General features: G+C 38.8%; 4 protein-coding genes and 1 non-coding gene across 13 annotated transcripts; 4 read left to right on the top strand and 1 right to left on the bottom strand.

The window, feature by feature from the left end:
• The first annotated feature begins 1,016 nt into the window (after window positions 1-1,016).
• LOC138804454 (UDP-N-acetylglucosamine transporter) lies at window positions 1,017-40,328 on the top strand. Of its 2 annotated transcripts, none has more exons than XM_069988719.1 (8): window positions 1,017-1,306; window positions 19,201-19,405; window positions 21,505-21,659; window positions 21,740-21,862; window positions 24,252-24,423; window positions 27,004-27,122; window positions 29,950-30,083; window positions 36,626-40,328. In XM_069988719.1, the coding sequence occupies exons 2-8, from the start codon at window positions 19,219-19,221 to the stop codon at window positions 36,714-36,716; spliced, it is 981 nt and encodes a 326-aa protein (XP_069844820.1). In that variant the 5' UTR covers window positions 1,017-1,306; window positions 19,201-19,218; the 3' UTR covers window positions 36,717-40,328. The 2 variants fall into 2 exon arrangements, with proteins under 2 accessions (XP_069844820.1, XP_069844819.1); XM_069988718.1 differs by lacking the exon at window positions 1,017-1,306 and adding an exon at window positions 2,666-3,017.
• Window positions 40,329-49,087: 8,759 nt separating this feature from the next.
• LOC138804453 (hippocampus abundant transcript 1 protein) lies at window positions 49,088-71,207 on the top strand. Of its 3 annotated transcripts, none has more exons than XM_069988716.1 (12): window positions 49,088-49,166; window positions 55,060-55,155; window positions 55,967-56,029; window positions 57,098-57,225; window positions 58,906-59,020; window positions 60,875-61,093; window positions 61,554-61,667; window positions 62,710-62,781; window positions 65,300-65,412; window positions 66,463-66,560; window positions 68,423-68,586; window positions 69,883-71,207. In XM_069988716.1, exons 1-12 carry the CDS (start codon window positions 49,164-49,166, stop codon window positions 70,087-70,089), a joined length of 1,392 nt encoding a protein of 463 aa, XP_069844817.1. In that variant the 5' UTR covers window positions 49,088-49,163; the 3' UTR covers window positions 70,090-71,207. The 3 variants fall into 3 exon arrangements, with proteins under 3 accessions (XP_069844817.1, XP_069844816.1, XP_069844818.1); XM_069988715.1 differs by lacking the exon at window positions 49,088-49,166 and adding an exon at window positions 50,295-50,529; XM_069988717.1 differs by lacking the exon at window positions 49,088-49,166 and adding an exon at window positions 51,340-51,575.
• LOC138804459 (small nucleolar RNA SNORA25) lies at window positions 60,108-60,239 on the top strand. The gene has a single exon (XR_011365268.1). It is a non-coding gene; the product is annotated as a small nucleolar RNA SNORA25 (small nucleolar RNA).
• Window positions 71,208-71,230: 23 nt separating the features above from the next.
• LOC138804452 (spindle assembly abnormal protein 6 homolog) lies at window positions 71,231-102,199 on the bottom strand. 5 transcript variants are annotated; one of them, XR_011365266.1, is made up of 19 exons: window positions 102,058-102,199; window positions 95,079-95,139; window positions 93,166-93,245; window positions 92,664-92,768; window positions 91,473-91,644; window positions 90,859-90,924; window positions 90,008-90,127; window positions 88,878-89,069; window positions 83,666-83,860; window positions 83,477-83,566; window positions 83,221-83,400; window positions 82,756-82,837; window positions 80,334-80,470; window positions 78,582-78,710; window positions 76,738-76,820; window positions 74,127-74,221; window positions 73,871-74,019; window positions 72,795-72,838; window positions 71,235-71,334 (listed from the first exon to the last, which is right to left on the bottom strand). XR_011365266.1 is itself a non-coding variant. In XM_069988714.1 (18 exons), exons 1-17 carry the CDS (start codon window positions 102,120-102,122, stop codon window positions 73,916-73,918), a joined length of 1,956 nt encoding a protein of 651 aa, XP_069844815.1. In that variant the 5' UTR covers window positions 102,123-102,199; the 3' UTR covers window positions 71,235-71,334; window positions 73,871-73,915. The 5 variants fall into 5 exon arrangements, 3 of the variants coding, with proteins under 3 accessions (XP_069844815.1, XP_069844813.1, XP_069844812.1); XR_011365265.1 differs by having other exon boundaries at window positions 71,231-71,334; window positions 72,795-74,019; XM_069988714.1 differs by lacking the exon at window positions 72,795-72,838.
• A 180-nt stretch (window positions 102,200-102,379) lies between these two features.
• Window positions 102,380-118,869, top strand: LOC138804449 (tRNA:m(4)X modification enzyme TRM13 homolog). Of its 2 annotated transcripts, none has more exons than XM_069988710.1 (11): window positions 102,380-102,680; window positions 105,544-105,590; window positions 105,673-105,739; window positions 107,724-107,786; window positions 108,220-108,289; window positions 108,441-108,547; window positions 109,141-109,275; window positions 111,312-111,384; window positions 112,109-112,183; window positions 115,278-115,710; window positions 116,922-118,869. In XM_069988710.1, exons 1-11 carry the CDS (start codon window positions 102,543-102,545, stop codon window positions 117,115-117,117), a joined length of 1,404 nt encoding a protein of 467 aa, XP_069844811.1. In that variant the 5' UTR covers window positions 102,380-102,542; the 3' UTR covers window positions 117,118-118,869. The 2 variants fall into 2 exon arrangements, with proteins under 2 accessions (XP_069844811.1, XP_069844810.1); XM_069988709.1 differs by having other exon boundaries at window positions 109,108-109,275.
• The last annotated feature ends 1,772 nt before the right edge of the window (window positions 118,870-120,641 follow it).

Below are 120,641 nucleotides of genomic sequence, written 5' to 3'. Positions count from 1 at the left end.
AGGACAGAGGAGGGGAGATGTACCCTTCAAAGGCAGGTTTTTAGAGACCCCCACTTCCTCCAACGGGGTCCCACCTTGTCCACAGTTTCCACCACTTCCCAAGTCTGTTTAAAATTGTGCCCACCGAAGAATTAATACATTCGTTAGGTATGAGACTAAAGGGTCCAGAAACCCTATCAGCTGACCAGGAATTAGAGCGAGCCAGCCTTCAGCAAAAAAGCTAAAGGACAGTACCCAGGCCCTGAGTTCAAGCCCTAGGACTGCCACACACGAGAGAGAGAGAGAGAGAGAGAGAGAGAGAGAGAGAGAGAGAGAGAGAGAGAGAGAGAGAGAGAGAGAGAGAGAGAGAGAGAGAGAGAGAGAGAGAGAGAGAGAGAGAGAGAGCATGAGCTTAACATCAACATGTTAAAAAGGAAAGGCATAATCCTGGCCTTATTTAGTTGATCACCAAATCGGATATTCATTTCAGCCTGTCCATCCCCTAACAGACCGCAGGGGTGGTCCCTCCTCCTCGCTCCCAGCCCACTGCTGGCTTGGCGGGGGTCTCCTGGGCTGGAAGGACTGTCAGGGTGGGAAGGGTCATTTCCAGCAAACAAGTTGTACTGGTCTGCAACTCGACCCACGACTCGTGGCTAATCTTGTTTGTTTTCAGGTCACTGACAGTCATTTTTTTAAAGCGGGATCCGCCTCCTTGCCCTCCCTCAGGGTCCTTTGCCCTGAGGGACTTTGCCCTTTCTCCAGCGCTCGTCATCAGGTCATTTCCTGCAGCCTGCCAGTCTGGAGAGGCCGGCGTGGTGAAGAATCCCCCGGATCTGTGCCCTGGGGCGACTAGGACGGGGTCGGATCCATCTCCCCCATCCCCGGATCTGTGCCCCGGGGGCGTCTAGAAGGAGGCCGGGGTCCCCGGATCTGTGCCCCGGGGGCGTCTAGAAGGAGGCCGGGGTCCCCGGATCTGTGCCCCGGGGGCGTCTAGAAGGAGGCCGGGGTCCCCGGATCTGTGCCCCTGGGCCACTGACCGAGCCGCCGGGTACGGCCTTTAGGCCCGGAACTGGCGAGTGCGAAGCTGGGGCGGCCGGAGTCCAGCCCGGAACGGCGTTTGCCGGGGCCCCGGCGGAAGCCGGAACGTGTGGTGGAGCGGACCGCGGGAACCCGGAAACGCCAGGGCGGCACTGAGGTGGCGGCGGGAGCTGGCGGCGCAGCGGCTCGGCGGGCGCAGCGGACCCGGCGGGCTCAGCAGCCCCGGGCGCCCGGTCTTGCTGCCGAGCCGCGGCCCCCGGCCCGGGCAGCTGGCAGAGCCGCGGGGACGGTGAGTCTGGGCGCTCGGGGCGGGCGCGGTGGGCTCTGGGAGGCCGGCGGCGGCGGGGCGGGCCCGGAGGCGGCGGCGCGCGGGGGGCTGGTGTGCAGGGGACGGAGCCGGTGTGCAGGGGGCTGGTGTGAGGGGAACGGAGTCAGTGTGCTGGAGGCTGATGTGGAGGGGAAGAGCCGATGTGCGGGGGGCTGGTGTGCAGGGGACGGAGTTCGCGTGCAGGGGGCTGGTGTGCAGGGAGGGAGCCAGTGTGCAGGGGGCTGATGTGCAGGGAGGGAGCCAGTGTGCAGGGGACAGTTCGCGTGCAGGGGGCTGGTGTGGAGGGACGGAGCCGGTGTGGAGGGGGCTGGTGTGGAGGGACGGAGCCGGTGTGCAGGGGGCTGGTGTGCAGGGGACGGAGCCGGTGTGCAGGGGGCTGGTGTGGAGGGGAGGAGTCAGTGTGTAGGGGACTGGTGTGCAGGGGACGGAGTTCGCGTGCAGGGGGCTGGTGTGGAGGGACAGAGCCAGTGTGCAGGGGGGCTGGTGTGGAGGGAGGGAGCCAGTGTGCAGGGGGCTGATGTGCAGGGAGGGAGCCAGTGTGCAGGGGACAGTTCGCGTGCAGGGGGCTGGTGTGCAGGGAACGGAGTCTGTGTGCAGGGGGCTGGTGTGGAGGGGAGGAGTCAGTGTGTAGGGGACTGGTGTGCAGGGGACGGAGCCGGTGTGCAGGGGGCTGGTGTGCAGGGAGGGAGCCAGTGTGCAGGGGGCTGATGTGCAGGGAGGGAGCCAGTGTGCAGGGGACAGTTCGCGTGCAGGGGGCTGGTGTGGAGGGACGGAGCCGGTGTGGAGGGACGGAGCCGGTGTGCAGGGGGCTGGTGTGCAGGGGAGGAGTCAGTGTGTAGGGGACTGGTGTGCCGGGGACGGTGTTCAGCAGGCTGATGTGCAGGGGCGGAGTCGGTGTGCAGTGACAGAGTTGGTGTGCAGGGGACTGGTGTGGAAGGACAGAGCCGGTGTGCAGGGGAGGAGTCGGTGTAGAGGGAACAAGAATCAGAGTGCAGAGGACACAGTTGGCGTGCAAGGAGGCTGGCGTGGAGGGGCCGAGTCGGTGTGCAGGGGACTGGTGTGCAGGGGACAGAGTCGGTGTGCAGGGGGCTGGTGTGCAGGGGACAGAGTCGGTGTGCAGGGGGCAGAGTCAGTGTGTAGGGGGCGGAGTCGGTGTGCAGGGGGCTGGTGTGCAGGGGACAGAGTCGGTGTGTAGGGGGCGGAGTCGGTGTGTAGGGGGCGGAGTCGGTGTGCAGGGGGCGGAGTCGGTGTGCAGGGGGCGGAGTCGGTGTGTAGGGGGCGGAGTCGGTGTGCAGGGGACTGAGTCGGTGTGCAGGGGGGCTGGTGTGGAGAGGCAGAGTCGGTGTGCCGGGACGGAGTCGTCCCCTGCCTGACGTATTACTTAGGTGGAGGAAGTGACACGTTGTCACCCTGTGGAAATGTGCGGGCGGAGGAGGAAGAGGTCCCTAGCAGAGGGGTGTGTCGAGCGCCAGAGGCAGTGTGCGCCTGGGGCTGGAGGTGTGCCGAGCCCCGGGCCTCTGTGGGCCAAGCTCGCAGTCAGGCCCTAACTTTGGTGAGCGCCCCTTGGGCCCCCACACTCGGTGCTACTTCGTGGTGGGCGCTGATGTCCCAGGACCGGGACCTTGTGCTCCAGGAGATGAAGGGGCTGCAAGAGATGGACAGGCTGCCGGGGGTAAGGCCAGTAGAAAGGCATTCCTATCAGAATAGGAGAAAATAGGAGCATGCGCACGTGTGTGTGTGTGTGTGTGTGTGTGTGTGTGTGTGTGTGTACACAGGATTTTAATCAGCATTTTAAAATTTAAACTGACTAAACCATCTTCAGTTCAGAATGGTTTTAGTTCCGACGAATTAAAGATAAATGTAATAATGGGCCTTGATTATTTAGCAGATCCCTTAACGTATTGTTATAGTAGTAACCTTAACATTATATTGTTATAGTAGTAACCTGGACTTTTTTTTTTTGTAATTGTAGTGTATTAATTGCCATCTTTGAAATGGAACCAGAGTTAAGTTTTTAACAATATATGACTTTGGAAGTTAAAGAGGCTATTTGGTATAGTTTCTTGGTTGGTAGTCCTGTTCACTTTCATGGCTTGTTTCTTTTAAGGGGGTGACTTCTGCAGTACATTTCTAATCCTATCTTGCTCCCCTCTCTCTTTCATTCCCTACCTACTCAGTAGGCTCTTTTGTCTTCCAAACGGGGATTGCTACTTCTGGCCTGTCACCTCTCTACTCTGTTACCACTTTTGTACCCCTTTGCTGGGAAGTGCTCTGTTATAGAGCCTTACTTACTCCCAGCCCTCTGTCATTTTATTTATTTTTTTTTTTTTGGGGGGGGGGTGGTCGAAGGGCTTGAACTCTGGGCCTGGGCTCTGTTCCTGAGCTCTTGAGCCATGGCACCACTTCCGGCTTTCTGAGTAGTTTATTGGAGATAAGAGTCTCACAGACTTTCCTGCTCAGGCTGGCTTTGAACCTTGATCCTCAGATCTCAGCCTCCTGAGTACCTAGGATTTCATTGGCGACTGGCTGTCATTGATTTTTAAAGACAAAGATGTTATGCCATTTTGCTCATTCTATTCTCAGAAGTATTCTATTGGCTCTAAAATTAATTTTTTAAAAAAGGATTTGTGGTACTAGAGATAGAATCTAGGGTCTGGTACATGCTAAGCGCCCTGCCACCTAACTACTAAATTATCAGTTCTAGAGTAAAGTGTAAATTAGAGGATAATTCAAAGTTTTTCATATTTTGTTTCCATGACTTAAACTGATATATCTTTCTTTCTTTTTTCAAAGTAACTTTATCCCACATATCCTAATCTATAGCCATCTATATGAAGCTTTCTGAAGTCTATTAGGTGTGAATATTTTATTTTATTTATTGTTTAATTATTATTTCTTTGTTGGTAATGGGGCTTGAACTCTGGGTCTAGGCACTGTCCCTCAGTTCTTCAGCTCTTTAGTTCAAGGCTAGTGCTCTACCACTTGAGAGCCACAGCACCACATTTTATTCTTTTGTGTGCTAGGCTTTAGAAATTGTCTAATACTTGCTAAACTTACATTGAATTATGGCTATTTGAGAATCTTAATTATCTTTATTAGAATATAAGCTAAGAGAAGTAATGGTACCTTTTACATTTTTTTTAGTACTATAGTATCATGACATTAGGCTTTTAATGAATTTGACACAAGAATAGGGTAACTCATTGTTTATATTTCAGATTATTATTATCTTACACTTGAAAGTGCCTTTCATATTCTAATACCTCACTTGATCCTACTAATAAGTTTTTGAGGTAGGATAATTATTATTGCATTCCATAGATAAGAATATTGAGGGCTGGGAAGGTGGCTCAGTGGTAGAGTGCTTGCCTTGCATGCATGAGATCCTGGGTTTGATTCCTCAGCACCACATAAGCAAAAAAAGCTGGAAGTGGCGCTGTGGCTCAAGTGGTAGAGTGCTAGCTCTGAGCTGAAGAGCTGAGGGACAGTGCATAGGCCCAGAGTTCAGGCCCCACAACTGACAAAAAGAAAAAGAATATTGAATGTATTTTGTTTTTGAGGTAGGCCTCATTACCTGAGCTAGCCTTGAATTCTAGCTTTTCTTCCCTAGTAACTAAGATTACAGGCGCGTACCACCATCATGTTTGGCCTTGTCATGTATTTTTGATATCTCTCTCTCTTTATCTCTCTCTCATTGATGATTTGTTTTATAATAAGATAAAGAGGGAAAAATAGAGGATGATTTTCTGTTTCTCATACAACAGAAGGGAATACAGTTTAATCATTGTTTTAAAATGTGTTTTATTACATATTTGAGAGTATTTGCTATATATAAACATCAAATAACTTTAGGAGCTGGTGTGCTAATCAACTTTTCCACCAGATTGCCTGCCCAGACTTATTCATAGAAGAGATACCATCTCAAATGAAATCAAAGCATCAGTTTGAGATAGATTACTGTATATTTAATAATAAAATTTTGGTTTAAAAGCATTTTTGCTAGGTTACATAGTGTAGTAGAAATTAACAGTTAAGATCAAGCTGAAAAATTTTGGTCACATCAAATAAAATACTAAGGTCAAGTTCATTCCACAAATTGTTCCTGTACCTGGGTTGTTTTCTCTGTAAAAATTGGGAAAGAAGCTTTTTTTTTAAATGCATATGTGCAATAAAGCCAATTTTAAACAACATTCCTAGTGTAAGTAGTATAAGTATATAAATATGAGTGGATCTTATAAAGGCATTGAATGAGTACTGGAATAAATCATTGTACTAATAACTGCTGTATCTGATTTATGTCTTTAATCCTCCTAATTGTCATATTAGGTACATACTGTTTTTTCCTGTTTTGTAGATAAAGAATGAGGTACACAAAAGGTTCAGTAATTTACTCTAGTTATTAACTGGTGAGTGCAAAGTGTGAACTCAGTCTGTATCCAGAGGTGTACTCATTTGTATGATGACTGACCTCAGAGCATAGACATGCTTTAAAAACAGGCTTTACTGCAACACCATGTGATTTGATAGAAATCTTGGTTCATATTTGAGCTCTGACATATGCAGGGGAAGCTGTTAGTTTGATATTTGAGAACCTTAGTTTCCTAATCTTTAAATACCTCCTTCTTCAAATTATATTTAAATGAGATAATTCATGTAAAAACCTAACAAGGTATCTGACGTGTTGTAGATTTCGCAAGGCTCTTTGATTCATTTATTTTATTTTTATTTTTTTGGCCAGTCCTCGGACTTGAGCTCAGGACCTGGGCACTGTCCCTTAACATCTTTTTGCTCAAGGCTAGCACTCTACCACCTGAGCCACAGTGCCATTTCTGGCCTTTTCTGTTTATATGGTAGTGAGGATTCAAACCCAGGGCTTCATGCATGCTAGGCAAGCACTCTACCACTAAGCCACATTCCCAGACCAGCTGTTGAATTTAACGTCTTTTATGAGCTAGAGTTACTAGAAAACATTTGATGAGAACTAGTTTTGGCTTATATCTATCTTTTACGTATTATGCAGAAAGAATTGTGTATGGTTATTGCCACATTGAGAGTCTTACTTCATGAAGGGATCATTTCTTTCTTGTGAGGATTTGGGTACAGTGGAGTGAATCCCTTTTATTAGTCTAACAAAGTAAACTCCTAAAATGTTACTGATAATAGCAACTGGTGACAAATACAGTGATGACTAAAAGAAGGAAATGTGTATATGTCAATAAATTCGTTTGATAAGATTTGTGAGTGCTAGTATAGAAAGATATGTGTAGGGCTGGGAAGGTGGCTCAGTGGTAGAACGCTTGCCTTGCATGCTCAAAGCCCTGGGTTTGATTCCTCAGCACCACATAAGAAAAAAGAAAAAAGCCGGAAGTGGCGCTGTGGCTCAAGTGGTAGAGCACTAGCCTTGAGCTGAAGAGCTGAGGGACAGCGCCCAGGCCCAGAGTTCAGGCCCCACGACCGGACCCCCCCCCCCAAAAAAAAAAAAAAAAAAGGTATGTGTAAAATGTCACGGGAGAGAAATAAAAGAGTTCAGTCTTCTTGGAAGTCTTGGAAGGAGAAAGCTTTTGATTTTCCTCCTCCAGGTACTGCTGGGCATCAAACCCAGGGCCTTTGACTTGCTAGCCTAATGCTCTACCACCGAACTGTAACTCCATCCCCAGAGTTTGATTTCTTTAAAAGACAGATATTTGTTCAGAAATAGGTGGAGGAATGTGTTTGAGAGAAGTAATCATTTATGGCAGGAAGTTTAGGTTAAGACCAGATTATGAATAGTAATTCTAGATGGAAGGGGTTGGGCTGTATCCTGTATTTAGTAAGGAGTTGGTTAAGTTTCACTAGGGAAATTTTACTAAGACATCTGCTGAAGGAGAATAGATTTGACAGAGTCAGAAGCCTGTCTCTATCAGTTAGGTAGAGTGACATGGGATTTGGAATGGTAAATATTGAGGAACAAGCATAATTAATGCAATCCATATTCTGTGTGATTTAAGCCCATAAGAACTTAGTACATATAAACTTCTGACACTATAAGTTTTCTTGGGAGGGAAGGACTGCAAGTTTATGTTAAGAAAGAGTGGTGGTTTAAGTATTTAGAAGTGTAGCTCAGTAGAGAGTTGCCTGTCTGGCATGAGCCAGCACTGCTGAAAAAAAGAAAAGAAAAGAAAAAAAACAAGCAAAAAAGGAAATAACTAACCTACCCGGCATTTTTAATTCCAGCACCAGAATCTAGTGCTCAGGTGAGTATGACCATCTTCTGATAATTTCCCAAATGCAATCAGCTAGGATTAGAAAAAGTTTTAAAAGCCTTTTAGTGATACCATAGCTCCAACCTATTTTATATGTTCTATTAAGTTTCAGTTCAGTATTTTCATTGGTGAGCACATTTTTCTAAAACTTTTACCATTTTTGAATGACAGGAAAAAACATCTCAATGCCCATTACCTTTCAGGTTTATCCTAGGCTGATTGCTTTCTGGAGAGTTGTGTGTTGTCTAGTCTATTTATTTTTATTCCCCCTCCCCTTGGCCTTAGCCTTTCCTAATCTAATTTCTGTGGGCCCTACATGGCTTAATTTTTTGTTTGTTTGTTTGTTTGTTGGTCATGGACCTGGGCGCTGTCCTTCAGCTCTTCAGCTCAAGGTGAGTGCTTTACTACTTGAGTCACAGCACCACCTTGAGTTTTATGGTGGTTAATTGGAGACAAGAATCTCATGGACTTTCCTGGCCAGGCTGGCTTTGTACTGCAATCCTCAGATTTCAGTCTCCTAAATAGCTGGGAATTACAGGTGCGAACCACCAGTGCCCTTTTTAAATTTTTATTTTTTTATGATATTGGAGATGAACTTAGGGACTTATAGTCTCCTCCTTGTTCAACAACCACTCTTTTTTTTTGGGGGGGGAGGGTCTGGTCGTGAGGCCTGAACTCTGGGCCTGGGCTCTGTCCCTCAGCTCTTCAGCTCAAGGCTAGCGCTCTACCACTTGAGCCACAGCGCCACTTCCGGCTTTTTTTTTTCTTTTTGCTTATGTGGTACTGAGGAATCAAACCCAGGGCCTCAGGCATGCAAGGCAAGCGCTCTACCACTGAGCCACCTTCCCAGCCCCTCAACAACCACTCTTAACACTTGAGTCATGCCAACAGTTCCTTTGGCCTTAGTTTTATTTATTTTTTTCCTGGTATGATTTTAACTCCCCCTCCAAATCCTCACCCCCTATCCCTGGGCTGACCTCAGACCGTATTCATGCCTCTTGAATTGCTGGGATTGCAGATGTATATCACCATTTTCTGCTTTTTTGTTATTGAGGGCAGTGGAGTCTTGCTAACTTTTTGCTTGGCTGGAGTGAAACTGATCTTCTTGATCTCTGGTATTACAAGTGTGTACTACCACACTCAGCATCCTGTTCCCTGCTTCCCTGCCTCCCCTCCTCTCCCCTCCGCTTTCCAGGCTTTTTACATTAGTGTCCAATATTTTGTAGAGTACCATTAAATCCTGCCTTTAGCAATGATAAATTTCCACAGCAGAAAATGGCAGAGCAGAGTAACAGATTGGAGGGTGGGAAGGAGCACTTCCTTACTTGGAAACTTGTATTAAAAAGAGATCTTAGTGATATACCCAGTAGATCATTCTGTTTTCCAAATCACTGACTTTATGTTGGGTACAATAATACTGAACAATTTTTTTGTTTTTTTGGGTCTGGTCATGGGGCCCAAACTCTGGGCCTGGTGCTGTCCCTCAGCTCTTCAGCTCAAGGCTAGCGCTCTACCACTTGAGCCACAGTGCCACTTCTGGCTTTTTTTTTTCTTTTTGCTTATGTGGTGCTGAGGAATCGAACCCAGGGCCTCATGCATGCAAGGCAAGCACTCTACCACTGAACCACCTTCCCAGCCCCCTGAACAATTTTTTTTAAGTCTAAAACTTAGAATGTATACAGGTTTTATGTTTATATTGTTGAAAATATATTTGAACACCATTGATTTTACATGAATGTAGTAAGGGAAATTCTGCAGTCTGTGAAAGAACATGTTAAAAATTGGCAACACTGCAGCTTACCTATAGGTCATATTGTCTTTTATATAATTGGACAGAGAGGATAGAAGAAACAATGCAGAGCTGTTTAACTTAGATTGTAATGGGATATTAGGGGCAATAGAGTGGTCACTTAGTGGACTAGAGATGTGGTGCAGTATGTGCAAGATTCTGGGTTTGCTTTCCAACACTGCAGAAACACACCAAAAGAAAAAGTCTCAGTGAGCAAGAGTTTTGCTTTTTTTAGGCACTTAAGGCTGAGCACTGTGGCTCAGGCCTGTTATCCTAGCTATTGAGGAGGTTGAGATTTGAGAATCAAGGTTTGAAGCCGGCCTAAGCAAAAAAAATCCAAGAGACTCATCTTTAATCAGTGAAAAGCCCAAAATTGGAGTTGTGGCTCAAATGGTAGAGTGCTAGCTTTGAGTAAAAAAGCCAAGAAAGTGGGTGAGGCCCTTAGTTCAAGCCCAGTACTTGACATACGCGCGCATACGGGCTCTCATGTGAACACACATACATACATGCATACACACATACACCCCACTTGGGAGTAGAAGCTATTATATTATTATTATTAGAAGCTATTATTTCTGTTATAGAACAAATTTTTTATAACAATAGTATGAATTACTTTCTCTTTATTTCTTTCACTTCTATCAAAAGAATATTTTTGAATTTCCACAAGATTAATTTGTGTTTTAAGAACAGATTACTGCCTTTTTTAAAATACCATGTTTCCTTCTGAGATTGTTAGAGAAGAAGATATAGCTGGGTGCTGGTGGCTCATACCTGTAATTTGAGCTCTTCAGGGGGTTGAGATCTGAGGATCACGGTTCAAAGCCAGCCCTTGCAGGAAAGTCTATGAGACTCTAATTAACAGCAACAAAAGCCAGATATGAACTGTGGATCAAGTGGTAGAGTGCTAGAAAAAAGTTCAGGACCAGAAAAAAAATTTCCACTAATTTTAGATAAATAGTTTACAGCTGTAAGTCCTAGTTTTTATCGTTTTGGCAGGCTGTGAGATAATGGATAAAAATAAATCTGAGCTTAGCATTTCTATATGTATTTACTTTCTCTGTTCATTTACTTGGAAAAACCTTTAGAGCTTTATATTTTATACCATAGTTGTTTCTGACTGCTATATAGTATAAACTTATATTTGTATAACACAACTTGTGTTTTTATTTTTAGTTTTTTTAAAAAATTATTTTGCTACATAGCTCAGACTAGCGTTTAACTCACTGTGTAGTTCAAGCTGGCCTCACACTCAAAGTCTTCCTAATTGAGCCTCCCAAGTGCTGGGATTACAGATGTGCAACCATGATGTATGCCTAAACTTGTGTTTCTAACATACTTTGTTATCTAGCAGACTATTTGTACTAAGGGAGTATATTTTAGAATTAATGTTTAGTGAAATAAAAATGAAAGCTCATTCAATTATAATAATAGAAATTTAGTCTTTTATTTTTACAATAGAATAAAAATTATTTTAGTATATCTTAGTAGCTCTTAAAATGTGTGTTTTATTACAGGGCTTTTTTTTTTTTTTTTGGTTGTGGGTCTTGAACTCTGGGCCTGGGCACTGTCCCGGAGCTCTTCAGTGTAAGGCGAGTGCTCTATCACTTGAGCTACAGCACCACTTCCAATTGGTGGTTAATTGGAGATAAGGAGTCTCACAGACTTTGCTGCCCAGGCTGGCTTTGAACCGTGATTTTCAGATCTCAGCCTCCTGAGTAGCTAGGATTACAGGTGTGAGCCTCTGGTGCCTGGCTGTTTTGTTTTTTTAAATAGCTCTTGCTATATAGTCCAAAGAGGCTTTGAACTCAGGATCTTCTTGCCTCAGCTTCCTGAATGGAAGGATTATAGATGCAGGTTATTATGCCTGACTTTATTACAGTTTCAAACATTGACTAAATATTTTGATTTTCATGACTGGAGACTTTTTTTTTTTGTGTGAAAATACCGTATAGAGGGGTTATAATTACATGGGCAAGATAATTAGTATATTTATTATCAAGCATTGTTGCCTCCTCCTTTGTTTCCCCTTCCCATTCCTTCCCCACCCCCACCCCCAAAATTGTAAAGTTCGTTTTTCCACATAATGACTTGTAGATCTCATTGTTGCAATAGGTGGAATAGGAGAAACCCTAGGTCTCCTTGGCACAGGCTGAAATTTTCTTAATAGAGACCCAGAAACACAACAAATCAAAGAAAGGTTGGACAAATGGGATTGCATAAAGTTGCAGAGCTTCTGCATGGCAAAGGACATAGCTAGCAAGATCAATAGAAAGCCCACGGATTGGGAGAAGATCTTCACTAGCCATACAACGGACAAGGGTCTCATATCTAAAATATACCTGGAACTCAAAAAATTAAATCCCCCAACAACAAATCCTCAAAGAAACAACTGCCCAATAAATAAGTGGGCTAAAGACTATCCTCCTGTTTACATTTCCTACCATAGCTGGGATGACAGATGTGCCTCAGCACACATAGTTTTTCCTATTGAGATGAACTATCATGAACTTCTTTCCCCACCTTTTTTTTTGACAGCATTGGAGTTCACACTTAGGGTCTCATACTTGGTAGTCAAGCACTCTACTCCGTGAGCCATATACACCTCCAGCCCTTTTAGCTATAGGTATTTTGAGATAGGATTACACTTTTTTGCCCAGCCTGGTCTTGATGACAGTGTTCATATTTCCATTTCCTACAGTAGCAGAAATGAGAGGGATGTGCCACCTCACCCAACTACTGGTTGAGATAGGATCTCAAAAAAGCTTATTCCTGGAGGGGGGGAAAATGGGGGGAAGGAGAAGGATTGGGATTGGGGGGGAGGGGGGAGGCTGGGAAGGTATGTGACGGGTAAACAAAGGAGGAGGCTGCAATGCTTGGTAAGAAATGCCCACGTAATTGTAACTCCTCTGTACAGTATGTTCACAAATAAAATAAAATTAAAAAAAAAAAAAGCTTATTCCTTGGGCTTGCCTTGAACTTCCTGGACCTTCTTGCTCTAATTCATGAGTAATTGGGATTACTGGTATAAGCCAGGGGTCCAGTTAGGGTCGCCCTCCCCCACGGTTAGAGATTGTGGTCCTCTTGATTTCATCCTCTTGCACAGCTGGGATGACAGGCATACCCAATTGCCCCCAGGATGATCCTCCCTCTGCCTTCTGAGCAGTAAGGATTACAGGCTGGAGCCACTGGTGCTCAGTACTTATAGGAAGTTTTTGTGAAACCAAGAATAGTCCTGAAACTAAAGGATTAGCAACATCTGAAAGGATAAAAGTTATGTGGTAAGAGAAATACAGCATAGAAAGGACAAATTAATTTTTTAAATAGGGTCTCACTATGTACCCCAGGAAGGCCCCAGCTTGCAGTCTTTCTGTCTCATCCTCCTGAGTGCTAGGATGACAGGCATAAACCTCACTGGTTTGAAATTAAATTGTGTGAGTTTGTGTGTGTGTGCGCGCATGCGTGCGTGCGTGTGCGTGCGCAGTTATTGAAGCTTGCACTCTCCCTTAGCTTTTTCAGCTCAAGACTGGCATTCTACCACTTGAGCCATACCTCCACTTCTGGCTTTTTGCTGGTTAATTAGAGATAACAGTCTCACAGATTTGTTTACTCCAGCTGGCTTCGAGAACCTCCATCCTCAGCTTTCAACTTCTTGAGTAGCTAGAGATGAACCACTGGCACTCAGTGTAAAATTAAGTAAACATGAGATTGTTTTGGAATTAAATCTTAAACCTGAAATTGTTTAGAGTTTCTTGTAAGGTATGATGGGAAAATACTTGACAGTCTAATAAAGAAACAACTAAACTTTATACATTATAGAAATGTAACGTAATCTTTGTTCTAACTTCTATTTAATGATTTATGTTAAGTAACTTATTCTATGAATATATGTTCTAAAAAAGCTATGTATTTGATATAAATTCCGATACTTTAATTTCATTGAGCTTTTCTGTCCTTTGGCAGCATAATATATTAAATTATAATTCTTTGTAAGTAATCTGATATAAATGATCATTTTTCTTTTTTCCAACTTGTTAAACATACAGTATTGGAAACTAAAAACATTAATAACTACTTAATAATTAAAAAGCATTAATAAGAAAAGTATTATTTAAAATGTGTATGTTGATGTCTCATGCATGTTTGGAAAGGGAAAAACAAACATCTTTGTTTAGCAACTGACCTTTACATTTTCACTTGCAAAGAATGAGAAGATTGCTATTTAAACAGGTATATTATGAACTTAATAGCATAAGATAAATAGAAGACTTCTTGAACTGAACTGAAATTACAGTTTGACATTTTCCAGGAGATTCATGTGCCTATGCCAAATGTGCTGGCAACTTACTTACTTTCCATATAGAGATAAGGGACCAGGATGTCCTTGAGTTTTACAGTAGCATGTAGTATGAGCCAGCCAAGCTGATATTTAACTTTATAGTCTTGTATTTCTAGTTGCTTGATTTATTCAAGAATGAATCATCCAACTCACTGTTTTATTTTATGGTTTTTTTTTTTTTGTCCGATCATGGGGCCTGAACTCTGGGCCTGGGCGCTGTCCCTCAGCTCTTCAGCTCAAGGCTAGCGCTCTACCACTTGAGTCACAGCGCCACTTCCGGCTTTTTTTCTTTTTGCTAATGTGGTGCTGAGGAATCGAACCCAGGGCCTCATGCATGCAAGGCAAGCACTCTACCATTGAGCCACCTTCCCAGCGCCCGTTTTCTTTATTCTTTATTTTTAAAATGAAGAGCTAATGTAAGGTCACTTTGGAAACCTCCACCTTCAGGATTCTTTTATGACTGCAGGCTTACAGCAGTGAGGCAGATGCTTGATAAAGCCCATGTCTTCTTATGAGCTTGTTCCTCTGTGTAATTGTCTCTGAAAGTCAAGTCACCTATCTGAAGTAATTTTTCTATTAACTGTATATATTTTTATATATTTAGGGGTAGAACTGTGTATTTTACCATTAAACAATTATCCATACAGTCCCAGTGTGGCATTGTTTCGTGTTTGGGGCATATTCTGTTAGGGTAGGAATTATCAGATTTTATAAGGTACACTTTTGCCTTCAAGAATTGTTTTCTCTGTAATAATAATACTCACCCTAATGATTATTAAATATATTATTTACTACTAAAATAGTAGGAGGGAAGGGAGAACTGTCATAAGTCTTTTTTTTTTTGGCCAGCTCTGGAGCTGAACTCTACCACTTGAGCCACAGTGCCACTTATGGCTGTTTCTGAGTAGCTTATTGGAGAGATGAGTCTTATGAACTTTTCTGTGCTACCTGGCTTTTCAAACCATTAACTTCAGATCTCAGTCTCCTGACAGGCGTGAACCACCAGCACTAACTTTTTAAAGTTTGCCAGTTGAGAGCTGGAAGTGCTACCACCTACCTGTAATACTAGCTAGTTGGAGGTTGAGGCAGGATAGTTGGTTGAAGCTAGCCTTAGCAACATAGTAAGAGTCTGTCTCAAAAACGAAGCTAGCCATTCTAGTACATGTATCTCATTGTTTTTTTTTTTCCTCTAATGGCTATGATGTTAAACTTTGTGTGTGTGTGTGATTATTAGCCACTCATTTGTATGTATTGGTGAAATACCTTTTGCCTATCTTTAAATTGTGTTTTCTATTTGTAGTGTTATGAGAAGTACATAACTCTATGTGTATATATACACGTTCATAGTCGTGTATGAGTGCTGAGAGTATTCTCATGAAGTGGCTTGCCTTTTATTTTTCTAGTATCTTTCGAAGAGCATTACATTTTTTTTGACATGTAGTTTATACATCGTTTCTGCATTTTTGGTTCATGTTGTGTTCTGCTTAAGAAATCTTTCCTTTTTTATACATGAATATGATTTTCTCCTGTGCTTTCTTACTGAATATTTATGGTTTTAGCTTTTATGTTAGTTTTTTTCCTGTGTTCATAGTGCTGGGATTGAACCTTGGCCTGGTACATGCTAGGCAAACACTCTGTCTCTGAACAACATCTTTAGGCCTATGATAATTTATTATTATTACTACTATTTTTTTTCTGTTGGTCTTAGGGCTTGATCTCAGGGCCTGGGCTTTGTCCCTAAGCTCTTTTGCTCAAGGCTAGTGCTCACTTTAGCACTTTGAACTACAATGCCACTTCTGGTTTTCAAGTGGTTAATTGGAGGTAAGAATCTCACAGGGACTCTTCTGCCCTGGCTGGCTTCAAATCCCAATTCTCAGATCTCAGCCTCAGGAGTAGCTAGGATTACAGGTGTGAGCCACTGATGCCTGGCACTACTACTACTTTTTTATGGTGCCACATTATCACACTCAGAGAGTGGCTTGTGTATGCTAACTATGATAGGTGTTTGATCCATTTCTGGTTAAAATTTGGTGTGAGGCTGTTAAGGTAAATGTTTATTAAAAATACTGATAACACATTGTTTTGGAGCTATTTGTCACAGATGGTCTTTTTCCTTCACTACCTTTGTCAAAACTAGCTGACAGTGCTTTAACCCTGAGGTCTCAGTATCTAGGAGGCTAATGCAGGAAAATTTAGAGTTTGAGGCCACCCTGGGCTACATAGCAAGACCATGTGGCCACACACATACAGAGTGTGCACTGAGTGTGCCCTTTCTCCCACATTCACATGTTGACATCCTGACTTTCGACGTGATGATACTAGGAAGATAATGGTGTTTGGTAAGTACTTTGATCATATGAGTAGAGCTCTCCTGAATGGGATTAATGCCTTTATAAAAACAAACCCCAGAAAACTCTGTACACTGTCACATGAGAATACCATGAGAAAATAGCAATCTGCAAACCTAGAAGTAAGACCTCACTAGAACCTGATCATGCTTTCACTGTGACCTTGAAATTTCAGCTTTAATTAACTGAGAAATAACAATTTGTTTTGTTTGTAAGCAACCTATTATAAGGTACTGATGTCCTTGTGTCCTTATAATAACATCAGTCTTCATAGATTTAAGTAAATCTGGAAGGTCCAGTAGTTTGACTCTTTCAGCTGTTCTTCATTTTCAGAATTTTTTTTTTGGGGGGTCCGGTTCTGGGCCTGTCCCTCAGCTCTTCAGCTCAAGGCTAGCGCTTTACCACTTGAGCCACAGCGCCACTTCCAGCTTTTTTCTTTTTGCTTATGTGGTGCTGAGGAATTGAACCCAGGGCCTCATGCATGCAAGGCAAGTGCTCTACCACTGAGCCACCTTCCCAAGCCCCCCAGAATTGTTTTGATTGTTAAGTCTTTTGTATTTACATACAGATTTTAGAAATCAGCTTGTGTCAGGGAGGACCACTTGAGCTCATGAGTTTGAGACCAACCTGGACAACATATCTTGTCAGATACAAACACACGGCAAAAGACAACACCAAAAAATAAAATGAACTTTCTAGTTTCTACCACACAAAGGGTCCAGAGACTTGGTTTGTGATTAAATTTAGGCTTTCGAGCAACTGGAGGTCAAGGATACATGTGATGTTGGATGGGAAAACCATTGGCTGACTATATCCTATGCTTAAAATTTTCCTTGAGGGAGAATCTGGGTGGAATATCTCCATGTTTGCCACAGTTTGATAGCATCAAATCCTTACTGATTTTCTTTGGGGCTTTATGAATTCTATTTATTGAGAAAGTTAGGTTAATAATCTTTGTTGTTGTTGGTCATGGGGCTTGAACTCAGGGCCTGGGTGCTACTCCTGAACTCATTTGCTCAAGGCTAACACTCGATCATTTTGAGCCACAGTGCCACTCCCCCACCCCCACTTTTTTTTTTTGGTCAGTTGTGGGGCTTGAACTCTGGGCTTGGGCGCTGTCCCTGCACTCTTCAGCTAAAGGCAAGCGCTCTACTGCTTGAGCCACAGTGCCGCTTCCGGTTTTCTAGTGGTTTATTGGAGATGAGTCTCACAGATGTTCCTGCCCAGGCTGGCTTTGAACCTCAATTCGCAGATCTCAGCCTCCTGAGTAGCTAGGATTACAGGTGTGAGCCACTGGTGCCTGGCCCCCTTTTTTTTTAATTTTAATTTTATTGTCAAGGTGATATACAGAGGGGTTACAGTTACATAAGGTAGTGAGTACATTTCTTGTCGAACTTGTTACCCCCTCCCTTATTTTTCTCCCTTCCATTTTTGAATAGTTAATTGGAGATGAGAGTCTCCTGAAGACTTTTCTGCCTGGGCTGGCTTTGAACCACAGTCCTCAGATCTCAGTCTCCTCAGAGCTAGGGTTACAGGTGTGAGCCACCAGTGCCCAGCGGTTAAAAATCTTTAGTTATGACCATTAAAATAAAATTAAATTAAAGGAAACTTTAGCTATGATGATTTGTCTGTTTTTTCTCATAGTTAATTTTATGTTTTAAAGCTGTATTAATGAGCCAGATACACATTTATAATGGCTATAGCTTTCTGAAGTATTAACTCTTTCATCATTATGAAATAGTTTCCATTGATACTAGAAATAGTTTTTGTGTGATCTATTCTGATTATGTTAATATGGTCCCTCCAAATGTTTCCAGTTATTATTTTTTTCATTGTATTATACCTTCCCTCCCTAAACTAGATCTCACTATGTGGATCAGGCTCATCTCAAACTCCTAGACTTAATCTCTCCTCTGCCTCTACTTCCCTGATAGCTGGGGCTGCAGTTCCTTACCACTGCATTGGCCTAATCCTTTTACTTTTCAGCTGATTTGATTTCTTTGGGATTAGAAATATAGCTCAATGGTAAATTGGAAGCATAGTGTGCATGAGTCCTGACTTTGAGTCCCTGCACCACTAAAACAAATACATAAAAGGCAAAGTGAGTCTCGACCTAATATTAAAAATTATTTTAGGGAAAACAAGGACTTTGCAACTATTGTCATTGGAGGAAATTGGGTAAAGGATACAAAAGAAGTTATGCTATTTTTCATTGTGACTCAGTGATTTCCAAGAGTGTTTATAACTGCTTATGGCTAAATTTTTATGATAGCTTCTCTGATAGCTATTCTCTGATAGTAATTCCAACATCTGGGTCATCTTTGCATTACCTGTTGGTTGCTATTACACATCCAAGTTGAGATTTTTTTTGTCTTTTTCTGTGTGTGTGTGTGTGTGTGTGTGTGTGTGTGTGTGTGTGTGTGTGTGTGTGTGTGTGTGTGTGTGTGTGTGTGTGTGTGTGTGTGTGTGTGTGTGTGTGTGTGTGTGTGTGTGTGTGTGTGTGTGTGTGTGTGTGTGTGTGTGTGTTTCTCACTTTAGACTATATCCTGGTCACTTTGAGCATTATGAGGCTTAGTTCCTGCTTAAATCTCCTTTGTTAATAGGCAGCCACTGGGGAGGAGGAAGGGTTACTGTCTCTTTGCTGATACTTACCCTGTACATGACAGGAATAGTCAACAGGACCATTCCACAGTTCCTCTGGCTGCCGACTCTGGTGGCATCAGTCCAGTCACCACACTGCTCCTTGCTAAACAAGGCACTGTCCCACAGATGGTCCCATTCTCTAGGACTGCTGTTTTTACCCCTTTTTAGAGAAAGTGGAGCTAGTATTGTTCTACACTTGTTGGCAAGTCCAAGTTTTTACTGTAGTACCTTGAGTGCTATATAGGTGGCAAAAAAAAAAAAAATCAAAGCATTGATGGTCATCTCTGAGACCCAAGGTCTCCAGCTAGTTTGCCTAGTTTTCTTCATCTTTCAGAGTCTTCTGGCAGTTTTGCTTTTTGTCTGTGGTCCATGGATTTTGGTTATAATCAGAAGGAAGAAGAAGATGCTTATCTGTTTGGAGCCAGGTATTTCTTATTGGATATTAGTTTTCTGAAGTTTATAATTTTATTCGCCTTGTTTATTTTGTTTTTCAGGCAAATGAAGATAAAACAATGTCTGCCAACCTGAAATATCTCTCGTTGGGAATTTTGGTCTTTCAGACTACCAGTTTGGTTCTAACCATGCGTTATTCTAGGACTTTGAAAGAGGAAGGACCTCGTTATCTATCTTCTACAGCAGTGGTTGTTGCTGAACTTTTGAAGATAATGGCCTGCATCTTTTTAGTCTACAAAGACAGTAGTAGGTATCTAGGAGTTTTCTGGTTTCTAATTTGTGCCATTTATTTACTTTACATGTATACAAATATATCAAAATAAAACTTTGAATCCTTACATTATTTAATTGCCCTACTCTTAAGAACATTTCAATATTTAAAACATTTTAAGACAGTTAAGTCTACCATTAAAGCTATTTTATTCTAGTCTTTTATCATGATTTATAGTGTAGTATTTGAGAATAAGAGTAGGTTCTATAAATCCGTGCTTATTAGAACTTTAAGGGGCCCATAATAATTTTTTACTAAAGACTTTTTATTTGCTACTGGATTAGTGCAGCAGTGACTCATTTGAAAACCATTTTTTTACAATGCACATTGATTTGTTAATTCATGAATTTGTTCTTGTGGTTTGGTGTAGAGACTGGACTCTGAGCTTCAAGCACATTAAGTACATGCTGTACCATTGAGGTACATGCCTAGAGATTGGACTCTGAGCTCAAGCATGGAGATACAGCCCTATTCTCAGCTCATCCTGTTTTGTTTTGGGTGGTGCTGAGGATTTAATCCAGGGCCTTTGGCATGTATTTGGGTGAACTTTAGAGTAGACCATTAAAAAAAATTAGGCCTTCTTATGTAGCCTATGCTGGCGCAGAACTTGGTTCTTCCTCAGGGGCATATTCCACTATGCTGTCTTTAATTTTTTTCTTAAAGTTGTAGTCATACATACATACACACATAAATATATATACACATACATACACATATGCACGTGTACATACATATGTACATACATAGTACAACCTAAAATTTGCCATTTTAATGATTAATCTACATCTCATTGACTTTGCTTACATTCAGAGAATTGGGTAGCCATCACCACTATGTCTAAAACTTTTTCATCTAACCAACAAATTGTTTAATGATTAAACAGTAATTATCTATTTTTCCCTTACCTCCAGCCTCTAGTCACCCTTAATTTACTCCTGATTTGCCTGTTCTAGATACTTTCTGGGTTTTGTTTTTGTTTTTGTTTTGTTTTTTTTGGGTCCGGTCATGGGGCCTGAACTCTGGGTCTGGGCACTGTCCCTCAGCTCTTCAGCTCAAGGCTAGCAGTCTACCACTTGAGCCACAGCGCCACTTCTGGCTTTTTTCTTTTTGCTTATTTGGTGCTGAGGAATCGAACCCAGGGCCTCATGCATGCAAGGCAAGCACTCTAACACTGAGCCACCTTCCCAGCCCCTGTTCTAGATATTTTCTATAAGTTGATTCATATCATGTTTCTCCTTTTATGTCTGGCTTATTCACTTATTTTCAAGGTTTATCCATGTTATAGCATGTATCAACACTTTATTTCCTTTTATGAGTAATATTTCATAGTATAAATGTCCTACATTTTTTTTAGATTGTCTCCACCTTTTGGTTATTGTGAATAATGCTACAGTGAACAATGAATAGTGCTACAATAGCTAAACACTGATCTGTTTGAATCTTGGTTTTTACTTCTTTTGCGTGTATATTTATAAGTAGAATTACTTGGTAACCAGTAATTCTATGTTCACCTTTTAAGGAGCAATCAAACTATTTTCCATAGTAGGTACATCATTTTATATTTCTACTTGCAGCCACAAAGTGTCCATTTCTTCCACATTCTCTCCAGCACTTGTTCTCCCGACCCCTCTTTGTTTTTGGTGGTGGCTAGAGATTAAACCCAGGCCTTCGGGCATGCTCTACAAATGCTTGACCATGGAGACCCTTGAGTCACACTCCCTAGTCTCTCAGTTGAACCATGGAGACCCTTGAGCCACACTCCCTAGCTCTCACACTCTTGGTTTTGTGAAAAACTGGTGGCAAATTAATACTTTGAACTTTCGGTTATAAATGTGTGTATGTACATATTTATATAGTCAATTTGGTTACATATCGGAAAAAAGGAATAGGAGGATTATGCTCATCTTCATATACTATATTGTAATGTTTTAGTGGAAAGCATATTTGGGACATAAAGTTATCTTGCCATATAGCACAGTTTCCAGTTTTTGTAGATGAAAAATCAGAGGCCTATATAGAAAGGATTTACAGCTTACTCAGTTACTCAATTTTCCCTTTCACTTGTTTATTCTAGAATGTAGTCTGAGAGCACTGAATCGAGTTCTGCATGATGAAATTCTTAATAAACCTATGGAAACACTTAAACTTGCTATTCCATCAGGGATATATACTCTCCAGAATAATTTGCTGTATGTGGCACTGTCAAATCTAGATGCAGCTACTTATCAGGTACTTGATATACATTTCTCACAGTCCCTTCAGGAAGAGAAACAAACACATATTAAAAATATTGGTGTTTTCTTTTTTAGGTTACATATCAGTTGAAAATTCTTACAACGGCATTATTTTCTGTGTCTATGCTTAGTAAAAAACTAGGTGTGTACCAGTGGCTCTCCTTGGTAATTTTGATGACTGGAGTTGCTTTTGTACAGGTAACTATTCAAGATAAGTATACCTTTTATTCTTACCACAGTTTTGCTTGGAAAATATGCTTCTATTTTTAAGCAGATAAAATGCTGACATTTGAGGACTTTTAAAGATTACATTGAGACTATGATACAAATTCATAAATAAAAATACACTTTTTTACCTAAAGAAATGAACAGTTGGCCAGGTTTAGGTGGTTTACTCTTAGCAGGTCCCTAATATGCAAGTTTCTGGCTTTGATTCTCAGCACATCAAAAACTTCTTCCAAAATTTATTTTTTGGAAGAGAAGTTCTTGTTACAAAATCTAAGCTTGTATAAGACTCACTATTTAGACTAGCCTGGACTTGAATTTGTGATCCTTCTACCTCAGATTCCTAAGGGCTAGGATTACAGAGCTGAGTTACTATACTTAAATCAAGAAAACCCAGAAATGAATAGTCTCATTAGAGGAGTAAGATACTGTGTGCATGTAACACTAAGTTTATTTTTACCAGATATGTGGAATCTTCTTAATGTCTATCAGCTTCATTGTATTGTTCGTTTTTAATTCTCAGATCTCCCAAATGGCTCCTTACTTGTTTCCCTTTATGGATTGTTCTTTCTTTTTTTATCCTTCATTTTTGTTTATTAGCATATATTAGTTATGCTTGTGTATGTGTTTGATATTTCTTTGTGACACTTCGGTACATATACACAGTGTATCTCACCTCTTCCAATCAATCCCATTTCTTCTATCACTCTTCCTTCACCCCTTTCTTTTTTTTTTTTTTTTTTTGGGTCCGGTCGTGGGGCCTGAACTCTGGGCCTGGGCGCTGTCCCTCAGCTCTTCAGCTCAAGGCTAGCGCTCTACCACTTGAGCCACAGCGCCACTTCCGGCTTTTTTCTTTTTGCTTAATGTGGTGCTGAGGAATCGAACCCAGGGCCTCAGGCATGCAAGGCAAGCACTCTACCACCTGAGCCACCTTCCCAGCCCTCCTTCACCCCTTTCTAAAATAGTCTTCTCCAAACTATTTTAGGAAAGTGGGGAAGGAAGGTCAGTAAAGATACACAATCTTTTCATCCTCCAGAAGGTGTATTGAGAAACACAGGCTCAGAGATTAGAAGACCAAGAAAAAAAAAGCATATTGTTTCAGAAGTCAGTGATCATTATATTGTGAGTACTTCAGTGAAGGCAAGCTGACAAGGAAATGAACAATTTTTTAATTTAAAGTTGTTTCAGCTGGAAGCCGGTGGCTCACATCTGTCATCCTAGCTACTCAGAAGACTGAGACCTGAGGATCGCAGATCAAAGCCAACCAAAGCAGGAAAGTCTGTGAGACTCTTATCTGTAATTAACTATGAAAAAGCCAGAAGAGGAGCTGTGGCTCAAGTAGTAGAGCACTAGTCTTAAGCAAAAAAAAGCTCAAGGACAGCACCTAGACCCTGAATTCAAGCTCTAGTAGTGGCACACATGTACACACACTGTTGTTTTACACATTAAGAAGTCTTTGGTAGCTAGCTGGGAAAGGTATAGTTTTGGAGGAAAACCAGCTTTAAGAATACTAGCTAGAAGATCAGTGGAAAAGCAGTAGGTGTCCATATAGTATACAAGGTATACCCATTGTATATCTAAGTTATAGGGATACTGTGACTGCCTTGGAGTCCTTCCCACATATTTCCTTCATAATACACAAAAAAATCTCCTCTTTTTTCTTTCTTCCTTTGTTTTTTCCTCTTTCTTTTTTGATGTCAGTGCTGGGTCTTGAACTCAGGGCTTCAAGTTCTTGTTTAGCTTTTTTGCCCAAGGCTGGTGGCTCTACCACTTGAGCCACATCTCTACTTCCAGCTTTTTACTGGTTGATTAGAGATCAGAGTCTTATCAGATTTGTCTATCTGGGCTGGCTTTGAACCTTTGTTCTCAGATCTCAGCCTCCTTCGTAGCTAAGATTACAGCACCAGCACCCGGCCTTCCTTCATGTTCTCATGGACTGTTTCCCTGGCAGTGTTTGGGCTTCCCTTCCCAATAGCTTCTCTTTTATGCTTAGTGTATCTCTTGTCAGCTATTTGCTTTGGCTGAGCAGAGAGAAGGCAAGACTGTAATCCTTTTATCCATCTGTATTTGTAGTGGTGGTCTTTAAAAAGTTATACTTTAAAGGATTGTCTTAAAGAAGTAAGTCTGTAAATAATGACATGTTAAATGCTTATTGTATCAGAAGGTACTGTTTGAAATTAAAAATTGAAATGGAAAAGCAGATGATTCTCCGGTTGTTTTTCTTTCAAAAGCTCTTCCCTGCAATTCAGCAGGATGATACTGAAATAACATTTTTATCCTAAGGTCTGAGAGTGGGCTCTTGATATGCTTTGTATAATACCTTAGCAATTAAGCTTCAATTTTCTTTTTCTTTTTTATTCAGTGGCCTTCAGATTCTCAAGAGCTTGATTCTAAGGAACTGTCAGCTGGCTCTCAATTTGTAGGCCTCATGGCAGTTCTCACAGCTTGTTTTTCAAGTGGCTTTGCTGGAGTTTATTTTGAGAAAATCTTAAAAGAAACAAAACAATCTGTATGGATAAGAAACATTCAGCTTGGTAAGTTTCAAATGCGTTCTAACATTGTTTAATAGGTTATGTGTACTAGGTCTAGTGGTTGTGTGTGCCTGTAATCTCAGCATTTAGGAGGCTTGGCCTAGAGGATCAGCAGTTTGAGGCTAACCTCAAAACCCTACCTCAAAACAAAAAGACTGTATTCTTACATTTATATTTCAGTATATTTTGAAATAAACCATGTCTATTATATATATGTACATAAATATATGTATATATATAATTTGTAAACTGTAGTGCTTATCTTATTGTTATGGGGATTAGGTGAGAATACTTGTAAAATATTTAGAATTAAAGATTTTGCATGTACACATAATAAGCACTAACGTCTGAAAGAAATAGTCAAGCCAGGTGCTGGTGGCTCATGCCTGTAATTCTAGCTACTCAGGAGGCTGAGATATAAGGGTTGCGGTTCAAAGCCAGCCCGGGCAGGAATATCTGTGAGACTCTTATCTTTAATTAACCACCAGAAAACTGGAAGTGGAGCTGTAGCTCAGGTGGTGGTAGAGTGCTGATAGCTCAGGGGCAGTGAGTGCCCAGGCCCAGAGTTCAAAGCACCACGACTGACAAAGAAAAGAGAGAGAGAGAGAGAGAGAGAGAGAGAGAGAGAGAGAGAGAAAGGAAGAAAAGAAGGAAGATAGATAGATAGATAGACTTAAGTTTCTGGGAGTTGTTTAAATTTTGGATTTAAAATTTTTTTTTGCTAGTCCCAGAGCTTGAACTCAGGACCTGGGCACTGTTCCTGAACAACTCCTTTTACTCAAGCCTAGCTAGTACTCTACCACTTGAACAACAACACCATTTCCCATTTTTCTGCTGATGTACTAAGGAACCAAACCCAGGGATTCATGCATGCTAGGCAAGCACTCTACCACTAAGCCACATCCCCAGCCTTCTGGATTTCTTATTGTCGTATTTGACCTGATAGTGCAGTATTTATGGAAAAACTGATACGTAGACTGAAAAATTTTAAAGAATCTGTAAATAAGTTACAGATAAGTCAGAATTAAAAGAAAAAAACCCATTTATTCTTTTAATTTTTCAAATATCAAATTGTCAAAGGTAATAAATTGATAAGATATAATGTTAACCAGAGAAACAAACTGTAGTACATATGACTACTAAGAGAATAGACTGATATATTCTTATGGTATTTCCATTTGGGAATGCTTATAACTTTTAATACAAATATAGGCTTTGATAAAGGAATTCCACATCTGAGTAAGAATTTGTCTTTCACAAAAAATAAGATGGCTAAGATTTTTTCATTTCATCATTGGTTAAATTGTATAAGATAGGAAACAGAACTGACTAAATAAATTATGTATTTGGTTAAATAGTACGGTGATTAAGATCATGGACTGCAAAGAGGAAAAAGAAGGAGAAAAAAAAAAAGGAAGGTCCTAGATTGCAGAACCACACCGCCTGCATTCCAATACTAAATCCATTGCTGGACAATTCCAGCAATGTGAGCTTGGGCAGGTTTCTTCATCTATGAAATGGTCATATAAGTATCAACCTTAAAGGTTTCTAGTGCATTAGTGTACATTCAGAATTGTGTTACATACAAGTCATCCAGACAGCAAAATATACAAGTGTTACAATGTCACAGGTTGATAGATGTTAACACGTATATGTACATATTCTTGTATACTGTTCGTCTAATCACAACAATTACTTGACGTAAATCAACTTATTAGGAGAAGTTTGCCAACTATGCTGGCACGTGCCTGTAATCCCAACTACCTAGGGGGATGGAGACCGGAAAGACCATGGTTTAAGGCTATGGCAAAAAGTTAAACCACATCTCAACCAAAAAGCTAGGTATGGTGGTACACACTTGTAACCTCTACTTTGTAGAGGCAAAGGAGAAGAAACAAGGTCCCTTGATGGCCCCAGAGGGAAAAAAATGAGACCTACTTGAAGCAAGAAGTGGAGTTGTGGCTCAAGTATAGATCACCAGACTTGAGCAGCCAGCCAAGCAAGAGTTCAGGAGCCTTAATTCAATCCCCAGGACAACATACACACACACAAAAATAACTAAAAGAAAACAGAGCACTGGCCCTAGAGTATGTGAGGTCCTGTCCTCAAGCGCTGGCACCTACGAAAAAAAAAAGTACCATGCTAAAGATGAGCACTTTACAAGTGCTTGAAAGGATCAGCAATGTAACCATGTAATCTATAGATTATTTTACTGCTTCACTGTTGGTAATCCCTGTTTTTCTGGTTTTTAATGTCTTTCTCTTTTCTTATGTCTTTGTCTTATAATAATGTAGTATTGAGTATACTTTTGTTAGGTTTCTATAAAGCAAGTAAGAAATTTAAATTCAAATTTTATGGAAGCTGGAAGAAAGTTGGGCATTGTGCTGTAGTACTTGTAATCCCAGTACATTGAAGGCTAAGGCAGGAGGCTCTCAAGGTTCTACTTGGTCTGCTAAATACCAAGACCCTACTCAAACAAGCAAGCAAAGAAAAGAAACATGCACAGACGTTTGGAATATCAACAGGAAAATTTCTCTCTGGGAAAACTAAATGAAGTGTGACTGAGACTTCACTTTCTTACAGGTTTCTTTGGGAGCATATTTGGATTAATGGGTGTGTATGTTTATGATGGAGAATTGGTATCAAAGAATGGATTTTTTCAGGGATATAACCAGCTGACATGGATCGTTGTTGTTCTTCAGGTAAAATGTTTAAAATCATTCAATTAATGCTAATAAATACTGGTTTAAAGTAGATTATTGAAGTTTTTATTGATGTCTTGATTTCAGAGTAAAGACCAGGAAAGTTAAATAGAACTGGCCTTAATGCTCTAATGAAAACTTATTTTGAAAAAGGATTGTGTATAACAAATTGTGGTAGATTTACTATCATAAAAATGCAAGTTTAAGGATAAAATAGCTGTTAGGAGTGGTATAATACCAGCAACTATCTGCCATTGACAATGATGACTTGGAGGCCAGAACCTATAGAGCAAGATTCTACCTCAGAAAAATAAAAATAAAGTTGAAGCTAAGCGCAAATGCAACTTGAGTCTTTTCTACAGTTATTATCACTGTACAGAAAAGCTGTAATTAGTTCTTTGAAGACCCAGTAAGTAGATAAAGATGTTCATTAAAAAATTATATGTTGGCACATTTTTTGTATCAAATTCAGTTTATATATAACTTGAACCTATAGGTTGAATAATTAATTTCAGCTTCAACATATAGTTTATTGAGTATTCTGGAGAATGTGGCCTTGCAGATGAGATGCAAGATACTGCCCACAGAGATTTCTATTTTGCTAGAAGTGTTGGAAGTCAGGAATAAGGTCTTGAAAGGTAGCTGAAGATGTCAACAGACATGACAGTGTTTTGAAAGTAGGGCAAACATGTCTGTTTTTAGGATAGGAAAAAGGAGACAAGAATAAATAAAAAATTTGAAGTAGAGATAGGATAAGTCTGGAGAATTTATGTGTGCTGTATTTTATCCTAGCAGATGGATTGACATGACCAAAATACTTGGTATGAAGGATTCAATAAGAAATTCACAATGTTGCCCAGAAATATTGAGACTCATAGTAAGCTTAATTGGCATAATTCATTACTCTCTCTAAATAAGCTTCCATCATTGAATGGTTAAAACTGTTAGGTAGATCATTAGCTTAGATTTTAGGAGCTGATTTGTACAGTTTGATACTAAACAAAATTATGTAGTAAAACTTGGGTTTCCATTATCCAAACTGCTCTGACATAGAAGTGTTTTGAATTTCAGACTTTAAAAATATTTTGGAATATTTGCATATACATAATGAAATGTTTGTGATGAAACTGAAGTCTAAACACAAAATTACATTTCATATTTACTGAAACACATAATCTGGAGATAATTACATATAATATTTAAGTGTACCTTCATTGTAACTGACCCATCACTTTAAGTCAGATGTGCAATTTTATATTTGTAGCATACTGTCACTCAAAAAAGTTTAAGGTTTTTGAGTAGTTAGAGTTTTGGATTTGGGGAGTATAGCAGAATCTGTCTAGCTTTGTTTTGTAGTATTGAATCCAGCCTCCTATATGCAAGGCAAGTACTCTATCACTGAGCTAAATTCTCAGCTCATTCTCCAATGAGATGATGATGATGATGATAGATATACTGGTACTGGAACTTGAACTCAAGGCATTGAGCTCTATCTTTGCTTTTTTTCACTCAAGGCAAATGCTCTACCACTTGAACTACATCTCCAGTTCTAGCATTTTGCTGGTTAATTTGAAATATAAGTGTCTGGGGTTTGTCTGCCTGGGATGGCTTAAAAGCTTGATCCTTAGATCTCAGTCTTGAGAAGCTAGGATTATAAGACCACTCCTGTCACCCACTCCAAATTATTTCTTAGGTAGCCACAATCTGGAATTTGAGAAGGAACTGATAGGAAGTTATTCATACACTTTTAAAGAGCATAGTCCTAGAAGTATAACCTTGTAGTAGACCACTTGCCTACCATACAAAAGGCTCTTTGTTCAGTCAGAAACACACACACATGCTCCTGCATGTTTAAAACTACTTTAAGAAGAGCAATCTGAGAATAATAAGTGGGGTAGTTTTGAGTGAGAGTAGAACCTAGAGAAAGAAAACCAAATTAGGTAGGTATTGATAAGCCAGTAAATTTTAAAAATTTTTACTCAAAGGTAAAAATATGTAAGTATTCTGGGTAACCAGTCTACCCTCATTTGTCCACGTAAGTGATATTTAATTACTAAATTGGATGAGTATAAGTTTTTTGTTTTATTTTCAATTTTTTCTTTTTCTTTTTTTGTGCTGGTCCTGAGACATGAACTAGGGCCTAAGCACTATCTCTGAGCTTTTTTTTTTTGTCTGTCATGGGGCTTGAACTCAGGGCCTGGGTTCTGACTCTGATCTCTTTTGCTCAAGGTTAGGCACTATACCACTTTGAGCCACAGCTCCACTTAGGGTTTTTTGAGTAGTTATTGGAGGTAAAAGTTTCCATTGGACTTTTCTGCCTAGGCTGGCTGTGAACTGTGATCTTCATATCTAAGCTTCCTGAGTAGCTAGGATTACAGGGGTGAGCCACAGGTGCCCATCTATCTGTCTCTGAGCTTTTTTACTTAAAGCTAGCACTCTTACACAGCTCTATTTCCAGATAAGTCTCAAGGGCTTTCTTGTCTGGGCTGACTGGGACCCTCCATCCTCAGATCTCAAACTGTTGACTAATCAGGATTATAGGTGTGAGCCACCTATACTGTGTAGGGAGTATATAGGGTTAAAAATTTTTTTTCCCCAGTGTGATCAAATTTCATTCACGTGGCTCTGATTATTAGATCTCCTTTGAAATAAGTGTACTACTAAACAAAACCTGAAAGTCTGTTGGTTGCAAAAGATATTTAGTATGTCGCTTGGTATAACGGGACCATTTTAGGACAAAAACCTTAAAGCTTCTTTGTAAGGAAGTTGTGTTGAAAAGCAGTCTTATATGTTTATTTAAAAAATTAATCCCTTACCTCTTTTACAGGCACTTGGAGGCCTTGTAATAGCTGCTGTTATTAAGTATGCAGATAATATTTTAAAAGGATTTGCAACTTCTTTATCCATAATATTATCAACACTGATATCCTATTTTTGGCTACAAGATTTTGTGCCAACCAGGTAAAATATTCTTTTCTACTTATTTTTTTCCTTTTGAGACAGGGTCTCGCTTTATTGCCCAGGCTGGCCTCAAATTCATGATCTTCCCTAGTGTTAGGATTATAGGCTTCTCCCACTACATTCCCTTTCCTAATTTTATTAAATACTTAAAAGTTTATAGTAAAATAAGAATTCTTAAAATGAGTTGTTTAAAACTTTCAACTTTTGAAAAATTTTTGATACATAATTTAGAATCCATTTTATTATCATTGAAGAGAATTTAAAGCTGATTACATGTAGGAAGTATTGTTTAGGTGGTAGAGCACTTTGCCTAGCAGCTATGAGACTCAAGTTCAAACCTAGTTCTGATTTCAAAAAAAAAGAAAGGAAGAAAAAAAGGAAGAAGGAAAGAAAGAAATCTTGGTCTACAAGTTTCTCAATAGATCTGAATGTCCTCAGATAAATGTATTTTTTTTAAGGTAAGTCAATAATTATCAACCTCCTAAATCATTCTCTTAGCTTATTTTGAATAAAGGCTTGAAAATATACACTATTGTAAACCATGTTAAGTTTTATATAAGAACATCTTAAGATATTTTATTGTCAAAAGGAAAGGAAGGAAATACAGTTAATGAATGGTATCAAGGTAACTTAATTTTGCTTTGGGCTTTGAAGTGCTTCTTTATGGCTTTTCCAGTTTGTATTTAGTTTTATATCTGATTGAAAAAGTTTCTTTTAGGAAAGGAAAGGTGATGTATTCCTTTACCTACAAGTATATGTGTACTAGCCAGGCAACAGTGGCTCACATATGTAATCCTAGCTACTCCAGAGACTGAGATCTGAGGATTGCTTTTCAAAGCTAACCTGGGCAGGGAAGGCCATGAGACAGTTAACCACCAAAAAGCTGAACATGGAACTGTGGCTCAACTGGTAGAATCAAGAACACTCAAGAACAGTGTCCAGCTCAGAGTTGAAGCCTCAAGACTGACACAGAAAAGTGTCACATTTCAATTAGCTTTCAGTTTATAATAATTTATATCAATAAACTTATTTTGACAATATTACTGACAGCACTAAAAAAATCACTGCATATCACAATATCTGTCAGAATGATTTAGTAAAATAAAAAGTTGTGCTTGGGCAAGGAAAAGCAAATTGTAAAAACTATATGATACTTAATGTATAGCTTACATAGCTACAGCCAGGAGTGTGGCTGACCTTAAAGAAAACAGTTAAGGGCTGGGAAGGTGGCTCAGTGGTAGAGTGCTTGCCTTGCATGCCTGAGGCCCTGGGTTCAATTCCTCAGCACCACATAAGCAAAAAGAAAAAAGCCGGAAGTGGCGCTGTGGCTCAAGTGGTAGAGCGCTAGCCTTGAGCTGAAGAGCTGAGGGACAGCGCCCAGGTCCAGAGTTCAGGCCCCACGACTGGATCCCCCCCCCAAAAAAAAAAAAAAAGAAAAAAGAAAATAGTTAATGTAGAGAAGATGACTCATGAGAAAACTCTATAGAGGGTAGCAGGAAGAGCAGCCTCAAAAGGAATGATACTAGGAGTGACAGTAAGGTGGAAGACCCTGGACTGTGTAGCGTGTGGACACCAAAGGGGAAGTCAGGAAGAACTGAGTGTAATGGATATCCAGTGCTGATGATTTGTGAAGCTCTGTTACTTATTTTTAGTTACTAATTTATAATGGGATATTTTCATGGCTTTCAAGATACCATTTTTAGTTTTCCTCTAGTTTTAATCCCCTTCTGATTTTTTCCAACCTCTCAGCTCTTTGGAATCTCTCAAGTTTTATTTATTTGAATTTGTACTCATCCATCCTCATTTAAATTCTCATCTACAGTTTAACTCCATGCTTAGGTATCTTATTGCCTTTTCAATATTTTCATTCTGATGTCTGATTTTAGATCCCTGGGTTTCCCAATTTACTGCATGAGTAGCACCTTACCCTTCGGTTGCATAGGCATAAAGCCTTCCTGGCTTCTGGACATAGTTTATGTATAATAACCTAAGGGAAAGCAGAATCTGTAGACAGGACTAAATTTAGGTTTGTAAAAGGAATTTAAAGTGTATTTAAAGTTTATTTTCTGAGTGGAATAAGAAATAAGATCCTTAAGTTTCTTTTTTTCATTTTTGTTTCTAAGCCAGAAATAGATTCTATTAGCTCTCCCTTAAATTTCCAGAATTGGACTGTTTCTCAGAACCTTCCATGCTACTACAATGGCTCTACTAAGCTAGTCTCATTTTTATCAGGTTTAAGGAAATCGTTTTCAGATTTGTTTGCTTTTTTCCTTTCCTGAGATCCTCGGTCTTCTCCACTGAGCAACCAGGGTGTTAATTTTTCAGTACAAATCAAATATAGTGCTAAAATGCTCAAACCTCTCTAATTGCTTCCCATCTCACAATTTGAAATTGGCAATCTGATTTAGTACTTTCCTCTTCGCTTTTTCCTAAAAGCTGCGGCGACGTCTTTATTATGGCCTTTGATTTGCCCCTTCATCTCCTAGGAGTATTCATCCTCTTCACACTCACGTGGCACACTTCCTCTGGTCTTGGCTCAAATGTCCCTTCATCAAGACTACTGTCAATAAGAAAGTAGCTGCCTCTACCGGAATCTTTTTCTTTCTTTCTTCAAAAACCTAGCACCATCAGATTAGCACTTAATAGGTATGCAAAGTGTTGGCTGAATGAATTCTTCAATGTCTAAAATATTTAATATGGCTAGTAAAATTCATTATTGAGAGTGAGATAGGATCAGGGATGAAAGTTAGCTCTTTGTATTTATGTATTGAACATTCATGTTTTTAACTTCTCTAGTAGCATGGATGATAGTTCTGAGACATGCATGTTGAAATTTATAAGTCTTCTGAGTCCAAAATGTATTTTTGTTTTCAGTGTGGTATAAGAATGAGTCATATCAAGTGGGAGTGAGTAATAAACTTAGCTTAACAATTATACCTATTATCCTTTTTTTTTTTTTTTTTTGGTAGTGGTAGAGTTTTAATTCAGGACCTTGTTTTATTAGGTTAACACTATCATTTGAGCTGAACAACACTTATGATGCCTATCTCTTAATGATGTTTTATTCCATGATCTTTATATGGAAACCATGTAGTTTAATGTTTGGATTATCAAAAACTTGTACATTTCTTAGGTACATTTAAACTTACAATACTTTTCAGGAAACTAAATCTCATATAAGGCCAAGGGAGGTTTTGTTTATGTTTTTGACTCCTGTGAGGACTAAAGAAGGAAATGAACAAGTAAACCAATAAGGTGACAGAAAAGTAGTATTTTACCAATCAGGTACACATCTGCACGTAAATTCATGTTTCTGAGAGAGCTTTCTTTGTTTTGTTTTTGTCAGTCCTGGGAACTTAGGGCCTGGGCACTGTCTCTGAGCTTCTTTTTCTCAAAGCTAGAACTCTGCCACTTGGGCCACAGAACCACTTGTGGCCTTTTCTGTTTATATGGTACTGAGGAATTAAACTCAGGGCTTCATGCATGCTAGGCAAGCACTCTACCACAAAGCCACATTCCCAGCATGCTGAGTTTTTTATAAAGTATACTGTAGTGAATAGGAAAAATGATACTGTTATTATATAAATAAATGACTGTTTTGAGAATATGAGCAGGACCCCACACTAAATGAAGATAGATTATTTTGCCTAAAAATAGGTAAGTAACTCCCCAATACCCACCCCCATTTTGGGGGACTGAACTCAGGTCATTGCATAGCCATCTTTGTAAAGTTCTACTTTTAAGCAATAAATCCAGTGACCTTTATCTGTTGTCTTTTTTTTTTTTTGGTCAGTTGTGGGGCCTGAACTCTGGGCCTGAGTACTGTCCCTCAGCTCTTCAGCTCAAGGCTAGCACTCCACCACTTGAGCCACAGCACCACTCCTAGCTTTTTCTGCTTATGTGGTGCTGAGGAATCGAACCCATGGCTCATGCATGCAAGGCAAGCGCTCTACCACTGAGCCACCTTCCCAGCCCTATCTGTTGTCTTTGTTTTCCTCTTCTACCTTTGAAAACTTTTCTGGCTTCTCTGAAGTTGTATACCTTCCTGATTATCTTTTTGGTAGCTTGCCAGTGCTTGCTCACTCCCTTGACAGTCTATATCCTCTCTGAAGATGAGTCCAATGTCACCTAAACTCTAGATACACTGCCCTCCCTTTTTGTGGTTCTAGGGACCAAACCAAAGGCCTTATGCAAGGCAAGTACTTTACCACTGAGCTAAATCCCCTGTCTTGTAGACCCCTCTTTTCTAGTGACTGTTAGCCATCTCTATAGATATCGTATCTCTAATATACTTGCTTTTCTAATTTGGCTTGCTTATTTTATCAAAATGTTATTTAAAGTAACTACTGTGCATCTACCAGTCACTGTGCTGGATCCTGAAAACAAGGAGTGTGAATGAGACACAGTCTCTTGTCTTCAAGGAGTTACAGTTATTAGAGACAGACAAGTGAATAAATACAACAACAGATGAGGATGTTACTTTGATTTTGGTTTTGTGATTTTCCCATTAAGGACGTTTTTCTTCTTAGAACCATCTTTATTAAAAAAAAAAAAAAGTACTGGCTTGAGCAGCTGATGTTTCCTGACACTGATATCCTGTTAAAATTCTGCAGTAGGTAAAAAGTTAGGTCAGTTAACTTCAGTTGAGTTTCAGTCTGTGCAGTTCTAGAATTCCAGAAAGCTAAGACAAGTTCATAATGACTGATGAAGAAAATGTCCAGACAGAGGTTTTATACAAATTCTAAATAATTACCTATTTGTCTTGGGTATATTTAAGCATTAGAGAAAAATCCTGTATTTTAATGGGTGAAACAACTGTTTTGTGGTTAGCATTTAGACAAATAAGTATTACAGTGTAAAAATGCTGAGTATGTTTTGCATATACCAATTTTGTACATCATGTGTAATTTCTTCAAGACAGATTATAGCAAGTTATTTTAGTTTTCTGTTATTTTGTTTGACAAAATCTTGGTCTACAGTGCTGGATGGCCTGGAATTCATAATAATGCTGGGATTACTGGAGTGTAGCACTATACCAGGCTGTTATGTTTTATCTTCAAATGTGCATCACTGGTTGATTTGTGACCAAATAGGTGCTAGCTTCAACCTTTGACAAATAATAATAGCTTTTCAGGTCTAGGCCCCATGCAAAACTTAGCATTCCTTTTTTTTTTTTTGGAAAAATGTACCTTTTAAAAGATTTATAGAGTTTGAATTTGGAGTCTGAACATTGTAATTAGAGATAGACAGTTCAGAATGAGTACTCCCAAGGCAGACTGTAGGTAGCTTTGAAAGACACAGAGAAGCCTAGGGCAAAGGAAATCCCGTAATATACACGAAAAGAAAAATGAACTGTGTAAGGATTCCTAAGTTGCTAACCTTAAACTGTGCACCACTGGTTGATTTGTGACCAAATAGGTGTTAGCTTCAACCTTTAATAATAATAGCCCAATGCAAAACTTGGCATTCCTTTTCTCATACCCAGATCAAGAGTTTTCTTTTCCAGGCAGCAGTCTAGCACATGCTCTTTGTTGTAAAAGTAAGAGTTTAAGTCGGGTTTGCAAGAAGTCACCACTCTCCTTCAGAGGGTGGCTGCTCATCCTGGCCATCCATCAACACTGCTATATTGGTTTATCCAGAATTTCCCCATAACCTTGATGTTTCCTCCCAGCAATTTTCCATTCACTGACCCTCCTGCTCCTTTGCGACAGAAATCTTTTCCTTATTGTATAGCGTTGATCCCAATCTTTCTTCTCTACTTTAAAATCCAATTGCAATAGCTCTCAATAAAATCTGACTTGTGCTTTTTTTTTAAACAACAAAAGCAAAAAAGTTGGTTGGTGCTCAGTTTATGTAAAATAAGATTATAGATAGAATAAAGATGAAACTAAGACTCCCTATATTAAATTTTTGCTAGGCATGCTATGAAAACCCTTCATGAATTTTGCTTATTACTTTAGGTTTTAAACTGAATTTACCTAGGCTTAACATATAAGAACAAAATTTTCCTTTTACATTTTCACATATTTAGAGAACCTTTTATCATTCAATGTATTTCATGTGAGATGTGTATTAAGGTGAACTACACCATCAAAAACATCTTTGCTTTGGGAGATAGGGCAGTAGGTGAGATGCAGGCTAGAGAGTCAAACATGCCTGTACTTGAATCCTGTCTTCTACTTAAAGTGCTAGGACTCTAGGCAAGTTATTTAAACTCTTTTAACCTATTTCCTTATAGGTAAAAATGGAAGGTAACACTAGTACTTCCTCATAGACCTTTGAGAAATGAGTTAATGCATGTAAAGCTGAAAAAAAATAACAATCACCAAGATGTTAATAAACATGTCAGAGACCAAAATTACCTTTAAAGAGACATTCTCTATTGCCAAATGTCTGGAATGCCAGGAAGCACCCAACATTGTTAGTCATGCTATGACAACCCTTTTCTCATGAATTATAGATGTTTTCATGGTAAAGGTACTGGAAAGAACTTGATTTGTTTTTAACTTGATTTTCTCTTATTTTTCTTTTATCTTATTCAGTGTCTTTTTCCTTGGAGCCATCCTTGTGATAACAGCTACCTTCTTATATGGTTATGATCCCAAACCTGCAGGAAATCCCATTAAAGCGTAGGTGTATACTATCTTTAACTGGTTTTTCACAGTGGTGCACTAGGAGTTTCAACATTAATCGTGCACAGAGGACTTCTACAGATTCTGTGAAGATATTTCTACAGATTCATCATGCAAATTCTGAATCTGACCATTTTGTTCAAATGGTTTGAAAATCCACAGGCATAAGGATAAAATATGTGTACTGTACATGTAACAAAACATTACATGTAGAAATTGAAACTTGAAAGTCTTTCCCAGGGTTAGAATCAGAACAAGGATGGGGAGGAAACATGACAGCTCAGTTTAAAGAGTTTACCTTTCTGATTGCTGCAGATGTTCAATGCACTCTTTGCCAGAGCACATAAAAGTCAAACAGTCGTTTTTGCAAATCAGTTCTACTTACTAAAATTTTTTATTACTCCTCTGTACAGATAAATCAAATCTCATAGAATATTCAGAGTTTGGAAATTATACTTACCTATAAGGCTGAAATAGAAATATGATTTGAAAAACATTTTCATGTATCTGATATTTTTATATTTATACAAAAGGTTATTGAACAAAGGACTAATAAATATTTGTTCAGTTTGTATAAAATTTGATGAATATTGGGTCAAATTCGTCAGAGAATAAAATTCATATGTAAATTTAGTATAGGGAGACATCTATATGTATACTTATGTATACTTATATGTATACATATACATATGTGTATTTATATACATATATATGTATGTATATCTTCAGACTCTTCAGACTCTTCAGGGCTTTGAGACAGCTGAAAGCAATCCAGTTGGTCCTGTGCTAGATAATAGCTAGTGACTTTGACACTAAGGGAGTTATATCCCTAACCCCCCCCCCCAGTGATACTTCTTTACTCCAAATCAGTTAAGTCCTTAATACTACTTTAAATGTATGTATAATTGCCAATAAAGTTAAAAGATATCATTTAAATAAACTAGTTGGGGGCAGAGAAAGAGAAGACAGAGTAACTTTCTTCAGATCTCCCTCTGAGGACAATGTTGAACTATTGTGCAAATACCGTATATAATTAGAAAGTGTTCTGGTGAATATTTGTTGATTTGCAGAAACTTCCTTTAATATACAACTGTTGAAAAAATAATAAAAAAGATAGTAGTATACATTTCAAAGACCAAAATTACTTTCTTAGACATTCCCTATTGCCAAAGTACATTATTTTAAATGGCATTGTAACTTTAGTTCAAGCTGGCCAGAAGAATTTTTTAGGCCTCTTGTAGCAACCGTCTCCAGGAATCCTCCTATCATTTGACCACGAGAGGTGACTGAATTCTGATTTCTATCTCTGTCCACTAGAGCTGCTGCTTTACAATAGTGGAGATGTTTTTTATTTCCTTCCTTTTTTGACACTGGAGTTGAGGATGCAAATTACATTGAATTATTTAATAAGTTCAAAGGACAAAAAATATATTAGTCATATATAAAGTGGTGGGCAAAAATTGTCTCCTATAGTTTGAATATAAGTTTAATTAAATTATTGACTATATATATGCAGAATTGCCTATTGAGTATAAGAAGTATTTTACTTTATTTTTTCATGTATGATTGTATATATTTTAAAAGCCCACTTAATAGATATAAAAAATGTAAAAGACATATTTTTATAGAGTTGTCATGGGTTTTGTTAAATAGATTTTGATTCAAAATTACTGTTGTTATGAACTGTTGCATACTCTTTACTAATTTGGACTGGCTGTGATACTTGCTAATACATAGTCTCTATAGGCCTACTTTAACTGCATTCATCTTAAAAGTGCTTAAAATTATGAAATATTTAAAGTCAATTTGTTGATACCAAAATGGTACCAAACTTTCTGAATGCAGACATGATTTCCAGTGACCACCTTTAATCTAGAGTATCCTGTTTAAGAACTTTGCACATTCTTTGCATGGTGTTTTAAGACTACAATAGCCTTTGGGCTTATATCCTATTACCTACTAGTAAGTGAAATATAAATCTTGAAAATGCACAGAATTCAAGACTAAAAGCAAAGCCTTGGATTTAGGTCCCATTATTGTTGGAGCTATAATTATGTACCGATACAGTGTGTATTCACAAGTAATTGTTAATTTAGGTTTTGTCTGCCTTTGTTTTTATCTTTAAATTTTTATTCAAAGTTATTTTATATTAGGTATAAGTAATCACACATTTTCAGGTGACCAAAATCACAATTTTCAAGTTTCCTAACAAAGATTATGAAAATGTAATGAAGATTTATGAAAATATACGAAGAAGTCTAACATATTTTCAAAGCAAACTTCTTATTAGGCACAGTTTACATTTTAGATTTCTAGTGGGTATGAGGTTATTATTGTGCTAGATAGTTTATACTTGTTAATTCATAAGGGAATGATCCTATTTGGGAAGACTTGTGTCCTGTCCTGGATTATATACAGATAAAGACATTTTGTGTAAGTGGTTTGCGTTTTGTTGATCTTTAAAGATCTTAATGTGTCTAGCTTTTATAATGATGATTCCTTGATTAACTTTCTATACTTTTAGAAGTGTATTTGTTATCACTCAACTACTTTGTTGAAAGTGAAGATGTGTTAATTCATGTAAGAACAATGTTAATTGGTAATTCTGTTATAATTAAGAATATGGTTTGGGAGAAAAATGTGGTAAATGCAACAATATAAGACCTTTTATGATGGAATATATAGTTTACATATGCAAAACTTAAATGTTTACACCAGTTTACCTTGAATGTCACAGAACTTCATAAAATAGAATGGTAGTTTGATATTTAAGGTTGACTCATTACAGTCTGGAAGGAATTAATTGACTTTGTGCGCCAAACAGTACAATACTGAATATTCTTACATATCAAATTATTAAAAATTTAAAATGTCATCATTCAACTGCTTTTTTTGTAAAGAAAGGTTTAGGATTAGTCATTTAAACAGCCACTGTAAAAATTACTGTTGGTATATGCTCTATAGAAGACTTATAAAATTATTTATACTATATTGAAAATCATTTTAAGAGTCTCCAGAACATTTTAAATAATTATAGGACCAAAGAAAAAGCACTTTTATATAAAAAAAATTTTGGTCCTCTGTGCCTTGTTTGCCAAATAATTGGCTTTTTTGGAGATTATTTCGTAATTCTCTTTTTTTAGACAGTGGGCAGTTAAGAATGTTTCAAGAAAAACTTTAATTTCATTTTTTGTTTCAACATTTGCAGTGTAAATTCATTATGTAATAAAATTAAAACAAGTATGATTTAAAAGCCTTAGTAAATAGTATTTAAATTGTGCACCAGTACACCATTTTCCAGCTTTTTTCAACCTTTTTAATAGCTGTATCTAAGTATTATTTTGTTTTGTTTCTTGCAATATATAATTTACTGTGATTTTTAAAAATTGACTTGGATCCTGCATTTGTCTATGTCTGTATTTTATTTATCTAAAAAGATTCTTTGGGGTTTGAGAATATGATTTGTATATTTAAATTTTTTATGGACATAATTCAAAGGAATGCATAAATTAGTCTTTTGCTAAATGGCTTTTTACTGATAACTTCTCTTGTCCTTTTTTGATCATCATTATATATTTAATAGACAATTTAAATAGATTATTTTCGTAAATAACTACAGAGCTTTCTTCCTGTATGTCCCTGTTTCCCTTTTCACTTGTTGTCTGTGACTGAATCTGTAAATTAGTCTCTACTTTGTATATACTTTGCTGATTTTTACCTCCTCTTAGTTCCATACCATAGATTTTATTTAAGTTAGAATTTCTCTACCCATATGATAAAAGTATCCTATACCCATATGATAAAAGTATTTGGTTCTAACTATTAACAATCTGTTTGCTAGCCTTGAGGTTTGAGAACGTACAGTAATTCTGTATTTTCTTCACAATTTGAAGATAATTGCTTCTGTTGTGACTGTCAGGTCAATGTGGAGCAAAAATGTAGTGAGGAACATAGAGAATTTCCGCTTCTGATCTGAAATAACAGTGCACAAAATGTTTTGCTTAATGGATGTCAAAAAGAAGAGCAGCAAGCATATATATTAAGTAAGCCTTTTATGAGCACTGTATAAATATACATATAAGCATTGTATATGTGCATGTAAATATATATACACATACATTTTGGTAATTTCTCATGGAAAGAACTGAAAACATTTAATTTTTTTGTATTGGAATAGTTCTTATTAAATATATATCACAAGCCAGGTATAATGGTGTATATAAGCTGGCTTGGGCTATATAGCAAGACCTTGGGCTTCCCTCCACCCCCATTCCCTGCAAAAGGGGAGGGGGAGGGGAAGAAAAAGAAAAAAAAAAGTCTAAGTGCTGGGCAAATATGTTTTATAATCTAAATCTTATAAGACTACTTTCACTAGACTTGGGTAGTAACTAGCCTGGAATACTAGTCTGTATTAACTGTTCTTAAGAAAATACCTTCAAGGCAGGACTGATAACATAAACTCCAAAAAAGACTATATTGAGAAAGAAGCAGATTACTTTCAATTACCACAAGAGTTTCTTCCATATTAAGATTTCTTGTTGGTTGCAAATTAACAGACTTCCCAAATCTCTCAAGCTTGGTAACTTGCTAGAAAGAAATAACAGCTACTATATCAGCAGTCAAATTTATTATAGGGAAAGGAAATACACATTAAAACAAAGGAAGAGACACATAAAACAGGGTCTCCTGAGAGCCCAAAGTTGGAGCTCCTAATGTCATTTCCCTGTGGCCCTCCTGGCTTCTACATGAGACACTATGAACAGGGAGATTCACCCAAGCTCTGGTGTCAGATTTGTATTTGGTTTATTTAGCTCCCCTGGTTGAACTCTGTCTAGGACCTGGTCTCTACCTGAAGATCTTGCTGGCATCAGGATCCTTAGTGTGTCATTGTTAGCATAAAATGTGTGAAGTGGTTTGAGAGGCCCAACCTGGATTATGACATTGCTAACTCTGGAACCTTCCAATGACTTAAGCAGGAACTTTTTTTGAGGCCTACCTAATTCCTTACTCCAGAGTGACTAATCATATTGAAACACACTGTCCTGACTTGATGGGGATGACACAAGGAATAACAATTCTTGCTTATGGAGAATTATAGTTTATTGTCCTTTTTAATTTTTAAAATCCAGTGAAATTGTCCTAACAATATCAATCTAGAGTAGAAAAACATGTTTACCCTTAGATACTGTGCTAAGTAGCAAGCCTGTCATAATGTTTAATGATAAATATTAAATTCTGGCATTAAATTTTTTTATTAAATGCAGCTAGATTAAAAATATTTATTTAGGTGTTAGAGATTGAACCCAGAATCTTACACATGCTAGGTAAGTGCTCTACCATTCAGGTATTCCTGCTACCCTAAATTTTGGAATTTTAAGGAACAAATTTGCTTTATAAGGGCTAAACCCAGTTGTGTGCCTGAAGTCACGGCTAAAATATGATGATCGATTGATCCCAGGAGATCTAGACCAGCCTAGGCCACATAGCAAGTGTTTATAAGCCTTTTATCTAAACAGCATTTTCAAATACAATTTTAAACTAATTCTAAATAGTCATTAATGGTAATAACCAGTGGTAGGAAGAGTTACTAGAATAAAACTGATAGCTGTTTACTTTGGTTCAAAGAGTGGGGCCAAACTGTGGCTAGGTCCACCTGCCAGTTGTCATCTGTTAGGGTTAGGTTATCAGCCCTCCATTGACAGAAGCATTCGTTGTGTGTTCATTCATTTCCTCACATTTATTTATTTAAGATTTCTAAAATGTTAAAGGTGGTAACTTCCTGTAAAGAAATCATATTCATTTGTGAATACTGTTTAGCACAGAGGTATACTTTGTTCCTTTTTAGAAATAGAACTCAAGAGAAGGTGAATGATGTGTGTTGCTGTAGGTATGACTCAGTCCCTTGCCTAGCAAGTGTAAAAACTCCAGTACTGCCTCCCCAAAAGAGTATTGTTAGTGTTTGGCTTAGTCCCTTGCATAGCAAGTTTGAAACTCCAGTACTACCTCTCCAAGAGAGAGTATTGTTAGTGTTTGGGGATAATCTGAAAATGGTAAATGTGCTTCGTAGAGTCTGTTGAAAATGGTAAATGTGCTTTGTAGAGTCTGTTAGTGGTATAGTTAAATGTACTGAATCAGATGTATGTTTTTAACCTTATTTGTGCACATTTATATTTAAAATATGAATTTTAATAACTGAGTGTTTATTAAGTTGGTTCACGTGCTTTGGTTCTAAGGGTTTTATGTGAGGCAAGTTCTCTGTCTCTGAGCTACATTTCTAGCTCATTAAGTTTTTTTTTCCTTTTGGCTAAAATTAATTATGTTATTTTGCTTTGATAGTAGATTCAATGAATAATATAATAATGACACGAGTTTTTTGTAATACATGCTTGTAGCTTCAATAGCTCTAAATATAGTAAAGGTTGGGCATGTTTTCTAGGAGGCTGGTAGGGTTACAGAAAATCATGAAAGATGTGAGTTCATGTCTCATTTTGTTACTCTTCCAGTAGCTGTTGCTTTGAATTCTAGAATTTTAAAACTTGGAGCTCAGTTTTGGATAATATAGATAATGCTTCAAATTTTCATTTCTTTGTATTACCCGTCTCTATCGCAGCCATGTTTGATTTTGTTTTTAATATTTTGATTTTATATGACTTGCCATTTTTAATAATTTTAATCATGCTACAACAAAACTGCTTTGAAAACCTCTGGGCTCCTAGCAGTGATGTTAAAGACCTTTTTGTGTTTCTTGCGGTGCAATCCAGGCTGGCTTCAAACTTGCAATCTTGTTTCAACTTCATGAGTGTTGGGCCTATAGATGTGTACCGCTATACCTGGCAGATCTTTTTTTTTTTCCCCCAATTTAAATTTTTTCCAGCTTTACATTCTGAATATACATACACATTAAGATGATAGCATACCCCTAAATTATTAGCAGTTTGAGAGCTATATCTAAACACTTCAGCATACATGTCCTAAAAAATAAAGCCATTTTCCTAATAACCTCAGTATAATGACTACACTTGAGAAAACTAAATTCAAAATATATCATCTAAATCCATATTCTAAAAGTGTTAGCTTTTCTTAGTGCTTACAGATTTTATTACAGGACAGTAGCAGCAATGGTAGCCTTCGTACAACCCAGCCCCACGGCCTTTCCAGCCCACAAGGGGAAAGGAAGGCTCAAGCCCAGCCATTGGCTCTCCTGAGAGGGGGAACAGACCAGAGCCTACCAGCAGAGCTGACTAGGAGGCCCAGGGACACAAACTTTGTACAGAGACTAGGGTTTCTGTCTCATGGCCCTCCTGGGTCAGGGTGCCAGGCACAGCAAGGCAAGAGGGTCCGTAGGCCTCTGCCCAACCATTCTCAGAGATGAATGCACAGATGATGTTCTTCAGGGCCAGGTTGGAGAGGAGCTGTTCCCTAGGTCAGAGGGCTCGGGTCACAGGATCAAAGTGGCCCGCACACTGCAGGTGCTCTTCGATGTCTACATATTTGTAGTTTTTCCACTGTTCTGTGGTACTTGGGCTTGCTAGGCAAGCACTCTACCACTTGAACCCCATTCCCATGTTTTCAGTTTTCTTAAAAATAACTACAGACTTTTGTTTTTTGAACCAGTTGCAGTTGAGGTTTGTGTTTGTCTCTTCATCTAGCAGCTTTCTTGCTGCATGCCCTTTGTTTCTCAGGATAGAATGTTTGAAGAGTAAGTCACCTGACTGCTACTTTGGATCTATATCTTTATATTTCCTTTGATGTGGAAGTGAAGTGTGTAAGATTGATTAGCTTCAAGTTAAATGTTTTGGGCAAGAATATCTTGCTGGTGCTTACTGATTTTATATCATATTCTATTAAAAGGCAGAAAATTCTAGATGGTCTATTGTTAAAGTTAGGAAGCTGCTATCTGGTCAATGCAATGGTGACAACTAGGTCTTTCCATTGTTAAGATCCCTCTCCTCCTCCTTAGTAGTTTATGGAGTAATTTTTTTGGCACCATGAGAATATTCTATTTTCTAACAGTTTTTTATTCAGTGGTATAAACATCAGCTGATGATTCATATTCTCCTTCCCCTCCTGTAACTGAAGTCACTGCATCTCCTGCATCTGTTAGACACTGACCTCAGCCTTCATGTTGTGCCTAGCTTCAGACAGCAGGGTGTCCCCAGCTTACTTTGTATTTGTGTTGCTCCAAACTGGGACTGTCAGCTTTTCTTTCAAGAATACTATTCTTTTTAAGGGCAATGGAACTTAGAATCCATTATTACTAAGATATCATTGCTCCAAATCATTTCAGTGAGCAGAACTAGGAGACTTTTATTTTCAAAGACCACAAATTTAAATCCATACTTACAAATAAAAATTTAATACCGCAGGCTGTACTTTATTTTTTTGTCCTCTTATAGTAAAAATTTGTTTCTTAACATATGTTTTATTATATAGTATGTGTTTCAGAACGCTAACATCAATATTACCAGAGTAAAAGTACTGAGTAACATTTAAGATTTATATTTCTATTTGTCCTCCAATATAGTTTACTAATATACTTTATTATATAGTTGGCATGTATTGAAAAGTTAATGAAAATCACTCTTCGGTGTGGTTATCAATGTGATAAATTAGGTTTATTAGCTTTACTTTGTATTTGATTTTGCATATTAAATTTTAGCATTATTGAATATGAATCATTTACATGGTCTAAAAGTTAAAACTGTATGAAAATGGTTCATATCAGAGAAATCTAGTTAGCTCTTATGTCTCTCTTGCATTGCTAATCACTTTCTGTAGATTAGTTTGAAGTTTTTTCCTGTTTATTTTTGAAAAGTTAACATGTATATTTCTATATTTACTGTTTCTTTTATTATTCAGAGTGTGTTTGTTGTAAAATTCCTTTAGAAATTTGGGTCTGTATATTAATTCTAGTGGTTACTTTTATACTCATATCATTTTATCTAGTGTTTATAGAGCTCCTGGTTTGCTTGTTTAGGCTTTCACTTTTCAATTTGCTGGTTTGAAGTGATATTCTTTGACTCTGATTTGAGTGGTCCATGCAATAGTGAATTCTTTGTGCTGTCCAATCTTTCAGTTTTCTTATTCCTGTTTTATTAGAATATATAAAACTATTTTCCAATTCTAGTCTTTGCCTTAACTGTAAGATTAAATATTTAAATTTTTAAATAATTTTTTGTATGGTGCTGGTGCTAGCCATTCTACCACTAAGCTATATCCCCAGCTTTAAAAAAAAATTTTTTTTTGGTCGGTTGTGGGGTTTGAACTCTGAGCCTGGGAGCTGTCCCTATGCTCTTCAGCTCAGGGTGAGTGTTCTACCACTTAAGCCACAGCACCACTTCTGTTCTTCTAGTGGTTAACTGGAGATAAGAGTCTCATGGACTTTACTGCCCAGGCTGGCTTGGAATTGAGATCCTCAGATCTCAGCCTTCTGAATAGCTAGGATTATAGGCCCCAGCCACCAATGGCCAGCCCAGCTTTTAAATTTTTTGAGATAGTGTTTTATTATGTAGCCTAGGGTGACCTTGAACTCTTAGGTTCTTCTGCCTCTACATCTTGACTGCTGAGATTTACCAGTATGTATCACCACACCAGGCTTAAAAACTATGTTTGATACTGTGTACCAGCAATTTATCTTTGTCTCTTCAACAAGCTCTTGCCTGGATAAAGTTCATCTAATAAATATTCAAGGGTATTCTCTAAGTGCTATATTCCTTGAGTTCTAGTATGGTTTTTTTTTTCCCCCTAGATTTTTAAAGTACATGCTGGCTACATAGAAAGTCCTAGGCTGACACTTTGGCTGTTTCTTGTATAAAAATGTTGCTGTGTGTTTACTGCTTGATATTGTTTTTGGCAAGTCTGTGGGCCTGAGATGAGGCTCAAATGGAGCAATTTTCCTACTAGGTACTAGTAAGCACAAGTCCTAACTTCAAATCCCATTGTAGGTATTCAATCAGCCTGTTTCTTGTTTTTGGTTTTGTTTTCCTCTTTTTCTAAATTATGTCGAGTTTTGTTAGTTTTGACCTTGAGGCCCATAATCTTTTCTATATAATTTTTTCACTTATCCTTGTTATCTCTTGTTCTCATGATCTATTCCTCTTCTCTGTTTATTTTCATTTGTCTTCTTTCAAGTACCAAGATTTGTTTTTTCATTAGTCTTTTTTTTTTTTTTTGTGGTACTTGAGTTTGAACTCGGGCCCTGTGCTTGCTAGACAGGTGCTCTTTCATTTGAGCCATGCCCTACCCTACTAGTTTTTGTTGTTTTGAAGAGGCAGTGTGTGGTGGTTTGAACTCAGGGTTTGTGCTTGCTAATCAGACAGGCACTCTGCCAGTTGGGCCACACCTCCAGCCTTTATTTTTCAGAGGATTTTAATCTTTTTCAGTATATTGCTTGAGTTTGAACAACACATATATTTTCCTTTTCGGTTTTAAATTTTTGCGTACTTAATCATGTTTAATTGATGTTAGAGTATTGTATGTAAGTTGTTTTTTCCTGCTTTATATTTTCTAATGGGATTAGTTAATTAAGATCCTCTCCACTGCTGGCCTGCAGTCATACTAGGTGCTGAGCATTGTACCACTGAGCTATACCTCCATAACATTTTTGGTTTTGTCCCTGTATATCACCAAGGCTGTGTGATTGAATGCAAAAGTGAAAGAGATTTGGTGTTATTAACTAGCAGAGAATACAGAAGCGGCTGGTTCAGGCAGGGATGAGGATGAGAAGTATTGGTGGGTGAGTCAAGGGCCTGAGCACATCCCAACAGTCACTTGGATTCTGAGGTCTGCAGTTAAGTCATAGCCAGCCTGGTGCTGGTGGCTCATTCCTGTAATAGGATTCAAGTTCAAAACCAGCTACAGGCAGAAAAGTCAGACTCTTGTCTCTAACTCACCAGCAAAAAGTCAGAAATGGAAGCATTTAAAAAGAAAATTGTAGTACTGGTGTTTGGCTCTCAAGGCCTCTTTGCATTTGCTAGACAGGCACTCTGCTACTTGAGTCACAACCCTAGACCTTTTTGTTTGTTACCCGTATTCCCTACTCCCTTTATCCCTGGGGACCAGTGTAGATCATGATCTTCCAGCTGGGATGACAAGGCTTAGTACTACCGCACTCAGCTTATTGAGATGGGAGTCTTGCTAACCTTTTGCCTGGGCTGGGCTTCAAATCTGATCCTCCGGATCTTGTCCTCCTGAGTAGCCTGAATAAGAGATGTGAGCTATTGGTGCCCATACATTTCTTAAAGATAATATTGGTGCAGCAGGATAAATGATTTTACCAGCCTACTGTAGCCATCTACAATTCCTGGCGATTTAGTTAGGAAATCTTACATTACTTTGAACTTCAAGTTGAACTTCATCTAAACTTTCTACATGAGAGTATTCCTTAAAATGAATGAGTTCACTTATCAATGGACAATATGCCTGGAACTATGTATCATAAATATATCTTCATGGAAATTGGTTTATTTTCCATCTCTAGTCAGTATAGAAATAGGGGGAGGAGGACATTTAGTGAAAATTTACCTTAAAATCATTTCAAAAACTTAGAGAAGTTGCAGGAAGAATTTACACATTCACTACATCCTGCATTTTCCCTTTATCTTGTATATGTTGGTTTATCATAGCCCAATATAACAAATCACTCTAAAGCTTAGTGTTTAAAACAAGTACATTTTGGACTGGGAAGGTGGCTCAGTGGTAGAGTGCTTGCCTTGCATGCATGAGGCCCTGGGTTCGATTCCTCAGCACCACATAAACAGAAAAAAGCTGGAAGTGGTGCTATGGCTCAAGTGGTATAGCACTAGCCTTGAGCTGAAGAACCCAGAGTTCAACCGACAAAAATAAAATAAAAAGTACATTTTAATCTTATTGTGTTTGACTCAAGAATCCCTGAGTCATTAAGTCATAGGATTCTAAGAGTGTCAAAGTTGTAGTCAGGACTAGGGGCCTGGCTCAAGGAGAAGGTCCCAAGTTCATGCCTGGTACTGGAGGGGTGGGAGGATATTAAAAATTGTGGTCAGGTTGAGGGCAGTGGTTGCAGTCAGCTCAAGGCCTGACTAGGCTTGGAGGATGCACCTCCGACATGGTCCACAGGTGGGTAAGGTTCCACCTGTTCTGGACAGCTGGTCTCTCCATAGCTCCTTCAATAGCCTCTACACAGCAGCTGGCATCCCCCAAACTTTGGGACACCAAATGAATCAAACAGCTAAGCTAGCAGGACGCAGTCCTTTTATGACCTAGCGTGTGAAGTCAATGCTGTCACTTGTCTCTAAACTATGAGACAAAAAAGCATCACTAAGCCCAGCCAAAGGGCAAGTGTATATATTGCTGAGCTTGTGAATATGTATTAGATCATTGGACCCAGGTTCACTGTTTCTTAACATTTTGCGAAAAGTTTTGCTCTGACACGTTTTTCCGATCTCCTAACCATCCGATCTCCTTCCTAATCATGGTAGGTAGCATGCATTGTTATCTCCCTACTACTCTAAAGTATATATCGAAGGGATCTTTACACTTAATTTTATTTTGCCAGTCCAGGGGCTTGAACTCTGGCCCTGGGCGCTGTCCCTGAGCTGCTTTTGCTTAACCACTTGAGCCCCAGCACCACTTCCGGCTTTTTCTGAAATTAATTGGCGCTAAGGGTCTTCTCACAGACTTTGCTGCCCGGGCTGGCTTTGAACCGCGATCCTCAGCTCTCAGCCCCCCGAGTAGCTAGGATTACAGGCGCGAGCCACCGGCGCCCGGCTAAGAATATTCTTTTTCCTTTTTCTTTGTTATAATTGCTTCTAGCACGGTAGTTATCGAAATCAAAATGTGAAGACTAGAAATACTTGTTCAAATGCCACTTGGGTTACTTGTGCTACTACGACCCCAATTTTAAACTATGAAGAGGGTGGTGGCTCACCGGCACGCACGGGCTGTGTGTGGAGGAATGAAGAACCGGCCCTGGGGCCGGGGCCGGGGCCGCGGCGAGCCCGCCCGGCCCGGCCGAGCGCCCGGGGCCCTGGCACCCGCCCCCGAGCGGCCTGACCCACCGTGTCTCCCCGTCGCTCGGGGGTCTCGCGCCGGGTCTGGAACACACCTTTGCACAGCAGCGCTGCCCTTTCGCCCGCCGGGAGAACACTTTTCGGAACCGGTTTCTCCATCGGTGAGGGGGTCAGTCACAGATCCCACCGCCCCGAACTGCGGGGAGAAGCGAGCGGTGAGCGCAAGCACCGAGCTCCAGGGGGAGCCGCGCCGCGCCGCGCCGCACGCGCGAACCCGCCCAAGTCCGGGCGTCTCCTCCCGGCCTGCGCCGGCGAGGCGCGCGGAGGGGCGGGGCCGAGCCGGGCGGGGGAGCGCGCCGGTGGGCGGGGCCTGGCGGAGGGCGGGGCCGAGCCGGGCGGGGTGGAGGGGAGCGCGCCGGTGGGCGGGGCCGGGCGGAGGGCGGGGCCGAGCCGGGCGGGGTGGAGGGGGAGCGCGCCGGTGGGCGGGGCCGGGCGGAGGGCGGGGCCGAGCCGGGCGGGGGGGGGGGAGCGCGCCGGTGGGCGGGGCCGGGAGGAGGGGCGGGCGCGCCGCGCTCGCCGGCCGATCGCACGATGTGACGCGCCGCCCGAGGCAGGCCGGGCCCTCAAGATGGCGGCGGGCGCCCCGAGCGGCTCGGCCCGGCAGTAGTGGCGGGACGGCACTCGCCGCTGGGGCCGGCCGCCCCGGGAGTGGCTGCAGCATCGCCAGGAGTCGAGGATGGTAAAATGACCCAGGGGAAGAAGAAGAAACGGGCCGCGAACCGCAGTATCATGCTGGCCAAGAAGATCATCATTAAGGACGGAGGCACGGTGAGCCGGGACTCGGCGCCGGGGAGCGTTCCCGGGCCCTCCCCACCTCCTCCTGCCCTGCGCGGCCGCCCCCGGCCGCTCCGGCCGCGGGGCCCGCCGTCCCGGGGTCCCCGCCGCGGGCCGTCCCCACCCCCACCCCGGCCTGCGGCCTGCGAGGCCTGCCGCCCGCCCCCCGCACCTGCCGCCGCCGCCGCCCGGGCCGCCGCCGCCCGGGCCGCCGCCGAGCCCCGCGGCCTCCGCCCCACGTGCGCCGCCGCCGCCGCCAGGCCCGCACCGGCGTAGGTCCCGGTCCCATATGCTGCGGACCGGGTGGCAGCTGGCGCCGCGGCCGCGCGGGGGTCCGGCACGCCCGTCTTCGCCGTCCCCGGCGCCGGGGCCGGGGTCTGCCCTTCGCTGCCGTCCGGGTGGCCGGCCCTGTCCTCCTCCCCCGGAGTCGGAAGCGGACGGGAGACGGCGGTCGGCGGGGGCCGCCTCCATCGAGTCCGGCTGGCTTCTCCGGAAGCGCTCCCTCCTCCTGCGTTCAAAGAGAACACTGGAAAGGAGCCGAGCCGAGCCGAGCCGAGCGCGGGGAAGGAGGAGAGGTGGAGGGTTCAGGGAAGATGCGCTTTGTTAGCAGCGGTGGCCCTTCTCCGTAAACTTTAGGCAGCGCGCCGTACTTCGCCACCCGGGGAAGCGGGGTGGAGGGTTGCAGAACTCCCCTGCACTTGGGTTCTGAGGTTTTCCAGTTGCTACACCGCGATCTTTGGTGGCCGCTTTGGTGTCGCGTTCGGAGATAGAATGGACCGGGGAACTACGTTTTGTTCCCCCGGGAAGGGTTCACGCCCGAGCACCCCGTCGCTTGTTTTCTGGATGGGCTCTAGGATAGTCTTGATCCAGGAGGGCCTGCCCGAATTCGACTGACACAACATTTGACATTTCACAACGTGGCCCAATGGTGAACTACGCCGGAATGTAGAAAGCTTGGGACATACGGCAGGGTTTCAGAATATGTTGTCACTTAACCGTCAGATTTTTAGATGCGTTCGTGCTAACATTTGTTGGAAAAGGTGAATTTTTCACATACTCTTTCAGATTTCTCTTTACTTGGTTCAAGTATAATTTTGATCAGATCAGTTAATAAGCTCTTCTGAACAAGATAAAATTGGGGAGAAAATGCTTAAGCTTTGTCAGCTCTAGAAAGACGGAATTATAAATGATTTACAAAATAGAGACAATGATGGATTGATTATATTTTACAAAGTGACCTGAAATTTTAAGATTGGTATTCTTTGCAAAAGGCCAGAGTAAATCCGATCAAGAAATACTTTTACCTTTTCCTTGTGAAGTTTAGTTTTACCTTTTCTTAGGAATTTTGTTTGGTTTGCTTAGACATAGCAGATTATTTCCAGAGCTAGAGCTTTAGAAGACATTCCTCCCTTCAGCTTGGCTTTTTGCTTGTTATTTTGGTGATGGAGTCTAGCTAACTTTTCTACCCTGTACTAACTAGCCTTACTGTCCTCTAGGTATCAGCCTAATCAGTAGCTGGGTTTACAAGTGTGGAGCATAGTGCTTAGATTGAGGGAGAGATCTTTTTCTGTGTGTGGGTACTGGGACTTGAACTCAGCCTCTCTGGTTTAGATTTTTCTCTCAAAGCAGGCACTAACTTGTGGTAACTCAGGTATACCAATTTGAGCCACACCTCTACTTGGGCTTTCTTTAAAAGATGGTTAATTAGAGATAAGAATCATAGATTTGTCAGCCTAAACTTAATCCTCGTTTCAGCCTACTGTGTAGCTAAATTACAGGTGAGAGTCATTGGTGTCAGTGCTGGCTGCAAACTTTTTTTTTTTTCCCCCGGTCAGTCATGGGGGCTGAACTCTGGGCCTGGGTGCTGTCCCTTAACTCTTCAACTCAAGGCTAACCCTCTACCACTTGAGCCACAGCATCACTTCTGGGTTTTCTGCTTATGTGGTGCTGAGGAATCGAACCCAGGGCCTCATGCATGCAAGGCAAGCGCTCTACCACTGAGGCACCCTCTTGGCCCGGCTGCAAAATTTTTGAATGATAAGTGTTATGGTATTATATTTCTCATCCTAGGACAGTGTCTTAGTATGGAAGCAGTGGAGGCTTCTTCTGAATGAATGCTTTCTTGGAATCCTACCAGGCCTTGTGTATAAATTTAAAGTGGTGAAAAGCTTTAGTTTGTGGTAACAGCTTTCTTAGGTGAACCTGTATTGTAATTGTTGTTTTTCCTGGCTGATTAATTGGAAATAGTCTCTCCTAGCTTTGATCTTGGTCCTCAGATCTGCTTTTTTGAGTAGGTGGGTTTATAGGTGTGAACCACCAGGGCTGACTTTGTGTGTTTTTTAAATTAATTGTATTATAGGCTGTCGTGGGCTTGAACTCTGGGCCTGGGCACTGTCCCTCAGCTCTTCAGCTCAAAGCAAGCAAGAGCTCTACCACTTGAGCTACAGCACCACTTCTGATTTTCTGAGTGGTTTATTGGACATAAGAGTCTGATGGCCTTTCCTGCCAGAGCTGGCTTTGAACTGTGATCCCCAGATCTCAGCCTCCTGAATAGTAGTTAGGATTACAGGCGTGAGCCACGGGGGCTCGGCTGTTTTTGTTTTTAACACTGAGGTTTAACTGAGATCTGGTGCTTGGTCAACTGGTGGTCTACTTGAGCCATGCCCCAAGTTCCTGGTGTTTGTTGACATTATCCTTCCAGAGCTTTAAAAAGTTCTGCCACGGTTTGGCTTCATGCAGGGAAAGCATCTGAGGCTCCATAGCCAGGGTGTGATGATGTACTTCATTCACACACACATCTGACTGAAGACTGATCTGATCCTCTCATATCTTCTTTCTAATGTAAAGCCAATTCTGCCAGTTCTGATATTGGTAAAACTAGTAGTATGTTGTTGATGATTTGGAATTTGATTCTTCTAAATGAACCAGAACCAGGTTAACCACTTTTTCCCCTCCACATCACTTACTGTACTTTTTCCCTTGCTTCCTAACATGTATGTATTAGACAGCTTTTTGTTGGTGACACAAATTACTTGAGAAAACAACTTAAGGGAGGCAGATTCTCCAGCCAGAATAAACAGGGCAGTCCATGATCCACTTACTTAGCTTGGTTCCTTCTGCTCTCAGGCCTAGGGGGAAAACATGCTGCTAGAGCAAGTAGCTCACCTACTTAACTCCAGCCAGCCCCACCTTCTCATTCAGTATGAACTCATCAATGGTGAGCCCATTCATGAAGTTTCTGCCCTCATGATCCAACCACCTCTTTACGGTGTCACCAGCTGGGGAACATGCCTTTAGCACATAAGCCTTTCAGGAGGACACTTCATAGCCAAAATCACAACTGCGTATCTTTTATGCATTTACACATAAGCCCTTGTTAAAATGAAGTTTATTCCTTCCTAGGGTGTGAACTTGGAGGTCAGAGGGTATGTCTTAATTTTGGAGGGGAGCTGGTGGTTCACGCCTGTAATCCTAGCCACTCAGGAGGCTGAGGATCGAGGTTCAAAGCCAGCTCAGGCAGGGAAGTCCATGAAACTTTTATCTCCAATAAACCACCAGAAAACCTGAAGTGGCACGGTAGCTCAAGTGGTAGAGTGCTAGCCTTGAGCTAAAGAGCTGAGGGACAGTGCTCAGGCCCAGAGTTCAAGCCCCAAGACTGACAAAAAAAATTTGGGGGAGAGAGAAGTGGCCTGGGGAGAGTGGGAGATTGGATTTAGGGCCTCATGCTTGCTAGGCAAGCATTCTACCACTTGAAGACACCCCCAGTCCTCCAGTTTTTGTAGTTGCAAAACCTCTACAGAGGTAGAGAGTTAGTAGATACACAGGAGGTATAGTAGTCATAGCAGGTACTGTGATAGTTTACTGAATGAGGTCCTGTACAAACTCATTCCCAGCTAGATCCTTTGATCTCTTTTCCATTTTTAAGTTCAGTTAAGTTCTACCAAAATGATTTTCATGGACTTGAATTCTGTAAGTTAGGAGATGTTATATTAATTGGTGATGATGCCTCTTGACCTTATTAAAAGTGATACATCATCATTTCAGCATTGTATTTCCACATAGGTTATTGAGTAAAACTGTAGGTATGACTTTGTAATGTTTGAATCCACATCCTGATTTTAAATTTTGTTTACATTGATAGAAATAGCCCAAAAGGGGCTGGGAAGGTGGCTCAGTGGTAGAGCGCTTGCCTTGCATGCCTGAGGCCCTGGGTTCAATTCCTCAGCACCACATAAGCAAAAAGAAAAAAGCCAGAAGTGGTGCTGTGGCTCAAGTGGTAGAGCGCTATCCTTGAGCTGAAGAGCTGAGGGACAGTGCCCAGGCCCAGAGTTCAGCCCCATGACCGGACCCCCCCCCCCAAAAAAAAAAAAAAGAAATAGCCCAAAAGCAGTAGTTCAGACACTAAATCTGTCTCATTGTTAAGCAGCGTTTGACTGTGTTCTTAATTTTATTTATTGTCATCATTGTTAGTAATCCTGGAACACATTATTAATTTTAAACATTTTTTAAAATCTGTTTTTATAGCCTCAAGGAATAGGTTCTCCTAGTGTTTATCATGCGGTTATTGTCATCTTTTTGGAGTTTTTTGCTTGGGGACTGTTGACGGCGCCCACCTTAGTGGTAAGTAAGTTTAACTTACTACAGATTCTAAAATCTCTTTTTCTCCACTTTGCAAGAAAAGATGGCCTTCTTCCTTTTCATGGTTAATGTCTACCAGTACTCTCAGTTGAGATCATTGGGTGTAATTTAGATCAGTTGCTGGGCATGTTTAAGCAAATGCCACCAATCCATTTAAGAAAAGAAGTGATTTTTTTACATTGATAGGTTTAGGAGAGATGATATTGACAACCTGCATTACTTGGCATAATTATTTTGAGATTCATGTAAGTAGTTGCATTTTCCAAATAAATGTTCTTTTTATTTGGGCTAAGAGTCTAAAAAGACTAATAACATTTTCCTAAGACTAGAACCTTAAAAAGATTTACTAGCCCAAACAACCGAGTTGATCGCCAATTTCTTCTAGGTGATTCATGGGCTTTTCTGCCTTAGATTGTCTTTGAATCATGATCTTCAGATCTCAGCTTCCTGAGTAGCTAGGATTACAGGTGTGAGCCACTGGGACTTGGCTATTCTCTATTGTTTTTACTTAGCGATAGCATTGTATAAACCCTTTTTAATTAGCATCAATTAGTTGTACAGGGTTTTCATTTTAACATGTTTATATTTGTATACGGTGTAATGAAACTCAGCCTTGTCCTTCTTCCCAAACCAGTACCATTGTTTGTGTTCCATTTCATCCTTTTCATCTGTAAAGTTTGAAAATTTATCTAAATTAGTCTAGGTTGCTTTTTGATAGAATATTTGAAAATATACTTGAAGTTTTATAGGACTAAAATGTAATATGATTTTCATTTTTGTTTTTATTCTTTAGGTATTACATGAAACCTTCCCCAAACATACGTTTCTGATGAATGGCCTAATTCAAGGAGTAAAGGTAAGATCAGTCATACATATGTGCATACTTATATATATATATAATTCTTCCAGAATTTTAGGTAAATTGATTAATCTGTCCATTTTTTATAATTAGAGTAAATTTGGGAATTACCAATTCAGTAATAAATATGATGTGACTTTAAATATAAGCAACTGTATACTTAATAAAGTTACACCCTACTTCCCATTTTAAATTAAGACTTTTATTCTAGCAGTTTCAGTGCTTTAATAAACTAACAATAAATATAGAGATTAAAGAAAGAAAGAAAATGATCTTTAAAAAAACTCCGTCAATATAAAATTAAATGTGCAGTAAAGTCTTTATTATACAGCTTCTTTTTATTATACAGCTTCTTTTTTTGACAGTACTGGGGTTTGAACTGAGAGCTATGGACTTGCTAGACAGACACAAGACACACTGTACGTGTTATGGTCAGCAGCCATGACACTGGCCCTATGCAGATTCACTTTTTTTTGTGTAGATCGGTTGTGGGGACTGAATTCTGGGCCTGGGCACTGTCACTCAGCTCTTCAGCTCAAGGCCCAGCTCTTGAGCTATAGTGCCACGTCCAGCTTTTCTGCTTATGTGGTGCTGAGGAATGGAACCCAGGGCCTCATATATGTGAGGCAAACACTCTACCACTGAGCCAGCTTCCCAGCCCAGATTCTTTACTCTTGAAGACTTAACTTGGATAGCAGATTTTTACAAAATAATTCATCTATTAATGTAAAAACATAATTAGCATTATTGAATTACTATTGTAATTGAGAGCTATTGTAACTGAGAATTAGAGCATTTCATTTTAATATCCAGCCTGAGCCCTGTAGATAATTCTAGCCTGAGGAAATTTTAACATTATATATAGATAAGAAATCTATCTATCTACATATATGTATAAATTTCTTATCTATATATGTCATATATAGATAAGAAATGTTATTTATCTAAAGCTTATTGATTTATTTATTTTAAAAATAATTCCTTTAAAATTCTTCTGTGGTTCTAAAATGACTTGTATTTTCCCCGTGGATATATAACATACACTTTTTTATTTGCATCTTTTAGGGTTTGTTGTCATTCCTCAGTGCCCCACTTATTGGTGCTCTTTCTGATGTTTGGGGCCGAAAGTCCTTCTTGCTGCTAACAGTGTTTTTCACATGTGCCCCGATTCCTTTGATGAAGATCAGCCCATGGTACGTGCACATTGAGATTATAGCAGCTAAACAGAATTTTCTATTACTATTACTGCTTTTTAGTGTTCCCGAATTCTTGTTTTTGTTTTTTTTTTAATACTAGGCCATGTAAATTGTAGTTTTATTCTTCTAATATGTTGATTCTTTGACACAGATAAGAAAGTTCTTAAAATTGTATATGTGAGTAATAGTTCATAAGGGCTTTAAAGGGCTACTATGGGAAGCATCTAGACTTCTTGCAACCTGCTATTGGATTTCACATTCCAAATGTGACTATTTCTAAGTAGAATGTTAGCAACCCCATAGTTTATCATTAATTTGTACTAATTAAGAAAAGGTTTTACTTGGTATCAGTGAAGCCAAATAGTAGTTGCTTGCAACAAGAAAGTTTTTGGTTTTGGGTTTTTTTTTGTTTTGTTTTTTTGCTAGTCCTGGGGCTTGAACTCCAGGCCTGGGTGCTGGCCCTGAGCTTCGTTTGCTCAAGGCTAGCTCTTGAGCCATTGTGGCACTTTTGGCTTTTTCTGTTTATGTGGTGCTGAGGAATTGAACCCAGGGCTTCATGCATGCTAGGCAAGCATTGTATCACTGAGCCACCTTCCCAGTCCTGAGGATGTTTATTTTTCTCTGGAGTTGAGTAGCCCAGAAGTGATATGGCAATTCCCAGAAGTGAATGGCAAGTAAGACTTACTTTGCTCTTCTGCCTCTAAGCTGGCACTTCACCATCCAGAATTTGGCTCCTCAGGCAGCACTATGGAAAGGGTAGTTAAGAAAGGCATACTGTCTTTTTGGGGGGGGTATTCTGGGCTGGGTGCTGTCCCTAAGTTTTTGGTCAAGGCTGGAGCTTCCACTTCCAACTTTTTCTGTGATTAATTGGAGGTAAGAATTTTGTGGACGTGGGGGTGGGAAGGTGGCTCAGTGGTAGAGCGCTTGCCTTGCATGCCTGAGGCCCTGGGTTCGATTCCTCAGCACCACATAAGCAAAAAGAAAAAAAGCCAGAAGTGGCGCTGTGGCTCAAGTGGTAGAACGCTAGCCTTGAGCTGAAGAGCTGAGCTCAGGACCCAAGACTGGACCCCCCCCCCAAAAAAAAAAAGAATTTTGTGGACTTTCCTGCCTGGCCTGACTTCCAACCTCAATCCTAAGATCTCAGCCTCCAGAGAAGCTAGGATTATGGGTGTGAGCTTGGCCATAGTACCTCCTTTTAAGGAAACTCTATATCAAATTCCTACCATATCAAATTCCTACCCAATCTTTGCTTATTTATTTTGGTCAGATTTCAGACATTTGCTTCTTCTAGTTACATGCTCTCTTAGCCATTCTGATACTAATCCAGGTATTTGTGTGTGTGTGTGGTAGTAGAGTGGTAGAAAATAGTAATGAAGGAATTATAACAGACTTTGTTGCTGTCTTTAACTAAAACAACAAAAGTTACCTAGCAGTTGAAAGTTGGATGGAAGATTTCAGCTGAATTCATTTAATACTACCTTTCTTGTGTAGTTGCTGAGTAGCTATCAAAGGACCACGTGTAGCCCATGTTTCATAGTGTCTGTGGACTGGTATAGATAGAAATGTTAATAACCCAGGCACTGTCCTTAATAACTATTCTTATCCTAATTAATAGCAATGGAGGGTCCCAAGTAATGCTAATTATTCTAACCATTTCTTGTTGTCTTTCATTCTTAGGTGGTACTTTGCTGTTATCTCTGTTTCTGGGGTTTTTGCAGTGACTTTCTCTGTGGTATTTGCTTATGTAGCAGATATAACCCAGGAGCATGAAAGAAGTATGGCTTATGGGCTGGTATGTATGTTTGACCTTTATCTTACATATCTATGGAAAAAATACCTTGTTTTCAGTGTCCTTACTGTAAGGAAGTGAACATTTTTTCATTACAAGATGTATTTTTTGCCTAAGATACATTGCAGAAATAGTTTTCCCTTAGACTTCAGTTGTCTTTTCTTCACTACAAAACTAAATTTTGAAACTTGACATACAGGGAGTATTTATAGTCACATATAGAATTGAAATAATAGTGTATTTTGCATTGTGTAGTAGCCTAACAAGGAAATATTTGATATCACTAAAAATTACTTATGGTGTGTAGTATAAAATATGAGGCTACCATATAGCTCATGTTTCAGCAGATCTTTTTTGTGACTTGTCAGGCCATGTGATCTACATTGTATTGCTTGTGTGCATGTGCATTCATAACTCTTTAAAAATGTTTAGCTTGTGCTAGGAAGGTGGCTCAGTGGTAGAGCGCTTGCCTCGCATGCCTGAGGCCCTGGGTTCGATTCCTCAGCACCACATAAGCAAAAAGACAAAAGCCGGAAGTGGCTCTGTGGCTCAAGTGGTAGAGCGCTAGCCTTGAGCTGAAGAGTTGAAGGACAGTGCCCAGGCCCTACGACCAGACCCCCCCCCAAAAAAAAAAAAAAAATGATTGGCTCGATTCATAGCTCCATTTGTCATTTGTTTTGCAACACCCAGACACTGGGTAGACATACTGTCAAATCTAGGTGTGGAATGGTTCTCATATGTACAGTAATACATAGATTATTAATTTGAAGTAGGACAGAGAGAAAATAACGCTATACGCATCTTGATAAATATGTGCCAAATACCATATCAAACTAATTTCATAAAAACTTATGAGCTAGACCTGGCATTATAAATTTTGTCTGTTAGCCCTAGCTAACATAAGCCACTCAGTCTGAAGGATTGAGGTTCAAAGCCAGCTTAGGCAAATAGTAAGACATCTCAACAAGCCAGATGTGATGATATGTGCCTGTGATTTCAGCTATGCCAGAGACCATAGGTATGAAGATCACAGTCCAAGGCCAGCCCTAGACAAAAACACTAGACTCTGTCCAAAAAAGAATTAAAGCAGAGGCTGTTTCAAAGAGGGCTTGTAGGATTCTGCAACCCAGAGTTCTTAACACTTGGACCAAAGATTGAAGTTCTCCATGGGATGTCATAGTCACTCAATAGAAGTGCTATGTTTTCCAGTGGAGATGCAATGATAATAATAATGGACAAAATGCTGGGCATGTCTCAAGTAATAGAGAGCCCTAGCAAATGCAAGGTCCTTAGTATGGACCCCGGGACTAAGGGGGGAAAAAGTATGCAATCTCTTGATTCACTTATGGAAATAGGGATTTTATGTATAAAATACCTATACAGAGAAACTTGTTAACCACTACTTCTAGTGGTTTCATTTATAAATGTAGAACATTAAATGATACAGGGTGACTGAACACACAGATTTGTTGGGGTCCCTAAGTATCAGCATGACTTAATGGGAGGGTTATTTGCATAGGACTGGCCCCTAATTTTTGCTAAACTAAAGTGGGTTTGGGTTTTGGGGTTTTTTTTGTAAATCTGTCTTACCCATGATTTACCCATAGGATTTATTTGCACAGAGAACCCCAAGGTTTAAAAGAATTTGAAGCCACTGTCCTGAGAGTCTATTATATATTATGTATTTATAGACAAGAATATAATCTTTGTATCTTCCTGCAAAAGGGACGATAAGAGTGGCCCAGGTAGCTGCAGGTCAGGCTGTAGCAGCAGCTGTGACTTGATATGGGGTTGGGGCATAGTTAAGGGAGTTGAACTCTCCTCACTAATTTCTTCTTTGTTCTTAATTGGTTGCAGGTTTCAGCAACGTTTGCTGCAAGTTTAGTCACCAGCCCTGCAATTGGAGCTTACCTCGGACGAGTGTATGGAGACAGCTTAGTGGTGGTTCTAGCTACAGCAATAGCTTTGCTAGATATTTGTTTTATTCTTGTTGCTGTGCCAGAGTCGCTGCCTGAAAAGATGCGGCCTGCATCATGGGGCGCACCCATTTCCTGGGAACAGGCTGACCCCTTTGCAGTAAGTTTCTTTTTCTTACATTTCTTGACCAAAAACGTGAAAACATGATTCCATGTAGTGTTAATGTTTTGCTGTGGGTCTTTGAAGAAAACATCTTGACAGTTTTTGAGACAGGGCCTTATTATGTAGCCTATATTGGTCTTGAACTCGTAATCCCTCCATCTCTTGAGTGCTGAAATTACAGGTGTGAGCTACTATCCAGCTTGTTTCTTTATTTCCTCCCTCCTTCCCTCCCTCTTCCTTCCTTCCTTCCTTTTCTTTCTTTCCTCCCCTCCCCCTCTTTTTCTTTCCCCCTTCCCCTTCCCTTTTTAAAAGACTTTTCAGAATAGTTTGGGGAGGATAAAATAAAAAGGGCCAGTAGTTGTCTGTATCCAGTACCAAAGAAATATATGTCTTCATATATCAAGAATGCTTACATTTTTTACATAAAACCTTATGTCATTCTTTTTCTTGTTTCTAGTCCTTAAAAAAAGTGGGCCAAGATTCCATAGTGCTGCTGATCTGCATCACGGTATTTCTCTCCTATCTACCGGAGGCAGGCCAATATTCAAGCTTTTTTTTATACCTCAGACAGGTAAAACTCTATTGCATACAAGTGGACTTTTCTTTCATTTTGTACTGTTAGAAAAATAATCTCTGAAAGCTTTAATCTGATGACCATTTGATAAGCAATAGCCAACTGGACTTTCTCTTTAGTGTGCCTGATATTCCTTATGTTTCTTTGCCAGCTAGACAAGCTGACAAGTACCCTACCACACTTACAGCCCCTGTCTACATTTTTTCATTCTATTTTTTTCTTTTTTCTTTTCTTTTCTTTTTTGTTGGTCATGGGCTTGAACAGCCTGGGCTCTGTCCCTGAGCTGCTTTTTGCTTAAGGCTAACATATTACCACTTGCCACAGGACCACTTGAAGCTTTTTCTGCCTGGGCTGGCTTTGAACTGTGATCCTCTTGAGTAGTTAGGATTACAGGTGAGAGTCACTGGCATGTTGTATGTTTTTAACTTAGGCAAAAAGATGCATCACCTTCACTAGTTTCTTTCTGTCCCAGAACTTAAGGAGAACACAAATGAGAACACAAACAAGTTTCTTTCTCTCAACTCTAGTCTTTCTACACTGAAATCAAGCCTTTATCAATGATAGGCCAACCACAGATGCTGGAGTTTTACTTGTAAAATGATTCTGAATGCTTGATAGCTGTCTCCAATTTAGTATATGCAAATTAGGGGGACTGCCACATACAACTTGGTATCTTTTATGTTAAATTGTTTCTTCTAAAGAAAGCTTTGTTTATAAGTTAAAATTTGAATTGACTTAGAGAGTTAAAGATGAATTAAAGGGGGCTGGGAAGGTGGCTTAGTGCTTGTCTTGCATGCATGAGGCCCTGGTTTTAATTCCTCAGCACCACATAAACAGAAAAAGCCGGAAGTGGTGCTGTGGCTCAAGTGATAGAGTGCTAGCCTTGAGCTAAGATCTGAGGGACAGTGCCCAGACCGAGTTCAGGTCCCACAACTGACCAAAAAAAAAAAAAAAAAAAAAAGAATTAAAAAAGTAACACTATTTTGGTTTCCTTATGCTTTCTCAGTCATTAATTTTGCTTGATTTTGAAACCTTACAGATAATGAAATTTTCGCCAGAAAGTGTTGCAGCATTTATAGCAGTCCTTGGCATTCTTTCTATTATTGCCCAGGTAAGTTTTCTTTTTAGTATCGTAGAGGGTGATAGTTGCTGGCTATCCAGATGTAAACTCATAGAATAATTGTGTCTTGGTGAGTAGCTAAGGTCAGGAGTCTGAGGTCCCGAGGTTCAGAAACTCAGGTGTGTTAGTACAGATTGTTTGATCTTGACACATTAATATGTGACATATAACCCAACAAGTTTGATTTTTTTTTAATTTATTTTTTGTTGGTTGTGGGGCTTGAGCTCAGGGCCTCTGCACTGTCCCTGAGCTTTTTTGCTCAAGGGTAGTGCTCTACTACTTTGGGCCACAGCCTCTTCTGATTTCTGGTGGTCAGTTGAAGAGTCTCATGGACTTTTCCTGCATAGGCTGGCTTTGAACCTCAAACCTCAGATCTCAGCTTCCTGAGTAGCTAGGACTACAGGGGTGAGCCACCAGCACCCAGCTTAGAAGCAGTTTTTGAGATGAGAAATCAGAGTAAAAGGGAGAAAAATAGTTGGCCTTCAAAGTCAAGTGAATAAGCATATCTAGGCTGCCAATAATTACATATATTTATGTCATACAATTTACTAAAACATTATGTACAGCCCAAAGTTGATGCCAACAAGACCAGGGTCTTTTCCTTCTCTCCGGTGTCACAAGCTATTTGTAGCTCCTTCTACTCAGAGCTTCTGTGTGTGCTTATTAGCTTGCTTACTGATGTGCTTCTGTGTCCTTGCTAACTCTAGTTTGTGTCCTCACTATATGGCGAACACTGGAGGATGGCTTTTCCTTTGTTTTTTATTCTTTTTGCCTCAGTTTGTAAGCTCTAGTGGAGCTCTAGATTGCTTATCTTCCTCACCCTCGCATCCTGTACTACCCTCAGGCTAGAAGGTCCTTAAATGAGTCACTGGTTTAAAAAGTAGTATGGTATGGGGGTGACATCTATCAAGATGCATTGTACTTTAAAACGAATTTGTTGAATGGTAATGCTTAACTACTCAAACATAATAAATATGTTTAAAAAATGGTGGTAGCATGGCTCAGGAGTAGCTCAAGAGGTGAGAGCGCCTAGCTTAGCAAGCACCTGAGTTCACTGCATGTTGCAGTCCAGTACCTTTGTTCTTCCCCCAGATCTATCTTTCCACACCATTCTGCTTGGACCTCAAAAATGACTCAGGAAATTAGCATACATGTCCACCTGCCCCCAGTAGAAAGCAGTCTGTTTGCTGACTAGTACTTTGATTTACAAGCCTATCCTCAAACCTAGCACAAGACTTATATGTAATAGGAACTTATCAAATATTTGTGACTGACCATTGCTAATGTTAGTTAACCACTGTCAAGCTGCTATTAGTGTTTATGTTCATCTTGATTGAAGTCATGTAACCTTTCAGAGTTCAGTTCTCTCATCTTCAAAATGAGAGATATATTAAACCAAGGCACACTACAGAGTGTTTTTCTGTTAGGCACACTACAGAGTAAATTTTTCCATTGTTAAAATGAGAACACTATGATATTTTCAGATATTCATACCTGCATAAATACTTATGAAGAACTAAGTGATGGGTTCACAAAGGTAAATAAAAGCCTTGAGAGTCTCTTTAAGAACTTTGATGTCCCAGCTAGAATGTCTGGAGATTTAGGTGTCTGGAACACAGAGGAGGGTGTGGGAAGGACTGACAGGTTTGAGCAGCCTATAAGCTATACTAACTGCACACAGGGTAAGGAACCCAGGGAGAGAGGGCAGTAGGTGTTTCCGAATTGTTTCCAGTTTTAATGACTTACCTTGTTGTCTTAAGTAATTGTTTACCTTTTGTTTTAGTTACCATCTGTTAAATGGGGGTAGGAGGTTTTTATTTGGTTGGTGCTTGAGCTTGAACCTATCACTGAGTCATTATCTAAAAACTGAATTTACACGTGCACATGGATAGTTTCTTGAAGAAGGAAGAATACTGAATTCTGTACCTAATCACAAGCTAAGTTGGATGGAGAGCTATGAGGCCACTGCATTTTATAAGCAATTTGGTGACAAGATCTAGGCTGAAGAGTTGTTCTAGCATTCTGGAATGGTTTCTTGCTCAAGGGGCAGGCATTTTAATCCTCGGTGAACCTGCTTTTCAAAAACATTTCTTCCTAAGATGTATTTAACAATGGTAAGAACAAATGTTTTGCCTTATGATTTCCTAAAAGCTCTAAAGGAATCCACTTTTTTGATAAAAAGTACTGTCAGGGATAAAGATGTCTACCTCTGTTACATAACAAGGATGGCCAAATCTTTAGCTACAAACTTTTGTGCTTACTCTTTGCAGCTTCTGATTCAACTGATCCTCAGTTGAACTGAATATAAAGTTTTGTGACCCTCTTAAGTCTGAATCTCTATCAGCCTAGAACTGTGACCACAGATTCAGGAAAGTTGTTACTGAAAAATCAAATTGTAGAACAATAGTAATAAAGCTCCATTAGTGCTGAAAAGCACCAAGTATTTTTTTAAACTGAAAGAAAAATTATACTGACAATTTTTTCTGTTTTTTTTTTTTTTTTTTCCTAGACTATAGTCTTGAGTTTACTTATGAGGTCAATTGGAAATAAGAATACCATTTTATTGGGTCTGGGATTTCAAATATTACAACTGGCATGGTATGGCTTTGGTTCAGAACCATGGTAGGTATTACACATGTTCATTTTCTTAATTTTATTGTCTTTTTCTGAGGGGGGAAAGAAAAAATAGAAAATAATGGAGGCAGATCCTCCTGGATGTGCTCTGCAATGCTGGGCTCTTACAGGTGTGCATTACCAGGCCCTCCTCTTTCCTATGCTTCTCAAGTACAGCAAAGACTTTTAACTGTCTCATGACATTCCTTTAAGACATGAGGAACATTCTCACACTGGTGTGTGTGTGTATTCTCCTAGAGTGACTAGGAGGGAATGGCATTTTTATAGTTCTATGACTAGCTGAAATTAAGCTCTTGAATCTCTAAGGAGCCTTTAATTTTGAAAAAAGGCCCTGAACTTGGCCTTCCTGTCTGATTAGAGAAACAATTGATCCTAACTGATGGCAAAAAAGAAGTGAACAAAGTCCATTCGTTTAGGTCCAGCTTTCCCAGTTTGGTTGCCTGCAGAGCTGATGGCTTGGAGGGGTTGGAGGTGGTTCAAGTGGTAGAGCATGTATCTTAGCCAACCCATGGCCCTGAGCTAAACTCCAGTATTGTTTCTCTGCTAACAAAGCACTTTGGAGGTGTTTTTTCAGTCTCATCTTTTACAAAGACGCTCACAGCTTAACATTGTTTTAAACATTCCTTTTCAACATGAAGCCACTACTCACAGTGCATCCTGGTTACATTTATTTTTACAATTTAAGGATTAGCTCTAATCAGTAGTATCTTTACACCAAATCACAAGTCAGAAGGCTTGTTGCCTTCAGCTGCTTAGAATACCTGGTGTTTATTTCCTTGCAACTTTCTGCAAAATTAATGCTCAGCATACTTACCCCAAATTTATATCAATATCCCAAATGGTTGTGAATAAGTAGCTGTTCCTGGTTTTGAGAATAAACTAGATTAGACTTTTAAATCACTTGCTGAGTTGCCCAGGAAGGAACTGAGTAAGCATAGTTCCTTCCTGTCCTTCAGCCCTTTCACAGTAAGATTAGCTTTTGACTCTCTGATTGGCTTCCAACAGGTACATTATCTTTACACTGTTACTTTATTACAGGATGATGTGGGCTGCCGGAGCAGTGGCAGCCATGTCCAGTATCACCTTCCCAGCGGTCAGCGCGCTTGTTTCACGAACTGCTGATGCTGATCAACAAGGTGAGCTCACAGAACCAGATCATTGTTTAAAAACAGAGTATTTTAGTCCTGCATTTTCTCTATCCCTCACACAAGTACTAAAACAGAAGTGTGTCTTCAAGGTAGAGAATTTAAAATCGTTGTCATCGGTAATCAGGAAAACTAGGTTCTGTCCTCCTATGGCTATTTGGTCCCTTAACCTCTCCCTTTAAAAATGTGGCAATGTTGGCTGCTTCAACATTGCTGTGACAAAATAGCTATCATTAAAAAAGAAAAGATTCAGGGGCTGGGAAGGTGGCTCAGTGGTAGAGTGCTTGCCTTGCATGCATGAGGCCCTGGGTTCAATTCCTCAGCACCACATAAACAAAAAAAGCCAAAAGTGGCACTGTGGCTCAAGTGGTAGAGTGCTAGCCTTGAGCTGGAGAGCTGAGGGACAGTGCCCAGGCCAGGCCCAGAGTTCAGGCCCCATGACTGGCAAAAAAAAAAAAAAGAAAAGACAAAGAAAAAAGAAAAGATTCAGGGGCTGGGAAGGTGGCTCAGTGGTAGAGCGCTTGCCTTGCATGCCTGAGGCCCTGGGTTCGATTCCTCAGCACCACACACCACATAAGCAAAAAGAAAAAAGCCAGAAGTGGCGCTGTGGCTCAAGTGGTAGAGCGCTAGCCTTGAGCTGAAGAGCTGAGGGACAGTGCCCAGGCCCAGAGTTCAGACCCCACGACTGGACCCTCCAAAAAAAAAAAGAAAAAGAAAAGATTCATCTTAGCTCAGAGGGGGGATATCTATTCCTTTACCTAGAACATTTTGTAAATTTTGTTGACTAAATATTTGCTGTTTTGTGCTAGAGTACCTTGAGGTATATTTAAAAATATATTAGGGGCTGGGAATGTGGCTTCATGGTAGAGTGTTTGCCTAGCGTGCATGAAGTCCTGTGTTCCTCGGTATCACATAAACAGAAAAGGCTGAAGTCGTGCTGTGGCTCAAGTGGAAAAACTCTAGCTTTGAGCATAGAGAGGCTCAGGGACAGAGCCAAGGCCCTGAGTTGAAGCCCAGGACTGGCAAAAAATAAATAAATGAAATATACTAAAATTCAGTATTTCATTTAAAATGTACAACATACCCAACACAAAAGCTATACCTTTCTGGTGAGAAATTCAATTTTTGGTATGCCAGCAGGTGAGGAATAATTCTTTGTAAAAGCTAAATTGGTAAAGGCTGTTTGGTCATAAGAAAAAAAGGGATGTTATATAACATGGCTGCAATCACTTGTAGAAATGAAGAAGGAAAAATCTGAGGCCAGAACTCATTGGTTTTTTTGTTTTATTTTTTTATCCATCCTGGGCTTGAACTCAGAGCCTGGGCACTGACCCTGAGTTTCTTTCTTTGTTTTTTTTTTTTTTTTTTTTTTTTGGGGGTCCGGTCGTGGGGCCTGAACTCTGGGCCTGGGCGCTGTCCCTCAGCTCTTCAGCTCAAGGCTAGTGCTCTACCGCAGCGCCACTTCTGGCTTTTTCCTTTTTGCTTATGTGGTGCTGAGGAATCGAACCCAGGGCCTCAGGCATGCAAGGCAAGCGCTCTACCACTGAGCCAACTTCCCAGCCCAGACCCTGAGTTTCTTTTGCTCAAGGCTAGCACTCTACCACCTGAGCTATAATGCCATTTCCAGTTTTTTCTGTGTATGTGGTACTGAGGAATTGAACCCAGGGCTTCATGCATGCTAGGCAAAAGCACTCTACCACTAAGCCACATTCCCAGCCCACAGATTGTTTTAAACTGGAGAAAAGATCCCTGAGAGTGTCTGTTAAAATCCTTTGTTTACATTGATTTCCTCTTTGCACTGGTTTTGATCATATGAAAACAATGTAAGTACCAAATGGTTTCTTTCAATGTAGGTGTTGTTCAGGGAATGATAACAGGGATTCGAGGACTATGCAATGGTCTGGGGCCTGCCCTTTACGGATTCATTTTCTACATATTTCATGTGGAACTTAAAGAACTGCCAATAACAGGAACAGACTTGGGGACAAACACAAGCCCTCAGCACCATTTTGAACAGGTAATCTTTAGTTTATTTAGCTGGATTAAAAGTTGCTGTTTATGCTGGGCTCAACCTGTAATCCTAGCTACTCTGGAAGCTGTGATTTGAGGATTGTAGTTCAAAGCCAGCCCCAGTAGGAAAAGCCATGATACTCTTAGCTCCAATTATAACTACCTGAAAACTGGAAGTGGTGCTATGGCTTAAAGTGGAAGAGTGCTAGCCTGAGCAGAAAAGCTCAAGAGACAGCACCTAGGCCATGAGTTTAAGCCTCCTAACTGGCCACACACAAAAAAAGAACGTCATTGGTGACAAACTTCCACTATTGAATAACCTATTTGTGAAGACTTGCTGACCTCTCTTCACCACTTTCCTATATTATGACTATTGTTTCTTCTGAGACTGCTGCAGTGTCATTGGACTGTGTGCATGAAGTCAGCTATGTGTCTCTTAACATTTGGTACGTTTCTCTCCTTGTAAGTGAAATAGGTAATTAAATGATTTCAACAAATGTTAATAGCTCACCCAGTTCCTAGCCTACTAAGCAGATATCCCACACTAATCTTAAAGCTAGCTAAGCCTACTTCTACATTAGAAAATGATTTGTGGCCAGGTGCTGGTGGCTTGTGCCTGTATCCTAGCTACTCAGAAGGCTGAGATCTGAGGTTTGAGGTTCGAAATCAGCCTGGGTAGAAAGCCCCTGAGACTCTTATCTCTAGTAAACTACTCAGAAAAGAACGGGTGCTGTAACCCAAGTGGTAGAGTACTTGCCTTGAACAAAAGAAGCTTAGGGGCAGTGCCCAGCTAGAACCAGCCCCCCCCCCAAAAAAAAACAATATATTTGTGGCCTACTTTTTGTTTTTTGTCAGTTTGTGGGGCTTGAACTCTGAAGACTTAAGTTTTTATTAGGAATGAATGTACTTTGGGGCTACTATAAAGGGGTTTTCCTTTTCAGGGGAAGAGTTTTATATCTCTGCTTTTGCCACTTTCAGTTCCTTGATAGTGTAATTTTTGAAACAAAATGATAATGGATGCTACTCCCAGTTGTTAATGCTGTATGCTACTTAGTTTTCCATTTGAGGGCTTGTGCTTTTCTCCTGAACTTACAAACCCTGTAGAAGTTCATAGAGTGTGTTTTCAGATTTGATGCTGAGTGACAGGGTATTTTAGTGCAAGCTTTTTGCAGTTTTCATTCCTAGAATTTTGTGAGTATGATAAAGTCCCTTTACTCCTGAAGAACCATTTTTGTAACTGTGCTTCAATCGGTTGTAACTGAACAATGCGTACAGCGATCGTAATCATTTTTGTCTTCCTCAGAATTCCATCATTCCTGGTCCCCCCTTCCTCTTTGGAGCCTGTTCAGTACTGCTGGCTCTCCTTGTTGCCTTGTTTATCCCAGAACACACCAATTTAAGTTTAAGGTCCAGCAGTTGGAGAAAGCACTGTGGCAGTCACAGCCACCCTCACAGTACACAGGCGCCAGGAGAGGCCAAAGAACCTTTGCTCCAGGACACAAATGTGTGATGACTGAAATCAGGAAGATTTTTCTATCAGCGCCCAGGTCTTAGTTTTCACCTGTAGTTCTGGATGTACATTCCATTTCCATCTACAATGTACTTTAAGATTGTCTTATGAAATGTATCTGCATGAACTCCGTGGGAACTAAAGAAAGAACCGGACAGTTTTCCAAAGATGTTACAATTTCTTTTGAAAAGAAAACTTTTGTTTATTAGCACCAGTTTCTTGCCACTAAGCTGTTTTATTATACATCCTTTAATTAAAAACTCTATATGTAACTTCTTAGATATTAGCATATGTCTGCTACCATTTCCCTAAGGTGTTGAGCTTTAACTCTATACTGACTCCTGGAGAGACAGAGTAGGTAGTGTGGTTGTGGACCTGTTCATTTTAACATTGTAAAATCCTGAGACAGATTTTAGTATTGTAAAATCTTGAGTCAAATAATTCAAAGCCTTAATGCAGGTGCGCTAAAATAAAGAAATGGCAAATGAGTTGTTTGCAATTTAAAAAAAAGACACTTAAGAAAACTGTACTAAATCCGAATCATGTTTCAAGCTTATTTGCAGTAATTTATTTTAAACATCATTCACTACTGTTTATCAGCCACTTAGAATTCAAATTGGGGTAGAGCCTGTAAATCTAAATGCTGGCTCAAATTTGTTCCCCAGTTACTTCTTATACCATATTCTTTTAATGTTTGCATAATCATAAGAACCTCAACACTTGAAAACATAATCTAAAAATTATAGTAAAGTTGGTAGCCTTGAAAACGTCAATGTGATATCTATATGTAGATAAATATATATAGTGGCCTTTCAGGACTGTCACAGTAACACTTTATTTACAGAGCTAATGTTTGTCCTAAATTTCAGGACCCTAGAAGAGAGCTTTATACAATTACTGATGTGAATTTCTCTAAAGTGTATATTTTTGTGTCCAGTTATATTATTTAAAAAAGTGTTACTTTGTAAAAATTGTACATAAAGTATTGTATAGTTTACACTGTTTTCATCTTGTGTGTGGTTATTGCCTAATGCTTTTTAAACTTGGAACATTCACTATGGCTAAATGAGGTCTTTAAAATGTAAATATTCTGTTAATAAAATTAAATATTTTAATGATTTTTTTTCTTTTTAAAAAAGCCTTGATCTGTGAGTCGCTTGCCATAAGTTACTATACTCATCTCTACAGCAACATACCAAAGCTGTCTGGATTTGAATCAGTTTCTCTTCTCACTATAAAATACTCCTGTAAAAAATTAGACAAAATGAAAAGCGTTGTTTCATATCAGTTGGAAGTACTTGCTTTTCTAAGTAGATACAACCCAATCCTCTTTTTAACTTACTCTATATGTCAAACTCTCAAATTGTACTAGCAAAGCTCATTTAAAGGAATAACATTAAGTGAAACATTTTTATTAACACATGTACATATATATACTGGAAAACAATTACAAACAGGTTTAAGAGGTAGAGTACAGAGACAGCACACAAGTATACCTATGTACATTAAAAGGAAAATGATACCAAGTTCATACAGACTCTATCCTATCTTTTGCAGATAGGATTTCTATGTGTGGCTATGTAAGGGTGGTCTATAGTTTAAAAAGTTACATGTCTCATCCAAGCCCAGTCACAATGTTTTTTTTGTTGTTGTTGTTGTTTTTTGGTCCAGTTGTGGGGCCTGAACTCTGGGCCTGAACACTGTCCCTCAGCTCTTCAGCTTAAGGCTAGTGCCCTACCACTTGAGCCACAGCGCCAATTCCGGCTTTTTTTCTTTTTGCTTATGTGGTGCTAAGGAATCAAACCCAGGGCCTCAGGCATGCAAGGCAAGCGCTCTACCACTGAGCCAACTTCCCAGCCCAGTCACAATGTTTTATACAACAAAGCACAGTCCCATATCGCCAAGAGTCTTACAAGTTATTTTAACTGTATTCTTACTAATGCAGTATATCTAAGAGAGCAGAGTTATTGCCTACTATTATTGATGTTGCCAACTATATTCCCAGTTTAAATTCAAAATATAAGGCTCAAGACAGTGGATTCATTAAAAATTAGTGAAGATCCTTGTGTTACTATGAACTCAGTGACAGTGGTAATCATTGAATTATCTTTTTCCTCATCTGTAAGTACATAAAAACAATTTCTCACATAAGCATTAATAGTTTGTAAACAGTTGAACTAGAGGATTCTTTTTTTTAATTTTTGTGTGCTTTTTTATTGAAAAATGCTGTACAGAGGGGAGAATTAGAGGATTCTTAGAATGTTTCTATTGCAGTGGTGGGGAAACCTCTAGCCTACTGACTACATATGGCCCTTGAAATCATTTGGTACATAATTGGATGAACACGATGCTTACGGTTGTCCTTAACCCTGGCCCTGTTGAAATTTTGTATGGCCCTCAAATGATGGGCCTTTGGCAGTAAGGCTCCCTATTCCTGCTTTTGGTGTCAATAAGAAAACATGTATTCTGTGGTCCAGGGTGGATTTTAAAACTACCTTATTTTTTCCCCCAAGGAACAGTTACTCAAAATTTTCAGGAATAAGAGGTAGGTTATAGTAGTTACTTCCCTTTATTAAAAAAACACTAAAAATGCCAGTTTTGATACTATGAAATATACAATGAATAATCATGTTCTTATAGTAAATATTTTGTACAATATCAAGTTAAAAAATATTTCAATAAGGCTGGGCACTGGTGGCTCTCACCTGTAATCCTAGCTAGTTATGAGACGGAGATGTGAGGATCTTTCCTGCCCAGGTAGGAAAATCCATGACATTGATTTCCAATTAGCCACCAAAAAGAAAAAAAGCAACGAGTTATGACTCAAGTAGTTTCAGCCTTGGGCAAACTAGCTGATGATAGCACCTAAGCCCTGAATTCAAGCCTCATTACTGGCACTGGCATGCACATACACACACATTCAATGATGGCAAATAGTTCACCGAGTAGCAAAATTCCAAATTAAGAACAGTTTGATGATTAAACTTTCAGGAAACACTAAACTATAAACTTCCAGTTCATGAGACTAAGGCGCTCTATCCTTAATCTGATCACATAAAAATGCTAGTGGAATTGTTTATCAAGATTATTTAATAGCCAGAAGCCAGTGGCTCATACCCCTATAATCCTAACTACTCAGGAGGCTGAGATCTGAAGACTGCACTTCAAAGACAGCTTAGGCAGGAAAATCTGTGAGACTCTTACCTCCAATTAACCACCAAAAAAAGGCCAGAAGACTTGTGGCTCAAATGATAGAGTGCCAGCCTTGAGCAAAAAAGCTAAGTGCCCCAGGCACTGAGTTCAAGCCCCAGTACTAACAAAAAAGAAAAAAAAAATTTATATATTTTATAGGCAGTAGCTAATTTAACTGTTTTTGACAAAAAGTCATTTTTGTTTGTGATGGTGAAAACTTTATTTTACTCATTTCAAGGTATTTTCCTTTTACATAAATATCAGTTCTTCCCCTCATACTCTCTGGCCAGATTCAATTAACTCAATTTTGTAATATGATTAGAATGTCAATTATAACAATTCCTTTCTTAGAACTTAATTTCTGAAAATTTAATAAAATTCATATTACTTTATAGAACATGTTCACAAACCAAAAAAAAAAAAAAGTATTGACTTAGAATCTATGCCAATCCCAAGTACAAATCTGTGGCCATAAAATTGCCATAACAGCAGCAGAATTATATGGTGGCCAAACAGTAGGTAGCTCAAATAAAATTTGAAATTTGCTTAGTTAAGATTTGACTTAGGTTAAACATAATTTTTAAACCACCTGAGTTTCTGAAGTGTCAGTACAAAACAGCCAGTGAGGCCAGGATTAACTGCTGGGTAACTGCCCAGGAAAATAGGCAGATGTGGAAGGGAGCACCGTGGGTTTAGAAGACGTCTGTAACGCCCCTAGTGTGCCATCTTTCTGATGTTCTGCAAGTGGGGGGCAAGAAAGAACAGTTATTTACCTATACCATCCACTCCTCTATACCACCCAGTCCTCTATGCCACCCAGTACTATATCCAAAAGGTCTTCTTACCTGCATTACTAAGTAGATTCTGGCTGAGTCCACGTAAAGGAATGCTATCTTCTCTTTTCTTCAAGTATTTAGATTCCAGCCCTAAATTTTCACCACTTAAAAGAAAAATACTAATTACCTCAAATATAGATTATATAGATTGATCATTAATCCACAAATTCAAATTTTGAGAGCCAACATAGATACTACAAAAGTGAAAAATTCCACATTTGCCTCACATGAGTCAAACCCAAGTGCACAACCTAAATTACCTTCAGGATATATGCAGAAGAAACAAATTTTGTGTGAAGACATGAGTCTAATCCCCAAAATATGTCTGTATATATAAATATCAAAAAACAAAACCTTCTGGTTTCAAGCATTTCAGGCAAAGATACTAATCCACAGGACATACAAGAAAGCATACACGGGGCGGGTGTCACTTAGTGGCAGCGCAACTGCCAATATGCATGAAGGTCCCAGGGTTTGAGCTCCAGCACTGTCTACCCCATAAAAAGAAAACTCGTAAGCTATGTGAAAGCTTGACTTCAGATCATATTCACTGGCTTATGAAAATAATTTAGCTGCATATAACCAAATATAAACTAAAAAAGGGCTGGAATAAGGATTATTAAGAGAAGTTAAAAAATTTGAATATTATAAAACTTTAAATAGCACATAAATGACAATATACTACCTATGTACATGTGTACATGCCTTGAGAATATCCTAAATTCTGTCATTTCTACCTCATTTAAAATGAAGGGTTTTTTTTGACAAAGGTGTCAGCTCACTCTGGCCTCAAATTTGTGATCCTTCTACAACAGCATACCAAGTACTAGGATTACAGACATTTTTCATTAAATTGGTGAATATTTCTTTGCTCCTTAACCAAAGCTCTTAAAATTCTTATAATGTTTTAAAGCATTATCAAATTAGGAATTCTGGTTAGATGAATTCAAATGTGGGACTTCAAAAAATAAATGGCTATTTCTGTATTCTATCCCTTTCTACTTAGTATGCATTCATTACTTTCTAAAACTGTACAGTTATCAATTTCCCTCGTATTACACTTGGAATAAGAACTTAAAGCTGGGTACTGGTGGCGTGGCTCACATCTGTAATCCTAGCTACTTAGGAGGCTGAGATCTGAGGATCACAGTTTGAAGCCAGCCAGGACAGGCAAGTCCGTGAGCCTTTTATCTCCAATTAACCAACAGAAAACCGGAAGTGATGATGTGGCTCAAAGAGAGAGAGCGGTAGCTGTGAGCAAAAAAAGCTCAAGGACAGCACCTAGGCCCTGAGTTCAAGCCCCATGATCAACTCATAAAAACAAATATTCAAAGTCAACTGAAGCAGGAAATTTCTCAAAACTTTATCTCTAATTAACCAGCAAAAAGGCTATGCTAAGGCACGGTTCAATTAGAAGAGTACTAGAGAACAAATGTCAGAGGATCTTGCAACACACACACACTAGAAGAGTACTAGAGAACAAATGTCAGAAGATCTTGCAAAACACACACACACACACACACACACACACACACACACACACACACACACAAGTCCTATTTTTCTGTAAAAAATCTCTTAAAAGAGGTCTTGGTTTCTGTGATACATTGATACATAAGCATTATCGTATTCTATAATATGAATTATAGGTACTCTGCCTTATGATCATCTTGAGCATCTGTAAAGTTAAATATAGTAAATGTCCTCAAAAAGTTCTGATCCTTTCCTAGCAAAGAAGTTCACAAACCATTTTAACTCTTGCAACTGGCAATTTTAGAACACTTAATGAATAAATTTAGAGAGCTGAGATAAAAGAAAAACTGCTGTCTGGAGCTATATTTGTAATTTATTTTACAATGTAAGGGAATGGTGCTGCTCATGATGAGTTAGCAGGAAGGTCTTAAGACCATTGAATTTTAAGTGAATAAAGATTTAAATTAAACTTGAAGACCCCCAACGAGGGATGGATTGATTAGTCACAGACACTAACTTAACTAACTTTAAAATAAATAAATATTGTTGCTGGGTGATGGTGTCTTACACCTTTAACCCAGTTGCTCAGGAGAATTAAGATTTAAAGCCATAATGAGATGCTTAGCCAGAAATTAGGCTGTAGACCAAGTGGTAGAACACTAGCGTTGGGAGAAAAAGCTCAGAGACAGCACCCAGATTGAATTTAAGCCCAGGATCAGCATAAAAAAAAATTCAAAATTTAAAAACAAAATAAAAACTTAAGACTCTGAACAGGTAGAACAAAAGTCACAAATTGGCATTAAATTTTGTAGTATCTGGACAACAATTTTACAAGCCTTTTCTACTCGTATTTACTATATAAATCGGTGAGAGATGGATGTCTATCTAGGCATCCAAGAAACACTACAAAGCGAAGCCTCTAGCTATGTAAGAGAAACTCTCATGATAAAACTTACTGTATTTCTAAAGGGATCCCATAGTTTAAAAATACATACATGAAACCACTTTTTTATAGCTAAAAGCAATTCAGACTAAGTTTTCATCCTACAATATCCCAAATAGAGACACAACTCCTTTCAAGTACTGGTAAGAATTCATTATGACTAACAAACTACCAACATTAAATTTTATGTCAATAAATACTTACTTTTCCTTATCTGTTGAGCCGGGCATGGTACCAGTTGTTCCTGACTGAGCATCTGGTTTTGTAAACTGCAAGTTAAACTGAACCTGTGAAGAAGAAAACGCCTCATATAACTGAAGTGGAACAGAGACAGGAGGTTATATTTTCATTCCATTAAATCTAGATCCTAAAAATAGAGATTTTTGCCTACATTTTACACCACAAGCATATTCTACTGAGACTTCATAGAAAGAATCCTATTTCTTATTAAACAAAATTCCTGTCCAAACACCAACACATTCAAACAAGTATCCACTACCACAATAATGCATTCACCTCATGCATTCTGAGAATTCCCTGTCGAAGAACTTTCAAGACTATAATTTTCTCTTTTAGTTAAGAATGCTAGATCTTTGAGTTTGGATTTTGAAATAAATTTATTTATCTATGCACAATTAAATATCAGCACCTAACATACTTTATTGAAAGCAGTAAGTCTTTTTTGACTAGGAAGGTATAAATGGATCCTATTTTAAAAATCTATAAACACAAATCACTTTACCAGCATATCAAGCAAAATGACTACTTTCATATAAAGAAGGTATGAGAAAATGACTATCCATTTTTAGTACATGTCATAATAAAATAGACCAACATTAGTTTAATTTTATAAAATTTTAAATTAGGAAGATATCTAGCTCTGTGTTACAATATAGACTCCCCCAATAAAAGGCTTCTTTCAAGTGGTCTTTTCTTGCCTACTTTTGATCTTTATCATTAGTAGAGCCAGCAGAGTTAGTCACATGAGGAGGACATGTGAACAATTTCCAAGATTCAAAAGCAGAGAGACAAAGACTTTCGTAAAAAGCCCTTGCAAGGGCACACCTTTGTAACAAGACTGAACTATTCCTTGAGTAGAAAGTACTTTACATGTACTCTAGTAAAGCTAAAGAGAAAGAAGAATCCTCACAAGGTAAAGCACAAGGTGCTACTCTAAATAAAAATAAGAAAATCCAGAAATTAATTTTGTACATAATTTATAAACTGTCCAAAACTACTAGAGATGGCAGTAAGTAGGACAATGTAAGTCATACCTGGAAGAAAGGTATGAACAGGGTGAACAGTATAAGTATAAGGCAAGAGAGAGAAAATGGAAGTATATTATTTTAAGGTTTTTGTTATATTTAGGAAGTAGTATATTTGAACAGTTTATGGTAAGACAAAAATGTGTTATAAGCCTAAGAAAACACAAAGAAAGTACAATCCAGATATTTGTTTTCTAACAAAATAAAATCCACAATTAATTGGAAAGAAGGCAGGCAAAAACAAAAGTGATAAAGAATAGATGAGACATACAGAAAATAGATAGCAAAATGATATAGCTCACTATATACAAAAAAAACCTATTAAGTATTAGAAGTCTTGCCTGCCTAGCATGTTCAAGGCCTTGGGTTCTATCCACAATACCACTAAGAAAGAAAAAAAGAAGAATAAAAACCTATTTGAGAATTTGCTATAAACCTGGGAGACAGACCTTTAAGTTCTGGCAATAAAATCCAAATATCTTACCACATGTAATACAAGAGTATTATGTTATCAGTAATCCTAGATTTGCAGATTGAAATAGATGAGTGAATAAAAATGGAAGAGAAGAGGAGAAATAAGGAGTTTAGGCAGACTAATACCTAGATTTTTATGAACTGCAGTGACTAAAGAAACGCATCTATTTCTTACAATATTATATACTAGATATTTAGTAACTTACTCATCTAATACACTACCCATTAATCAGACAATAAATGAACTTTGAAAGGGTAAAAAATACTAGGAAGTTTCTACATTCTTCCACAATTTGTTAATTTGGCTACCTTTGGTCCTGAAATTGGGTGGATGGTGTTTTTGGTAGCTATGGGATGAGGAAAGGTATTCTGGAATGCAAATGCAGAGGAGACAGGATAACCAATACCACAGCCAGGATAATTCAGTCTACTATCAACCTAAAAATTCAAACACAAAAATAAGAATGAGACATAATTCTAAATAGCATTTGTTGTTCCATTAGCAAAAACACATGCTAGTAATAGTTAAGAGCAGTATCTCTCAGGGCTGGGAAGGTGGCTCAGTGATAGAGCACTTGCCTTGCATGCATGAGGCCCTGGGTTCGATTCCTCAGTACCACATAAGCAGAAAAAAAAAGCTGGAAGTGGCGCTGTGGCTCACAATAATCAGAGTCATAAAAAGTTGATTTGAAACATGAGTCTTTTTTTTTATATCCAAGACTGAGCTTGAACTCAATACTTGTGGAGCTTTCACTCATTGGCTAGCTCTCTACCAATTGAAACACGCTTCCAACCCCTTGAAACATAAATCTTGAGATGTAATTGCATACACCAGCAGTTGCACAACACATCCTCCACACAGATAGTTATATCAGTCAGTTGAGTCTAGTCATTTTTTTCAAGTTTGTAATTCAGCATCAGGTGTTTCTTTTTCTTTTTTGAGTTTAGCACGTATTACTGCTTACTGAAATAGATTAAAAATTTAGTTAGGGCTGGGCACTGGTGGCTCACATCTGTAACCCTAGCTACTCAGAAGGCTGAGATTTGAGGATCACAGTTCCAAGCCAGCCTGGGAAGAAAAGTCCATGGAACTCTTATCACCAGTTAACCACCAGAAGACTCGAAGTGCAGTCGTGGCTAAAGTTGGTAGAGCACTAGCCTTAAGCAAAAATGCTCAACATCACCCAGGCCCTGAGTTCAAGCCCTACAACCAAAGGGGAAAAAATTCAATTAGGAAGTTGAATTTTACCTCTACAATTCCTGATAGCCAAAAGTATCCGTTATTTTTAACAGAAGAACCCACGACTTCCCTTTGTGTACCAGTCAAATTCCTAGCACCAGCTGAGCACGCCATGTATAGGTATAAGGAGCTGTTCTTGGTTGCTCTTGTGATTGTGGTAGTGAGGAACTGAACTCAGGGCCTCAAACAAGCATTCTACCACTTGAATTGTGCCCTCAAGTCCTTTGGGCCTCATTCTGTTTTCCGTTTTCAGTTTGCCCTCCTGTCTCTGAGTCCCAAGTAGCTGGAATTACAGACATATCCTACCTACCACAATCAGCAGGAACTTCCTTTCCTATTTCTCCTATTCCTTATAAGTAAAAAGCAAACGATCTTGTTATGGAAACTAGAAAGCATCTGTCTTAGTTTCGTTCTGTTTCTAGAGCCAACAGAACATGCTACCAGAGCTTAATTCCCTTCTTTGTAATTTTGCTGATGGATTTCAGCTTAGGGCTTTTCCATTATAATTCCAACCTTGAATCTAAACCCTGAATCTTGAAAATCATTTTGAAAAATATTCAATGCTTTTCTATTTTCTTCAGCCTATTTGACACTACTAGAGTACAAATTTCAACACAATGAAAAATATTCTAAAGCAGTGTGCCCTTGAAAAGGAGACTTTTTGTTAAAATCAAATATGCCCATGACCCACTACCAAGGGCTTCAGTGCTAAGTAACTGTAGAACTTCAGTCTGTATTAGTATTATTAAGCTTCAAAGCAATCTTTGCTTTCATTATAGAAAATTGACTAGCATCCTTCACATTTTTAGCTTAAATCTTACCACATTCACATTAGGGGAAATTCCACTTCTGATTGTGCTGCTGCTGGCATGTGCAGATGGAGTGGTGGAAGGTCCTGATACATCTGGCTTTCTCACTAGCTGATTTTCATTTAGCTCTTTATTTAACCATGTGATTACTTAAATAAGAGAATAAGAAACAAAGTAAATTTTATTTCACTGCTTTCATTTTTCTAATCATTTTAAGCATTTTAAAATTATACTTACTTTTTTCCCCTTTGATTTCTGAAATAGTCTCACTATGCTAAGTAGCCTAGGCTGGCCTTAACCTTATAATCTTATCTTAGCCTTCCAAGTGGTAGGATTATTCCCTACGTGCCATCTTGGTACTGGGACTTGAAATAAATGATCTGGAGCTCTTATTCATGGCTTTACCATTTGAGCCAAGCCTCTAGTCTTGGCATTTTGCTGGTTAATTGGAGATGATGTCTAACAGACTTTTTTGCCCCAGCTGGCTTCAAACCAAGATCCTCCAGGTCTCAGCTTCCAGAATAGCTAAGATTATAGGCATGAGCCACTAGTGCCTGGTAGTGTTTTGTTTTGTTTTTTTGGGTCCGGTCATGGGGCCTGAACTCTGGGCCTGGGCGCTGACCCTCAGCTCTTCAGCTCAAGGCTAGCACTCTACCACTTGAGCCACAGCTCCACTTCCAGCTTTTTTCTTTTTGCTTATGTGATGCTGAGGAATCGAACCCAGGGCCTCATGCATGCAAGGCAAGCGCTCTACCACTGAGCCACCTTCCCAGCCCTCTGGTAGTTTTTTAGTCTGGGGTTTTATTTAACTTGGGTTTTAAGTTTTTATACATTTTCAGTTATAATATAGGTTTGTCTAGATTTTATAATTAAGTATTTTTATTTTAGCAAGACACATTACTCTATCACCTCAGCAGAATATATTTTTGCTCTAGAACAATATGTTATAGTTTACCTATCTACAGTTTATCTATTTTTAAGATTGCAAGGAAAGTGCCATTTCTTTATTAAATGTTTACAAGTTCTTTTACTGTGAACACAGTCCTAGGACAAGACCCACCAAAGTATGAAACATAATTTTGTGAACAAAATAAGATAATTTGACAACTTTTCTAAGATAATATATCCAGAATGGCTATAGAAGTCATGATTCAAACTTAGGTCTGTTATAGTTTAAAGTTTCACATTTGTGTCTAATATTCAGTTACAGGAACTAACAAGATGTTAAAAGTGTAACTTATAGAAACACATGAGGAAATGTTCATCATCCCTGGTGGTGAAGGAAATGCAAATAAAGACAACCCTGAGATACCACCTTACCCCAGTCAGAATGTCCCACATCCACAAATCAGCCAACGACAAATGCTGGAGGGGATGTGGAGAACGAGGAACGCTATTACACTGCTGGTGGGAATGTACACTCATACAACCACTTTGGAAAGCAGTCTGGAGGGTCCTTAGAAAGCTAAAGATTGACCTCCCTTATGACCCAGTCATACCACTTCTAGGCATCTACCCTGAACAACAGGAACCAATATACAAGGACACGTGCACCTCCATGTTTATTGCAGCACTGTTCGCAATAGCTAGGATATGGAAACAACCTAGATGCCCCACCACAGATGAATGGATCCAAAAATTGTGGTATCTATACACAATGGAATATTATGCAGCCATTAGAAATGACAAAATAATGGCATTTGCAGGGAAATGGATGGAGCTAGAAGGAATCATGTTGAGCGAGGTAAGCCAAGAACGAAGAGATGATAAATCCAAAATGTTAGGTGATATGACAAAACTAACAGGACTTAAGAAACAAAGAACTCCCACTCATCTGGTTGAACCACTACCAAATATCCCCATGCTGCTGATCACATATATGGTATATAACATGTGAGCACCATTATATATTACAGACTGTGATAGACAATTTGCTCCAGGAAAGTTAGAATGAACTTGTGACTTTAAACGAGCATCATTATTCCACAATACTGTGAATTACCGGAAATTAAGTAATCACAATCAAAAAAAAAAAAAAAAAAAGCTTGGGGAAGGGAGGGAGGGAGGGGATGGTAGGGGGAAAACAATGGAGGGGGTAACAATGCTCAAGAGGAAGTGTACTCATTACCTCACTCATGTAACTGTAACCCTCTGTATAGTATCTTTACAATAAAAAAAATTTAAAAAAAAAAAGTGTAACTTATAAATTGTAGTCAATATTTTCAACACTGTTCATTTTAGATTACTAATGTATGATAATTTCCTTTATAGTGATAAGTCTTAAGGGCAGATGATATAATTTACTGAACTTAAGACAGCATACTTATTTATACATGAAAATACCTTGATTTACCTAAACTTGTATGAATTCAAATAAGATTTTTAGGTTGAGAATAAACTATAAACCTCATTCTAAAAAATATAACATACTTACATTTTTCATTATTTTTTAAAAGCTGCTTACTTTCTTCAAGTTTTTGAACTGTAGCTTCTAATTGTTCTTGTAATTTGCAAACCTGAAATATAGAATCCTCAGAATAAGTCAAAGAAAATAAAGGTTAAAATAAAAACTGAAGGAATGTATTACTACTACTTAATAAGTGATTACTCCTGTTATTAAATGAAAATTTAAAAGAATTAATGTAATTATTCCCACAATGTAATACTTAGGTGTATGTATATATCATACTCCTATACATATGTCAGTAATCAATGTTTAAATCATATTTAACTTTCCAAACCTCTGTCAAAGGAGTTGTGTTTTATTTTAAAACACTTCATTTAAAAAGGCCAAACCTATTGTCTAATGTAAAAAACTAGAAATTTTAAAAACACATTAAGAATTCTGCTACACTCTATATGCAAAATAATCTACACAAAAAACTGAAATATTAACTACCTCTTGCTCTTTAACTCGGAGAGATTGTCCAACATCTTGTAATTCCTTCTGTTCCTTTTGTAATTTTTCCTCCTTCTCAGCCAAGAGTTTTTCTTGCTGAATAGTAACTGTATTCTTCAGTTTCAACTTACCCATTAGAGTTTTCAGATCCCCTTGTAACTTCTTAATAATCTCATTTGCCTATAAAAGAGCTTAATATGTGTATCTCTATGTAATACACTGAAATACTAATATTCTATTAAATTTTTAAACAAACCTTCAGAAGTTCTGTTGACAGTGATTTTATTGTAGCTTCAAGTTTTCCCAGCTGTACCTGATTTTTCTCACCACTTTCTTCTAAGGCCACCTGATTTTTAAAAAGACATGAATAATTTGCATATTTGTGTTTGTTTAGGGAAACAACTTGCAATGTAGTCACTGATTTATTTAGAAAAAAATTTAAGACCTTTTGTTCCTGCATTGTATCAAATGCCTCTTTTGTTCTTAAAACAAGTTGGTCTTTATCCTTGATTTCCTGCTCTAAAACTGCCACTTTTGTTTGCAGCTGATTAATATGCTTTTCTTTTTCATGGCATTCAGCATCTAGGGTAGAATTCTCTCTTCGCAAAGAGAGAACTTCTTGCTTAGTTCGTTGTAGCTCCTATGAGAAAAAAAGAAAATAGACATTATGAAAAAATTACACAAGATTGTACACTTATAATAATTAAGGTATTTAAAATATAAAAAATGTTGGGTAGGAGTGACAGAAATTACTTGCAGTCATGGAACGTTTTGAGTCAACATTGACTGAAAGCATTCTGCTCTGCTGTTACAGTTCTAGATTTTGCCGAAAAGGCAGGAGGAGATAATCTACACATATCTGAAAGCAGCTATGGTTTGGTTTTGCTAGTATATCTTTTCTTTTTTTTTTTTTTTGTCAGATGTGGGGCTTGAACTCTGGGCCTGGGCACTGTCCCTGAGCTCTTCAGCTCAAGGCTAGTGCTCTAACACTTGAGCCACAGCGCCACTTCTGGTTTTCTGGTGGTTAATTGGAGATAAGAGTCCCATGGACTTTCCTGCCCGGGCTGGCTTTGAATCGCAATCCTCAGATTTCAGCCTCCTGAGTAGCTAGGATTGCAGGTGTGAGCCACGGGCACCTGGCACTAGTACATCTCTTAGTGAAAATTTAATGTCTAGGTGTTTCCAATCCTTTAACTTGGAACTTATCCTAGGCTTCTTAAATTTCCTTCAATGAAAGCATCCTGCTCCTACCTTGGGATTCTTCATGGATTTTGCTGAGAAGGCAGCCATTTTAAATAATCGTTTCCAAGGAGTATTGGAAAGAAGTTGCTGATCCATTTTTACCATTTCTCCAAGGATGCTTTTGAAACTACATCATCATCCTTGGCTGAAATCAACCAACCTTTCAAAGCGAAAATCCAAATCCCACAGAGTAGCACTGCCTCAAAGGTGATGAAAAGGAGTATGCAATCCCTAACAATGACCTCGGAAACCCAAGATTGGGGTGATCTTTATAATTCACCATAACTTTAGTACCTGCTGGACAATGGCTACAACTGGTCAGAAGAAATACCATGGACAAATACTCTGAATCCTGTGTCCTCACAGCACTTGAAAAGTTTCTCTGTGACTGTTGATTCCTGCTTCCAGCTCCATTGCAATGCCGGAGCAGATTGTTCATTATAATGCACACTAATATTGTATTTCAATTGGTCAACACCTCAACAATGCTACAGCCACCATGGATTCACTGACCACATGAGACCCTCAAATGATGGATGATCTATCGTTACCTGGTACTGTGGCTTCTGAAATCCACTGGCACAGATAAGGTTCAGAAACCTATTTTACTTTTAAAACTCAAAGATGAATCTTTGAGTTATTTCAAAGATGAATCTTTGAGTTCCCTGAAATAGAAACAAGGCAAGAATGGGAAGGCAGGGGAACTTGAACATCAAATGACCAAGTGAAGCAGGTCTGCAGTTACTGATATATTCTGCAGTGAGTTACTCTTAAAAAAAAAAATTGGGGCTGGGAAGGTGGCTCAGTGGTAGAGCTCTTGCCTTGCATGCATGAGGCCCTGGGTTTGATTCCTCAGCACCACATACACAGAAAAAGCTGGAAGTGGGTGCTATGGCTCAAGTGGTAGAGTGCTAGCCTTGAGCTGAAGAGCTCAGAACAGTGCCCAGGCCCAGAGTTCAAGCTCCACGACCAGCAAAAAAAAAAAAAAAATTAAAAAAAGAAAAAGGGAAAAATTAAAGGGAGTGAATTTATGACTAAGTTTAAAAAAATAAGTTGAAGAATATGAGGGAAGAAATTCTCCTGCCCCCCCAGAGCCCTGAAAGATCTCTTTTTTATTCTTTAGATTGCTACAAAAACAGTGTACAAAATCAAACCCAAATACCTTTTTTTAGTTTAAGAGGAATTTAATAAGTTTGTGGGAGAATGTTCTTTTATTCTGAAATTATGTTCTATTCTCTCTATATCTTCATTTTATAAGGTTTTCTTAATATTTATTTTTTATTATTATAGAGGTGATGTACAAAAGGGTTACAGTTATGTAAGCAATGAGTAACATTTCTTTTTGGATGTCACCCCTTCCTGGCTCTCTCCCAGTTTTTCCTTCCTATGCCCACCCACAAGTTGTACAGTTCATTTTCAACCTAGTGTCTAGTGAGCATTACCGCTGCATTTGTTCACCCTTTGTCCCTCCAGTTCTGTTACCACCTCCTTTCCCTCCCAAAGACAGATAAACAAGTGAAACAAAAAGAAGACAAAACAACAAAGAAAAGAAAAACTATTTTTTTGGGGGGGTTGTGGGGCCTGAACTCTGGGCCTGGGCGCTGTCCCTCAGCTCTTCAGTTCAAGGCTAGCACTCTACCACTTGAGCCACAGCGCCACTTCTGGCTTTATTTTTTCTGCTTATGTAGTGCTGAGGAACTGAACCCAGGGCCTCATGCATGCAAGGCAAGAGCTCTACCACTAAGCCACCTTCCCAGCCCCAACCTATTTTTTTTTTTAAATGATGGTTCACCCCTGCAATACTAACAACTCAGGAGGCTAAGATCTGAGGACTACAATTCAAAGCCAGACTGAGCAAGAAAGTTCTTTTTTTTTTTTTTGCTGGTCGTAGAGCTTGAACTCTAGGCCTGAGCACTGTTCCGAGCTCTTCAGCTCAAGGCTAGTGCTCTACCACTTGAGCCACAGCACCCACTTCCAGCTTTTTCTGTGTATGTGGTGCTGAGGAATCGAAACCAGGGCCTCACGCATGCAAGGCAAGCGCTCTACCACTGAGCCACCCTCACAGCCCCAGCAGGAAAGTTCTTATTTCCAAACAACCATCAAAAATTTTCTAGTGAAGCTGTGGCTCAAGTGGTAGAGTGCTAGCCTAGAGGACAAAAGCTCAGACTGAGTTTAAGTCCCTAGATGTCACTCCCCACCCCCTACAGAAGAAGAAAGTAAATAAGAATTAAAATTGTTAAATATCCTCAAAGCTAGGGTTGATGGCCCACAGCCACAGTCTGAGACAGAAGACTGCTAATTCAATGCCAGCCTGGGTGGCATAAAACCAGACCAAGTCTCAAAAAAAAAAAACCAGTCTTTACTAATCATAAGTACCTAAGACAGACATTTTTTAAAAGACATGAAGGTCTTTCTAACGGTATATGTAAATTATAAATTTGGATTGCAGTGATAAAACATATTACTAATTAATCACACCAAGTGAAACAATCTTGATTTATGAATAAATTACAACTAAACTTATAAAAATAATTTTCTATCTTCCTAAATGAGTCTAAGAGTAGCCAAGGGGGGGAACCATGATCTATAGTTAAGATTTTTCTGACCTTATATGTACAAATTTTTTTTCTCAAAAAATGACTAAAACTGCTCAGTTTGTCTGACCAGACTGGGCTACCTAGCAAGACCATGTTTCAAAAACAACATAAAACATACTATATAAATGATTTTATTTACTCTTCACAAAAGTCCTTATATAAATTGCCTAGTCCTTATATAATTGCATATAGTAATAGAATAGACCTATTTTCAGATAGGGTCTTATGTGAGTCTACCAGTTTACTTCATTCATCCCACCTATACCTCCACATAGCTGAGATTACAAGACAGCACTATCATGACTGGCTTTCAGATAGGGCCTTCTCAAGCTTTTTTTGCCCAGAACGGTCTCTAGCCTAATCTTCCTAACTTCACCTTCCCAGTAGTTGGGATTGTGAATCACTAGGCCCAGCCAATCTTTCTTCTTAAATATGATACGTTAAAAAAAAAACAACCTACAAGCCGGGCACTGGTGGCTCACGCCTGTAATCCTAGCTACTCAGGAGGCTGAGATCTGAGGATTGCGGTTCAAAGCCAGCCTGGGCAGGAGAGACCGTGAGACTCCTATCTCCAATAAACCACCAGAAAACCGGAAGTGGCGCTGTAGCCCAAGTGGTGTTACGCTTCTTTGATGCATTAGGGCACAGCACAGTGTACAGTACTTGCCCAGCACATGCTACCTGATTGGGGAACCTTTTCTGCCAAGGTTATTGGATATTTATAATGTCACTCAAATCCATACAAAATGATTGATATAGGCAAACAGGCCGCAGAGAGCCAACGAGAGCCAAAGAAGAGCCAAGTAAAAGCACAGGGTCAGAACTGTCATGTACCAAATGGTTTCATGGGCTGTATAAATACTGCCAAGATACTGTCAAACCCTTCTGCAGTCCACTACATCCTGGGTAAACCCCAGTTCCGCAAAAATAAATGAATGCAAGTACAACTTTTTCTGGTGCTTCAAAGAACAACGACAGGCAAATAAAAGATGGGTTCCAATCTGCAAGCTTCTAATTACTGCCTATGTGACCTTAGGCAAGTTAATCTTTCTGCATCTTAGTGGCATCATCTGTAATGAGAGGTAACAATACCTACCTTAAAGCATTGTTACAAGAATGGAATTAATCTATGTAAGCACTTATACAATGCCTACCACATAGCAAATGCTCAGCAAATACTATCTATTATTATCTAGTAGTAACACTATTTTACTGAATACTAGTTTGGTATGCTGTATAGACTGAAAGAGATAATCATTAACAGAGTACCTTCTGAGATATAAGCTATAAACACTGGGTTAATACTAAAAATACACTAAAACCCTGAGATTTGTGTCCATAAACTACTCAAGAGGCTAATTAAAAATGTTCAGTTTAGCCGGGCGCTGGTGGCTCACGCCTGTAATCCTAGCTACTCAGGAGGCTGAGATATGAGGATCGCAGTTCAAAGCCAGCCCGAGCAGGAGAGACCGTGAGACTCCTATCTCCAATAAACCACCAGAAAACCGGAAGTGGCACTGTAGCTCAAGTGGTAGAGCGCTGGCCTTGAGCTGAAGAGCTGAGGGACAGCGCCCAGGCCCAGAGTTCAAGCCCCACGACCGACAAAAAAACAAAACAAAACAAAATGTTCAGTTTGCCAATCATAATGTTGATTTTCTTTGCAATTTCTGAAATGATTATTCTATTAGCTCAAGAGATCTTTGCAGAGCATTCAGAAGACCACCCACATGTGTAATCAAACAAAGAAATTTAAATAAAGTGACCAAACTAAAACATCCTTTTCAAATTAGGATAGCAAGAAAAGTCAATATTTAATACCTCTTCAACAGCAGAAAGCTTTGCTTTAAGTTCTCTAACAGTAGAGTCTCCTTTATATTTCCTTTCAGTTAACTCTTTATTAGCTGCTTCTAAGTCAGATAATCTGCTCTGTAGCTGGTGGACGTTTTGTTGATGGAGGATTTCTAAATCTTTTTTCTGCTGTTCATGCTGCTGTTGATATTGAACCTGTGCCTGTTATAGAAAAGTCAAAAACAAATAGGAAATATCAGAGAAAAAAAAAATCACAATTTCTTCTTTATCATTTATAGATGTTCCTGTTTTCAAAAGATCTATTTACAATTATAGATTTATGAAGGAGAAAAGAAGAAAACTAAAAGTAAACTAAACACCATGATCCACTTCTCTTAAACTCACATGTAATGGTCTTCAAGTTAAGGGAATGCTATAACAGAAGAATGTACAATTAAAAACAGAAAAGCCTAAGCAAAACACAGTATATTTAGTATGAACTATTTGTGTCTAAAAAAAAGAACAAATATTTAAAACTTTAAGTTTTGCTGAAACACTATAATGTTTCTGTTTTTAACAGTGCACGCCCCTGCGTGCACACATACACACAAACACACACACACACATATATGCATACATACAAATATGTGTTTAAGGTTCAGGCTTATTCTAAATAGTTTACTGAAGATAAGAGTCTTTTCTGCCTGGGCTGGCTTCAAACTAAGTAGCTAGGATTATTGGTGGGGGCCACAAGATTCTATTTTTGAGTAGTAAGACTTTGGAAAACTTTTAACTTTTAGTTTACATAATTCCCTATGTTTGAAAATATTACAATTTGTATTTACTCCTCTTCTGGCTAATAAAGTGACCAAGAGCAATAAAAAAAATGCTTTTCCAGGGCTGGGAAGGTGGCTCAGTGGTAGAGCGCTTGCCTTGCATGCCTGAGGCCCTGGGTTCGATTCCCAAGCACCACATAAGCAAAAAGAAAAAAGCCGGAAGTGGCGCTGTGGCTCAAGTGGTAGAGCGCTAGCCTTGAGCTGAAGAGCTGAGGGACAGCGCCCAGGCCCAGAGTTCAGGCCCCATGACCGGACCCAAAAAAAAAAAAAAAAAAAAAAAAAAAAAAAATGCTTTTCCAGTTACCTTTAACTAAGTTGGCTTACCTGTAAGGCTTTTTCCTTCTCATTCGTCAGTTCCTGAGAATGCTTATTTGTCAATATCGCCGTGTGTGAGGCCCATTCATTCCGTAACTTCTCTAATTCTTGTATTTTTTCTGACAATGTCTAGAGTTCAGTACAGGATATTAAGATCATCTCCTGAGTACGTTACACTTCTGATTAGAACACAGCAATACTTCCAAGGATATTAAAGAAAATGAAATTATACAGCTTTTCAATTCATACCCAAATCCTTTGTCTGTACAATTTTTTTTTTATTTGAGGTAATCAAGATCTGAATATAAACAATTTTTGAGCTAAAACAGATAAGCTTAAACTACCTTTTCTTTGTGTGTATGCTGATCCTGAGACTTGACCTCAGAGCGTAAGCACTCTCATTCTACTACTTGAGACACAGTGCCATTTCCAGCTTTTTCTGAGTAGTTTTTGGAGATAAACTTTCCTGCCTGGGCTGGCTTTGATCATGATCCTCAGATCTAAACCACCTGAGTAGCTAGGATTACAGGCCCAATAGATGGGAACTTTTATAAGAAGTGAAAAGCCATTTTAAGCCAGAGGAATGAGATGAATAAAAGAAAAAAAGGAGAAAGAATGTTAATGTTACTTAATAAAAGATTTAGAGAAAATGTGTCATAAATTGAGAAAATGTATGCATGGAATTAAACATCTAAAAGAGAGCATCAGACTAAGAGTTAACTGGTAGATGGCAAAAAGATGAGGAAATTTAATGGTAGCATAGTTTGAAAGAAAATACGTAAATGCTTAGATTTAATTCAAGAAGCAATTCAGAACCAGTGTCTGGATGACTTACAAAAACAAAATGAAATATCAATTACCTTTTGTGTTGAGTTCAGTTGCCTAGTAACATCGTCTAATGATTGTGTCAATGATAATTTTTCTTCCTATTTATAGAAACAATAAGATTATGGAGTTTACAATTTAATTCAACCATCAGTAGCCAAGCTACTCAAAGTGCAGCAAAATAAAGTATCAGTATCATTCTAAAAGCTTGCAGTATCTCAGAGCTTTCAAATCAGAAGTTGCATTTTAGCAAAATTGTCAGATGATCTATGCACCATTACCATTTCAGATGCACTTATATACAGCATTTAATGACAATATAGCCCAAAGGTTCAGGTGGCAATACCATGTTTCCTGTGTCATAATCTAATGTAGATATCTAACATATTTTCAGATGGGCTGTATAGGGTAAATATTCCCAAATGATGAAATTATGGTGTAAGAGCTTAGTACCTAAGGTCATAGAAACTAGAAAAAACCTGGAATCTAAGTTTCTTAATTGCCAGTCCAGTTCTACACTTCTACATTAACTAAATGAAAAGTAATACAGCATTTTTATATAAGAAATAATGCCAATGTAACTCTTCAATGATGTATCAAAGTATTCTGATAACAAGTTTAAAAGAATAGCTTAAATTTAAAATCTTACCTTGCTACATTTCAAACAGCATGCTAGAAACTTCTTTATCTCTACATCATTTCCAGGTAAGAGTTTTAGTGACAGGTGTGTAAGATGTTTAAAAGGATTTGTCTCTACCACATTTAAAAATACAGGTGAGTTATCCAAAATAACTGCTGGAGAAACTAACTGCAGCAAAAACCTTTGAAAAGAAGTCACATGGTAATAAACTCAAGACGGTCAAACTCTGCTTTTAAATCATGAGCTCCTCTATTTGGAAAGACCATTAGAGGGAGTAAACAGAATTTATAGGGGTTAATATGAAAGGATTCCCCTGGTGAAGAACAAGACAAATCTGTGATGGGGAATTGAAACAAAATAAAACTCTTGAGTTCAGCAAGACAAAAGAGAAAACAGTAAAAAACAAAAACAAAAATGCATTCCTACAATAGTGACAAGAATACCAGCCCCTTATTCTGAAAATTAGCAAATTATAGAAATTAAACATTTATCCTTTTCTGTATGATCTTTAAGAGAAAACAAATAATAAAATAATTTTTTAAAAATAAAATAAAATTACATCTAATAACCTAAAAAATAACATATTTAGAAAAACCTCTGGTGAAATATCTGTTTCATATAACAATCATCAGTTGAGGAAACTAATAAAAGGGTGATTGTAAACTTTTCTGGTTTTTTAACATTGTTTTTGTTTTGGTTGGTTGGTTGTTTTCAAATACTAAGGATAGAACCCAGGGCCTTACACATACCAAGCAAGATTTCTATCTTGATGGTAACCTTTACAAGGATCAAGCCTTAACACCACATGAATATGAATATCTATATACAAGAATAATCTTATTCTTCTTCCAGGTTCATTACAAAAACAAATACTGTTAGGTATTTCAAATAACTTTAGTGGCTATGTCAAAACAAAAATAAAGGAGCAATTTTTTTTTTCCTTTTTTTTTTCTATACTGAACACAGGATCTTGTGCTTGCTAGACAAGTGCTATACACTTGAGCTACACTTCATTATTTTACCATTCCTGATTTTAATCAAGGCTTCCTAAAAACATGAGATTTAAAAGAGCCTTCACTGCAGTTTTGAACGTAAATAGGTACTTATTACATGGAAAATATCATTCCATCAACTTGTCTTTCAAAGAGGGTCTATCTTGGAAAAAGAAGTTTAATAATGTCCCAACCTCATGGAACGTACCTTGGAATTTCTTTGGCATGTTCTTGAGTACATTGCTGAAGGAGATCTATAAACTTTTGTGGGAAAGCTAAGAAGTCTACCAGAAGACCTTGTTGGAATTTTAAACTAACAAAAACAAAAACAAAGATTTGTTTTAGAAATTGAATTACTATCATACAATTAATACCTTCAAAGGTTCTATAGTTCCTGAACACCATTTATGAAAACTATATTATGTTTATAGAATTTATTCAATAGGAGAAAATACATCAAGAAATGTAGCTATAATTTCAAACTTCTACACTGTTTTAATAGAAATCTAATAATCTATGAAATATTTTTCAGGGACATCCTAAATAACAAATTGTCCATTACTCCCAGAATAAGTTAATAGGCATGATTTAAATAATAGTGCATGGCTAGAAAATGTACATCAAAAAAAGTACCAATATATTCATAAAATTTAAGAAATGTTCCCCAGATTAAGTATAAGACCAGCCCTGCCCCCGCCATGTTTAGTTACCTTTGAAAATCATCTTCAGATATAACAAGATTATAAAGGAAAAATGGATCTGTATCATCAGTCAGTCGAATAACTAAATCCTAAAAGAAAGAGTTTTTTTTTTTAAAGTATTTTCAGATTTCCTTCTTGAAAAATATCCCAATAACATCAAACATCACAGCTCTACTCCACTACAGCTTTCTTCTCTGGTCTGTTTTTTTTTTTTTTTTAATTAGTCTTTAGAGACTTGAAATCTTAGAGAAAGATACTCTGCTCTGTGACAACCATAAGGAATTTATAGAAATTAATTAAAAACTATGAAAGATTTCAAAGTTTAGGAATATTCTATCAGAAGTCTTGGGTCATTTAGACCACCCCAAATATTCCTTACCACAGAACAATTATATTTTCAGTCTCCCTTCAAAAGCAGGAAATTCAGCAAAGCTGACAACTATCCACCTAACTAAAGAAGGAGCTTTTGTCTGAGGCAAAAGAGGATCAGGTGACAGGTTGCCAGGGCTTCCCATAAGGGCATATGCTCTCCTACTCCAGGTGGTTACTGATAGAGAGACCCATCTGTTTTCATTTTTTGATGATGCTGGTTCCTTTAATAAAGACCACTCTCCAGGTTGCTAATTTTACAGTGTGACAGATCATCACAGCAGCTAAAAAGCCAACAGAAAAGTGCACTGAAATTATAAACTTCAGAGACCACTGCTACAAGGAAAACTGGACTTAGGAGAACTAATAAAACTAAGTATTCAGAGCTGGGAAGGTGGCTCAGTGGTAGAGTGCTTGTCTTGCATGTATGAAGCCCTGGGTTCGATTCCTCAGCACCACATAAGCAGAAAAAGCCAGAAGTGGCGCGGTAGCTCAAATGGTAGAGTGGTAGCCTTGAGCTGAAGAACTGAGGGACAGCACCCAGGCCCAGAGTTCAGGCCCTATGACTGACAAAACAATAAACAAAAATAACAATAACAAACACACACATACAAAACCCCCACTAAGTATTCAGATTAAGAACAAGTTTGAAATAAAATCTACTCAGAACTACTAAGGAACTAGAAAAGTGTAAGCCATTTATTAGTAGAGCTAGAAAATGAACAAAATAAGAATGCAGTATATACTCTCCACCCCACCAAAAAAAAAAAAAATTAGCAATTTGGGTATTGGCTCGGTCTCAGAATACCATACTCTTAAGTAGCTTCTATGTAGGCACTTCTTGAAATTCACTTTAAGATGCTATTAAAAAAAAAAAAAAAAAGAAACTCCTCGTGCAATCTGCACACACTTTAAAAAAATAAAAATTGGATGATAAAAAGTGAAACAGGTGTGTTGGGGCAGGTATCAGCCAGAGGGAGTGCGAGAACAGAAGGTGAATAAGGATGAACATGACGGAAGAAGTAGAGGGCAATAAAAAGGAAAGGAATAGAATCTCTACCATGTACAACTAACTAGTGTAAGCTAACTTAAAAAAAAAACCCACCAAAAACACTTAAACGAACAAACATTTAACTCTCTGGTCTCTATCCTCTCTCTGCTCAATGATACATACTTTTGAAAGACACACGGAACCGATGCTCTAAAAAGTAAAAGATTCAAATATATTTCCCCAGAGTACTTTATTGTTTTCTCCCATTCATATCATGAAATGCCAATTCTTCAAAGTATCCATACAGACTCTAGCAACTTCTACAGGCTCTGAGTAAACCTAGGGAGACTATAATTCTAATTGTTCATTCTTCTTATATGATTTAGAAATATTTGGTGTAATTATTTTTAGCTGTCCCAGTAGATTTTTACCATCCTATACCACAACAATTACAAAATAACTCAATACTAGAAAACAACGTGAATGTAAACAAAATTTCTTAAGAAAAATAATTATCTAATATCTACAGAAATGATCATATTTTAAAAAAGGAAATACCAACCTTTCTATGAACTGGATTAGAAACTGATTGCAGCTCAATGCTCACTCTCACACTCATCCTCCTAGATGAAAAGACATGTCCAAGTCTCAGAAACAAAATTTTCAGCCTTATTAAGCCACATTCTCTAACAACAATAGATTTTTAGAAAGCACATAGATTTGAAGTTCAAGCTGTTCTAGCAAATAACCTTGTAGTTTTTAATGGAAGACTAAACTTTTCTTACGTATAAAATAGGGAGGTTATGAGAATTAAATAAGATAAACAGTTGGAGGAAGTGCTTCGTATTATTGTAGTATATGTTACTGCCCTGATTCTAAAATCGTATCCACTGAAAGACAAACCATCAATTTACATTACTTTTTTTGACATTAAAAAAATTTACATTTTGGGGCTGGGAATGTGGCTAGGTTCGATTCCTCAGTACCACATAAACAGAAAAAGCAGGAAGTATAACTGTGGCTCAAGTGGTACAGTGCTAGCCTTGAGCAAAAGAAACTCAGGGCAGTAACCAGGCCCTGCGTTTAAGCCCAGGACTGGCAAAAAATAAATGAATTTACATTTCAAGTGATCAAATTGACTTAATGAAAGATTCCATTCTAAAAATTTTATTTTATTTATTTTGTTGTTGTTGTTGGCTGTGGGGCCTGAACTCTGGGCCTGGGCGCTGTCCCTCAGCTCTTCAGCTCAAAGCTAGCAATCTACCACTTGAGCCACAGTGCCACTTCCGACTTTTTCTGCTTATGTGGTGCTGAGGAATTGAACCCAAGGCCTCATGCATGCAAGGCAAGCACTCTACCACTGAGCCACCTTCCCAGCCCATCCATTCTAAAAATTTTAAATGTGAATATTAGAACATTTAGACTATACAGAATTAAGAAAATAACAATCTCTATTCTTTTATATACTTAATTTCTTTCAGATCTAAAAGCTAAATCTGCTTGATATATTTTCTATGCAAGAAAACTGTCAGCAAATGTATTATTACCTATCTTATCGTAGATTAGGTCTGAAATGACACAACCAGAATATTTCATATTATATCTTACAGAGAATCCAATACTGAACACACACACACACACACACACACACACACACACACACACACACACACACACACACAAATTAACCATAAACATTAATCAAGTTGTTTAAATTTTTTAAAAAAGGAAAATTCGGTGCTGGGAAGTTGGCTCAGTGGTAGAGCGCTTGCCTTGCATGCCTGAGGCCCTGGGTTCGGATTCCTCAGCACCACATAAGCAAAAAGAAAAAAGCCGGAAGTGGCGCTGTGGCTCAAGTGGTAGAGTGCTAGCCTTGAGCTGAAGAGCTGAGGGACAGTGTTCAGGCCCACAGTTCAGGCCCCACAACTGGACCAAAAAATAAATAAATAAATAAATAAAAATTAAAAAAGGAAAATTTAATTTAAAAACATTAACAATGAGTGGTTCTCTAATTCTTCTGCTAGGTTCAATAATAATGGCTTCTTATGACATACAGGGGAAGAAATTCAAGCTTGTTCATTTTTAAGGTATTCTTCTAAAGGTTTGACTTTTAACATTTCCATATTCTACTCCTTCTGTCCACAGAAATAAAATCTAGACTGACAAAGGAGTAACTTGGAAACAACTGACCAAGATTCAAACTGCATCAATCTTTTTTAAAGTTTAGACTTGTGATTATATTACTTTAAAATGTGTCATTTACAGGTGACAATATTGTCAGACACCTTGTATTCACATACTATTTTGTAGACTGGGAACCTCTTTGTACAACTAAAGATAATAAATGTTAAAAAAAAATGACAAAAGGTTGAGAGAACATGATGTATATTACTTATACTTATAGGATTAAGTTCAGTCCAGATATCAACTCCAACTAAAGGGATGTCAATATCTACTGCTGCAAAAATGGAACTTGCTTCATTGGTGATGAGAAACACATCCTGTAACACCAGTGAGGTATTACCTTGCCGAAACAAATAATGGTTATTGTCTACATACAAAAAAGTTTTATATTAAAAAATAAATAAATAAAATGTGTCATTTAGTTAAATTTCTTATTGAACATAGAATTGGGTATACAATGTTAGTTGACAGGAGACAGATGAACGTTCCACAACTTGAATCTATTACCTGAAAAGGAAGAGCAGCATTAGTCTACACCACAAAGATAGGAAAGGTTTTCTGTCTCTGTTTTATGGCCCAGGGGATGAAACCCAAGGTTTCATTCATACTAGGCAAAGGCTCTCCCACTGAATTATACCCCCAGTCCATGAAGAATTATTTTTAAAACAATGTATTATTTCTTTTCTTTTCTTTTCTTTTTTTGGCATCTGAAAAACTGTATATGAAACAGATTAGAATACTACTCCAATTCCACTTAAGCTTTCTTCGGGGAAAAAAAACCCACCACCACCTTAACTTCCTAATTTGTAGAAATGAATAAATTCAATTTGATGGTTTGTGCAGATCTTTTTTGCTCTACACTGTTTTGTTTTAGTGCTGTTTTTAACATGAATCACCATAGTGGCATGATACTGTACTTGACACCTAGTTTTTTATGCTTCACAGTTTTGGAGTCCTTCCATACTTCAAAAATTTGTTTAAAAAATTCAATCCGGTTATATAAATCTGCAAGTTATATTGCTATAACCATCAACCAATCATACTGCATATATTTGAAATGCCTAATATATTAATGTGAGGGAGAAAATTAAAATTAAGATTAAAAATCAAATATGTTCCACATGTCTAGTCCAAAATACTCCCCCCGAAATCGAACCCAGGGCCTCAGGCATGCAAGGCAAGTGATCTACCACTGAGCCACCTTCTCAGCCCATGGGTAGCTACTTTTTTGAAAAGGAAAACATTTTATTTCCCTAGTTACATGCCCTATTAGTGCAGTAGCAATATCATATGATTGTTCTATTTTCAATATTTTAAAAGCTCTGCATAGAGTTTTCTGGAATAGCTTCTCTAATTTACATTCCCACCAAGAGAACATAAAATCTTGCATTCTGTGTGTTTTTGACAGGATTTGTAACTTTTTATCTTTGGTAATGGACATTCTGAGTAGAATGAGAGGATATCTCCTTTTGGGTTATTCATTCCTAACCATAAGCAATATTGAACGTTTTCATACCTGTTATTTCCTTTGTACCTATTCCTTTGTGAAATGTGTATCAGATGCTTGGTCATTTTGAAAACTGGATTACCTTATTGGTGTTGACTTCTTATCAAATAAATACTTTTCAAATAAAAAAAAAATACTCCCCCCGAAATCTGTAGAAAAATCTGAGCTTCCAGGGAATATACTATCTTCAACTACAAATCTTATTTGCTCCATTATAAAGGTTCATGACATAATAAAGCAATATAAAAAAATCTCTAATAAAAATACTACTTCTCATTTCAGTAAGCATACCACTTTGAACACTACATAAATCTGCATAATATCCACTGGGACAGTTAGATTGGATAGATGTTGTTTTAAACAAAGAACATCTTTACCACCCATCATTAGCAGAACTGGATTCAAGCCTGCTGCTGTCACCCAGTAGCTGAGACAAATAAAAGCTACTCTAAGGCAGGTACTATGTGGGTGCTAGGGATACAAACACAAACAAACATGGTCCAGATGAGGTTAGATTAAATGACTTTTCCCTAGATATGCTTCTGATTTTATTTCAGGGATTCAAGAGAGGGAAAGGAAGGGTTATTAATGCCTACTGAGAGCCTGTGATACCTGTATTTCCACCTTAGCTAACAACAATCATCTTGAGTAAATATTATCACTCTTAACAGAGGAGGAACCTGAGGCACATATTAGAAATCAAATTTCTTGCCTATATCATGCTAGCTAATAAATGGATAGAGGTAATTTCAAATTAGGCAACTTTGAAAGATCCTTATAGTGAAGGGATTTAAGATATACCTTGAAGTTATGAAAGAAAAAGTAATGCCTTATGCATTGTTCTGTGTGAATTAACTCCTGTCAACCCCAATAATTCTATGAAATAGGTAGTTATTATACATTAAAATAATTTTTAAAAGATGTAAAAAAAGTTTTTAAAAAATCATATAAGCAGGGTTAGATGGTTTACGTGAATAGTAGAGTATGTGCTTAATGTATGCAACCCCCAACACCAACCTTCTGCCCCTCCAAAAAAAGTAAATAATAAATAAATGGTATAAGATGGACAGCTAAGTAAGAGTTTGAAATGAGATTTAAACCAAAACAATCTAGTTCCAGAACTTGAACTCTTAATTTGTACCATGCTGCTTCTCCAGGGGAAATTTTATTTTATTTTATTTTTTTGGTTGTGGGGCTTGAACTCAGGGTCTGGGTGCTGTCTGTGAGCTTTTTCCCTCAAAGCTAGCACTTTACCACTCTGAGACACAGCACCACTTCCTGTTTTCTAGTGGTTAACTGGAGGTAAGAGTCCCCTGGACTTTTCTGCAAAGTCTGACTCTGAACTGTGATCCTCAGATCTCAACCTCCTGAGTAGCTAGAATTACAGGTGTGAGCCCCAGCACCTGGTTCCAGGGGAAATGTTTTTCTTTCCTCAATTAAAATGTGAGTCCCATGATAAGCACAATGGTTATGTGTTAGTCTGTCTGGTATGGAGGTGGGTACAGAAGAGAAATTCATCTCCTGAGCACCACGGACAGCTCCTGGCACATAGTAGGCATTTGCAAGTATTTGTTGGGCTGAACAGGCCTCGAACACTTAATAAAGAGTTTAGGAGCAGGGTGCGGGTGGCTCACGCCTGTAATCCTAGCTACTCAGGAGGCTGAGATCTGAGCATCTCGGTTCAAAGCCAGCCCGGGCAGGAAAGTCCGTGAAATTCTTATCTTCAATAAACCACCAGACAACTTGAAGTGGCACTGTTGCTCAAGTGGTAGAGTGCTAGCCTTGAGCTGAAGAGCTGAGGGACAGCGTTCAGACAGAGTTCAAGCCCCATGAGTGACAAAAGAAAAAAAGAGTTTAGGTTATTGTTTCTATATGTCAGGGGTCAGCAAATGGTTCTACTGTAAAGGACGACAGAGTAAGTCATTTAGGCTTTTTTGACTAACACGTCTCTTTCACACTTTCTCTGTCTCTCTCTTCAGTGTTGAAATGAACATGTGCCATACTATGGAGACAGTGAGCTACATCTTGACCTTTATGCCCTCAAAAAACAGTATAGTATAATTATTCAATTCTGCAAAAACAGCCAAACAATTTGGTAATAAAACTTCATCTACAAATAGTGGGCCATCTGGCCTTAAGGGCTCTGTTGACCCCTGCTATAGGTGAAGAAATACTAGTATCTGAAAGGTATGAAAGAATAAAAAGAAGGCAGGGTGCAAGTGCCGATAGTTCATACCTACTCAAGAGGCTGAGATCTAAGGATCAAGCTTTGAAATTCTCAGGGCAGGAAAAGTCTGTGACACTCATCTCTAATTCACCAAAAAGCCAGAAGTGGACTTGTGGCTTAAGTGGTAAAGTGCTAGCCCTGAGTGAAAAAGGCTAAGGGCCCAGAATTTGAACTTTACAATTTGTGGGCAAGGATGGAAGAGAGTGAAGGAAGGGGTGACATCCATCATCCAAAAGGAAATGTACTCATTACCTCACTTATGAAACAGTAACTCTCTGTACCCTCTGTAAGTTAATAAATTAATTTTAGTTATACATCCTATTTAATGTAATAGACCCAAAATCTTGCCATTTTAATGCATAACCAACATAAAACTTATTGAGATTTTACATTTTTATTTCATAGAATATCTTTAAAATCAGTGTTAATTTTATTTTGCATTTATAGCAACCCAATCTGGATTAGCCTCCCATCAAATGTTCAATAGCATAAGTGGTTAGTGCTACCACAATGAATGGCATGTAGGAGCAGGAGAAACCGCAGAGGTGGAACTCAACATATGCAAAGCCCTGGGCTGGGTCCCCCCAAACGAAAACAAAAACAAACAACAACAACACAAAGCCAACTACTTAAACTAACCCACAAATCTATATCCATGGGAGTCAAGTTCTGGGATCACATATTATAGTTTACTGACAACTCGGTAAATCAATTTTGTTATGCACCCTTCCTACACCTTTGAGTTTTACTTTTTGTCTTTGACATCCTGGGGTCTGAAGTCAAGACCATTGGCTTAGACGTCACTCTACCACTAAAGCCATTGGGGCCAGGCTACACAATCTGTCTTTTATTGTATGTATTTTCGCACTTGATCCTAATGACAACTACGTTATGTCAACTGTACACACGAAGGAACACAGACGCTAAGAGACGGCGAGTGCATGGTCGAACTGGGGGCGGCTGTACAAACGGATCACCTGCTTTAACATCAATCCTACTTAAAGCTCTAGTATTACCACGAAAACCATCACATCCCCAAAGTAAGTGTCCAACGGCGAGTGTTTACGAGCGGACAGTATTTCACCAACGAAATTCCTGTCAACTGTGGCCACGGTGGCGGCGAGGGGGCTCAGGCTTGCGCGCCCGAGGCTGGCATCGGAGGATCGCGGTTCGGTGCCAGCCCGGGCAAGAAAGTCGTTGAGACTGATTGCCAAAGGACCACACCAAACAGCCGGAAGCGGAGCTGTGGCTCAGGCGATCGAGCGCCAGGCTTGAGCACAGCAGCTCAGGGACAGCGAGCAGGCTCTGAGTTCAAGCTCCAGGGCCTTTATTACTAGTGATGATGATTAATAATAATAATAATAATAACAACAACAAGAAGCGAGGCTGGGTCTCCGCGGCCTCCCGGGCTGCAGTCGCCGAGGCTGCCCATTTCCCCTCCCAGCGTCCCCTCCGCAGCGGCCGGTCGGTGCCTGCGGCGGCCACCCGGGCCCTGCCAGTGCCCCGGCCCCGAGCCCGGCCCCGGCCTCGGCCCCAGCCCCGCCCCACGGTCCCCAGCCGCCATCTTCACCGCCGGCGCGACCCCAACCGCCAGCCGCGGGCAGCGAGCGCCGCGGACCTCACCTCTCCTCGCAGTCTTTGCATTTCACCTGCAAGGGGACTATTTGCTGGAACAGAACTTGGCTCATCGTAGACCTCGGCCGGTCCACAGGCCTAGGCCTCCAAACGCGCCGAGGAGACGTCCGGCTCCGGACAGAGTTTGAGTTTGGCGCTTAGCTCCGCGGAGAAGGAGGAGCGAGAAACAGGGGGGAGGGGCGGGGGGGGGAAGACGAAGGAAGTTTGGACCTCGCAGCCACCATCAGTCACTTCCGGTTTTTGCGACGGAGGGCGGGTTTGGGGTTCGAATGGGTGAGCCGTTTCCGGGCACCGACCGACGTGTTGGGACGCGATGCCGCCATCTTTGTTGAGGGAAAAGTATCCGATGGAGACCGGCATCCGCCATCTTTGTGAAGGGACGAGAACTCCCCAGGACACAGACAACTTTTTTTCTTTTTTTTGTTTTGCGCCGGCCGCCGGATGCTGACCGTCCCGGGCGTGGCGGGACGTGGATGATGGCGAGTCCGTGCGCTGCTGGGTTTCCAGCCGAGGGGAGATGCGGGTACTACGTGGAAAAGAAGAAGCGGTTCTGCAGGATGGTGGCGGCCGCGGGGAAGAGGTTCTGCGGCGAGCACGCCGGCGCCGCGGAGGTCCGGCGGGTGGGGAGAGGAGGGAGGGAGGGACGGGGAGGGAGAGGGGAGGGAGGGGAGAGGGAGGGAGGGGGAGGGGAGGGAGGATGAGGGAGTGAGAGCCGGGTAGGAGTGAATGAATGAATGAATCTCCTGGTAATCGGAGGAGAGTTGAGGATGAATGAATGATTCTCCCGGTGGTGAGCGGAGAGCAGGAATGAATGAATGAATGAATGACTCTCCTGGTAGTCTAGGCAAGCCGAAAAGAAACTTAAATTATTTAGACTTAAAATTTCCAGGGAAACAAACTTACGATGGTTGTTAGCAGGGGTGGGGAAGGAGAAATTCGAACATACAACGATTGGCCTTTTTAAATGGAGAGCTCCGCTGATCATATAAAATAGTATATGTGGAAATGAAAAATCAGTATAATTGAAAAACAACTGCAGTCTTGTTCGTTAATGCATGTATATGCACATATAACATATATATATACACACACACATATAAATATATATATATATATATATATATATATATAAAACCTATAACTATGGTCAGCCAATCCATTTGTGTCTCCGCATATTAACTGAGAATGTATGGGCTAGGAAAATAGAAACAGGGACAGGAGGATGCTGAGAGGAAAGAGCATGCCCAACAGAATTAGAAAAATAAACCAAATAGATGAGCATCTGCTTTCATCCTTTCTGAAAGTCTAGTATTATTTGCATTATGTGATTTCTTATTCAAATAGTATATCCTTCTAAGAAAAATCCAGTCCTGATTAGTCTCATCACCTACTGGTCCATCATTGCCAGAGCCTACTTCCTATTTGGGTTTGAAGGGCTTTTAACAAAAGTTAAGCATACTGAAGTAGGGATGTTCTTGTTTTGGCCTGTGGGAGTTGTGACTTACTTTGAGAATTCTTTTAAAGTCTACCCACAATTTACTGCTTAATTTTAAGGGGCCAGCAAATATCCATTGGTTGAAGAATGGGATTTACCATAGAATGTTATTGTATCTTTCCCAGACATCTGTAAAGTGATTGTAGGTGGTGATATTGTAGAATATGAGTAAATTCTCGAGTCAGTAAGAGAGAAATCTAGTTAGTATCTCACAGAAACACTGCAGAACAGGAGGTGAGAATACGTTCTGCAACTACAGTTGGTCTTTGAATTGTGATCATTCTTTTGAATTTGTAATTTATGTTGTAATTGGGTGTTATGGTTCCCATCTTTAAAAAAAAAAGTGTCATAGGTAGTGACATTAGCGATACCTCATTTTCATCTTGTGGTTCTTAACTGGATATGATTTTTTTTTTTGGGGGGGGTCCAGTCATGGGGCCTGAACTCTGGGCCTGGGTGCTGTCCCTCAGCTCTTCAGCTCAAGGCTAGCGCTCTACCACTTGAGCCATAGTGCCACTTCCGACTTTTTTTTTTTCTGCTTATGTGGTGCTGAGGAATTGAACCCAGGGCTTCATGCATGCTAGGCAAGCACTTTACCACTGAGCCACATTCCCTCCTTTTGGAAGTTAAGTTTTGTTGTTTGATTTTTTGTTTTGCCAGCCTGTTCTCCAGCTAGTAGTCCCATGAAATCTGCCAACCTTACCCTCAGCAGTATGTGTACCTGGCTGGAAGTTTGGGTTTTTGTTTTATTTTGTATATGTTTCATACAGATTCATAAGGAATGTTGAGTCCTGTTGCCAACACTACTAATTTTCCTTTATTTTCTCCCAAGGCATAGAGTTAAATTAGTGTGACTTGAAAGCATATAACTGCTGGCTGTACTGAAAAGTTGCAAAGCCAGTGAAAAATGACCTGTATCAAATTTTTAATGCCATATCTCATTGTTTTTAAGATGCTTTTCCCCACACTTTAACAGCCTTGAGATAGCAGTGCATCTTAAACCAGTGTCATTTAGATGACCAGAATTTTTCACAAAGAATCTGTAACATGTATGTAAATCAGCATAATTTAGTTATTTCACAGTGTATACATGTGTCAAAACACCATGTTGTGGTCTCCCTGATAAGTGGATGTTAAATCCAAAATGTAAGGTGATAGGACAAAATTAGAAAGGCTTAAGAAACAAAGGACTTCCACTCATCTGGTCGAATCACTACTAAATAATCCGATGCTACTGATCACATATATGATATATATGTGCACATCGAAGGGAAACCAGGAGGAGGACACAGAACTAGAGGGAATCAGGGAAAAATATACTACAGCAGGACCCATCAGCTGTACTGGACATTGATCAAAATGAACTAAACAACTCAATGGCAGCCATGGGAGAGAGGGAATGAGTGGGAAAGAGGGAACAGCTGATGCTATGCAAAACAAAAGAAATGTACGTGTCACCCAATGTGGAAGAAATAACTGTATTGCAAAGCTCATAGAACTCATAAATGTTATAGACCATAATAGACAATTCACCCCATGAATATTAGAATGTGTTTGTGACTTAAACTAATCATCACTATCCCACAATACTGTGAAATTTGGGAAATTATGTAGTCACTTAATCACAATAAAGAATTTGTGGGGAAAAAACCATGTTGTACATAACAACTAAATACAATTTTATCATCTTTTTAAATTATAAAGTTGAAGTAAATAGTTAACATTTTTTTCTTGATGGCATGTAAAATAAGTGTCTCAGATTCAAAATTTTATTTCTCTAAAACCTATTTGAAACTATTTTTCTAAGGTAGTGTTTATTTACATACAAAAACGCCAGCTACACTGTAGATTGCATTGTTGTTAAAACTGATGAGATGATTTTGCCAATTTTTCACCTCTTTGAGAATGTAGATATACTACAGATAGATAGATAGACTTGATATTTTATTTAAGTAAATATATTTCCTTTATTTTATTAGGAAGAAAATTCTCGAAAAAGAATCCTGTGTCCTTTAGATCCAAAACAGTAAGTATAGAAATAAAGATTTTTCTATACTAGAAGCAATAAATATTGAAAATCTCATTTAAATTTTTCTCCTTAAATTTAGCACAGTATATGAAGATCAACTAGCAAAGCATTTGAAAAAATGTAATGCAAGAGAGAAGCCAAAACCTGTAAGTGTTTGATCAGTAAAATTAAATAGTGAAGTCTGTGGTATATAATATTTATGTACATAAACATTAGTGTGTTACATTTAGTGTATTACAAATGGACATGTTATTAACAAGACTCTTTAGGCTTGAATTTGGTAAATTCATTTAAGTGAATACAATATGTGGGATTTTAAATACAGTTAAGAGTCATAATTCAGAATAGAATTTTATAGAAAATAAGTATTATCGAGGGCATCATGACCTTTACTCATTCCACTTTATTGCCACTGTTAAACATGTAATTAAAGCTAAATTCACAATGGTATTTTATGCCATCTGTCAGCCAAAAGCCATTACTATATCACATGATATACCCAGGGGTTACTTTCATTTTTGAATCAAGATTTGTAAAATGGTATTATTTTGTGCATCTGAATGTATACAGTATAGCAGCCACTGAACACTTGGGCTTTTCTAATTTGAGACTAGGTTAATTTTAAACTAATCTTGAAAATCTAGTTTCACATTCTCAGGAGCCATATTTTACATCTAGACGCTGTAAAACCACATTATTTAGGGTAGAATAGAACATTTCCATCATTGAAGAAAGTTCTGTTCCATAATATTGATCTAAATCTTTACCTAGAATTTATCTCTTTGCAAATAGGCTTAAAAGATCTCATATTAATTTAAATACTACAGTGTATTGTGGGGGAGGGGGTATGAAATTAATGAATGAATGAAATGACTTAGTGTCACAAAACATTTCTGCTTTCAATTTTTTTGTTTTAAAATATTTTTTAAATTTGGCAACCTGTCTTGTGTATCCTTCATAACTCTTCCTTGATACACAAAAACATATCCTGCCTCTTCAGGCATTTCATCTTCTTTGTTTTGTTGTTATTTCCAGACGGGGCTCACTGTATAGCTCAGTCTGAGCCTCAAACTTGTGACCCCCTTGCCTTCCCCTCCCAACTGCTGGGGTTATAGACATGTGTCACCACACTTAGCTGCCTTTGCTTTTTAATCAGTATTTTAATATGGCATTGTAATTTAATATGTCTTTTTTTGGGGGGGAGGGAGGGAGGCCAGTTATGGTGTTTGAACCTGGGCCTGGGCGCTGTCCCTCAGCTCTTCAGCTCAAAGCGAGCATTCTACCACTTGCGCCACAGAGCCACTTCCAGTTTTCTGTGGGTTAATTAGAAATAAGAGTCTCACAGACTTTCCTGCCGGGCTGGCTTTGAACTATGATCCTCAGATCAGCCTCCCGAGTTGCTAGGATTACAGGCATGAGCACCTGCACCCAGCTTTTAATACCTTATTTTAATATGTCATTGTAGGATTTTTTATTATGCTACAAGCCTAACAAATGGAATATACTCTTGTTCTTGATTTAATACCATAAGCAAAACGGTACAGTCCTTAGTCTGTGCTATAAACAGATAAAAATGTTCATAGAGATTGCTACTGAATTTTTTTTTAGGTGGTATATGCTTATTTAGATAACTAGAGTCTCACTAGAATCAAAGATTCACAGAGATTAGTACCTTCTGATTTCTATCAGATATCCAACACTGAAAAGAAACCAATCTCTGTAACAGGCACTCAGTAATTATTTAATAACTGAATGAATGGGAGGAAGGAGGACAGATAAACAGTATGAGATGGAAGAAAAGAATCTTTTTCAGCCGGGCGCCGGTGGCTCACGCCTGTAATCCTAGCTACTCAGGAGGCTGAGATCTGAGGATTACGGCTCAAAGCCAGCCGGGGCAGGAAAGACTGTGAGTGAGACTCCTATTTCCAATAAAAACCACTAGAAAACAGGAAGTGGCGTTGTAGCTCAAGTGGTAGAGCGCTTGCCTTGAGCTGAAGAGCTGAGGGACAGTACCCAAGCCCAGAGTTCAAGCCCCATGACCGACAAAAAAAAAAAAAAAGAATCTTTTTCAGGTTAATTTTTGTGAGTTTCATATTAATAACATGGTATGGTTTTGTTTTGTTTTTCAAGGATTTCTTTATTCAAGATATTAATGCAGGCTTAAAAGATGATACAGAAATACCTGAACAATTAGTAAGTATTTAATTCCCAGTGATATTGGTAAGTTATCTCCACATTGTGAATAAGCCATATTCTCATTTTTGTCTGTAATAAATGTTATTTTGAGTGGGGAATACATTTTCCTGTGGAATCAGTATTGTTAATAATAGCTAATTCATAGATTAGCTTCTACCTCATAAGAAGCTGTAGTAGAGCTCTGAATTCCCTGTGAGTTCTCTGAGTGTAAATTTTTTGACTTCTCAGGATGCCAGAGGAATTAAAGTAGCATGGCATCCAGTGAAGGGAGATTTAGCAGTTGGGCAAATCTAGTGACAGCTCAGGAGAGATTTTATCAGGAAAAAAGAGCCTGAACGGCTGTGAGATTTGCCTGTTAATTTTCTACCATGTCTCTTGGTTTGTTAAAGCATTTGGGGACTACATTATTTAGTTTTCTTTTTGCATACAGGTTCCCATTTCTTCTCTATCAGAAGAGCAGTTGGGAAACTTAATTAACAAATTGAGAAAAGCAAGTGAAGGTAAGTCTGTCTAAAATTGCAAGTTAAATTATTTTGGAACAACTAAGTGATATATGAGTTGATACTATTTTGGTTTTATAAGAGGTTAATGTTACAGGCATATAGTTTGAGGTTTGGCTGCTTCAGCTGTCCTTTTATATACTTGCCACAGGTTTGAGTTCCACACTTAATGATCACATCATGTCTCACCCAGCATTACATGATGCCATTAATGACCCTAGAAATGGGGATTCTGCAACCAAGCACTTGAAACAACAGGTATATTTTAGGCCACAATAACTACCTTTGTAGTTTTAATGTATTCTAGTCTCTCTTGCGTATAGTTATTAGTGATATTTTTGTTTAGCCTTTCAGAGTATAAAGTTACGTACATTTCAAAACTATGTATAACTATTTTTTAAATTTTTGGCATGGTTACAGTTCTGACTGTTCAGTTTTCAATTTTTAAAAAAAATTTTTTTTTGGGGTCCGGTCATGGGGCCTGAACTCTGGGCCTGGGCGCTGTCCCTCAGCTCTTCAGCTCAAGGCTAGCGCTCTACCACTTGAGCCACAGCACCACTTCTGGCTTTTTTCTTTTTGCTTATGTGGTGCTGAGGAATCGAACCCAGGGCCTCATGCATGCAAAGCAAGCGCTCTACCACTGAGCCACCTTCCCAGCCCCAAGTTTTCAATATTTTAAAGCAAGAAAAAAAATTAAAGCTGAACAGAAATGACCATGGTGTGAACATACTGCTTGATAGAAGAATTGCCTTGCTGTTTTCCCATTTGAGCCAGACCTGTTTGCTCTAGTTTATAAAATAATCTTGTGAAGTTTGCAGGCTTCTATTTTAGGTAACATTGAAAAATTACAGTTACTTGGTCCAAGAAGATGCTTTGTTGAGTTTGGAGCAGGCAAGGGAAAATTATCTCATTGGGTTGATGTTGCCTTAAAAGATGCTGAAAAAGTTCACTTCATCCTCGTAGAAAAAGTAACTACAAGATTCAAGGTAAGTGAAACCACATCAGCACATGAGTAACCAAACTTTGATAGCATTTTTCTTTTCTTGTCAGTACTGGGGCTTGAACCCACTGCCATGAGATTGTTAGGCAATCACTCTATCACTTGACCCATGCGTTCCCCCAGTCAACTTTTCTCTAAGGGGAAAAAAAATGATAGGAATGTGTCTCTTAAACTTCTCTTATTTTTTAGTTGATTACATCCTTCTATTCATGACTTAAAAGTACATTTGTTAAGCCTAAATTTTGATAGTCCATGATTGGAATTGTTAAAATGGTTTCCAGAGTTAGGAATATATGCAAATAGAGCCAAGCTGAAGCTAGAAGTTAAAAGTCATCTGCCTGACTGCTGACTGACTATTAATTCAACAAGTAATTTGGGTCTTGTTAAATGGATTTATATTACAATGTTAAATAAAGGCAAGGCTCTGTGCTCTATTAAGTAATTGTAGTGACTGTAAAGTGTTAAGATAAAAAGAAAGCAATACAAAGTTTAGTATGAATTCAGTGGAAGGAGTAACAAGTTTTATTGCAGTGAGGAAATGATGAATAAGAGCTAGAAAAGGTGCTGCTTGAGCTAAATCTTGATAAGTGAATCAGTGCTCGCTAGGTAAGAGTTTGAGAAGTATTCTAGGAAGCAAAAGCAGTTTAACCAAATGTCTGGAAGGGAAACCTGGAAACTTGGCTGTGTGGTAGGAGTGCATATTGTGATGTGTGACGTAGAGCTCAGGAGTGATGAGACTAGAGAGGAAAGTCTCTAGATGAGACTAGAGAAATCTTCCAGTTTAGGGAAGATTCTGTGCTTTGACATTATTCTGCTATATGCTGGACATAGAGTGAAAAACATTTGGTTCTTGCCTTCAAGAAGCTTCCATCTACTGGGGCAGATATGCAAATATTTTTGTTGTGTATATTAAGTTTCTTATGATAATGTTAAAAATCAGATACTCAGGATTATGAAGATATCAACCTAACCTCATACCTGTTTGATTTATTATCCATGATAAGTGGAAGAGGAGTAATTGTGGGAAATGCTTTTATGCCTTAAGTGATTAAGTACTTCTTTTCTTGAGGAGAAAGAAGATGGATGGGTTTGGAGAAAGAAATGAGTTCAGTTCTGGATGTGTTTGCTGTTGAAGTAGGGCTTTCTGGTTTATAATCAGATATATGCCTAAAAGGCTGGGATGTGGGCTAGGATGGTGGCTCAGTGGTATTGCGCTTGCCTTGCATGCATGAGGCCCTGGGTTCGATTCCTCAGTACCACATAAGCAGAAAAAGCTAGAAGTGGTGTTGTGGCTCAACTGGTAGTAGAGCACTAGTCTTGAGCTGAAGAGCTGAGGAACAGCGCCCAGGCCCAGAGTCAGGCCCCATGACCAACCAAAAAAACAACAAGAACAACAAAAAAAAACAAGGCTGGGATATATATTTGCTGTAGAGCACTAACCTAGCATTCCACTAGCACATACAATAACAAAACTTCAAAGAAGTGGTTGAAGATGTAGCTCAGTGATACTTTTCTAGCACGCATAAGACCCTGGAGTTAATCCCCACACTGCCAAAAAGAAAAACTAGATAGGTATCTGAAGATCCTTAGATCTGGGCAACAAATGAAGATCTGTACATCATTTGAATATTTGGTGTCATTTAAAATAATTTCAGTCTTTCAAGGGGTGTAAGAAGCCACAGTATAAACTAGGGATAACAAAGATAAAGGCGATAACAAATAATCATAGGCAAATCCTTTAACATCTTAGTCCCTTTGTGAGTGAATTGGAAACTTTTAGGGTTAAAATAAACATGCACAATAATTGATACCATTTTCAAGGCTTATAAAAATGTTTTTATTTTATTATTTTGGAGTTTTCATAAAAAATATACAACTTTAAACATTTTGTTCATTCTCTTTTTTAAATGGCAAAAAGTAAGATGGAACTTGAATTTTGAAAATAGAAATCTTTTCATTTGCATATGGCTGGGTTTATTTAACATAAAAAGTCATTGTTGCAATAATATTCTACTTATGCAGGTGGATGGTAAACACAGAAAGAAAAATTCAGTGTTCGAAAGACTTCAAATTGATATTCAGCACTTATGTTTGAGTAAGTTGTGTAACTTTCCACAGTTCTCCCATAAAGTACAGAAATTTCAAACTCAGAGTTTCCTAAAAAAACCATTTATCTGGAAAAACAATTAAAATCAGTTCATTGTCAATGTGGAATATGTAACAAATGCAAATTGAATTAGTTTCTGGTTTTAGGTATCAACTGGGAGTAAAGTAGTATATTTGAGGAGAGTTTAATAATTAAAGTTTTGATAAATATGTCCTTATATTGCTTCTTTGTCTTATTTAAATTAATTTTAAATTTATTCATACCATAAGCACAAGCCTTTTGCCCAAAACCATTACATGAGATAGTTTTTTTGTGTAATTTTGCATAAAATATATTTCCTAGAATTTTAAATTGTGCTGAAATGAATCAGCTGTGGAGTTCTGTACACACATACACCCCTCAGTCATTATTTTCACTGCCCTTTCTATACCTTTCCTATGTTTTTATTTCTTCAAAAAGGAAATAATGCAAATATCCTAACTTTTTCCATTCCTTGAGAAGCAATACAACATTTATATATAAACTACTGTATTTAAAATTATTTAACAATCTATTACTTTGCTGATGTGATAAACTGTAAACAAGTTCTTGTATTATATGTGGGATTCTATACAGGAAAAAAAAAAGACTCAGCACTATAACTCAAAGATTCTGATCACATTAGTAGTTGTGAGAACCAAGAGAGCAAACTTAATTTTTCCTTTTATCTCAGACAAGATTCCTGTGCTAAGAGAAGGAAAACTACCTGTGGTAGGAATTGGAAAGCATCTGTGTGGTGTGGCAACAGGTATGTAAACACACTAATAATTTCTCAATCAGTTCGTGAAGTTTTAGCTTAAATTGTCCCTGATAATTTTTAATGGTCTCTTCTAAGTAGTTTAGTTTTTCTTGTAGGGACTTTTGTGTGTGTGTGTTTTTTGCCAATACTGGTCTTGAACTCAAGGTCTTATTCTCTTATGTGGCTTTTTCACTTAAGGCTCAGGCTTTACCACTTGAGCCACGCTTCCCATTGCTAGTTTAGATTTTTTTCCTTTAATTTTTATTTATTTTTTAAATTTATTTAATTTTTACTCATTTATTTTCTGCTGGTCCTGGGGCTTGAGCCTCCAGCCTAGGCACTGTCCCTGAGCTTTTGTGCTCAAGGCTAGTGGACTACCACTTGAGACACAACTCCACTTCCAGCTTTTTGTGGTTTATTGGAGATGTGAGTCAAACTTTTCTGTATGAGTTGACTTCAAACTGTGGTCATCAGATCTCAGCCTCCTGAGTAGCTAGGAGTATAAGCATGAGCCAGCAGCACCCAGCTTTTATTTTTTTTAAGTAGTTATACAAAAGGGTCTCAGTTCCATAAGTCAGATGAATACAAAACATCTTGATCAGTGTCACCTTTTCCATCATTCTCCCCCATTTTGTTTTAGTTGCGATTTTTTTAACAAAAAAAAAGTTCTATTTCCTGGTAATTTTTGTTTTTGTGTTTATAATTTATCTTCATAGTGACTATATTCAATTCTGGAGCAAAATACAGGGATTTTCTACCTATCCACTTATTTGGGCTATTTTGAAGGAAGTACTTGGAAACTTTTGGGAAGAACTCTTTTCTTTTGTTTTTGGTTGGTCATAGTGCTTGAACTCAGAGCCTGGGTGCTGTCCCTGAGCTTTTTCACTCAAGCCTAGCTCTACCATTTTGAGTTATAGCACTACTTTTGGTTTTCTGGTGGTTAATTGGAGATCAGAGCCTCATGGACTTTCCTGCCCAGCTGGCTTTGAGTCATGACCCTCAGATCTCAGCCTCTTGAGTAGCTAGGGTTACAGGCATGAACTATGGGTGCCCAGCTCCAGAGATAGTAATTTATTATTATTGGCCACAGTGCCTAGTCTATGTTAGTGCTCCCTAAATGTCAGCCATTGTTCCATCATCCTCACAGGGGAACGTGGAGCTTCTACTCGATACGATTCAAATAGACTGGAAATGACTTTAAGTAATATATATTTGGATTGTTGCTCGTATTTTTAGACTTTATCGTATACCTTGTCTTATTTAACCCTCATTAAAAATAAACCAGTTCCATTATGGAATGGGGAGAGCACACATTTTTTTTGTTCCTCCTATGTAATCTGTGTTTCTCAAAGGAATAGCATTTGATAGCCCTCTCCCATGTCCCTTGAATTACTCTAAGTCTCCCCTTCCCCCCTTATCTCTGCTGCAGTTGCTTACTCTACTTGAAGATCTGTCTCCTCCTCTTTTGTGACACTACCGTCCCATTTCTTTCCCTTCCTCAATGCTATTCTTTCTTTTCTTTCACGGTCTTCCCACTCCACTTGTCCTTTAAATCTAATGTGCCTTGTGCATATTTAAATTTTTATTTTTATTTTTTTTGGTCCGGACGTGGGACCTGAACTCTGAGCCTAGGCGCTGTACCTCAGCTCTTCAGCTCAAGGCTAGCGCTCTACCACTTGAGCCACAGTGCCACTTCCGGCTTTTTTTCTTATGTGGTGTTGAGGAATCGAACCCAGGGCCTCAGGCATGCAAGGCAAGCGCTCTAACACTGAGCCACCTTCCCAGCCCCTTAAATTTGTATTTTTAAATTAATAAAATTATTTTGTAGCCCTAAGATGTAAAAGTAGGTATTAAGAGATCTGTTATTTCAAGACCAACCTGAGCAACATAGTGAGACCTCCCCTCTGCCCCCCCCAAAAAAGTCTGGAAAGAGAGAACTTATAAGGCTCATAGAGAAGCTCTTTCTCCAAATAACTGTTCCCAGTATTTGTTGACTGAAATTCATATATTTACTAATGAAATATCAGACCATTTAATATCCAGTTTTTACATGTTAGGGTAATAAAATTTAAGAATAAGACTTGGTTTTTTTAAGTAATTGGACACAGCATGACAATCTAATCAGAGGAAAAAGTAGGTTTTGTAACAATTTTTTTATTGAACTTGCCAATCTATTTAGTTTTAAAATGTGTTAAAATATTTTCATTTTAACATGGAGTATATGCTCCCCTACATTTGTACATATTAATCACCATGTGCTTTGCTTATGAAAGGCCGTCATTAAATTTTTGCTGAATGAATGCAAATACAGGAAGGCTACCCAGTGAGGTCTACTTCCTACATTGTGAACCCATTTTCTCAACTTCTCATTTATACTATTTGCTGTGAAAGTCTTACATTTCAAAATCAGTATCTTGAACATCTCATCAATTGCTAAGCAAAATTGTCTTTCTTCTTCATTTTCTTTGTGTTTCTTTTTTTTTTTGGGTCCGGTCATGGGGCCTGAACTCTGGGCCTGAGCACTGTCCCTCAGCTCTTCAGCTCAAGGCTAGCGCTCTACCACTTGAGCCACAGCACCACTTCCAGCTTTTTTCTTTTTGCTTATGTGGTGCTGAGGAATTGAACCCAGGGCCTCAGGCTTGCAAGGCAAGCACTCTACCACTGAGCCAACTTCCCAGCCCTCTTTGTGTTTCTTAAGCTCAAAACTCCTCCTGGAATGTAAGATAGGAAAAGAAAAAAATGTTTTCTATACCATTGACATCCTCAATTAGGGTAAGAGAAATGAGAGACGAAATTGGACAACAAATTGAGATTGTAGATCTTAAGCTCCAGTTGTAGTTTTATTGGAAAATAGGTTCTTTGCAGAATAAAAGCAGAAAAGAACACATTTAAACAGCGTTGGTAATTTATGATAGAATTGGCACAAGTAGAAAGCTGATACATTTGAGCAAAGTTGGTAATTTATGATGGAATTATTACAAGTATAAGGTAGGTAGCTTTTTGTTGTTCTTGTTTGGTTTTTAAAAGCCATAACATTTAAGAAATGTGGAAAAATGCTTTTAAAGATGTTGTGGTTTGGGGGGGTACATAATTGTGTTTGCAGATCTTGCATTACGATGTTTGGTTGAAACCTATGCTGCCTGTTATGAGAAAAGGAATGAAGAACCTTTAGCCAAACGCATAAAGAATGATAAAACAGAAAATGAAATTAACACTTTGGCCAAGGAAGGAAGTGAAAATAATGTCCCAGAGAAGTGGACCCCTGTGGCTGGCATTGTTATTGCACTCTGTTGTCACCACAGGTGTGAATGGAGACATTATGTGGGCAAAGAATATTTCAGGGGTCTAGGCCTTGGAGCAGTGGAATTCCACTATTTCCAGCGAATGAGTAGTTGGGCGACTTGTGGGATGCGGAAAGCGCCTTTGGAAGACACAGCTATTACTACAAAGAGCAAAGATCATCAAAGTGATGACAGTGAAGAGCATGATGATGGAGAATATAGGATCACAGATGACAGCACTGATAATTTGCCGGGGTGAGTGACTATAATACACAACATTGAAGAAGAAATACTGTAATGTTGCAGTACAGTTATCTTCCCTTAATAATCCAGTAAAACACTCCAGCATGCCCAGTGGATACCTATAACTAGTGCTATTACCAAAGCCAGTGTCTACTGCCATACCTCCATTATCAATCTGATCCTGGAAATGACTATTTAGGTGACTACTGAGCAATGGACAAAGGAAAGATCATGTCCCATGTGGGAAGGATCCCATCAGGCTACTAAGAATGGCACTAATTTAAAATTTATGAATTATTAACCAGATGTGGTAGTTTATGCCTGTAACCTAGCTACTCGGGAAGCTAAGATCTGAGGATCATGGTTCGAAGTCAGCCTGTGCAGGAAAATCCAGGACACTATGATCACCAATAAACTACTCAGATAAAGCTGGAAATGGCTCTCTATCTCAAGTAGGGTAGAGCTCTAAGCCTTGATCAAAAAGAAGCTCAGAGACAATGCTCAGGCCCTGAGTTCAAGTCCCAGGACAGGCATAGAAAAAAATTATGAATTGTTTATTTCAGGAATTTTTCACTTCCAGTTAATATTTTCATAGTAATTGAACTTCAGATAAGTGGAACCAAAGAAAAATTAAATGAGAGGCTACTTTTCTTATCAAGGGCAATTACCAACAATTTTTTCAAGAGTATTATTTTTTACAATCTAATTTTATTTCATGTGTGTGTATGTGCCAGTACTATGGCTTGAACTCAGGACCTGGGCACTATCTTTTCACTTTTTTTGCTAAAGGCTAGCACTTTACCACTTAAGCCACAGTTCTACTTCACACTTTCTGGTACCTAATTGGAGATAAGAGTCTCATAGATTTTCCTGCCTGGGCTGGCAGGACATCCTCAAATCTCAGCCCCTGAGTATCTAGGATTATAGGAATGAGAACCTGCCTATTTTACAATCTAATTTAGAGTAGGTTAAATGGACATACTTCCATTAATAATTTATAATTAATAATTTATACAATTTATATAATAATTGTAATAAATTAATTAAATGTTTTGGGGCTGGGTGGGTACAGCTGAAAAAAATGTATGTACATTTTAGAAGGATGAGACAGCACCTTGTATAGTATGGGTTATTTAGCAGCTTCTCAGTAACTAGAAGTAACTAAAATAATTGTCATACTTTTTTACAAAATTTTAATGTTTTGTATGTTTTATTCAATTTAGGATTCTCACTGTTGAAGAAAAGAAGAAGATAGGGCATCTTTGTAAACTGCTGATTGACCAAGGCCGAGTTCAGTATTTACAGCACAAGGGATTCAGTCCTGCTTTACAGAACTATATAGACCCTTTGGTGTCTCTGGAAAATGTATTGTTAACGGCCTTACCAATTCCTTCTTCTTCACTACAAACAACTGGTTAATGGAAAAGAAAATCAGATATCTCTGTCTTCCACAAAAGAAAATTTTTACACATACAAAAGTATAAATAGCAGACAATACAAACTTTATAAATAATGTAGCCTCATTAAACTTTGGCAAAACATTGTTTTTTTACTTCAGAAGTCCAGAGAATTCACCAAATTCTTAAAGTAATCCTCTTCACCAGGGCATTTTGAATTACATTATCCATCAGTATTTATAGACATTAATAAAGCAGTTGAACAGTTGACTTGCTGATCTGAAACAAACATAACACACCAAACACACAATTAACATATGAACTTTCTATTTGCATTCATTTGGGAAATTTATTTTCCTTTTGTTTTATTTTTCAAGCTCAAAATGTTAACTATCAATTGTGAGTTTGTAACAAATGCCAATCTGAATATTTGGCTTTCCATGTGGATGTTTTTCTATGCAGATCTTTAAAGGCTAATCAGTTGTGCTGGACATTGGTGGCCTAGGCCTGTAATCCTAGTTACTCAAGAGGCTGAGATCTGAAGATCAAAATTCAAAGCTGGCCTGGGCAGGGATTCCATGAGACTCTTACCTCCAGTTAACCACCAGAAAACCACAAGTGGTGCTGTGGCTCTAAAGCTCAGGGACTGTGCTGAGGTCCTGAGTTCAAGCCCCATGACTAACCAAAACCAAAAACAGATGATCAATTTGTGATTTTTTTTCAAATGCAAACAGATTCTGACACGTTTACAATCAGTAAATGAAATCATCTTCAAACATCTGTACAGTATTACCAGAATTTGTCCATTACAAACACCATCTGAAGAGATTCTTTCATAAAAAGGGGAAAAAAAACTTTCACTTTTTTGTTAGATAATTATCCAGTCAGAACTTCCCAAATGATACTTAAAAGCATTAATTACAAATTAAATTTGAACTTTACAAATAACACTTGAAGTTAATTTTGCATCGTATCTTTTATCAGGCCAAGTTTGACAAATGTTAAGCACAAAAAATAGGTCTATTCTCTCCAATTTGAGAAAGTAATTTGGAATAAAATAGAATTAGATGATGAAACCAAAAACCTCACATTTAGGCATTATTTACCTAATAAGTAGTTTCTATGCACAAGCAAATAATAAACCAAACATAGAAGTGACTGTTACTCTTTAACACATCTATTGTTCACTTGTTTCTGTATCTGTTTGTAAAAATGGTTTTAATTATTAGTGCATATTCCAGAATCTAAAATTGTAGAAAATGGAATGCTAGCAAGATAACTATAATCTTAGCTCAGTTTTAATTCTGGACCTTTCTAGTCTAATCTTATGTCGTCACACTGCCTAGGTTCAAATTCCAACCTTACCATCTCTCAGCTGTGTGACTTTGGGCAAGCTACTTCATCCTTTTGTGCCTCTATGTTCTCTTAAAATGAGGATGATTCTAATAATAATAAAACCTACCTCACAACTTCATTGTGTGCACCTAAAATGCTTAGAATATTTTGAAGCACACAGTAAATACTCAACAAATATTAACAAATGATGCTAATTCTAGTAATTCAGGAATGGATCTTTAAAAACAGGCAGGCTTTTAATACTTATGTTGTTTTTTTTCTCATTGTAAGTTATGTCAAATATTATTAAAGTATAGTACTTTGATTAGTTTTTGTTAGTTACTCAGTCTCCAATCGAGAATATAAAGAAGATGACATGTCATTTAATACTTATTATTTTACTGAATCATAGATGTTAATTTATGTCCTAAGATTTGTTTTGTATCATTGAACAATTTATGCCCTAAAATAAAAATTGTTCTACAGTAGACATAATCTTTCTCTTTTTTTCTTTTCTTTTTTTTTTTTTTTTTTTGTAGTGCCGATACTGGGGCTTGAACTCAGGGCCTTGCACTAGCTCTTGGCTGTTTTGCACAAAGTTGGCATTTTACCACTTGAGCCATACCTCCTCTTCAGACAAAAGTCTGTTATGTTTAATCCAAGAACTAGCATGTTTCAGTTCTGAGCGTTATTTAGCTTAATAATGTTTGTGATAATGGTAAGAATACTTTATCCTCAGATCTCAAACTTCTGGAAGTGGTGCTGTGGCTCAAGTGCTAGAACACTCGCCTTGAGCTGAAGAGCACAGGGACAGTGCCAAAGCCCAGAGTTCAAGCCCCATGACTGATTCAAAACAAAACAAAACATCAAACTGAGTAGCTAGGATTACAGGAATAAGCCACCAGCACCTGGCTTAGAGCTATTTTTTGTTGATCATCCTCCCAACCTGTCCTGTGCTCTTGTCTACACGATCTAATGACTGTTCTTTTTGTGATGCTGTGGGTAAAACTCAAGGCTTTAGGGATGCTAGGCAGGTACTCTACCAGGGCACTAGATCCACAAGCATCCTCCTAAGCATCCTCCACTGGAGATTGGCAAAAATGACTGCCTCTTTAGAAAAATGGTTATTGGCTGATAACACTTTTCAAAGTAGTTGCATTTAGATGGGCTAAAGTCTATCTGTTAAGTCAAAACCTCCACATTTGGGTGATTTGTAAAGCCATAATTTTTATTCCTAAGCTATCACTTCACAGATAATTGTGCTCATTGTTTCATTCCCCTAATCTTGGCTTAAAAGCTTTATTTCCTTAATGAAAACATTACATCTTAAATTATAAGAGATTAAGTGATTACACAATTTATATCAAAACCTCATTCTAAGTCATGCTGGTGACTCAAGCCTGTAATCTTAGCTACTCAGGAAGCTGAAATCTGAGAAGCATGACTCAAAGCCGGCCGAGGCAGGAAATTCCATGAGACTGGTATCTCTGATTAACTATCAAAAAGCTAGAAGTGAAGCTGTCACTCAAGTGGTAGAGCACTATCCTTGAGCCCAGAAACTCAGGGATAGCATCCAGGCCCAGGATTGACACCAAAAATTAAGCCCCGCCCCCCCCAAAAAACAACCTCATTCTAATTGTTGATTAAAATCTGTGTCCTATGAAAATTTTCATGTTTAGGGTTGGTGATGTAACTACAGAGCACTTGCCTCTGCCTGTCGTGTGCATGTGTGTGTGTGTGCGTGAATGTGTGTGTGTGTGTGTGTGTGTGTAAAGAGAAATTGAATGGGTAATGGATGACTTCTTCATTCAATTGATAATGCTTCAAGTGCCTGCTCAAAGAATTTCTTTCCTGACTCCACTTGAAAATGTGTGAATACAACTTTTATTTCCTCATTTTTATCCGAGTTTCCATCCAAGTTCCACTTCCCTCATTTTTCTCCTACAATATTGGCCAAGAGTCTAGAAAAAGCAAGATGGAATGAGAAATCCATAAAGAAATGATAGAAAAGTTAACTATATACACATATTACCAAAAAAGATTGGTGTACAAATCTCCTACCTGCTTTCCGTGACTCCTGTATGTATGTATGCATAAACTGAAGGCCAAATAGTTCCTGTTCCTCCGCTTCATCTGTGCATGCACTGGGAGGAAGTGTTACTTCCAGTTTCAGTGGGTTGTCTCTGAAGTTGACAAACCTAGCAATTCGCC

This window comes from Dipodomys merriami, unplaced genomic scaffold (assembly GCF_024711535.1).
Source record: "Dipodomys merriami isolate MVZ:Mamm:240054 unplaced genomic scaffold, mDipMer1.0.p SCAF_365, whole genome shotgun sequence".
Taxonomy (NCBI): domain Eukaryota; kingdom Metazoa; phylum Chordata; class Mammalia; order Rodentia; family Heteromyidae; genus Dipodomys; species Dipodomys merriami.
Note: the sequence above shows the minus strand (reverse complement) of the source record. Positions and strands in the feature narration are given on the sequence as shown.

Coding starts and splice junctions, on each gene's coding strand:
- LOC138804453 (XM_069988715.1), top strand. CDS start 50,446: ATGACCCAGGGGAAGAAGAAGAAACGGGCCGCGAACCGCAGTATCATG. Junction 66,561..68,422: donor TGCTGATGCTGATCAACAAG/GTGAGCTCACAG, acceptor CTTTCAATGTAG/GTGTTGTTCAGGGAATGATA. Junction 68,587..69,882: donor CTCAGCACCATTTTGAACAG/GTAATCTTTAGT, acceptor TGTCTTCCTCAG/AATTCCATCATTCCTGGTCC.
- LOC138804452 (XM_069988714.1), bottom strand. CDS start 102,122: ATGAGCCAAGTTCTGTTCCAGCAAATAGTCCCCTTGCAGGTGAAATGC. Junction 78,711..80,333: donor TTTCCCCTAATGTGAATGTG/GTAAGATTTAAG, acceptor TTGAATTTTTAG/GTTGATAGTAGACTGAATTA. Junction 76,821..78,581: donor ACCCAATTTCAGGACCAAAG/GTAGCCAAATTA, acceptor TCTTCTTCACAG/GTTCAGTTTAACTTGCAGTT.
- LOC138804454 (XM_069988718.1), top strand. CDS start 2,949: ATGTCCCAGGACCGGGACCTTGTGCTCCAGGAGATGAAGGGGCTGCAA. Junction 19,406..21,504: donor TTTAGTCTACAAAGACAGTA/GTAGGTATCTAG, acceptor TGTTTATTCTAG/AATGTAGTCTGAGAGCACTG. Junction 21,660..21,739: donor TAGATGCAGCTACTTATCAG/GTACTTGATATA, acceptor TTTCTTTTTTAG/GTTACATATCAGTTGAAAAT.
- LOC138804449 (XM_069988709.1), top strand. CDS start 102,543: ATGATGGCGAGTCCGTGCGCTGCTGGGTTTCCAGCCGAGGGGAGATGC. Junction 105,740..107,723: donor CAAGAGAGAAGCCAAAACCT/GTAAGTGTTTGA, acceptor TTGTTTTTCAAG/GATTTCTTTATTCAAGATAT. Junction 115,711..116,921: donor AGCACTGATAATTTGCCGGG/GTGAGTGACTAT, acceptor TATTCAATTTAG/GATTCTCACTGTTGAAGAAA.